Consider the following 104375-nt stretch of genomic DNA (forward strand, 5'->3'; position numbering starts at 1 on the left):
TAATGGAAACAAACCATTGAACTGAATTTAGCATATAATAACTCTATTAAAATAAAGCATATAGACTTCAAGTGCCATGAGAAGCAGATAACAGGAGAAAGACTGGTGGAATTTGTCACGTCAGGAGACAGGATTTTAAGTGGGCCTTGAAGGATTGGGACAAATAGCGTGAAGGAGGAGGGTTGGAAGGCAAAATTTTGCTCAAAACCTACAAATGAACAATTCTCCGACCACTGAGATCTTGTGGATATGAAAGACAAATAAGGAATAAAATCAGGCTTTTGTTCCCTTGCGATCCCGTGTATATGAGGAGGTGATGGGTAAATCTACATTTTTGTCAACGTGACCGTTTGAAACTGAAAGGGAGGAAAACCCGTTAGACTGATGTGATGGTGCTGGCGGTGGGAGGGAGTTGGTGGAGCTGGTGCTGGGGAATTAGAGGGCAAGACTGAAGAGAATTCCTTTATTGGAAATACATTTATGTCTCAGAACTTGTCTATAGATTAAAAACCCAGAAGGAAAGAAGTCTATCAGAAGGAAAAGCAGTTTGGCTGGTATCTTTTTGATCATTTGAAAAGCCCATGGAAGTGTGTGGCAAGGAGACCGTGTGCCCCAGAATATTCACATAGGTCTGAAACAGCTCAAAGGAAAACCCTTTTGTTGAAAACACCTTTCCGACACCTTGTTCCTAGGAGCCCCCAGACTCGGCGGGCGCTGCCTCCGGAGCCGGGCGCCCCGGCTCGCCGGTTCACAATGCGCCCCGCACGGCGGCCCTCGGGACGGATTTCCGCGGCCGTTCGCGATCGCACTAAGCAGGGCTCCCTGCGCTTGCCGTACACGGACTCTACCACTGCTCCGCGGGGCTGGGGGCCGCGGAAGGAAGCTCGGAGCGGGTGCGGCGGCGCCGGGCGCCCCGGGGGACGGCCGTCTCGCGGCGCCGTGGCCAGCCCGTGGCCCGCACTGGCGCGGCCCAGCCGGGAGCGGCGGCAGGTGAGTCGGCGCGGAGCCGACTGGGCCCCCCCGCGCTCCGGGCCCGATGGCCGTGGCCGGCGGGGAGGCGGCCTCGGCCCACAGTAATGGCAGCGCTGTGAGCAAAGGACGCCAGCTGACAGCCGCCGCCGCCGCCGCCGCCCACCCTCCTCGCCGGGGCCTCGTCCTCCACGCCTTCGGGCCGCCCCCTCCCCTGTCCCCTGCCCCTTGTCCCGCTTCTGCAGCAGGTAACCCCGCCGAGGGTCGGGGGCCGGGCTGCGGGCGCCGGGAAACTTCCCTTCCCGGCTCCTGGGTGGCGGGCACGGGGCGGAGGGAAGGAGTTGGGGGCGAGCGGGGGGAGGGCGAGGGGTGGAGGGGGCGGCCGGGAAGACGGTGTCGTGCGAGTGAGCCCGGCTCCCCGGAGCGCTGGCTCCGAAGCCCGGACGCCCCCTGGACGGATCCCGGGCCTCCCAGCCCGGCCTTGGCCGCCCCTCCTTCGGCCCCATTTTCCTCCGAACGAGGGAGGCGAGAGTGCGTGCACTCCTCTGCTTATTTACGGGCTCACATGGATCCACAACTCTGTGTGTTTGCGGGTGGGGGCCATCAGTCTCGTACGTCCTTCCCACGAGTATTTTCACTTTTGTTTTCGCAGACAGCGAAGATTGATAGCCAAGGGGAGCGGTATCCTAAGGGCATGCTAGATCCATCTCTACCTTAAGGGTCTGTGAAATAAGAGCCTCAGGCTCTCTTTAGAGGACTTAGTTATACACTGGGGAGTCTGGACCATCCCCTACCACCCCACGAATACGTGCATGTAAATAAAACATCTGTGAATTGCAGGCTGTTGTTGTTGCTAAGTCTTCTTTCCCCTCTGGATCACTATTATCAGTAGAAGGGCAGTATCTTGGGAGTTTAAATTTTGAAGATAATGAGATATAAATTGTTAACATTCGCTGTAGACTCTGATTTTACGGTATAAAAATCTTTGAACTAGACTTGTCCCAGACCTACATTCATAGTAAAATGTGGAAAATAATCACTTCGTTCTGATTGACTACTGACTATGCAATAGACATTTAAAAACATTCAAAAGACTGTTCCCGCCTCTTTAAAATATCACATTCCTTTCCAAGACAGACAATTGAACAAATTGCTTATACTTTGCCTCTTTTGCCCAAATACAGTGTTTGGAAGACCCTTCCAAAAGAGTCAGAGGTGAAATGACAGATGTGCCCAGTGTTTTGAGATACTCCTTTTTTTTCAGATGCTGTTTATAAGTTGGGGGAACATTTCTACAGTGTGTGTGCACATAGTGTGTGAAAAATTCCTTATCTGTGTGTTTGAATGTTCACATGCGTCTTGAATACTCTTACTTCACTCTCTGCCCTGTGATGATTTTTGGTGTTTTATAAATGTGGAGATAGTTTATCCATGTCTTTTACCCTCACCTGTCTGTCACTAAATTAAATTGTGAGTCTTCTTTAAAGTCAGTTTTGCCTTATCTATCGGTTGAATATTTATTAAGCACCTGGCTCCTAGGCCAAGCATCGTTGTACGCATTTAGGGATACAGCGGTATACAAGACTCATGAAATTTCTGCCCCCCCTGGAGCTTTGATTCTGGTGGGGGAGGGAGAGACAACAATAAATAGGAAATAAACGTGTCTTCAGAGAATCATAAGTGCTGTGAAGGAACTCAAATAGGGAGTTATGGTAGAGAGTGGGAGAAGACTGCTTAAGATGCTGTGGTCAGGAAAGACCTGCCTGAGGTGACCTTTGACCTGATATCTGAAAAGTGAGGAGGACTTAGCCTTCCTTCTGAAGGCTGACAGAGGACTGTTCCTGTCTGAGGGAATAGCAGATGGATCTGCCCAGAGTTGGTATCAAGCTTGGATTTAGCAAATGGAGAGGAGCTCGTGAAGTTGCACCCTGGTGAGAGCTAAGGGGGTAGGTTGTAGCCAGGGGCCAGATCACCTGAGGTCTCCTGTCCAAAGGAGTTTGACTTGTATTTATTTATTTTCTTTAAAGATTGGCACCTGAGCTGAAAACTGTTGCCAATCTTTTTTTTTTTTCCCCTTTCTTCTGCCCGAAGTCCCCTCAGTACATAGTTGTATATTCTAGTTGTGAGTGCCTCTCGTTGTGCCCTATGGGTCGCTGCCTCAGCACGGCCTGATGAGCAGTGTCATGTCTGTGCCCGGGATCCGAACCAGCAAAGCCCTGGGCCACCTCAGAGGAGTGCACTAACTTAACCACTTGGCCACGGGGCTGGCCTCTGACTTTTATTCTTGAAGTACATGGAAAAGCTATTGGAGTTTTTGTAAAGCTGGGAGTGATATGGTGTGACTTCCAATCTGACTGTGGGGGAGATTGGATAAGAGGAGAAAAGAAGCAGAAAGACCAGTGAGAAGGCTGTGGCTGATTGAGTAGAGTAGTGACTGGAATCAGTAAAACAGATTTTGAGATATGTTTGGAGTTAAAGGTATTTATTGAACTTGTGATTTGGATGAGGGTGCAGTTGGTTGGGACAGGGTGACTCCTGGGGTTTGGGCTTCAACTGGAGGATGGCGATGCCATGTGTTGAGATGGGGAAGAAGTGAGGGAAGCGAGTTGTTATATGGGGATGGGATTGGATTGGACATGTTAAGTAGGACCTATTAGATGCCCAGGTGGAGGTGAGAAGTGGGCAATTAGATATGCAAGTCTGGAATTTAGGGGAGAGGTTAAGGAGTCACTCATTCATTCAACAAGCATTTTTCAAGCACCAACCATGGACCAGGCAGTGGGGATATAGTGGTGAAAAAAATAGACAGTCTTTGCCTTCATGGGACTTAAATTCTAGTGAGAAGAGAAAGATAGAGATGGGGAGTCTTCGTTTGTCTGTTGGTTGATTATAATTATATTTTGAATAAAAATTACATTCACATGATTCAAAATTTAAAGTGTTTGATGGGGTATAGAATGAAAATCTCCCGTTTCTTGCCCGCCGTTACCCAGTTTTCGTTGGAGCCAGTCAGTGTTAGAAGTTTCTTACATATCCTTCCAAAGATATGTTTTGTGCACACATCAGCAAATATGTATATATTTTCCCCACTCTGCAAAAGTGATAGCATAGTTGACTTGCTTTGACACCTTGTGTTTTTTAGAGTATTAAAGAGTATTTAAAAGTTAGGAACCAGCGTAGATCACCTAAAGAAAGAATGTAGAAAGATGAGGAGAAAACCCTGGGCTCTGCAGCCTGTTCTGACTTGCTCCTTCCCCTCTTTGAGTTTGGGACCTGGAGATGTGGAGTTGTTAAAACAGTTGTGACTTTTCATGAGACTTTTTACGGAAGTTTGCAGTGTTTCTTTTGTGTTCCACCTTTCTTACCTGTCTGTTCTCCTTATATGCTGGAAAAGTGTTCGATCGTTATTGAAAGCAGTGGTTTCATGTCTGTACTATCAGTTGAATTCAAGTAAATTGATGACAGAATCAGCCCTTGCATCTTAACATTTTGAAGGCTTTTGACTGGGTAATGTTAAACCTTGGAAAAACAAGCAGAAATTTAGAATGTTATCATGAGATTTATAACAAGTTATTCATACTTGAGATATATGACTGAATTGTCTCTCAGTAATCAGTTAATAATCAAAATATCTGTTCAGAATCATCTGGCTGTTTGCCTGGGTTTGAATCTTAACAGTAATGTGTCTATTACATTGCAGATATTAGTATAATCCTTGTTACTATCTAGAATATCTAGATTCATCCTGTGTTAGCCTTTGTATTTGGAAAGGCCTGTTGGAGACACTAGAACAGTGCAATTCCTTTGATTCTTAGAAGTTTTGAAACAATGAGTAGTGTTAAGATCATCTGCAACAACTGTTGGGGTGCAGTTGTATCTGAGTCCCCTGGAGGAGGGGAGATGGACTGTTTTCTCTAAGGTACTTTAAGCTTTATTATTTTGAAGAATTAGAAATCCAGACATTGTGTTCTCTACTGAATTTAGAGTGCTTTCCATGTTGGTTGACGTTGTGATTTTTCACTTTGCTGTCTTTAGCCAGATGCTTTCTGTATAAATTGATCTACTTGTTTTTTTCTGAGATTGTTCTTGATTTAAGAACCATTTAGTTCAGTTTGATTTTTGTGGTCATTTTTGTTATTGTCACCTCTACTTTATTCTTTTTTTCCCTGAGATTAAAGTAAGCAGCTAGATTCTAGGTTGAGGAAATATAATCTTTGATAGAAGATATTTGAGTACTTTTTGAAGTGTTAGACACTAATTTCGACGTATGATGCTACCATGTGAAGTATGTGTAGTGAGTGTGTTAAGCTTACTTAAACTCTGTAAATCTATGGGTGTTAAGATCCTATTTGAAGATTTTAGTTATCCAAAGGATTTTCATTTATACACTTCAACATTATAAATGATGGTACTGTTATTATTTAATCATTGGATTATGACCTGATTGTGTGTGTGAGATTTTTTTCATCAGTCGGGTTGACAGTTTATTATTTTTATTTCTCTCACCAGCTGTAAGCTTCTTGAAGGCAACATGTCTAGCACCTGGTAGAAGTCTGGACTATAGTAGATAAGTATCTATTAACTCAATGACTTAGGTCTTGTTCTAATGTAGGTTATTTTTCAAATAATGAAATGTTGGATTTACCGTGTATTTCTTCTTCTTCTTTTTTTTTTGAGGAAGATTAGCCCTGAGCTAACTACTGCCAATCCTCCTCTTTTTGCTGAGGAAGACTGCCCTGAGCTAACATCCATGCCCATCTTCCTCTACTTTATATGTGGGACGCTCACCACAGCATGGCTTTTGCCAAGCGGTCCCGTGTCCACACCCGGGATCCGAACCAGTGAACCCCGGGCCACTGAGAAGCGGGACGTCCAAACTTAACCTCTGTGCCACCAGGCCGGCCCCCTACCCTGTGTATTTCTTGAATTTCTCAACTTTGTTTTAATTGAGTTGAAGGAGAGAAAGTACAGGATACTTAAAACAGTTTTTTTCTTTATTTTGAAATAATTTTAGACATACGAAGAAGTTGCAAGAATGGTACAGAGAACTCAGGTGTACTCTTCACCAAGCTCTCCGTAATGTTAACAACTTACGTAACTAAACGCGGTGATCAAAACCAAGAAATTAACATCGGAAAAATCTGTTAACTAAGCTACAGACCTTATTTGAATCTCACCAGTTTTTCTGCTAATATCCTTTTTCTGTTTCAGGATTCAATTCAGGATCAGACATTGCGTTTAGTTGTTGTGTCTCCCTAGTCTCTTCTGATCTGTGAGAGTCTTTTCTAATCTTTCATGACCTTCACCTTTGTGATGAGTGTGGTCAGTTATTTTGTAGATTGTTTTTCATTTTGGGTTCGTCTGATATTTTCTCATGATTAGATTGAGATTATGCATTTTATGCAAAAATACTGGAGAAGTGATGCTGAGTCCTGCTCAGTGAGTATTGAGTCCTACTCAGAGCATCATATCGCAAGATATAGGATGTCAGTATATCCCATTTGAGATGATGTTAATCCTCATGTGGTTAAGGTCGTGTCTGTCAAATTTCTACGCTTGAAGGTTACTGTTTTTCTCTTTGTTGTACTAGATATCTTGGGGAAGTTCTTTGAAACTGCAGATGCCCTGTTCTGCTCAAACTTTTGCCCACTTATTTCAGCATTCTTTGGTAGATCTTGCCTGTAACAGTTCCAATAGTGGTGTTTGCCTGATGGTGATTTTATATTTTTCTCATTTCCTTCTACATTTATTAGTTGAGATTCTTCTTTGGGGAAGACCCGTCCCTTCTCCTTATTTATTTAGTAATTTGTTTATTATCAGTATTGTCATAGAACTTGTTTTATTCTGTGGTTTATGGTCTAATACTATTGTTTATTTTGTTGTTCAGGTTGTTCTGCTATTGCCGTCAGGTCGGCTCTTTGTCTTTTCCACATGCCCCCATCCTCATGTCTGGAGGAAAGCTCTTTCTATTTTCTGGCACCATAAGAGGTTCCAGGCTCATCTTGTATCTTCCCTACTGCAGCCCTGGAATCGATCACTTCTCCAAGGAGCTCTGGTTCCTTCTATTGGAGACTGGTATTTAGAAACCAAGATCTGGATGCTACGTGTGCTCATTGCTACTGGGGTGTCATTGCTCCCAGGCCTTCTCAGTGGACAAAGCTAGAAATATATGTATGTATACTAGTCCCTGCATATGTAACATCTGTGTGTGTGTGTTAACCACAAGTTTATACTGATAATTCTGATTTCAGTCCAACACTGTAGAGTTTATGCTAGCCATTCCCCTCTAGTTATAACTGCTATTTTCTAACAGAAATGGAGCATACTTTTCTAATAGTCATAATAATCATGGAAGTGGTATGAAGTTACCAGAATAGTGAATGACATGACAAGAAAAATATCCCCAAGTAGTCCTGATCCTTAAGAAGAGTTTTAGGGGCCGGCCCCGTGACCGAGTGGTTAAGTTCGCACGCTCCACTTTGGTGGCCCAGGGTTTCACCAGTTCTGATCCTGGGCACGGACATGGCACCACTCATCAGGCCATCTTGAGGCAGCGTCCCACATGCCACAGCTAGAAGGACCCACAGCTAAAGTATACAACTATGTACTGGGGGGATTTGGGAAGAAAAAGCAATTAAAAAAAAAGAATTTTAAGCTTGCTCTCAAAATATTTCTCTCTTATTTGGTAAAAGTCTGTCTCAACCAAAAATAATGACGTTTTGTCTTCATAGTTCCAAGTATTGTTTTGATCAGTAAGCATCCATTTAAAGTTCTTTAGAGAGCGCTTTGCACTGAGATTCAGATACTTTCTGTTGCATCAGAACTTTGTTGTCCATGTCATCTGGATTTTAAGTCCTTAGAATAGGGACAGTGCTTTTTTTCTTTTTTTGTATTTTTTAAATTGTGGTAAAATATATGTAACCTAAAATCTGCCATTTTAACCATTTTTGAATGTATGATTCACTGGCATTCATTGCACTCTTAATGTCGTCACAATCACTGCTACTATCTAGTTCTAAAACTTATTCATTACTGCAAGTAGAAACTGCAAGCATTAAGCTGTCTATCCGTAAGTGCCACCATAAAGCCATTTACTGATAATCCAAGCAAAAGATACTCTCCTTATTGGCACTATATACAAAAGTTAACTCAAACTCCCCCTCCTGCTAGTACCTAGTAACCTCTAATCTATTTTTGTCTTTATGAATTTGCCTGTAGTAGGTACCTCATATAAGTAGGATTGTACAGTATTTGTCATTGTGTGTCTGACTTATTTGACTTGGCGTACTTTCTTCAAGGTTCATCCATGTTGTAGCCTGTATCAAAACTTTATTCCTTTTTATGACTGAATAGTATTTCATTTATATACCACGTTTTACTTATCCATTCTTGTGTTGATGGGCACTTGAGTTGTTTCTACCTTTTGGCTGTTTTGAATAATGCTGCAATGTACGTTGGAGCCCAAGAATGTACATCCCTGCTTTCAACTCCTTTGTGTATATACCTATGAGTGCAGTTGTTGGACTCATGATGAACTGTATTTAGCTTTTCAAGAACCACTAAACTGTTTTCCATAGTGGTTGCACCATTTTACATTCCTGCCAGCAACACACAAGGGTTCCAATTTCTCCACATCCTTGCCAACGTTAGTTATTTTCCATTTTTTGTTTGTTTGTTTTTAGGATAGCCATCTTACTGGGTGTGGAGTGGTATCTCGTTGTGGTTTGGTTTTACATTTCCCTAATGGTTTGTGATGTTGTGCATCTTTTCATGTGCTTATTGGCCATTTGTATCTCTTTGGAGAATTGTCTGTTCAAGTCCTTTGTCCATTTTCAAATTGGGCTTTTTGTTGTTGTTGAGGTGTAGTTCTTTATATACTCTGGATATTAATCTCTTATCAGATAAATGATTTGCAAATATTTCCTCTCATTCTGTGGACTGTCTTTTCACTCTGTTGGTGGTGTCCTTTGTTGTGTGAAAGTTTTTGATTTTGATGGAGACCAGTTTATCGATGTTTTCTTTTGTTGCCTGCACTTTTGGTGTCACATCCAAGAAATCGTTAGTAAATTCAATGTCAGAAAGCTTTTTGCGCGTGTTTTCTTCTAAGAGTTTTATAATTTTAGCTCTTAAATATAAATTTTGATCCGTTTTGAGTTAATTTTTGTATATAGTGCCAATAAGGACAGTGCTTTTGCTTGGCTTATCAGTAGGTGGCTTTATGTTGGCACTTATGGATAAATAGCTCCACACTTTGGCTAGCTTGGAAGTTAATTTTTAGAGGGCTAAAAAAAAGAGCAGTTAGAAGATAATCTAGGATGAAGGAAATGGTATGGCACTGTGATGAAAGGGGTTACCTATTTTCCTATCTGAAACAGATAAACATTAAAACGAACCGCTTGTGAGAAAAGTGGAATGAAAGAAAGCCTTTTCAATAGGTAATATGGTAATAAAGTATGAGAAGGAGTGAAGGCAACAGTAAAGTTTTAGTCTTCATTAGATTCAAAAGCCTGGATGGAAAAGTAAAATTACAGAAAAGAGTAGAAAATAATGCTTCATCATCTTAGCATTGTCCAGCACACTTGAAATATATTCATAAATATTGTCTTTTATACTATTTTTATGTTGTGCAAATGGGAAGAATGAAACAGCAACTAGTGTCACTGACAGAGCCAATTTAGAGTGTTAGTTTCTTGGTTCACAACCTTTTCCTTTTTGAAAAGTTTTTTTTCTTTTTCTTTTTTTTATGTTTTGCCATCAGCAGAAGCTTCCTCAGCCTGCCTAAGACACTCAGAGTTTTGCGTGGGACTTGCTTTCTTCCTGTGGGCTGCACTGTCATCCATCCATTTGCTCTGGGCCAATTCTAGTTTCCACAATGGCAAATAGTAGAAAGGCAGTAGAGGCAGTGGATGAGAGCTTCCTTCAAGCCACACAGATCCCAGTTCAAATTCCAGGGTTGCTAATTAATAGCTATGTGTATTTTACCTTAATTTTCTAAATGTCAGTCTCTTCATCTTTAAAGCAGGGAGCATAATAGTTGCCGTCTTAGGGTTATTCTGAGGAATTAATGAGATAATGTATATAATGTGTTTGGCATGGTTTCTGGAATATATGCAGTTGATAAAGGCTTGCTCCTATTATTGTTATTATTCACAGTTCTGTAATTAGACGTTGTTATGATGATGGTAAAGAAAGGGCAGAGTACATCCTGCTCGGTGTCCCTCCCATGGGAAAATGCGTGTCATTATGTCACATTTATTTTTATAACTTGCTATGTTGGGTTGCCTTTATTCTTTACCTTAAGGGACACTTAAGTGAAAGAATGGCATTGTAAGAGGTTGTGTTGTTCATACTGAAAACTGTCTTTGGGATTTTAAACAGGAGTTGGTCAGCAAAGCTGATACGTATCGTCTTTTTTTATTCTGCCACCTCTGTGTCTTCTGTAGTAGTGCCAGGACATGGGTGGAAATTAGTGTATTTTATAGAAGTTGGCGAATAGATTACTTTGTCTGGCACAAAGGACCAGTTGAAAAATAGTAATAAAGTTGATAAGAATTGGAAGGTGAGGTAGGGACTCTGGACTTTATCACAGTCAGTTAACAAAACCACTGGAAACTGGTTGGAGTGACATCTCCCTCCTCCATAAAAGTGATGTAACCCCATGACGAAAAGAAAGACAGAGACTCAGACAGAGCAAAGGAAGTTGTCACTGATCTTAGCATCTCAGCCTTATATTTGTGAGAAAAGGTTTAAATCCAGGGTTTTTAGATTATTTTATTTAGTTTAGCTCTCCAAAGAATGGGATAATAAATACTGGAAGTCATTGGCTAGTGCAGAGAGAGGGTGCTTGGAGTAACCCTTTTTAGCGTTTGAGTTGAAGACCAGGCCTAGAAAAAAGTGTGTTCTTCCTGTTTGGATTATTTGTGAAGAGGCTGATTGCTCGCAGCTTTGTCTAGCATGCATGCTGGAGTGGGCTTGCCCACTCCTGGGGACTCGGACAAATTCAGGTTCTCTGGTTCATCTGAGATACATATGAGAATATTTGTTTTTAAGGCTAGTTGATGTCTTAAATTCCTTCCCTACATTATTAAAAAAAGAAAAAAAGAAAGCAAATGAAGACATTAAACTTTAGGCTGATGAAAGCAATGTAAAAACTTGGAGTACAGTCTGTACAGACTTGTGGGAGAATCTGAAGATCACCGAGGAGAGAAGGGTCTTTAATTCTGGCCAAGTGGGCTTATTTTAGAAGCAAATGCCTTCTGTAACTTCCTTATTGTAGTGGAAATACACTCCCTACTTTCCACTTTCCCCCTCCCTTTTTTTTGAGACTTTAAGATTTTCTTCCTGTGCTACACGGTTTGCCAGCTGGGACTGATGACAGACTACTGTATTTCTCTTTACTGTTTTTTCCACCAACTTCCTCCCTTTTTTTCCTCTCTAAAACATACTATATGTACGAGAAATTCTTATCTAGGGAAGTCATATGATGAAAGTGACATTTGTGGAGTATTTGGAGCTCGGTGGGTCAAATCTTACTACAACAAATAGCACTGTACCCTGAGCCTCCAGATAACAAAGATACCTCTTGACTTTAGCTAATGGCTCACTCGTTGATACGGTAGATGAAAGCGTTTAGATGCATTCTTGGAGATTATTTTCATGTAAAATCATGGTAGCATTTTTGGTCAGTGTGCACCAGAAGCAGTTTTGGAAATGGAAAATATTGCAAAGTTAATAATGCTGTTTATTGGGTCTTAAACATTTTCCTTATTTTGTGTATTTAGAATATAACCTGCTCTAAGTCCACTGAATGTTATTTTATTTTTATTTTTGGTGAGGAAGATTGGCCCTGAGCTAACGTCTGTTGCCAATCTTCCTCTTTTTGCTTGAGGAAAACTGTCCCTGAGCTAACATCTGTTCCAGTCTTCCTCTATTTTCTATGTTGGACACTGCCACAGCATGGCTTGATGATCAGTGCTAGGTCGCACCTGGATCTGAAACTGTGAACCTGGGCTGCCAAAGTGTAATGTGCAAACTGAACCACTATGCCGCCAGGCTGGCCCCCTGAATGTCAGTTTAGAAATTATGGTATATTGACTTATCTGAAGTTAATTTAGGTCCAGTATTTTATTTATTGGTAATTTTGGAATGGCTAAATTTTTATTGCCAGTAATGATCACTTCTGAAATCAAAACTTAGCATCAGTATTTTGTTTTGTTTTGTTTTTTACTAAAAAGAGAATCACAATTTTAAATGTTTAGCCATTTGCATTTTTGATAATTATACTTTTGGAAGGCAACTGAAATGTAGTACACCAAAACATGTATCAGGAGTTAAGCTGTAGTCAAACTCATCAGTATGTTAAACATGGTATACATTTTACTAAAATAGTTTATACTTCAAATAAAATATTTAATTGTGTACCAACTTCAGTTCTTTACTTCATATGGAATGTTTTGAGATTCTCTAACTGCTTTACCTGTTGAAGTGTAACGATCCAAATCATTTCTTTGTATGAAAAGTGTTGAAGGGAAGAACAGTATCACTCCAAGTTGAAATCCAGCTGACCGTGGCAAAGTTATATCTTTTTTATTTCTGCGATTACTAGTAACTTTTTTTTTTAAAGATTTTATTTTTCCTTTTTCTCCCCAAAGCCTCCTGGTACATAGTTGTATATTTTTAGGTGTGGGTCCCTCCAGTTGTGGCATGTGGAACGCCGCCTCAGCATGGCCTGATGTATGGTGCCATGTCCGTGCCCAGGATCTCAACCGGCGAAATCCTCGGCTGCCGCAGCAGAGCACGTGAACTTAACCACTCGGCCACGGGGCCGGCCCCTAACTTTGTTTTTTAAAATGTCTTTTTGGGTAGGAATTTTGTCAGGCTGTGTTAACACGTCATACTTTGGGGCAGTACCATGTTGTTTTGATGGTCTCTCTCAACCTCAGAAACCTGAAACTCATTGGAAAGTTAAGATTCTCAGGAGAAAGGAAAGAAGGTTATTGATAGGTCAGCTTTCAGTTTTCTGAGGAGTGAAGTGTGTGTAGTGAGGGGAAAAACTTGAAAAGCAAGAGTGATTTTAGAACATTTCTGTTAGAAATCTAGACAGCTTATTAACTTGATTTTCCTGATTGATGCTTTATTCTCATTTGTTACCTGAGGTTAGCTAGCTCTTCTCTTAGAACTGGTAACTGATTTTAAAATCTTTGTGGTCAGAATATTAGTAAAATATTTACTCACGTTAATGGGAAAGCTGTCAGAGTGATAAATTAAAAAAGCACAGAGTTATATTTTTCCTTAAACAATAAAATATTTGATACATACTAGTGATTATAAGTTATAGTCTTTGAAGAATTTTAAGCAGAGGGTGTGATATAATCACACCTGCATCTTGAAAAGCTTAGGTTGGCCAGGGTATGTGGAATGTATCCAGGGGTCAAAAGAGGCTACGGGCAGGTCATTCAGGAGGCGGTGGCAGTGGCCGGTTAAGAGGTGGTGGTTTGGCTTAGGGTGATGTCAGTGGGAATGGGAGGAAGTGGATGGATTCGAGATGTAGTTAGAACACAGCGTTGACAGGACTTCCTGATTGGTTGCATTGATTTGTAGAGGAGAGTGGGAGAGAAATCAAGAATGATTAATGAAGTTTCCAGCTTGAGGAGCAAGGTGGATGACAGTATCGTTTACTGAGATGTGGGATACTGGAAAAGGATGGACAAGTTGGTTTGAAGGGTCAGGTTTATTGAGGTTTAACTTACGCATAGTAAAATTCACCCTGTGAAAGATACACAGTTGTTTGAACTTAGACACATTTATATGGTCATATAACCACCACTACAATTAAGATATAGAATATTTTATCACCCAAAAGTTTCCTATTGCTTCTTTGACAACCAGTGATCTGATGTATGTCCCTATATTTCTGCCTTCTCCAGAATGTCGTATAAATTGAATCATGCAATATGTAGCCTAATGAGTCTCTCTCCTTTCCCTTAGCACAACGCTTTTGAGAATCATCCGTTGTTGGACATGCATCAGTAATTTGTTCCATTTTGTTGCCGAATAGTATATCGTTGTTTGAATGCAGCACATTTTTTTTCCATTCACCAGTTGTTGGACATTTGGGTTTCCACTTTTGGGCAGTTATGAATAAAGTTGCTCTAAAAATTTGTGTTTAGGTTTTTTGTAATTATGTGTCTTCATTTCTCGTGTATAAAAACCCAGAAATGGGATTGCTGAGTTACATGGAAAGTGTATGTTTAATAAGAACTGCCTAAGTGGTTATTTCGTTTTAAATTTCCACCTGCAGCAAATGAGAGTTTCAGTTGCTCCTTGTTCTCATCAGTGCTTGATACTGTCAGATTTTTTGAGCCATTTTAATAAGTATGCAGTGGTATCTTGTTGAGGTTTTAATATCTAATGACTAATGATGTTGAGCATCTTTTTACGAGCTTATTTGCCATCAGTATTTCTGAACTGTCTGTTTGGGTCTTTTGGCCATTTGTTAATTGAGTTGTATGTTTTCTTTCTTAGTGAGCTTTGAGAGTTCTTTATATAATCCTTTATATGTACGGTGTGTGTCCTAATTCAGATATATATTTTACAAGTATTTTCTCCCGAGCTGCAGCTTGTCTTCACATTTTCTTTTCTCTATTTTTGAGGTGTATTTAACATATAACATACTAGTTTCAGGTATACAACATAATTATTTGATATTTTTACAGTTTATATTGCAAAATGGTCACCACAATAAGTCTAGTTAGCATCCATCACCATACATAGTTACGAAATGTTTTTCTCGTGTTGAGAACTTGTGAGATTTAGTCTCTCTTATTAACTATAGTCACCATGCTGTACATTACATCCCCATAACTTATTTTATAACTGGAAATTTGTACCTTTGGACACTCTTCACCTATTTCGCACACTACCCACCTCTGGCAACCACCAATCTGTTCTCTGTATCTATCAGTTAGGTTTTTTGTTTTGTTCCATACAAATTTTAGCATCATTTTTTTCTGTTTCTGTGGAAAATGCCATTGGAATTTTGATAGGTATTGTATTGAATCTGTAGATTGCTTTGGGTAGTATGGACGTTTTAACAATATTAATTCTTCCAAACCATGAGCATGGAATAGCTTTCCTTTTATTTGTCTCGTCTTCGGTTTTTTTCATTAATGTTGTATAGTTTGCAGTGTACAGGTCTTTGTCCTCATTGGTTAAATTTATTTCTAGGTATCTTATTCTTTTTGATACAGTTAGAAATGGAATTGTTCTCCTAGTTTCTTTTTCTGATAGTTCGTTATTAACGGATAGAAATGTAATAGATTTCTGTATATTGATTTTGTATCCTGCAACTTTATTGAATTCATTTATTAGTTTTAACAGATTTTTGGTGGGGTCTTTGGTGTTTTCTCTCTCTCTAATATCCTGTCATCTGCAAATAGTGATGGTTTTACTTCTTCCTTTCCAATTTGGATGCCTTTTATTGCTTCTTTTTTCCCTAAATGCTCTGGCTAGGACTTCCAATATTATGTTGAATAAAAGTGGCAGGAGAAGTGTTCTTGTCTTATTCCTAATCTTTGAGGAAAAGCTTTCATTGTTTCATCCTTGAGTATGATATTAGCTGTGGACTTGTCATATGTGGCCTTTATTATGTGGGGTACATTTCCTCTATACCCAATTTGTTGAGAGTCTTTATCATAAATGGATGTTGAATTTTGTCAAATGCGTTTTCTGCACCTATTGAGATGATCATATGATTTTAATCCTTCATTTTGTTAATGTGTATCGCATTGATTGATTTGTGGATGTTGAACCATCCCTGCATCCCTGGAATAAATCCCCCTTGATCCTGGTGTATGATCCTTTTAATGTATTGTTGAATTCAGTTTGCTAATATTTTATTGAAGATTGTTTTGCATCTGAGTTCATTGGGATGTTGACCTGTAATTTTCTTTTCTTGTAGCATCCTTGTTTCATTTTGGTATCAAAGTAATGCTGGCCTTGTAAAATGAGTTTAGGAGTATTCCCTCCTCTTCTGTTTTTTGAAAGAGTTTGAGAAGGATTGGTGTTATTTTTTGGATCTTTGGCAGAATTTACCAGTGAAGCTGTCTGGTCCTGGACTTTTGTTTTTTGGGAGGTTTTTGTTTACTGATTTGATCTCCTAACCATTAATCGGTCTGTTCAGATTTTCTGTTTCTTCTTGATTCAGTTTTGATGGATTGTATGTTTCTAGGAATTTAACCATTTGTTCTAGGTTGTCAAATGTGGTGGTATATAATTGTTTATAGTAGTCTCTTATGATCCTTTGTATTTCTGTGGTATCAGTTGTAACGTCTCCTCTTTCATTTCTGATTTTATTTGAGTCCTCTCTTTTTCTTGTTGAGTCTAGTGAAAGCTTTGTCATTTTGTTTATCTTTGCAAAGAAACAGCTCTTCATCTCATTAATCTTTTCTATTCTCTTTCTAGTCTCTATTTCATTTATTTCTTCTCTGATCTTTGTTATTTCCTTCTTCCTATTAAATTTGGGCTTTGTTTGTTCTTTTTGTAGTTCCCTGAGGTATAATGTTGGGGTGTTTGTTTGAGATACCTTTTTTTTGTTTTTCATTGTAGGCATTTATTTCTATGAACCTCCCTCTTGGAACTGCTTTTGCTGTATCCCGTAAGTCTTGATATGTTGCATTTCCATTTTCATTTGTCTCAAGGTATTTTTTTATTTCTCTTTGATTTCTTCTTTGATCATTGGTTGTTCAGTAGCATGTTGTTTAATCTCCACATATTTGTGAATTTTCCAGTTTTCTTCTTGTAATTGATTTCTAGTTTCATACTATTGTAGTTGGAAAAGATGCTTGATATGATTTCAGTTTTCTTAAATTTATTAAAACTTGTGGCCTGTCATATGATCTGTCTTGGAGAATGTTCCATGTGCACTTGAGAAGAATGTGTGTTCTCTTGCTTTTGGATGGAGTGTTTTGTAAACATCTGGTATGTCCATCTGGTCTAACATGTCATTTAAGGCCAGTGTTTACTTATTGATTTTCTGTCTGGATGATCTGTCCGTGGGGTGTTAAAGTCTGCTACTGTTATTGTATTGCTGTCTATTTCTCCCTTTAGTTCTATTTGCTTTATGTATTTAGGTGCTCCTATGGTGGGTGCACAGATATTTACAAATATGATACCCTCTTGTGGGATTGATCCTTTTATCATTATGTAATGCTCTTTTTTATCTTTTATTACAGTCTTTGTTTTAAAGCTTATTTTGTCTGATATAAGTATAGCTAACCCAGCTTTTTTTTAGTTTCCATTTGCATAGAATATCTTTTTGTATCCTTTTACTTTCAGTCTGTCTGTGTCCTTACATATGAGATGAATCTCTTATTGGCAGCATATAGATGATCTTGTTTTTTTATCCATTCAACCACTCCATGTCTTTTGATTGGAGAATTTAGTCCATTTACATTTAAAGTAATTATTGATAGATATGTGCTTATTGACATTTTGTTAATTGTTCTCTGGCTGTTTTATAGTTCCTCTCTGTTCATTTCTTCTCTTGCTCTCTTCCTTCGTGGTTTGAAGATTTTCTTGAGTGGTATGCTTAGATTCCTTTCTCTTTATCTTTTGTGTATCTACTATAGGATTTTGCTTTGCACTTACCATGAGGCTTATATATAACAACTTATAACATTGTGTCTTAGGTTGATAAGAACTTAAGTTTGAACGCATTCTGAAGCTCTACATATTTACTCCCATGTTTTATGTTTTTGATGTCACAATTTACATCTTTTTGTCTTGTGTATCCCCTCATTATTATATAGTTGTTTTTACTATTTTTTTCTTTTAATCTTCACACTAATGTTGTGTGATTAATTCACTATTTGTACTATATTTATCATTTTATTATTAGTGTTATTCAAAGACCAGAAGTTTTTAATTTTGATGAAGTCCAGTTTTTTATCAATTTTTTTCCTTATGATTCAGGTGTTTTGTATGCTAGTGAGGAAATCTTTGCTTAGTTTTTAATGTAACCTTCCTAAATTATTCTCATATTCTCCACCAGAGCTGCCAGTTCCTTTCAATAGCTAAACATATCAAGCATTGAGGAGTTGGGAGGGGTGTGGTAAGAGTGGTTTAGGTGAAATATGATCCAGGGGCCAAATCCTTCCTTAGCCTTGTTTTTTGTAAGTAAAGTTTTATTTTATAGGAACACAATCATACCTATTCATTTACTTATTATCTCTGGCTGCTTTTGTGCTACAGCAGCAGAATTGAGTAGTTACAGAGACTGAATGGCTCTCAAAGCCTAAAATATTTACCATCCAGTCCTTTATAGGAAGTGTTTGTTGACCCCTGAGACAACGTATTCGTTCCTCCCCCAGCCGGTGTCCCCTTTTCTTGGAGATAACTCTCCTGGAGCCCTTTCTCTTTGTGTGTCTGCACAGGGTTTTTTTTTTTTTAAAGATTTTATTTTTCCTTTTTCTCCCAAAGCCCCCTGGTACATAGTTGTGTATTTTTAGTTGGGGGTCCTTCTAGTTGTGGCATGTGGGATGTCGCCTCAGCATGGCTTGATGAGCAGTGCCATGTCCGCCCCCAGAATTCGAACTGACGGAGCCCTGTGCCGCCAAAGCAGAGCATGCAATCTTAACCACTTGGCCACGGGCCCAGCCCCTGCACAGGTTTTTAAAATCTGCAGAGCTGCTGTTCTGAAAAATTCCTTTTCCTCTCTCCTGGATTAGATCTCTCTGTTTCTGGGATCCTAGGTCTTTCTTGGTTTGTTCCATTCCTTCTTGATATAGGACATCTTCTAGTAGATTCCTGAGTAAAAAGGCTATATGGGAAATAAATTATATGATACCACTCTTCATAGAGAATTCTAGGTGATTGGTCATTTTCCTTGAGAATTTTGAAGGCATTGCTTTATATTACCTTCCAGCTTCCAGTGTTGCTATTGATAAATCTGAAGATTTTTCAATTTATAGTCTGTTGTGACCTGTTTTTCTTTTCTGGAAGCTTTTGGAATCTTTTCTTTATTCCCAGTGTTTTGATAAGTCAAAAAGAGGTGTCTTTTTATTTATTTTTGAAATCAAATATTCTGGGTATTGACTAGGTCCTTTTTATTGGAGAACTTATGTTCTTCGGTTCTGGGATTTTGTTTTCTTTGATAAATTACCTCTCATTCTAATTTTCTAGAATGCATATTAATTGAATGTTAGATCTCTTAAATTAATACTATTTTTTTTCTTTTTTAAGCTTTCTGATTTTCTTTATGTCCATTCCTCCCATATTTATGAAACTATTAATGATGATGATGGAGAGGATATTTTTTTACACTTTTACTGTGGAAAATTGCAAACATATACCAAAAATGGATAGTATAATAAACTCTCATGTGCTTGTCACTCATTCTCAACAATTATCAATTCAGAAGTAAGCTGTTTAATTTTAAAGCAAATGTCAGATAGCATTTCATTACATCCATAAATATTTTGGAATGTGTCTCTAACAGATAGGGACTCTCATTTTTAAAATCTCTCATTTTATAATTATTATAGAAATTATAAAAATTAATTCTTTAAGGTTATCAAATATCCCATAAGTGTTCAAATTTCCAGGGGTATCATAAATATCATTTGTAAAAAGAGCTTATATCTAGATCCAAATAAGGTCAATCACACTGTGGTAGATTAATGTGCCTTTTTAGTCTATTTTAGTTCAATTCCTGCTCTGTATCTCTCTCTTCCTCTCTCTTTTTCTCCTCTATCTCTCTTATGTGTGTGCATAGTTTATTAAAGAAATCTGATTATCCAGTAGTTTTCTACAGTCTGGACTTCTCTGGTTTGCAGAATGAGGGTTAGTACTACTTGTATATATAGTATGTATAATGTGGAAGGCATACAGAAGACATTTAATAAATGTCAGTTAAAGATAATATTGCAATTTCCTTCTGTTATCAATAAGTATTTATAGCAATTGTAACTTAAATTGTGTTATCAAAACCTTTAGAAGAAATCTTTGTTAATGTCAGTGTAAAAATACCTTACTAATCCATTTAAAAAAACCATTTAACTTAAAATTATTGATATTAAAGTAGGTACTTTAGTTTTGGAGAACTCATCACATATCATATCTAACATAGTAGAATGAATTCAGATACAGCCAAACAATGAAATGCTGTTAAGATTGAACAAATCCTTATGTGTTAATATGGAATGCTTTCCCAAATACACTGTTAAATGAATGTAGTGTTAAGTTAGTAATATAATACCATTTATGTGAAACAGATGAAAAAAGACCCTACCTGTAAGTCATTTATATAAAAAGAGGGAATAACAAGCCATATATATGTGTGGAATACCCCCAGACACACATAATGCCTGTTGCCTCTGGTGATGGGAGCTGGTGCCTAGAGCATGGAAGTGAGAGGGAGACTGAGATGTCAGAATTTGCAGCCATGTAAATGTGCCTGTTCTCCCCTCTTCTCCACATTAAATTGCTTTAAAACTTTTAATGGGATTATTTCACTTTTTAAATGTGTGACAGCTTTGTTGAGATGTACTTCACATGCCATTCAGTGTGCCCTCTTGAAGTGTACAAGTCACTGGTCTTTAGTACATTCACAGGGTTGCGCAACCTTCATGACAATCAGTTTAGTACATTTTCATCTCCTAATTAGCAGTCACTTCCCATTTCCCCCCAAGTCCCCTAGCCCTAAGAACCACTAAAATACTCTGTCTCTACAGATTTGCCTATTCTGGATATTTCATGTAAATGGAATTATACAATATGTGGTCTTTTGTGACCAACTTCATATGCTTAGTATGTTTTCAAGATTCATCTATATGGTAGCATCTTTCGGGACTTCATTCCCTTGTATTGTGGAATAATAACCCATTGTATGGATATACTGCATTTTGTTTGTGAACATTTGTGTTCAAGTTTTTGTGTGGCTGTGTTTTCTCTTGCATATATACCTAGGAGTGGAATTGCTGGGTCGTATGGCAACTGTGTGTTTATATAAATCACTTTTGTATTTATTTAATTTACTATTATTGACAATCATACGTGTTTAGTAATAGTACTGTGAGAAAATCTAATCTGCAAATCATTTTCAAATGTAATGAAAACTTTACAGATATTATAATTATCTGGAAATGTAATCGAGTATGAATTTTTATTTTGCAATTTATTATTATTTTTTGTATTTGGAACCTATAATTTGTTTTTAGGGCCCATAACTTTTATAGGCCTTAGGCACAGTACTTTTGTGCTTAAGTGTTAAAAACTCTGACATTGCACGAATGAAACTCAGAAGAAAGCTAGAGGAGGTTGTAGTAATGTGGGATTTGAACTTACAGGTACTCAGGGGACATAATCTAACTGAATGGGGATGGAAGTGGTCCTGGCAGGACATCAGCTACAGGACACATTGTGGTCCCTAGTAGGGCAGAGGAATGAAGAACAAGACTCATACGTGTTTTTATCAGTTGTCTCAGCTGGGGAGGTAAAGAAGAGTGCAGTGGTTATGGTCCTGTTTCTTTCTTTGCCCTCTCTCTTTCACATGCTTACGTAAATTCTCCATGAATAAATTATCATTTAAACAGTTTGAGTAAAATGAGGGAGCTTAAGTTTTTTAGTCACATGAGCTTTCTGTTGGGCAAGCGGAACTTAACAGATGATGTCAGCATGCTTTCTGCTGTTGATTTGTTAGTGTTTCACTGGGCTGGTGCTTCTCACCTCGGCTTCTGTGTCTGCCCTCCGTCTAAGCATGGATTATCATTGCATGTTTACCTATTCTGCCATAAATCTGTTGGTCTCAGCAGAGAAATCAGTGTCGATCTGATTCTGTAAAAACTGGAATAAAGCTAAAAGGCAGTCTCTGTAACCATTAAAATAATTTATAAGCAATGCGTAAAATTATCTCATCTTCGTAAGAGGAAGAAACTAACGTGACGGAAACATTGCCAGCTTCTTGGTATAGAGTTACAAAATAGTTCCTACAGGAAACACTCAGCTACTCACAGTTCAGGATGGTTAAATGCTCTGATAGAGGTTAAGCATGGAGTTCTCATGTAATACATAAGATGGGGCACCTTCCTAGCTAAAGTGGGCCCAGGAAATTTTCTTAAAAAAGCAGATGTACTGGGCCAAGGCTGTAATGTCAGTAGGAGTTAGGGGAACGGAAGAAAGGGGAGGAAGGAAAAGAGAAGAATTGCAGGTCGGGAAAACAGTAAGGGTAAAGGCAGGTGTATGAGTCAGCCTATTGTGTTCAGTGACCTCTAAACACAGAGAAGTTACTGGATTGTGATGTCAAGGACGGGCATCCCATGAGAAGAGAAAGCTGGAGTGTGCTTTAGTCTAAGGTCAAATCATGGACGCTTGGTGTGCCGTGTTGCAGATGAGCCAAACTGAATGCTGTGTGTAGTGGGAAACATCAAACAGCTTTGAGAGTGACATGGTCAACTTTTTGGTTTAGGTAAGTTGTTTTTGTCTTTGAGTGCCAGATCTGAGATTCTAACCCTCTTGAAGGTCAAGAACTTTGTTTATTGACCACTGTATCCTCAGAGCCTAGGACAGTGCCTGGCAAGTATTTAAGTGTTCACTAAAAATATTAGTGAGGCCGTATAGTTGTATACAGTGGTTGAGAGCGTGGGCTCCAGTGCACCACCATTAAATAGCTCTGTGACCTTAAGCAAGTTTCTTAATTACCCTGTGACTCAGTTTTCTTATCTAGAATTAGGACCTACCTAATCAGATTGTTGGGAAAATTAAAGGAGTTTATATAGATCACTTAGAATTGTGCTTGGCTCGTAGTAGGTACTATATAAATATTAACAGTTATTATTGTTTCTTTGGTGAAAGTAAGATTAATACAAATTAGAACTGTTGAAGGGCCTAATCGCACAGCATTTCTAGGTTTACACAGGAGTGGATGGATCCCAGAAATATTCAGTAACACAGTTGGATAGAATGTGGTGAATAAGCGTGAAAAGGAGTTAAGGTTAATTCCCCAATTCAAAGCTAGAGTGTTAGGTTCCCCCCACCCCCCACCCCCACCCTTCACACGCACACGCTTGCTCACGCGCGCGCACACACACACAAACACACACTCTCTCTCCCTCTCTCTCTCTCTCTCCCTCCCTCCCTCCCTCCCTCCCTCCCTCCTTCTCTCTCTCTCTCTCTCTCTCTGTCTCTGTCTCTCTCTCTCTCTCTCTCTCTCTCTGTCTCTCTCATGGAGAAATTGCTGCTGGCCCATTCTAGTCAGTCCAGAAAGTTTAAGGTCTGGGGGTGGAGTCTCTGGTGTGTTGAGGAAAGAGTGCTGATTCAATGTGGCAAACCCTCTTGGATATTTGTTTGGCTTCTCTCTGATTCCTTTTCTTTCTCTTCCTTGGTCTATTCCTGGGCTCCTCTTGAGTTCTTTTCTTCCAGGACAGAATATAAGAAGGGCCTAGGGCCACCTCCAGTGGGGCTGGGGGCGCCTTGTCCCCTTTTCTCTTTCTCTGCCTCCTCCCTGTTGTTTCCTCCCTTTTTTCCCCCAGTGGGAGACAGAGAAAGGGTGTTTGCTCCTTGTGCAGGCCTTGGCTCCAGACTGGCTTGGGGCTTCCCAGTCCCAAGAATAAGGGAAAACTTTGGGGAGGATGTTAAAACATGTGCCAGAAAAGGGTTCCCTTGTGCTTCTAACTGTAAAAGGTTTCTCTTAATTCTGTTCTTCTGATGTGGTATTGAGAAGGATTTGAAATATAGCTTGAACCGAGTTTCTCTAACCTTGGGCCCCTTCTGTTCCAGAAACCAGCTAACTCCTAGAATACAACTTCTCTGCTAGGCAGAAGGAGTCTTTTGGCTCACTACTAGGCTGGTGAGGTTTGCCTGAGCTGGGGCTTCCATGCTTCTCATTAGAGGAGCGGGACTGGGTGCCCTGAGAATCTGAAGAAGGAGCCCTAAGGTCTCTGCTGCAACCTGATCTTTCTTTCTTTTTTTTTTTGAGGAAGATTAGCACTGAGCTAACATCCGTGCCCATCTTCCTCTACTTTATATGTGGGACACCTGCCACAACATGGCTTGACTAGCGGTGTGTAGGTCCACACCCAGGATCCAAACCGGCAAACCCCGGGCCGCTGAAGCAGAATGTGCGAACTTAACAGCTGCGCCACTGGGCCAGCCCCTGAAATCTTTAATCTTCTTAATCTTAAAAGTTTATGTGCATTTTGCATTCTATCCTACAATTCATCTTTTGTTTTAATTTAATTTTAATTTTATTGTTTGTTGTAATACAAATATAAATTTTCTCCATAATCTTTTACCTAAACTGATGCTCCAGGAAGATAAATCCTTTCATTTTCTTGTGTCTTCTCATATTCCCTTACTACCTCATTCCCCAGTTTAAGGATAGCAAACCACAAGGTTTTGGGGCCAGAACCTTTTTATTAAGTGTCTCTTGCATATTTCTCGTGATAGGACCTGGCTTTTGGCTACCTGAGTCATAGCTTCTTTCCCTCAGCACGTTAAATGAGGCTTCTAAATCTTTGGAACAACACCATTGATTATATATAATTTGTACGAAAAGCTTTACATTTCCTAGAGTTTGTAATGGATGTAAATATTCTATGGATTTATTTGGATAGTTATGAGAAGACAGTAGCAATGTTTATTGTGTTCTTACTATGTGCCAGGTTCTGTTCTCTCCCCTTGGGTCTGTCATGCTATTCAATTATGTAGTACCTTAAAAACAAATAACCGATCTTTTTTTTTTTTTGAGGAAGGTTGGCTGTGAGCTAACATCTATGCCCATCTTCCTCTACTTTGTGGGACGCCTGCCACAGCATGGCTTGATAAATGGTGTGTAGGTCTGCCCCTGGATTCGAATAGGCAGACCCCTGGCTGCTGAAGTGGAGTGCACAAACTTAACCGCTGTGCCACTGGGCCAGCCTCCAAATAATCAATCTTATAGAATTCATGCTAATGTTACTATTGTTTTTTAATTAACAGATTTCAACACTAAACTTGCACAATGTCTTTGAAACCAAGAGTAGTAGATTTTGATGAAACATGGAACAAACTTTTAACGACAATCAAAGCTGTTGTCATGTTGGAATACGTTGAAAGAGCAACATGGAACGATCGCTTCTCGTATCCTTTTAGTGGCATTGATAAATGTTCTTAAACTGACAATGATAATTGTGTTGATAACTGTATCAGTAAACATTGATAAATGTTCTAAAATTGATAAACTTGTTGAAAAGTGAGAATAGGTTTAAGCTTATATAAATGGAAGGACATTCCAGAGTGACTATTTTCAAACATATTATTGTTTATATGTCCAAGTTTGTCACTGTATGTGGCAGTCAGCAATGTTTGATAACCTTTCCCTCAACAAATAGTTATCGTGCACTTAGTGTGTGTCAGGTACTACTTTGGGTTTTGGGAATACAGTTGTGAACAAAAAAAACGACTTTCCCTTCATTCTACTAAAGAAAACAGACAATAAACAGATATAAAATAATGTAATGCCAGTGCTTCTAATCACAGGGCAGATAAGGGGTGGGCATGGAGAATGGAGTACAGATGTACGCGGCTCTTGTAGCCAGCTGGGCAGGAAGGCCTCTCAGAGGATGCTGATGTTCAAGCAGAGATGGGTACAAAGTGAGGGATCGTGTCATACAGATCCCTGGGGAAGAACATTCTAGGTAGAGTGAATGGCAGCTTCACTGACTGTGAGGTGGAGACGTGTTTTTTAATTGGATTGTCTGCCTTTGTGAATTAGGAGTTTTGTGTGAAAATACACATCTGTGATTTCCCTAGGACAATATGAAACCTGGTGTCCTGCATTCCTACAAGACAGCAATCTCTTAAAAGAAAAAGGTGCACCCCCCCCCCACAGACACACATACATTATGTTATGTGTGTATATATATAAAGTACGTATATATTTATGTGTATACTTTACACATATACATAAAACACAGTGCAGTTCCAGTACCCAGGATATAAACTCTGGCACCAAGGAAAAAACCAAAGTATTAAAATACTTTAGCTTTTTAGTATTTGGGAGGTTACAGGGGTCTCTAGGAACCCTCAGCCACAGGTAGCTGGGGCAAAGTCTCACCAACTCTGCCCACTATCTGCCAGGGGCCAAGGCTGTGTGGCCATGGGGACAGCGTATGCATATTCGAACCCCTATACTGGCAGACTCCTTAACCGCCTCGGTCTTTGACTACAGGAAATACCACATGTCATATCCGGGGGGGGAGGAAAGGGGTAGGGTTGAGGCCTGGGTCTCTGGGTCTAAATGGCATGGCAGTGGCCCAGGGCCCTGAAGGAGGCCTTGGGGATGAGATGGACTCTGTAGGAACCAGAGATTCTTTTCCCGCAAAGGGAAGAGGAGATGTGAAGATACTGTCCAGAATGAATGTGGAGGTTCAGAGTTCTCTTGAGCTCTGTACTGCCCTCTCTAGCAATCTTCTGGGGCTAAAGGATGGCTGCCCTCATTATGTGTGGTGTGCTTTCTTTAGAAAATCTTGGATTTCGTAAGACAGTGATTCACTTTATTCTTAATGCCTAACTCAGTTAATATTAAGCTGAATGTTGATGCAAGAACAGTGAAGTTCTTTTAGACCAAGAGGAAACCATTTAATTCATTATGATTGCAGTTGTCAGTAAGAAACATTTGTTAGGCTATCTGTGTTCTAGGCACTGAAGATACATAAAACGATGGTAATGTATCTGGAAGGCTTCATAGTTTGCAAAGATCTTTTACATTTTTTCTGTTATTTGGTACCTTAAACAAACCTATCAGGATCAGTAGGGCACATACAATTGTCTTTATGTAACAGATGAGGAAACTAATGCTAAGAGGTAAAGGAACTTGCCCGGGATCATCCAGGGAGCACAGACTTGAATACAAAATTTCTAACATCTGATTCCCTGTACTTTCCAGTATATCTAGAGGATAATTGACATGGATTCTGCCTTTGAAGAACTTCTTATTGAATTTCTTTCTTTAATTTTTCTGTGGATCATCATGGATTGTTTTTGGGTAGAAATCTTGATAAAAATTTAAGTAGTGATCAGGGCTACTTGTGTGTTACTGAAGTTGGGCTCGGCAAGTACTTAGGTAGTTTTAAGGCTATTTTAACTAAAATAATGAGCAGAGAGAGAAGAGTAGGAGATGGTTATAGAAGATTACAAGAAAAGGGAAAATGAGCATAAGGTAAAGAAAAAGATAAGAATAATTAAGTATGTTCTTTATTGTTGTGCAGAATATACAGTTAAACTGGTTGGTTTGTAAATGGTTTTGAATCAGCTGACTTCCCTGGAAAGTGCCCCTTAAGTCTCTATTATGTCTAAGATGTTTATTATTTGATCCATCTAATGTGGTCCAGTTATTCTTGACCTGATCGTGAATTTTCTCCTCCTACCCTTAAAATAAAAAACACCTGCAAAAACAGTAAACTTAAGAATGGAATCTTTCACTTTAAATTTTATTTTGGAAAATAAAGGGCTCTGTTGCTAATGTCTAAAGTAAAATTCTCTTCTTTTCCTTGTTACTTTGCCCAAAAATATAAGGTTGACTTCTGACTCTCGGATATCTTGGGTAGAAATTTTAGAGGCCATAAAACTTTAATATTTTGAAAATGAGAAAAACCCCCCCAGAATTGTGTACCACCGTATGTATTAGTACTTGATCTTTTATAAGGCATTTTTGGGGGTTTGTGAAGTATAATACATACTTGGAAAATTCCTGAGATGTGTGTGTAGAGTTGAACAAATAATTGCAAAGCAAACTCCTGCACAATCACCACACAGGCTAAGAACTAGAACGCGGCCAGCATCCACCAGCCCCTACCACATGTCCCTCTAGGTCACAGACTCGCTCCTTTCCCTTGGACATCACTACTGTCCTGGCTTTTACACCTGTTGTTGCCTTGTTTTTCTAAAAATAGTATAACTGCATGTGTGTACAACTCTAAACAATACTGGTTAATTCCTTCGGTGTTTTGAACTTTATGTAAATGGAATCATACTGTACATTCTTTTGTGTCATAATTTTTTCTTTCAACATATATATGGGTGTGTGCATAATTTGTTACGAATGACCTCGTAAAGTATGTGTTATTAGTTCCATTTTATAGGTGAGAATATTGTGACCCAAAGGTGGTAAGATGACTTACTGATATTGTAGGATAGAATGCTTGAGCAAAAATGCCAAAGTCTTCCATACTCTTGAAGTTGGTATTGATCTGCCAATTGAAGTATTTAACGGGTGTAACTATAAACTTACTGAACCCCTGTCCGCAAACATTTTAATTAAATATAAGCCCCATAAGGGCAGGGATTCCTGTCTTTTTGTTCACTGCTATATTCCCAGCTCCTGGTACGTATAGATACCTAGCAAATATCTGGTGAATGAATAGCTACTGTCAACTAAATGTCATTCTGCACAGATGAAACAAATAACAATATTTGGCTAGTTCTCTTATTGTCTTGAGAGTGGAGCTTTTAACACTCATTCCTCATAAATGTACTGGGTCCAGGTATGTATGCAAGGCATTTTGGTTGTTAGGTAATGTAAATAGAAAATATCAGCATTTTCTTTTGCTGCATAACCAATTACCACAAATTTAGTGGCTTAAAGAAACACCCTTTTATCATCTTAAAGTTCTGTTGGTTAGAAGCCTATGATGTGGCTGGGTTCTGTGCTCAGGATCTCACAAGGCTGAAATCAAAGAATTGGCTGGCTACATTCTCATCTAGAGCTCAGGGTCCTCTTCTAAGCTCATTCCTGTTAATTGGCAGAATTCAGTTCCTTGCAGTTGTAGGACTGAGGTCCCTATTTCCTTGTTGACTGTGAGCTAAGAGTTGCTCTCAGTGACTGGTGATCACTCTCTCCAGTTTTGCATGTGACTCCCCTCCGTCTTCAAAGCTAACAGCAAGTCAAGTCTTTCTGTGCTTTGACTCAGACTTCCTCTTCTGCAGGTAGCCAAGGGGACAGGGACTGGGGGATCTGCTTTTAAAGGGCTCATGCAGTTAGATTAGGCTCACCAGTAAAGCTCAGGATAATCTCCCTATTTTAGGGTCAACTGATTAGTAATCATAGTTGCAGCTGGAAAGTCCCTTTTGCTATTAAAGTAACCTGGGTTCAATATCTTATATTCGCAGTCGCAGGTATTAGGGTGGGAAATCTTGGGAGGCCATTTTCAGAATTCTGCCTACCACTATAATAATGATGCTTCATAACAAAAGTTTTATGACAGCTTTGGTGCAGTCTGTAGGGAGGTTTGGAATTCACCCTTTATGTATGTATATCAGAGGCTTTCCTATGGCAAGACAGAGGCCAACTGGGGATCTACATTTACTATTTGGGTTGGAGTTCTTTGGTTGTTTTGATTTACTTTTATTCATGGTTTTCTGCCTTTTGGTAGCTGTTAGGACAGTTCCCAAGCCCCAGCAGTGTAATATGGAAGCTCTCCTACTTAAGTACAAGTTAGATTCCAAATGGTCACATATAAGTCCAACGTGGTTAAGGGAGGGGAGATTTAAGATTGCCTCCCCTGAATATATTTCTTTCCAGCCGAGGAAAACCAGGCTTGAAAACCAGGCATATTCCTCTCCTCATTTCTAATGTATATTCTGTCAGGCGTCTTTTTCAAATCTAAACTAATTTTTACTACATTGAAAAATGTTGAGGCAAGTGATCTCCATTCTTGACGATCTTCACAAGTGATAGAAGGAGAACTTCTTAGTGACCTTGGCATCTATACTTAGAACCCATCGTTCTTTCTTAGATTGTGCAGATTGAGAAAGGTTTTATCTATAGTCGTCTCTGGTTGGTACATCAGCAACAGTTTCACTCTATTCCAAATTAAATCAGATGAATATTTGATGTTGATGTGCATTTTCTGCTATACACTTGAAAGTTTTTCCTTTAATCATTTTTTATCCTTATTTACTACTGGAAAATGCAACATGTAAAAAAATGAATCTATGAAATCATCAAGTAGATTTCATAGATTCATTTTTTTACATGTTGCATTTTCCTCTTGATCTTTGGAAATTTCAATAAAAATCTTTATTCTTTATTGTTTTGGTTTTTTATTGTTCATAAATTCCTTTTTGGTCATTGTCTTACCGTTCTCAATTTTAAGATAATCTTTGCTTTTATTCCCATTGCAAAACTCATTGTTTTTGAACCACTACACAATAGAGTTAATAGTGTTAAAACTCAAAATTAAGCCCATGTATAGGAAATGCCTTTTAATAGAGAAAATAAACTAAAATAAATAATTTTGCTGCTGACCAACATTGTCTTTTGGTCGTAACATAATTCATAGCTTTTGCTCTGGAAGAGTTTTGTTTCTGCCTTTGAGAATTTTTAAGAGGAAAGTTTATAAGTAGGGGAATTTTTCTATTTCAGCTCCCTAAAGAGTAACTTAAGGAAAAGATGAATTTGGGAAAGAGTGTGTTTAAAATCTAAATCTGATCTCCAGTTATTTCCCATTTACTGTCTTTTAAAGTATCTTGAAAAATGCTCTTCTTGGCTGCTCTTCCTAAGGCCTAAACATTTCCAGGGTGGTTGGATATTTGAATAGGTTAGAGAAAGAGGACATATTTAGGAATACCTTTTAGGCAGTTGAATGAAATATACAGTGGTTAACTGAGACCCCAAACTATGGTGAGTTAAAATATTAATTTAAAAAATTCATTGAGGTGGACTCCATTAAAAAAAATACATGAGTCCGTTCTCACTGAGGAAGACAGTATATAAATCTTGTGCGTGGAACGAAATGGGAAAATCTCCCTGTATTGCCTCCCGAACACAGATCCTTGTTCCCCAAGCAGGAAGAGGGTCAGTCCTGTGCTGTGAATCCTTCTAGTCAATTTAGTTTACATGTATGTGCAGTGGATATATTGAGATGCTGATTTTGGTAATGTAAAACATTTGGGCACATAATTAGCATATCATGCTGAATTTATGGTATTGAATCATTTAAATTTTTTGCTGTCAAGTTGTGTATTCTAGAAATAAGTGTGTGTATGGCTTAAAGAAAAAAATAAGTGGAGCAAATATCATCATCATGTTGGATGAAAATTGTGGAGGATGGTATTCATAACTTAAAGATGTTAAATACATCACACCTTTGCTAAAAAGGATCGTTGATGTAGATCCTAGCTTAGTTTAGTCTTTTCTTTTGCTGAGGAAGATTAGCCCTGAGCTAACATCTGTTGCCAATCTCCCTCTTTTTTTTTTGCTGAGGGAGATTAGCCCTGAGGTAACATCTCTGCCAATCTTCCTCCACTTTATATGTGGGTTGCCACCACAGCATGGCTGACAAGTGGTCTAGATCTGCACCCAGGATCCAAACCCATGAACCCAGGCTGCCAGAATGGAGCACGCTGAACTTAACCACTATGCCACGGAGCTGGCTCCTCCATTTAGTCTTTTTTAAAAAATAAAATTTAAGTATAATGTACATACTGACTCGTGAATGTACAGACGGATTTTCACAAAGTGCACATACCCATGTGTCCAGTAAATAGAACACTCCTAGCATCCCAGAAGCACCCCTTGTCCCCTCAGTTACTGCAGTTACCACCATCCTGACTTCCACCATCTTCAGTCCTGACTGCCCTCTTATGTCTGATTTTGCTAGGGTACATTTGTGATGAGTGCGATTGAATGTAAGTCTCTGTGGGAAAACAGACAAAACTCTTAGAGGCTTAAATTATGTAGTGAACTAGAACTTTTTTAAAAGGAATTTATAGCTGAAACCTGGGTGGGCTCCAAGTGGGATCCAGGAGCTCATATAATCCATTATTTTGAAGCACCTTTCTTCTCTATTAATGCCTTAAGGCTCCCTCTGCCCTCCACCAAACCATTATCAATTCACTATAGAATTTGTGTCCAGATAAATTTCTAAATTCTTCTTTCTTAGGTGGTGTATATTCAGATTTCTACTTTCTTTGTAATATAGGTTAATATTTTGATATATTATTGTTCATAAATAGTTCTTATATACCATTTTACTTAGATAATCTTCTAGTTTATAAAGGTTCTTTATTATATCTAAGTTGATTTAAAATAATTGTAATAGTTTGTTTTTTATTGTGTTTTTTCCTACAAAAAACCTGGCACAGTAATATTACACAATATGGATGATATTTTGGCTTCACCATGTTTGTTTTTTAACTATAAAGAAAATTTTTTGTTTATATTTAATACACTAGCATATTGAAGAAATAGACATATATACATGAAAATATTTTATTAGTACTAATTATAATTGAAAGTAAATAACAAAAGGATTTAGAAGGAACGTGGGAATGTCTGACCGAAGTCTCCCAGACAGTGGCCTCATGTGGAGAGGGCTGCTTGCTGCTCTTCCCAGAGTGCTGATGCTAGGCCACTAGACAGGGCACGTGAGATTGAGTCCCTGCCTCTCTTCCATGACCAGCTGTTTAATGAGTGCCTGTTAGGTGTCAGGAACGGTGCCTGTGGGCTGGGAATATAGGGACGTTTAAGAACAGGCTAGAGAGGATGACAGAGATAGAAATAATTTCTGTTGCATAAAAATAAGTTCTGTAGAAGAAGATATGAAATTTTATGGGGATACAGAGGAAGATGAACCTGCATCCTACCTGTATATATTTTTAAGCACAGATTTTCGTTTTGTAATATTTCCTGATCCTTATGTTAAATACAGGTACTTGACGCCATCCCAGATAATCAACCTTATTGTCAGTTTTTGTCTGCGTCTCTAATTAGGCTGGTCTCAGGTTGCTTCCTGTGTGCTTTATCTTCCACATTTAGTCAGTGATGCACTTTATGGAGTACTTTAACATACATCAGCTTGTTTGAGTCTGACAGGCATTCTGTGGAGATGTCAGGAGAGGGTTTACTGTCCTTCTCTTAGAGGTGAGGAAATGGCAGTGCAGAGAGGTTAAGAGACTTCAGTAAGATCAAGGGCTAGTAAATGTCCAGTCTCAGTCAGATCCCATTTCCTCTGACTCCTGATTAAGAGCTCTCTGCTACAGCATTTCTACCATTTGTGATACCTAGCAAGGTACTGAATTGGTGTTCCAAAACTTGATTGATTAATTGATGTTACTATTCATACTCTAATTCTTCTAATAGAATGAATGTTGAAGGACAGTACGTAGATCCTAGAATATTCTGATGAATACTGTGATGTGGGAAAATGTATCAAATGAGTGATTTTTGTAACTTTTGTTTCTCAGAATTGCTTGAGATGTCTGCCTCTTGTGATAGTCCATAGCCCTTTGTTGCTCTTATGCTTATGTCCATTCTTACATAAATCTTATCTTGTAGGTTTCTGGGTAACTTGATTTCCCAGAATCCCCCTCTGAATTTTAACCTTTCTGAGAGGAAGCATTTTTCTTACAGTGCCATCAAATATTCTCAGTAAGTATTTGTTGATTAAATAAACGAATGAATTGTATAGTGCTTTTTAAAGTAAGCATAGTAATATATTTTATCCTTTATTTTGTATCTGTATCTATATAATCCTAAACTGATAAGAATGAAATAATGATTTTTCATTTTTATTTTTATTTTTTTGCTGAGGAAGATTCACCCTGAGCTGACATCTGTGCCAATCTTCCTATTTTGTATGTGGGATGGTGCCACAGCGTGGTGCCTGATGTATGATGTAGGTTCACCCTTGGGAACCAAACCTGGGCTGCTAAAGTGGAGCCTGCCAAAGTGGAGCATGCCCAACTTAACCACTAGGCAACGGGGCCAGCCCCTCATTTTTCATTTTTTAACACCAAACTTGAATTACATCTCTTTTGTTTTAAAGCAATATGTCCAGTGAATATGAAAACCTTAACAGTTTAACTAGAGATATCTATGCTTTATGTGTGGCCTATCCTGAACCCCTTGGAGAAAGACTTTATACAGAAACTAAGATTTTTTTGGAAAATCACGTACGGCATTTGCACAAGGTAAGGAATGATAAGTCCGTGATGGAAATGTATTTGCAGCTGCATAGTTGTTTGACTAGTCCATTGTTTTTCATTGCACAGCCTATGTCCAGTTGGGGTTATTTGTTGTGTTTCCTAATAGCATTTTTCTAATTATGTATATTTAAGATGTGTGAGTCAAGCACTGTGTTGTTAGGTTCTCCAGGGGAGATCAGTTTCGCTGCTCAAGATTGTACTACTAGTAAGTAGAAGAACAGCGTTTCAGATCAAGGTTAGTTCAGGTTTAAAATGTGCTCCTGTGTCCTCTGGATGGTGCTTGTAGAATCAGCATTTCTCGTACTGGTGCTTCCCACTTCTTGGTAAATCTCTATCGTTTATTTCAACCTTTTAGCTTCCTCTTCATATCCTGTATAAAGTCTTAGAAAAACCTAAAATTAGACAAGGAAGGGGTAAATTAAAAAGCACGATAGAAACAGCCCCCGTGACCACTTATTTTGGTTAGTATGCCACACCTGTGAGGGCAACATCACAGACTTGTCTGTGTGTGAACAGTGAATGAATTTTGCAGTATTTGTCTATAGACAGCACTTCTGCCTTATTTTGGACTGCCGGTCTTGTCAGGAACTGGATGAGATCAGTCATTGTCTGGGCTAGACACTGGCCTCTACCTTTTATTATCTGTGACCATGGACAACTCATTTAACTCACCTTATGGATAGATCCTTTGTAAAATGGTAGTAAGCCGTAAGTAGAGCAGTCGATCGTGTGACGTTTCCCCTGAAATGCTGGAGGGACATGCTCTCCCTTTTATCGTGCATGGCAGATACACTTTAGTGAGCTGGTATATGCCTTTGTCAGCTCACGAAAGCGGTTTGGATCACAAGTACTTTAAATTGGTCTTAAAATGTTTAATTTGTTAAGTTAAAGTTGAACTTCTGCTCTGGTGAGCTAGTGAGCTTTGATTATACCATAATTGACAGCTGTGTAAAGCATTTATAAATTTTACACTTTAATATTTTTAGCATAGCTTTTGTGATTTTTTAACTTTTTATTTTGAAATAATTTTAGACCTATAGGAAAGTTGCAAAAATAATACAGTGTTCTCATTTACTTTTTACCCAGCTTCTTACTGTTCATGCCTTGCATAACAGTGGTACAATGATTAAAACCAAGAAGTTAACATTGATATAATTGTGTGGTTTAAAATGAAATTGTGAAGTAGTTTTATGAAAGTTTAGAGTACTTATATAATTGTACACCATATATTCTCTCAGATCCAATGACAAAAGAGAAGTTGGCTGATGTGTAGATGACAAGGTAAATTGTTAATATAGCCAACAGAATCGAAGGAGTCTCACCTGTGAGAAGAAAATTTGATTTGATTGGGGGAGGGAGTTTTTTAAATTACTCAAGTATTGTGTTACCATTATAGATAATTTAGAACTTAGAAATAAACAAAAAGAAGAAAATCAGCATCATCCATAATGTACCTCCAGAATTAACGACTCTTAATATTTTTTATACATATATATGAATATGTCTATTTTGGTATATATTAAAATATATGTAATTTGGTCTTTGGAATATTTTTGCTTGTGTAGCCTTCCATTTTTTATTATAAAATGGAGTCACATTATGCACTTTATAATCTGCTTTTGCGTTTAATAATATGTAAGTCTCTTTCTTTGTCCTTACATAGACTTTTGTAATCCTGGCAATAATTGTAAAATTTTTCATTGTATAGAGATCCAAGGATTTGTCTAAATATTCCCGTATTGCTGGGCATATAGGTTATTTGCACTGTCTGTAATTTGTTATTATAAACAATGTTCTCTGAACATCCTCATAGCTAAATTATTTTTGTGTAACCAAGTTTGTTTGGTTTTCTTTGAGGAAGGTTAGCCCTGAGTCAACTGCTGCCAATCCTTCTCTTTTTGCTGAGGAAGACTGGCCCTGAGCTAACATCCGTGCCCATCTTCCTCTACTTTATATGTGGGATGCCTGCCACAGCGTGGCTTGCTAAGCAGTGGCATGTCTGTACCCGGGGTCCGAACCGGTGAACCTCGGGCCGCCAAAGCGGAATGTGCGCACTTAACCACTGCGCCACAGGAGCCGGCCCTGTAACCAAGTTTTTTTATAAGATAAATTCCTAGACGGGGAATTACTGAGTCATAGGTCGTGAACATTTTTTATTGTTTTGGACATATAGTAACAGATTGTTCTCGGATTTATATTCTGTCCAACCAGTGGCAGCAGTTTGTAAGGATGCTCTTTTCCCCAGCATTATTAATACTAGTTGCTATTTTTAACTTATTTACCAATATTATAGGCCAAGAAGTACTATTTGCAGATTATTTCTATTGTTCTGAGCCTTAATTGAAAAATTCTGAGTTTAAAAGCATGGCATTTCATTAGAGAATTAATTAGATGAAAATTAAAGTTATAACTTGCTTAAGGGTAGAGGTAAGAGAACCTGAGATCTGAATATCATTCCATTGTATTTTTACTGTTAGACTACATTTCCTTTAAAGATAACTTTGTAAAAATTAGACCTCAGATTTCAGTTTGATTTTCATTTTTCAAAAATAATAGGTCACTATTAAGTAAATATAAAATAGCCTATTTTTGGAATGTGGAAAAGGTGTCAATTTTCATAAATAGGTTTACGCACAAAAGTGAGTATGTGGAGTGATGATACATAACTAGCGAGCCGATCGTAAGTGATGGATTTGAGGGAACACAGATGCATGGCGATAGAGTTATGTTCCGTTTTAACCTGAGCCTCATGTAATATCCTAGCCCAAAGACAACATCAAACCATTACATTTGTCCTTTTATCTTAGAGAATGAAACAATTTATTCTCTAGTATGGATGCTTGACTTTCAAATGTAAGACACATGTTTTTCTGGTTGTTCCATTGTTACTACAGGTAGTTAAATTAGAATGCCATTTGTAAATGTAGTTTATAATGCTTGAATTATGTTATTTTAGAACATTGTTTTGATAAATTTCATAGGTTACAAATGCAAATGGTTAGTGCTTTCTAAGTAAAAATATTTTTTCTCTTCATCTAGAGAGTCCTGGAGTCTGAAGAGCAAGTACTTGTCATGTATCATAGGTACTGGGAGGAGTATAGCAAGGGAGCAGATTACATGGACAGCTTGTATAGGTAAGTGTGCTTTCCCACTCCTGACCCTCACAGACCGCATGGGCTGCTTGTGTAGGTAAGTGTGCTTTCCCACTCCTGACCCTCACAGACCGCATGGGCTGCTTGTAGAGGTGATGTGCTTTCCCACTCCTGACCCTCACAGACCGCATGGGCTGCTTGTGTAGGTGAGTGTGCTTTCCCACTCCTGACCCTCACAGACCGCATGGGCTGCTTGTGTAGGTGAGTGTGCTTTCCCACTCCTGACCCTCACAGACCGCATGGGCTGCTTGTGTAGGTAAGTGTGCTTTCCCACTCCTGACCCTCACAGACCGCATGGGCTGCTTGTGTAGGTGAGTGTGCTTTCCCACTCCTGACCCTCACAGACCGCATGGGCTGCTTGTGTAGGTGAGTGTGCTTTCCCACTCCTGACCCTCACAGACCGCATGGGCTGCTTGTGTAGGTAAGTGTGCTTTCCCACTCCTGACCCTCACAGACCGCATGGGCTGCTTGTGTAGGTAAGTGTGCTTTCCCACTCCTGACCCTCACAGACCGCATGGGCTGCTTGTGTAGGTAAGTGTGCTTTCCCACTCCTGACAGTCCAACAGTATTGCCTGTGTTTATAGTTGAAGGAGCTTCTTTTTAAAGTACCTGTGACCTGTTGAAATGCAGAGAACTAAAGCATTTCCTGCTCTGTAGACTTTTCTGTGCTCTGGGGAAAGATGTGTCATCTGGGTCATGTGAGTATCTGGGAGCAGGCAGTGTGTGGAAAGTTATTCTGTGAAAAGTGAAACTGTTTAATGGCACAGCTGTTTCTTGAGGTTGTGTGGGTTTATACAGGACACGTTAAATCTCAGCAGAGATCCAGGAGGAACTTCAGTTTGGGTGAAGCTTGGCCGAGTAAATCTACTCCCACGTCCCCTTGCAGTGTGCTCTTATTTGCTCTAGGATTCAGTGTTTCATGTTTCGTGGAAGCACTGTTAGGCAAAGGACTGGGCAGTTTCCTCTGGAAGTTCTCCTACCCTCTCCTCTAAGCACATTTAATTTCCACCAGTGTGGTAATGCCCCACGGTATTTCGCAGCTTCCTGCCTTTCCTCACGCTGTTCTGTCTGTCTGGATCGCTTTTCTTCTTTTCTCTGAGTGACTAATTTTGGTGTGTTTTCCACATTCTCCTCTCTGAACTTCCCTCTCCCCTCGTCTCCCCAGTCTCCTGCTTAGATCTTTTGTGGTAACTGCCACTCCTATGTGTTCCCGTGGCACTCTGGGCTGATCCTCTGTAACCCATCCATGTACACAATGGAAATAAGCATGTAGGTACATAAGGCAGACACCTGGTTATCGAAGAATAGTAGATAAAGAAGGAATAGTGACATCAGCACCTGGGCCTTTCACCCTGGGACCTAGGATGTCTGCTCTTGAAGGGGTGTGGGCTGTGGTGGATGCAGTGACAGTTTTGCCCTGTGCATTGTGGCTGGGGCCACGTGTGGACCCTCGCCTCCTTTTCTCATTGGGGAGAGTCAGGAGTGCAGCTGGGTCTCAGAGCGTTGTCTGCACAGTCACACCGTGTGTCGCAGGAATACCCGGTGGAGGCCAAGGCTTGGTTCTCTTGGCGTCTTTGTCCTTCTTTGCTTCACTGGTTCATGTTCCCTTAGGTTTTCCTAACAGCACTGGAATTTACGTGCTGTGAGTAGCCTATGGTAGAAACTGGAGCTTACTTCTAAGTGACCAGTAGCTTTTATTTCTTCTTAGAAGAGGAGCATGTAATAAAACCAGAAACCAGCAATTGCTGACAAGCACAAGGTTTACTGTGGCTTGGGCTTTTATAAAACCATACCCTAAACATCCTACCGTTGATGGTTTTTTCCCTCATCCAGCAAAGTGAGATAGTCGTTAAATAGAACTCTAAGAATTCCCTAAACTCTGGGGGAGAGATGGGGGAATATGAAGGATAGGAGTGAGAGTGTCTGCATGCCTTTGCCATTGCTGAGGAGCTTGGGCCCTTGGTCCGTGGACGACAAGAGAGAGTGTTTAGACTGTGTGCCCTGCAGTGGGAACCCTCTCAGCTGAGACATTTCAGTAGAGATTTAAGTTGTTTTTCTATTCTTTCTTAGTTTTCTAGGATATAATTCTCTTGGTTCTTCTGTATCTCTTTACTGAAATTGATTAATTTGGTACTATTTAAATTAATACTATTAAATTAGTATATTAATAAGCTTTTATTAAATGTTGCAATATATATGATATATGCATGTGTGTGTGTGTATGTACAAAACCATATGAGGTAGTTGGTATCTCCATTTTTATAGCTGAGGAAACTAAGGGTCAGAGAAATTAAATGACTTTGCTCAGTGTCACTCAGTTAAATCACAAGGGCAGAATTTAAACGCAGGTCAGTCTGATTAAATCTATTTAATTTCTTCATTCTACCTTGGTTTCATTCTAGACAGACTCTTTTAGTCACTTATGTAGATTCTATTCTCATCCCTTTTCTCGCACTACATGTTCTTTCTAGGATGGTCTCACTTACCCCTGGATTTAGCTACAACCTATATATTGATAACCACCAAAATATATGTTTATACCAGGTGGTCTAAGCTTCAGAGGAGTATTTTCACTTACCTGCCTATACTGCAGGATGTTTCATGGGTACATCATGCTACTGCAGATGTTCAGAACTGACCTTGTTATCTTTTACGCCCACACTGGTATACCCAGACATTCCTGCCAGAAGTCTTAGTTATGCATCACTTAGGGTTATCCTCTCTACCTGATCCCTATTGGTCGAATCCTCCAACTATCTCTTAAATTCATTATTTCCTTTGCATTGCTATTATAGTTCAAGTTTTTTATGATTTCTCACCTGAACTATTATGACAAAGGCCCTGTAACCAGTCTCCCAGCCTTTGATTTCTAATTTATTCTATTTAGGAAACCTCTCATATTATCTTTTCTAATGCTCAAATTTGGTTACTGTCTAAAATCATTTAGTAACTTTCTGCTGTCTGTAGCAAAGACTGAGAACTGATGGCTCATGGGATTCACCTACAGAGTGTTTTGTTTGACCTCAGGGGTGTTAGTATCATGTGACTGATCGTTATTTATTTAATTATATTGGTAGAACGGGTGGTGAGATCCTTTTAATAGAGGATATAGTTGTCAGTAATTAGATGAAAACTGCTTAATAGTCTTCACTTGCTGGGTAGTCAGGTCATCTAGACTAGCTCATGTTGTTAGCATAGTCTATAAGGAAATCTATGTGAAGAAAGGTAAAGGAAAAAGTCATTTTGGTTTTAAAGGTGTTCTTCAATATTTTTCTTATAAAGTAATTTCCAGCCTCTTCTTAACTCTGATTTATAAGATGGACATGCATTAGCATAGGTGACTTAAGGATTTTAATTGTAAAGAAGAATAATGACACTTCTCCCCCACCTTTCCCAGTCTAAACATCTGTTTAGACTCTGCTGGTCCTTGAAGTGGAGTACTTAAGGGATTAACTTGAGAACTAACAACTCTTGAAATCTAGTAGGTTTTAGCATGAGAACAGTTCTTGTAACGGAATTTTCTAAAATAGATTGAAATACCTGATTTCTTAGAGGCTTCGGGGTTCCCTTATGCTGAGAGTGATGTCATCATCATGGAAAAAGAAGAGCAAGTGAAGCTCAAAGTCGGTAGAAGGAAGGAAATAATAAAAATCAGAGCAGAAATAAATGAGAGACTAAAAAAAGACAACAGGAAAGATCAATGAAACTAAAAGCTGGTTCTTTGAAAAGGTAAATAAAATTGACAAACTTTTAGCTAGACTCACTAAGAAAAAAGGGGAGAAGTCTCAAAAGCAGAAACAGAAGTGGAGAAGTTAGAACAAATACCACAGAAATAGAAAGGATTATGAGACTACTGTGCAAAGCTATATGCTAACAAACTGGATAACCTATAACAAATGGATAAATTCTGAGAATCATACAACCTTCCAAAACTGAATCAAGAAGAAATAGAGAATCTAATTAGACCGATCACTAGTAAGGAGATTGAAACAGTAATCAAAAACCTCCCAAAAAACAAAAGTCCAGGACCAGAGGGCTTCTCTGGTGGATTCTCTCAAAGAGTCAAAGAAGACTTAATACTTATCCTTCCCAAACTCTTCCAGAATATTGAAGAGGAGGGGAACCTTCCCAGCTCATTTTATGAGGCCAACATTACCCTGATACCAAAACCAGACAAAGACAACACAAAAAAGAACATTACAGGACAATATCACTGATGAACATAGATGTGAAAATCCTCAACAAAATATTAACAAACTACAACAATACATTAAAGGAATCATACACCACAGTCAAGTGGGATTTATTCCAGGGATGTAAGGATGATTCAAAATGAAGAATAAAATTCATATTTTCCCAATAGATGTGTTTGATAAGATTCAACATCCATTTATGATAAAAACTCTCAATAAAATGGGTATAGAAGGAAAGTATCTCAATATAATGAAGGCCGTATATGACAAACCCACAGCTAACATCATGCTCAATGGTGAAGAGCTCAAAGCTGTCCCTCTAAGAACAGGAACAAGACAGGGATGCCCACTCTTGTCACTCTTATTCAACATAGTATTGGAAGTCCTATCCAGAGAAATTAGGCAAGAAAAAGAAATAAAAGGCACCCAAATTGGAAAAGATAAAGTAAAACTGTTACTATTTGTGGATGACGTGATTCTATGTAGAAAACCCTGAGAATCTACCAAAAAACTTTTAGAAATAATAAATGAATACAGTAACATTGCAGGATATGAAATCAATATACAAAAATCAGTTACATTTCTATACACTAACAGTGAGCTAGCAGAAAGAGAAATCAAGAAAACAATCCCATTTACAATTGCAACAAAAAGAATAAAATGCCTAGGAATAAATCTAGCCAAGCAGATGAAAGAACTGTACTCTGAAAACTATAAGAAATTGTTGAAAGAAATCAACAAGAGACAAAGAAATGGAAAGATACTCCTTGCTCATGGATTGGAAGAATTAACATAGTTAAAATGCCCACATTACCTGAAGCAATCTACAGATTCAATGCAATCCCTATCAAAATCTGAATGACATTTTTCACAGATATAGAACAAAGAATCCTAAATTTGTATGGAACAGCAAAAGACCCCAAATAGCCAAAGCAATCCTGAGAAAAAAACAAAGCTGGAGGTATATAACACTCCCTAATTTCAAAGTTGAAATCAAAGCCATAATAAGGAAAACAGCATGGTACTGGCACAAAAGCACACACGCAGATCAACCGGATAGAATCAAGAACCCAGATATAAGCCCACATGTCTATGGACAGCTGACTTTTGACAAAGGAGTCAAGAACATACAATGGAGAAAGGAAAGTCTCTTCAATAAATGGTGCTAGGACAACTGGACAGCCACATGCAGAAGAATGAAAGGAGATCGTTACCTTACACCACATACAAAAGTTAACTCACAATGGATTAAAGACTTGAATATAAGACCTGAAACCATAAATCTCCTAGAAGAAAACATAGGCAGTATGCTCTTTGACAAACCACCATATGATCCAGCTATTCCACTTCTGGGTACTTATCCAAAGAAAATGAAAACACTAATTTGAAAAGATCTATACATCCCTGTGTTCACTGCAGCATTGTTTACAATAGTCAAGACGTGGAAGCAACCCAAGTGCCCATCAATGGGTGAATGGATAAAGAAGATGTGGTATATATGTATACAATGGAATACTACTCAGCCAGAAAAAAAAGATGAAGTCTTGCGATTTTCAACAACTTGGATGGGCCTTGAAGGTATTATGCTAAGTGAAATAAGTCAGACGGAGAAAGACAGATACTGTATGATTTCACTGGTATGGAAGATTAAAAAAACAACAGACAAACACATAGATACAGAGAACAGATTGGTGCTTACCAGAGGGGAAGGAGAGCGGGGGGAGGGCAAAAAGGGCATGGGGATCATTTGTATGTTAACGGATAGCAACTAGACTTTTGGTGGTGAACACAATGTAGTCGATACGGAAGCCAAATTATAATGATGTACACCTGAACTCTATATAATGTTCTAAGCCAATGTTACCCCAATAAAAAGGGGAAAAAAACAGGAAAACAAATTACCTTAGGCTATGAGTTCTTGTCAAATACTATTATTGATTGTGTTACTGCTAATACTCCAAAAAAGCAAAGGATACTGTTAACCACTTTGTTGATAGAATAAATTATAAGAACTTGTACTACTGCATTCTGCCTGAGCAGAATAATCATGTATTGCCCGTGTGGTACAGAATAAACTGTTTTAAGTTATTGGAAGCTATTTTCTTTTATGGTTACCTAGAGCATGTCTTTTTTAAATTTTATTTATTTTTTGTGAGGAACATTGGCTCTAAGCTAACATATGTTGCAAATCTTCCTCTTTTTTTTTTTGCTTGAGGAAGTTTGTTGCTGAGCTAACATCTGTGCCAATCTTCCTCTATTATATGTGGCATGCCACCACAGCATGTGACTTGACAAGCAGTGCTACATGTGTGCCCGAGATCCAAACCTGCAAATCCTGGGCCACCAAAACAGAGCGCTACTTAGCCACTACGCCATGGGATTAATAAATTTGGTTGTAAAATACTACAGTGACTTAGAAATTAAGAATGATATCCATATCAAAATGAAAAATTTCACTGTTTACAGTTTAAATTATATCTTTAAATTATTTTAAAAGCTTGTTTATCAAGCTTAAACTATCAAGAGTAGAAATCTGGAAAGAGATACAGTTAATGTAAGTTTGTTTAAATTTTATTCCCTGAGGGAAAGGGAATAGTGACTTGTCCTACCAGGTACAGGTAAATACAGCTCCGCTAAAACCTTGTGTGGCCCAGGAATACGGATACAGATCTTTGGAATGGATTAGGGCACCCGGACCTCTGCAGATCTAGCAGCTTCTTCAGAGTTAACACGCCACTGTGCGAAGAAGTTTACACTTACTCTCTGGGTATGAGGGAGCTAGTGTAGGATTCTGAATAGGAAAGTGACATCCGAAAGCAGAATTTTTAGATGAATTGGAGATATCACGAAACAGGAAATAGAAACCACTCATGAGAGTGTTGCACATGATCCAGGCAGAGAGGAAATAAATGGTACTGGAAGTAATGGGAGGAGGTGGTGAATAGTTTAGGTGGACGTGAAGACCACCTGATTAAAGGAAGTAAAATGGAAGGATGAGGTAAATGATTCTAGTGTTTCAGGTGGGATTCCTGGGAGGGCCATGATGCCACTGACCGAAAAAGGAACTGATTTAGAGCAAAGGACCCATGTAGGAGACCCATATAAGTGGTAAAGATATGAAAATTAAGTTGCCTCTACACAGGGAGCACATGTCATTGTTGAAATACTACGTTTATTTGTGTTTGTATATTCTGCCAGATGTGTAAGCTCTGTGTGAGCAGAGACCACCCTTTGGTTTTTCATCTTTCTGTCCCACTGCCTTGCATAGTACCTGCATAAAGTGCACACTCAGTCAATGCTTGTCGAATGAGAGTGGGCGAACTCCTGAGTTTCTCTGCCAGCTCTGCCACTTACTAGCAGATTGACCTTTGGCAAGTTCTTTAAGCTGTCTAAGCTGCAATTTTCCTACATGTCAAATGAGGATCATAATAGTACCACATCTATCTACCTTTTAGTATTCAGCCATTTAAAATGCTTAGGGCTATGTCTGACATGTGATATGAGCTCCATAAATGTTAGTAATTACTTTTATTTCTTGGCATTCATGGCTTTTATGATTTGCCTCCAGGATGCTTTTCCCAAGTTTGTATTCTAATATTAGCTTTTGCTATCCCTGCTATCTGGAATGTGATCCTTTTATTTATTCAGTAATTCATCGAAGAAGTGTTTTTTGAGGATTTCATATTTGCCCACCACTCTTCTGGATGCTGTCTACGAGACAATGTCCTTGCTTTGTAAACCTTATGTTCTAGATGGGAGACAACATACAAACCAAATAAACCAAAGAATAGGATTGTTTCTCATAGTAGCAAGTACTGGGGAGAAAATAAAATAGTTGTGTATTAGACAGTTCCTTCTTGGATGTAGGAAGTTAAGGTTAGTTTGCGCTGGGGTCAGTTGACGTCAGGCCTGAGAGAGGTGTGTTTGAGCTGAGACCTGAATGACAGAGGCCAGAGATTAAAGTCTCTCTAATGAAATTTCAGGCTCTCTCCCAGATGTATTGCAGGTGAAATAGATTCTATTCAGATTCTCTTCATTCCCTCTCCAGCTTTCACTTCTGTCTCTCCATTCTGTTCCCATTTCCTCAGCTGGAAGGCTGGTTGGAAACCCAGCATGAAATGATGTGGTTACAGTGAGATTGAAAGGAAAGGTTAAGTGCCATTTGAAGGAAAACAATAGGACTTTGTAGCCTGTAGGCAGAGGAGACTAAAATGTCAAATGGAGCACCAAGGTTGTAAGCCTTGGAGTCTTGAGGCTTGAAGTTAGTGAACGTGGACGTGAACTTGTGTAAATGGTTGTGGCTATGCCACTTTGAAGTTAATTCCAGGAATTATATTTTTATTCATCCCCTGTAATTGTCGGTAGAGTTATGAAGTTGAAATTTTGTTATTTTTGCCTTCACTTTGTCTGTAAATGTTAAGTGGACCTTTCATTTGATGCAGTGAACATAAGAAAGTATGTGTTTTAATGTAGAGATTTTGTGGTTGTTGCCTAAATACTTGTATTATCAATAGCTGTTCACACATTGACAGAGCCTTTCAAATGGGTAGTTTTAGGTGGTGAGCATTAAAGGGATTATAGTGAAATCTGGAATGGTGAGAGGTGAGTACTTGAATATTACAGGCCCTTTCTACACATTTTATTTAATTTTAGAACTCTATATTCATCTCAGTAACTCTTAGAGTCCGCCACAGTTAGTCTTAGAATATGTTGAAACGTTTTCTTTACAAAACTGTTTTCCTCTGGTAGACAAAGTGATTTGAGATGTTAGTTTTGCCCATACATGTTACTGTCTGTAATGTCTATCTCTTTTCTCACCTCCTGATTGTGATCTCTTTTTGTTGTTTAAAAATGAAAATCTTTATTTTACATCTTTTCCTGGTGGTAAAATATAAGTTAAAGAACTGACTTGACTTTGCTCTTTTAACCATTTTTTGTTTAATTATTTGCAAAGTGAACATATCTTGACTTACCAAGAAAAATCTGGGAATGAACAAATCAGATTGTAGAAGGTCTGACCTTGGATAGGAGCTGTTGAGCTATGAGAGTATTGGGATTTTTAGAGCAAAATCCTCGAGGCTTTTCATTTGAGACTGGGATAATGAGGTTTTTGCTGCTCTAGAGGTGTTACTCTCTCTCTTAGAGCCTTGCAGAAAGAGTTGATAAAAGATAACTCTTATCTGTTTTACTATATTTCTAATTTCTACATAATTAGTTTCTTTTGAATGTAATACTGAACTATTCTGTAGTTGATTTATAACCCTACAATTGTTCTAAAGTCGCAAGTCATTTGTTTTCCTGCTGATTTCGACATAGTGTCCCATGATACCACATTTGTTTTTCAGGTATCTCAACACCCAGTTCATTAAGAAGAATAAGTTGACAGAAGCTGACCTTCAGTATGGCTACGGCGGTGTGGATATGAATGAGCCACTGATGGAAATAGGAGAGGTAGGGCGTTCTTTAATGACGGGCAAACGTAAGAATGCTTTCGTACGTGGAGGTAATTTGATTCACAGTTCTTTTTTTAAGGACACTGAGTTGACCATCTTAAATTTGTCAAGATTTAAAACATCCTAAAAGTTAGATAAATAAAATACTCTAATGATTTCCTAAGAATCTTCACATAGATGAGAACAGAAAAGATGTGATGAATATTATTTTAATAATTAAATAGTTCTGCTATGTGCAAAAGCTCATAAAAAGTATTTAGAAAATGTTGAGACTCTAGTTAAAAAGTGCAAAGGGCATGGACTTAGGAGAGCCTAAAAGAGAGAAATACTAATTTATGGATATAGCAAATTTATTTTAACTTTGAAATGTAATTAAAGAAGTTCAGAGTAAAACAATGAAGTGTGTAGTTCAAATAATTCACACAAATTCTTGAGATATACTGCAAATTTAAATGTGGAAAATTATAATGTATAATGCATATACTGATGGTGAAAGAAATACTATAGAGTACTGTTTGCTTATTCATGTAACACATATTTATCGAGTAGCCACACATTGAAGATACAGTGGTGAACAGACAGACAGTCCATGTCCTCTTGCGGAAGCAGGTGCTGAGTAAGTCAAGAAGTTACTGTTAGATTGTGCTGAGTGTTAAGGAAGGAAATAAACAGCTAGGATGCAGCATTAGTAGAAATTTAAATCAGAATAATCCTTTTAGAAAGAAATTTGTCTGTGTCTTCATTAAACTTTAAAATGTTCAATGCCTGTTGATCAGGTAATCCCATGTTTAGTAATCTGTACTGTGAAAATAATAAATATGGAAAAGTAGTTAAAATGCTTGAAAATATTCTTTGCAATCATTGTTATTTAGAGTGACAAATGGGCGAACAATCTAAATTTCCAATATCCAACAATAAAGATCGTACATAGGAGAATATGTACAGTGTGATTTTGTTACAAAGTTAGGCAAAAGGGTAAATTAATAGTAGAAAATAGTTCATAGGAACTTTAACAAAGGGGAAAATGGTTTGTGAAAAAACTTAGGCACAATATTATACGTTTAATAGGAAAAAACCTGTATGGGTAAAAGGATATAAAGGAACAGATCAGTGGGAAATACCAGAGTCTTAACAATAGTTGCTTTAGTTAGTAGGATTATAAGTGAATGTTTTACTTAATAATCATCCCTTATCACCAACACCATCAGGCCCACTCCTCTTGCAGAGGAGATCACTGTAAACAGTTTGGTTTATATCTTTCCTGAATTTTAGCTGCATTTGCATATAAATATGCATACACACATCATTTTTAAGGCATTAATGGTATCATACCATACATAAAGTCCTGCAACTTGTATTTCTTGCATTTTTTTTTGTGAACGTGTCTAGGAGTTCTTTTCACATAAGTTTATTTTTTGTGAGAGCTTTATATTCTGTACTAGGGATATAACAATAATTTGTTAATAATCTATTAAACCATTGCCCTTAGTTTTCAGTTTTTGTTATTACAGACAGTACTCAGTGAACATTGTTTTTCCTTTATTAAATGTATTTTGAAGCCCTCTGTCTGCCAGGCGCTGTTCTGTATGCTAGGATACAGTCATGATAAAGTAGACAGAAATCTTACACTCAGGTAGTGACATTTAGGTGTATATTTCTTTGCAGATAAGCAGAAATTTTTATAGAGTGGGTACCTGGAGTGGATCTTCTGGGTCAAAGCACATCCTGAATTTAATAGCCCTGCTAACTTGCCTTTCGAAAGGCTTTACCAGTTTGCCCTCCCACCGCAGCTCCCACCACGTCACCCATGTTTTTATGTATTACCTTCTTTTTTTCCTTATTCATGCTGTTTTAAAAGAAAGAAAAGAAGGCAAAACTTGCAGGCTGTTCCTTGTGGGAAGACAGATGCTTTTACTTATTTGAAGTGGAATTACCAGTGGGTCAGAATAAAGTTACACCAGGGAAACAGAATAGGGAGGCTGAAAACAGACTTATGCTGTGTGAATGCAGTTCAGTTGGCAGCAGAGGAGCAATCAGTCTCTGATCCTGGAGTAACTTGTACCTGTATAGGAAGAATATATGGGACTTCCAAGGCTTAAGTATGAAAGGCAAAACTTGACAATTTCTGGGAGGCGGTACAGAAGCACACGTAGCCCTGTGACCTTAGCGTAGGGAAGCAGTTCTTAAAAGACGCAAAATACAAATGACAAAGGAGAAGATTGATACATTCGAGAACATTAAAATATAATACATTTTTACTAAAAAATCACCGTAAAGAAACTCCGAGTCAAGTCACAAATTATGACAAACTGCAATATGTAAAACTGTTAAGGGATTAATTTCTACAATATGTGAAGGACTCCTAGATTTCATTAAGAACAAGACAAACATTAATGGAAAAATGGACAAAAGAGACGAATGAGCATTTCATGGAAAAAAAACTGAGATGCACAATAAACATAAAAAGATGCCAGCCAGCCTCACTCAAGAAAATGCCAGTTAAAATAACAAGAAAATACCATTTTACATCCAGTAGTTTGGCAATGCTTGACTAAAGCCTGACGAGACCAGTTCTTGTCAAGGATGTTGACTAATAGGAACTCTCATCTGTTGCTTGTACGAGTATAAATTGGAAAACCATTTGTCTTTATTTTTTTGTTTTTAAATTTTTTGGTGAGGAAGATTGGCCCTGAGCTAGCATCTGTGCTGATCTTCCTCTATTTTTTATGTGGGATGCCACTGCAGCATGGTTTTTGATGAGCAGTGTGTAGGTCTGCCCCCAGGATCTGAACCCATAAACCTCGGGCTGTGTTTGGCTTTTTTTTAGCAAAGTTGCATGTGTGCCTAACCCTATAGCCCAGTGTCTCCACTCATAGGTATGTATCAGGGAATCTCGCTTATGTTCACCAGAAGATAAATACAAGAACAGCAGCATTTATCTCAGCAGCAAAAAACTGGAGTCACAAACATGTTGTCAGCCTTAGAAAGGAAAAATAAATCATAGTGTATTCATACAATAGGGTTCTCTATAGCAACGTCAGCGATGGAACTATAGCCGTATCTTTCAGTTTGGATGGATTTCAACAACCAAGTGAAAATTTACAAATCATTCATAGAGGAGTATACACTGTGATTTTGTTATCAAGGAACTTCAAAGATATTATATGGGGAGTATTTACACGTTTGGTAGAATTATAAGCAAGGGAAAGATTTAACACAAAATTCAGGATAGAGGGGTCCGGCCCCATGACCGAGTGGTTAAGTTTGCGCACTCTGCTTCAGCGGCCCAGAGTTTCACTGGTTTGAATCCCGGATGCGGACGTGGCACCGCTCATCAAACCGTGCTGAGGCGGCATCCCACATGCCACAACTGGAAGGACCCACAACTAAAAATACACAACTGTGTACCGGGGGACTTTGGGGAGAAGAAGAAAAAGTAAAAATCTTTAAAAAAAAAGAATTCAGGATAGAGATAAGTTTTGAGGGGAAAGAAGGAGGACATTTGGGGCAATTGTAATGGTGAGGTATTTCTCAAACTGGGTGGTGAATACAGGGGTGTTTTATTTTATTATTCTTTAAATTGACTTCTCCTTTTATGTTTGTACGAGAGGTTTTATAATTTAAAAACATCAGCTGACAGCCAAATCATATTATTTTATTTAACATAACTCCTTTGTTTCTATTGTAAGCTTGGTGTCTATAATTGATTTTATAATTGATTTTATCGAAATAATTATTTCTGTAAGACTTTTAATTAATGATAAAACCTTAATTCTGGTCTTTGTACAAGTCTGATATGATGGTCATTGTCATTTTTAATTAGAAATTTACTTTCCTTATGTATATTCAGTTTTCATTTGAATTTTGAAGTATTGGTTATAAACACTTATTTTGATGGGTGTTTCTTTTTGAAAGTCTTCAACAAATGTTAAAAACAAATCCTAAGTAATTCAGCCTTGATGATTTTTATTTTTCCTGGCAGCTAGCTTTGGATATGTGGAGGAAATTGATGGTTGAGCCACTTCAGACCATCCTTATCAGAATGCTGCTCCGAGAGATTAAAAAGTGAGTACTGACGTTGTCTTCTGGAGTCAGTTCTAGTTTGCTATTTGCAGTGGTTTAAAATAGTGTATAGTAGCATGTCTATTGACTGGACATAGCCTTGTCTTCCTGTAACAAGCCTCATTTTCCATCTTAATGCCATATTTCAAAATTGCTTTATAATCTTTTTTTTTTTTTGACAAGTCTTTGGTCTTTATTTACAGCCTAAATATTCTTGGTAAATAAATAAGTCCCTGATGGAAGTGACTTGTTCTTCAGTCCTGAAATCTTTTAGACCTTCCAGGCATTGCTGAGTTGTTCGAGTGCATTCTCTCAGTTTCAATCCTGATGAGGACAACCTATTCAAGAAACCGATTCTTCTAGTTAGTTGGCCCCAGTGTTAAAGCAATAACTTGCCTATTATTGTGAGATAAATTTATGGGAAAATGGTTTCCCACTCTACTCATGGCCCACAGTGGTTGATTCTTTACCTAGGAGCTGTGTAAACAGAGTTTGGGACAAAGGAAGTTTTCCTGTGGCATCCACAATAGAACATCCTTGAGTCAGCTTAAGCCTAAAAGATTCTTACTAGACTTAAGCTTTGAGAAATCAAAAGTGCTAAGAATCAGTCACACAGATGTGTGTGTAATAAATTTCAGATTGCCAGAACTGATTTGGTAGGAATTACCTAGACCAGTGAATTGCAGTGTGATAATGGCCACTCCATCTGAATCTGCTTTCTTTAAGAAGACCCAAATACGGAGTTTTTTATGTGAGGAAAAATAAAAAGGAAATCATTGTTCTTACTATGGGATTCCTAGTAGGAAATGAGGGATTAAAAAAAAAAAGACGAGCCACACAAGAGGATAAGAAAGTCTTTTAAAATTTAATGTTAATACCAAATAGAAAGTAGAAGGTATCAATTAGTAACTTGATTTTAACAAATGGTCACTCACCCTTTTTTTTAATTTGAGTTCATAGTAGTTTACATCATTGTGAAATTTCAGTTGTACATTATTTCTTGTCTGTCACCACGTAAGTGCTCTCCTTCACCCCCTGTGCCCACCCCCGACTCCCCTTCCCTTGGTAACCACTGAGCTGTTTCCTTTGTCCATGTGTTTGTTTCTATTCCACATATGAGTGAAATCATCTGGTTTTGTCTTTCTCACTCTGGCTTATTTCGCTCAGCATAATTCCCTCTAGGTCAATCCATGTTGTTGCAAATGGGATGATTTTTTGTTTTCTTATGGCTGAGTAGTATTCCATTGTGTACATATACCACATCTTCTTTTTCCAATCTTCAGTTGATGGGCAGTTGGATTGCTTCCATGTCTTGGCTATTGTAAACAGTGCTGCAATGAACATGGGGTGCGTGTGTTACTTTGGATTGTTGATTTCAAGTTGTTTGGGTAGATACCCAGTAGCAGGATACCTGGGTCATATGGTAGTTCCTATTCTTAGTTTTTTGAGAAATCTCTGTACTATTTTCCATAGTGGCTGCAGCAGTTTGCATTCCCACCAGCAGTGTATGAGGGTTCCCTTTTCTCCGCATCCTCTCCAACCTTTGTTATTTTTAGTCTTAGTGATTGTAGCCAATTTGACAGGTGTAAGTGGTATCTTAGTGTAATTTTGATTTGCATTTCCCTGATGATTAGTTATGTTGAACATCATTTCATGTGTTTATTGGCCATCTGTCTATCTTCTTTGGAAACATGTCTGTTCATATCCTCTGCCCATTTTTTGATTGGGCTGTTTGTTTCTTTGTTGTTCAGTTGTGTGAGCTCCTTATATGTTATGGAGATTAACCCCTTATTGGATACATGATTTGCAAATATTTTCCCCCTGTTGGTGGGTAGTCTTTTTGTTTTGATCCTCGTTTCTTTTGCCTTGAAGAAGCTCTTTAATCTGATGAAGTCCCGCTTGTTTATTTTTTCTTTTGTTTACTTTGTCTGAGAAGACATGGTATTTGAAAAGATCGTTTTAAGTTCCATGTCAAAGAGTATACTACCTATATTATCTTCCAGGAGTTTTATGGTTTCAGGACATATCTTCAAGTCTTTGATCCATTTTCAGTTTATTTTTGTGTATGGTGTGAGATAATGTTCTACTTTCATTCTTTTGCAAGTGGCTGTCCAGTTTTCCAAACACCGTTTGTTGAAGAGACTGTCTTTTCTCCATTGTATGTTCTTGCACCTTTGTCGAGGATTAGCTGTCCGGAGATGTGTGGTTTTATTTCTGGGCTTTCAGTTCTGTTCCATTGATGTGTGTGTCTATCTTTGTACTGGTACCATGCTGTTTTGATCACTATGGCTTTGTAGTGCATTTTGAAGTCAGGGATTGTGATGCCTCCAGCTTTGTTCTTTTTTCTCAGAATTGCTTTAGCAGTTCAGGGTCTTTGGTTGCCCCATATGAATTTTAGGATTCTTTGTTCTGTTTCCATGAAGAATGTGATTGGGATTGCATTGACTCTGTAGATTGCTTTGGGTAATATGGACATTTTAACCATGTTAATTCTTCCAATCCATGTGCATGGAATCTCTTTGCATGTCTTTATGTCACTATCTATTTATTTCACTAGTGTCCTATCATTTTCATTGTATAAGTCCTTCACCTCCTTAGTTAAATTCCTAGGTACTTTATTCTTTTTGTTGCGATTGTAAATGGAATTGTATTCCTGAGTTCTCTTTCTGTAAGTTTGTTATTGGAGTACAGAAATGCAACTGATTTTTGTAAGTTGATTTTGTTCTCTGCAACTTTACTGTAGATGTTAATTACTTCCGATAGTTTTCCCATGGATTCTTTAGGGTTTTCTATGTTTAAGAACATGTCTTCTGCAAACAACGAGAGTTTCACTTCTTCACTCCCTATTTGGATTCCTTTTATTCCTTTCTCTTGCCTAATTGTCCTGACCAAAACCTCCAGTACTGTATTAAATAAGAGTGGTGAGAGTGGGCATACTTGTCTTATTCCTGTTCTCAGGGGGATGGCATTCGGTTTTTACCCATTGAGTATGATGTTGGCTGTGGGTTTGTCATATATGGCCTTTATTATGTTGAGGTAGTTTCCTTGTATCCCCATTTTGTTAAGAGTTTTTATCATAAATGGCTGTTGGATCTTGTCAAATGCTTTCTCTGCATCTATTGAGATGGTCATGTGGATTTTATTCCTCATTTTGTTAGTGTGGTGTATCACGTTGATTGATTTGTGAATGTTGAACCATTCCTGTGTCCCTAGTATGAATCCCATTTGATCATGGTGTATGATCCTTTTGATGTACTGCTGTGTTTGAGTTGCCAGTATTTTATTGAGGATTTTTACGTCTATGTTCATCAGCAGTATTGGCCTGTAGTTCTCCTTTTTTTGTGTTGTCCTTGTCAGGCTCTGGTATCAGAGGGACATTGGCCTCGTAGAATGTGTTAGGAAGTGTTCCATCCTTCCTAATTTTTTTGAATAGCTTGAGAAGGATAGATATTAAATCCTCTCTGAAAGTTTGGTAGAATTCCCCAGGGAAACCATCTGGTCCTGGGCTTTTATTCTTTGAGATGCTTTTGATTACTGTTTAAATCTCTTGTGATTTGTCTATTCGGATTATCTGTTTCTTCTTGATTCAGCTTTGCAAGGTTGTAAGAGTCTAAGAATTTATCCATTTCTTCTAGACTGTCCATTTTGTTGGCATGTAGTTTTTCATAGTATTCTCTTATAATCCATTGTATTTCTGTGTTATCTGTTGTTATTTCTCCTTTTTCATTTCTAATTTTATTTATGTGAGCTTTCTCTCTTTTTGTCTTTGTAAGTCTGGCTAGGGGTTTGCCCATTTTATTTATCTTCTGAAAGAACCAGCTCTTTGTTTCATTGATCCTTTCTACTGCCTTTTTTGTTTCATTTAGCGTTTATTTCTGCTCTGATTTTTATTATTTCTCTCCTTCTGCTAACTTTGGGCTTTGTTTGTTCTTCTTTTTCTAATTCAGTTAGATGTAGTTTGAGATTGCTTATTTGGGATTTTTCTTGTTTGTTAAGGTGGGCCTGTATTTTGGTGAATTTCGGCTTGTATTTCGATGAATTTCCCTCTTAATACAGCTTTTGCTGCATCCTATATGAGTTGGTATGGTATGTTTTCATTTTCATTTGTCTCCAGATATTTTTTGATTTCTCCTTTAATTTCTTCAGTGATCCATTGGTTGTTCAATAGCATGTTCTTTAGTTTCCACGTCTTTGTCCCTTCTCAGCTTTTTTCTTGTTATTAATTTCTATCTTTATAGCATTGTGATCAGAGAAGATGCTTGTTATTATTTCAGTCTTCTTAAATTTATTGAGGCTTGCCTTGTTTCCCATCATTTGGTCTATCCTTGAGAATGTTCCACGCACCCTTGAGAATAATGTGTGTTCTGCTGTTTTTGGATGTTATGTTCTATATATGTCTATTAAGTCCAACTGGTCTAGCTTTTTATTTTATTGCACTGTTTCTTTGTTGATTTTCTGTCTGGATGATCTATCCATTGATGTGACTGGAGTGTTGAGGTCCCCTACTGTTATTGTGTTATTGTTAATATCTTCTTTTAGGTTTGTTAATAGTTGCTTTACGTACTTTGATACTCCTCTGTTGGGTGCACAGATATTTATAAGTGTTATGTCTTCTTGGTGGAGTGTCCCTTGGATCATTATATACTGCCCCTGTTTGTCTCTCTTTAGCTGTCTTATCTTGAATTATACTTGGTCTGATATAAGTATTGCCACACCTGCTTTCTTTTGTTTGCCGTTAGCTTGGAGTATCGTCTTCCACCCCTTCACTCTGAGCCTGTGTTGGTCGTTGGAGCTGAGATGTGTTTCCTGTAGGCAGCAGATTGTTGGGGCTTCTTCTTTAATCCGTCTCACCACTCTGTGTCTTTTTATTGGAGAATTCAATCCATTTATGTTTAGGGTCTATTGATATTTAAGGGCTTTATGCTGCCATTTTATCACTCGCTTTTCAGTTCTGCTGCATTTCCTTTCTTTCTCATCCTGTGTATTTTCATCTACCAATTGAGTTATATAGTATTTTATGTTGGGTTTCTTTATTTTCTCCTTATTTATTCTTTGTGTCTCTGTTCTGCTTTTTTGTTTAGTGGTTACCATGAGGTTTGTCTTCAGAATCTCATGGAAAAGATAGGCCCTTTTCTGATGGCTTCTTATTTCCTTAGACTAAACTGATTCAGTCCCTTTCCTCTTCTGCTCCTAAGTTGTGTTTCTCACATCTTATTCCATCTTGTGTTGTGAGTTCGTGGTTAAAATGACAAGGTTATCTTTGTTTTTGGTGTTTTCCTTCCCTTTGTCTTTAATGCAATATTTGAGTATTTGCTGTCCTGTTCTGATTCTCTCTGCCTGTTTATCTCCTACTGCATGCTTTGTAACCCCTTTCTCCCTGTTTTTCTTTCAGGTATGAGGCCTTCTTGAGGATTCTTTGTAGAGAGGGTCTTGTGGCTACGAACTCCCTTGGCTTATGTTTGTCTGGGAAAGTTTTATTTCTCCGTCATATCTGAAAGATATTTTTCCTGGAAAGAGTGTTCTTGGCTGAAAGTTTTTCCTTCAAAGATTTGAATATGTCCTTCCAGTCTCTCCTAGCCTGCCAGGTTTCTGCAGAGAAATTCGCTGACAGCCTGATAGGGGTTCCTTTGTAGGTTATTTTCTTCTGCCTTACTGCAATTAGAATTCTTTCTTTGTTATTCACTTTTGCCAGTTTCGCTACTATATGCCTTGCAGTATGTCTTTTTACATTGGCGTATTTAGGAGATCTGGTAGCTTCTTCCACATGGGTTTCCATCTCCTTCCCTAGATTTGGGAAGTACTGCTATTATTTCTTTGGACAAGCTTCTGCTCCATTCTCCTTCTCTTCTCCCTCTTGAATACCTATAATTCTTATGTAGCATTTCCTAACTGAGTCAGATATTTCTCGGAGAGTTTCTTCATTTCTTTTTAGTCTTAGTTTTCTCTCCTCCTCTATCTGGAGCATTTCAACATGTCTGTCTTCAATTGTGCTGATAGACTCCTCTATGATGTCTGCTTGAGCATTCAGGGAATCCATATTTTGTTTTATTTCTTCCATTGTGTCTTTCATCTCTAATATTTCTGATTGATTCTTCGTTATAGTTTCAATGTCTTTTGTGAAGTAGCTCCTGAACTCGTTGAGTTGTTTCTGTACATTCTCTTTTACCTCGTTGAGTTTTTTGATGATAGCTACTTTGACTTCTTTGTCATTTAGATTAGATAGTCTCTGTCCAGGACTGAGTTCTGGGTGCTTGTTTTCTCTCTGGTTTGGAGATTTAATATAATGTTTGGTATTTCTAGAGGGCGTGACTCTGTTTTTTGCATCCTGGTGGTATTTGGTCACAGTTACTGCCTATCGCCACTTGGTGTGGATCAAGAGCCCTCTGCAGTCTGCCAAGATCCCAGGCAATGGCACTGGGCTGGGCGTGTTGTGGAGGGGCACTTTCTTCTGCATGCTCTCTGGGTTTTCTCCCTGTGATCTCGCTGTCCGCTCTGCTGTGGTGTTGGCTTGATAAAGTCACCCCCTCCAAAGCTTTTGCCCTGATAGAGCGCTTCCCTCAAGGCTGCAAGGACCCTGGGAATCCTTGATGTTCCTGTGAACAAACGACCCCTCCCCCATTCCCTCTTGCAGGCCTCCTGGGGTCCCTGATCACAGTCTTTGGGTTGGGGGGGCAACAAATTTTTCTCTTACCCTGTTCCACCTCCTCTGAGGGGGCCTCCAACCTCTCTGCCCTCTAGCATATGGCTTCATGGGTCTCTCTGACGTTTTTTGTGTTGTGTCTGGATGTCCTCTGTTGGAGTATGGATGTCTTTTTTGTTGTATGTTGGAGGGGTGAGATTACCCGGAAAGGTCATTCCGCTGTGATGCTGACATCACTGTCACTCACCCTTTTAATGACTCCATTGTTTACAAAGACCCTGAGAGAAATGGCAATAGTGAGGCAGTAGGGTGGAATGATTTTTTCCCTTCCTCTCTTCTCTGCTAAACTGTGATTAACTAAAGGAACACTCCCAACAGAATTTATAGGTTCTAATATAATTTGCTAAGAAATATTTTTTCTTGAGTTGGTATTCAGCTATTTTCCATTAAAAGTAAAGTGAAAATATTGTCACAATTTTCTAAGTATACTTTATGAAATGTCTCTTTTAATATAATTTTCTCCCAACCTAGTATATTTTTGTTGTGTGATTTAGCTTGTCAAGAATGAATTTGATCGAAAGTTAAAGAAAATCTAACTGTATAAGAAAAATAATAAAGCTATAGTATATTAATTCTGGAAGAGACAGATATCTGGTCAGAGATATTAGGCCAACTCGTCTTGGTGTTGTTATAATCAGCTTCTATTAAAATGTTCTTTTACATGCTTTAGTAATATCTCATTTATTTTTCATGTCTGTTCCATTAGGCAGATATTATCCCACATTTTTACAGCTAAGGAAACTAAAGCTTAGTAATAGTGATACAAACTAATTATAGAAACTATGTGCCAAACAGTGTTCTAAAAGCTTTACATGTGTTATCCCACTTGAGCAGGGTCGTACGTTTACCATTTTACAAACAAAGCACTCCATGGTGGTGCTTTAACAGGGCTAGTTTGACTCCAGCCTACATCATTGTTTTTTGAAAGCCTTTTCTTTTTGCTGGGAGAGATTCGCCCTGAGCTAACGTCTGTTGCCACTCTTCTTTTTTTTCCCTTCTCCAAAGCCCCAGTACCTACTTATATATTCTGGTCCTTCTAGTTCTTCTGTGTGAGTTGCCTCTACAGCGTGGCTACTGACAGGCAAGTGGTGTGGTCCACAACTGGGCCAAACCTGGACACCGACCAGAGTGTGCCAAAGTTTAACCACTGTGCCGTCAGGGCTGGCTCCCAGGCTCCATCTTCTTAATTCCAGGGCTTCAGATCTGAGTTTTTCTAACTCTCAATCCATTATGCCTATCTTTTTTATCCACAGAATATTTCTTCCACTCCTAACTCCAATACTTTAGCTTAATGATGAATACATTTTAGTTTTGTAATACTTTGAGTATTCTAGTGTTTTCACCCTATTTCTTTATTTGATCTTAAGGAGGCAGGGCAAGTTTTATTTATAAGTAAATTAAAGTTCAAGAGGGGGCCACGACGTTTGAACTTGATATAGCTAAGGAAGGAGACTCCACGCCTTTAAACTTCCAGTTTGGGTCTTCCTCCTGCATTGCTTTAACGTCTGTTTACCCGTTGCCGTTGAGGCTGCTGTGGCCAGATGTAACTTCCATTACGTGGACGAGTGACGGTGGTAGACACTCCCCACTTCTCATCTGGTCTGATCCTTAGAACAGCGTATGATGGCGAATGTGATTATAGGCTCATTTTACAAGTGGGGAAAATGAGACTTGAGAGGGTAATGAAATGACTCATGTCACTTAACTGGTACATGGCAGGATGAGAATTAGAACGTAGGTCATTTTGGTCTTTTAATCTATGGTCTTACCTATATATCATGTATTCTTAAAAATAATTTGCTCAAGTTGTATCTCACTGCCATTGCTGCTAACAGAGAAATATTTTATTGTGTATACCTACAACTTCTTTGTGGAAAGAGCTCCGCCAGACTTACAAACTAAAGTCGTCTTGGATCTAGCAAAGTGTATTACAAATTTGAGTTCCTGTAAACTTACTCACAATTCCCTTTCCCTACAGTCATTCCTAGATTTCTAGATATTCTCTACAAGTGTCTAAAGAGCATTACTTTGTACTAGTGATTTCTCAGATGTTGCCAGTGAAAATCAAGCTTATAAGGGGAATGTTTAAAAGTGTTATCTTTCTTCAAAAATATTATAAAAGTAATATATGCTGATTGTAGAAAATTAAAAATGTGCAGAAGGTTAAAAAGAAAAAAGTAAAAGACCTTTTACTTTTCCCCAGTACCTGCAGTGTTGTTATTTTAAAGGAAAGCACTATTGAGGATTTCAAGTATTTTCTAATAGAAATTCTGTGTGCATTTAAGATTGTATGTATGCACATATATGTGCAAGTACATACGTTTATATCTGCATACATACATATATATAATATCACGCACGCATACGTATGTACATACATTTGGGGAGCTTTTTGAAAGCATAGATATCTGGGTGTTCACCTATAGCTGCTGAATTACATTCTAGGGAGAGTAGTAACCTCTGTTTTTATAAAGCTCCTAGGTGATGTTTGTGCATCCACTCCAGACCACCACTTGTGAGTATTGTTCTGCACTGAATAATTTTCTCTCCACTTATTCTGTAAAGCTATTATTGGCATATCTCCTTTCATCCTCTGGATTTCTTTATTACATAAGTATTCAGAATACTTAAAAATATTTTCTTAAAAGTTAGAAGAGATTAGTGGTTGGTGTGAGACTATAAAATGGTAGTATGAGGGAATGCCTTTATGGTGTTAAAACAGTTCTATATCTTGAATGTGGTGGTTGTGCCGTGAATCTAGATGTGTGATAAAATTGCATGGGGCTACACACACGCACAAGCATACACAAGCGATTGTGTGTAAAAACTGGTGAAATCTGAGTGATATCTTGCTTTCAATATTGTACCGTGGTTACGTAAGATGTTTGCATTGGAGAAGAGCAGGTGAAGGGTACAGAGAGCTACTCTAGATTATTTTTGCAGCTTTCTCTGAGTCTATAATTATTTCAAAACTAAAAAATATTTTTAAAAGGTTAAACAGCATGTAAAATGTGAATATGCTTGTTTTCTTTTCTTCCTTTTACATAAGATTTCCTTTTCTCTCCTCATAAATAACTACTGATAATAATTTGGTTGTACCTTAATATTTGTTTATTTAAATACAGTGGCTTTCATCCTTTTTGGGGGAATCTTTCTGTTTCTGTGGGAAGATGATGGAACTGTGGAGCCTCTCTACATAAAAATACTTGGTAAAGTTTTTATTCATTCTGAAGTTATAACTCAGCAGCAAGGTAGTCATGACTTAAGCATCCTCTTTCTGTTTCCACGTGAACATCGTAAACAAAGGCAAGAGTTAAGTGACAAATGGAAAAAATATTTGTGACTTCACAGCTCCATTTTTTTTTTAACTCTTCCTATTTTCCCCACTGTTCTGACGTCATACAGATATCAAAGTTTCCTATAAGTGTGGTTCCCTTTCAGGGCTCTTCTCTGTTCCATTTGTCAGTTTGTCTCTCTTTGTGCCAGCACTTCACTGTGTTTATTATTATAGCTTAATAAGTCTTGATATCTGGTGAGACACGTTTGCCCTCCATAAGCCAGATGTGTTCTTGCTGTTTGACCCTGTGCACTTTCATATATGTGTTATAATCACCTAGTTGCCTTTAAAACATTATTCTGTGGGATTGAAATTGAATTGAATCTATGAATTAGTTTGGAGATAATTTACGTCTTCACTGTATTAAATCTTCCTATCCACAAACATAATGTATCTATTTCTTATGTCTTCTTTAATATCTCCTAATAAGTTTTTATAAATTTATCTTTAAAGGTCCTGCGTGCTTCTTGTTAGATTTATTTCAAGATACTTGGTAGTCTTTGATTCTGTTACAGAAAGTTTGTTTTATATAATTACCTGTTCTGTTTGTTTTGTGCTAGTTTGTAGAAATACAACTGACTCTTGTATATAGATCTTATATTCAGCCATCTTGTTAAATTCTGTCATTTCTAACAATTTGTGCATATTTGGGTTTTCTGTGTAAATTGTCATAATCTGTAAATAATGATAGTTTTGTTTTCTCCTTTTCTGTGTGTGTGCTAGAACCTCCAAAGCAGTGTTGAAGAGAAGTGATGAATAGTGAGCATCCTTGTCTCATTCCTGCTTTTAAAGGTTACATGTGTAACATTTCCTCATTTAAGATGATGCTTCCTCTAGTTTTTTAATAGATATTCTTTATCAGAATGATGAAGTTAAGTTGAATTCGTTTGAATCTTATAAAATGACTTTTCCATTTCTGTTGAGTGATCATATGGGGTTTTTTAATTAATCTGTTTATGTGGTGAATTACATTTATGGATTTTCTAATATTAAACTATCCCTTGCATAACTGGGATAGAACCCAGTTGGTTGTTGTCTATTATAATTTCTCTACTTTGTTGAATTTGATTTGCTAATATTTTATTTAGAATTTTGCATCTATATCCATGAGTGGAATGGGCCTGTAATTATTTTTTCTCATGTTGTCTTTGTCTGGGTTTGGTATCAGGCTCATCCTTTAAGGATGAATTAGGGTATTTCCCCTCTTTTTCTTTTTCGTAGAAGAGTTTGAATAAAATTTGGATGATCAATTTCTGAGTATTTAGTAAAACTCCCTGCAAAGTGTTCTGGGTCTAGGGTTTATTTTTAAGAATTTTTTTTTAATCAGATTTTTAACGCTGCTGAAGTTTTTTCAGTAGTCTTAAGACTAGTCAAACTTGTATTTCTTCTTACATCAGTTGTGAATTATCTTTTCAGAATTGGAAAGCAGGTGTTGACAGTATTCTCCTTAAAAAAAACTTCTGAGTTGAAGTAATTTTAGATTTACAGAAGATTTGCAAAGCTAGTATAGAGAGTTCCTGTACACCCTTCACCTTACTCCCTAATGTTACCATCTTACAACCCATGGTGTATTTATGAACATTGGTACAATATTGTTAGCTAAGGTACAGACTTTATTTGCATTTCCCCAGTTTTTTCTGTCCAGTCTAAGTCACCACAATGCATTTAGCTGTCATGTCTCTGTGGTCTCCTTCACTCTGTGAGAATTTTTGGTCTTTCCTTGTCTTTCATGACCTTCACACTTTTTTTAAAGAGTAGTGGTCAGGCATTTTGTAGAACGTCTGTTAGTTTTAGTTTGGTGTTTTCTCGTGATTAGACTGAGGTAATGGATTTTGAGGGAAGAATACCACATGGTAATGTGCCCTTCTCTTCATAGAATTTCAGGAGTAAAGGATATCAACGTGACTTCTCACTTGGGATCTTAATATTAATCACTTGGTTAATATATTGTTTCCTTTTTAATCCCCATCTGGAATAATGTTTTCATTCATAATATTGCTTATTTGCATCTTTTTTTCTTGATCACTTTTAGAGGTTTGTGTATTTCCTTGAATTTTTTTTCAAAGGACCGGCTTTGGTCTTAGTTGATCTTCCCTATTTTATCTTTCTTTTCTGTTTCACTATTCTGCTCTTATTTATTTTTTTCCTTCTGGGAGACAAGAGTGTTTTTAGATTGGGCTGGAATGGGTGCAGACTCCTTAGGTAGGGGCAGGCTTAAAAACCTTTAACCAAAGTATTTTTTGCTGTAAGCTGACATATTCATTCATGGTGTTGAGATAGGGTTGCACAGTGTGGGGGTTGAGACAGGGTTTCTAATGCGAGGCCATACCTTTCTTTTACAGCGAATACAATTTCTGATATTTAAAAATTGTTTTCTATGTGGTGATCTCAGTTAAATGAAATGAATTCGTAATTTACTTGACATATTGTAGAGCTGTGTTAGAGACCGATTAATGATTTTTTTAAACGTTTAGGAATAACCGTAGGAAACAGTAGGTGAATAACTCTGCCCGTACTTCCTGCTCCAGGTGATGAGATTTATTTTTTTAAAGAGAACAATTAGGGATAAGAAGTAAAGTAAGCTTAAAACGGATTGAAAATTACGAGGTTTCAAATGCCAGAGTGGAGTGATTTGTTCCTCAGGGAACATCTTTACACACTTCTGTGATTTGCCTGCCAACTGTTTTCCATTTGATGCTAAAAGTGTTTTGTCCCTATAGTAAATCTAAATGAGAGTGTTAACCATACCCATCTTATATTGCTGCTGTTAAGAAGAAATGAGGTGCTTCCTACATTAACCAGAGTGCTCGGAGCGTGATGCCATAATAAGCGCTCAGTAGAATTTGCTCTGTCCAAGTGAAAACTCTCCATAGTGACTCCCTGCAGGCAGCCCAACTGGGGAAGGTGCTCTTCTTTAGACACATGCTTACGCAAACCTTGTCAGCTCAACTCAACCGTTGGACTCTTGCTAATGGATGTGATTAAGTGTATCTGTTATTCTTCCAATTTGCAGTATATTTGTCAGGTTGAAACTGCCTTTTGGTAGATCAAGTTTTTTTCATCCTTGGACGTTATGCTATTTTACTTTCCTGGGACTGATCGCAAACTTGACACAGTATCCATAGAATATTGAAAATATTCAGAAAAATGATCCTCAGCCTTTATAGTCTTTCTTATTCTTTCTTCATTCCTTAGGTCTTGATTCCTGACTTCCACCTCTTTTAAAATTTTAAGCAACCCTCTCTGAATCATTTGTATGAACCACAGATAGACTGGAAATCGGGATTCTCGTCTTCTTAACATACTCCGTTGCCTGAGTACATTGCCTCTTTGGGTCCCTTCACTGACAGATAGGGAGGTTGGAGCAGCTGATCTTTGGAGGCCCGTTTCAGCTCTCAATTTCTGATTTCCAATGTAGAGTTTTATAGGAGGTCTAATTAGATTTAAATTTAAGAAAGCAAATATCATAAGTAGGATGACAATAAAGCATGATATTATATAGAAATATTCTGTGACAAGAGACTAATAAATTGCCTAGAGCACTAGGAAAAGTAGACTGAAAAAGCTGAAAGGAAGGAGAAAGAAGATTATGCAGTGGAAAGGCTTCAGAGCAGAGACTGACGACAGGCCATCAATCCCTAGTAGATAGACCTGGTTTTGCTCCTGCTTGGTTGGTCTCGCTTAGTGCCAGAATTATTTAGGTAGTCTGAGAGGTTATTTTTATCATAATGGCCATTCGTTGCTAAAAGAAAAGACATGTATCTTTCCTAGTTCTTAAATGCAATTAGCACTTAGCACATTGTTTGCCCTGAGAGAGTCAACATGTATGAGACCCTGCTGCTGGAAAACCGTGTGCCAGCCGCTGTTTCCATCTGCTTAGCCCTGGGCTTCTGGGCACTTGTCCTTCACTGAAATGCTTGCCTCCACCACACAGGTGGTTATCTGATCCTAGTAAGATAGCTCTTTTCCTACAATTTGGGTTAGATAATCCCTACCTCATTTAATTTTGTAATTATTATTTTTCTTTTTTTTACCAAAGTAATATACTTTCTCACTCTTTGGCTGCGTAGTCTTAGACCCATCAGTAGATGCATTAATTTGGTGAGTCCCTTTAGAGAAAACGGCACTTCCTGATGTAACTTTGGCTGTGTGAAGGTACATTGTATGCTATACCACCACCTGCATCTCCAGGAGTTGTTGTATATAATCACACGTAGAATTGTCCTTCTTTTTCTTATTGTAAGAGAAATATAAGGTCATAAAGATTCCCCAATCCCCAGGTCATGTGTCAGCCTTCTGTGAAGATTTCAGAATACTGAGGGCCATCTCACCTTTAAAGAAGTAAAGTTATCGGTCAGGCTAAAGAAGGATCTTTGTTGTGTGAAATCTAAATGTCCCACTGAGTGACAGATCAAGAATGCTGAAATGCTCAGTCAACCGTATTCAGGTTTTCATGACTTTTGGAAAAAGTTCTAATTGGGTGGAACCAGGGGATCCCTGCAGGAAGGACAAAAAGAAGGCCTTACAGGACACAGATAGAAAAACAAGACAGCAACGCGGAGTGATGTAAGGGGAGCAAAGGAAGAGCTCTTGGCCTAAAGACCACGCATCCTCTGCTCTTCAGATACAGAGTGGGACCAGGCTCCTTTTGCTTAATTGTAAATGCTGTAGGAATGGGAATTCCAGTGTCTGGATTTGCCAGTCACTGCATGAGGCACAGCTAGATATGGCCCTTTGTCTGTATTTCCTGCAAATTGGCAGTCCTAGGACTTAGACTCAAGTTGGTTACCTCTGGCAAAACCAGCTGTTTTGTTCTTTCATAATTGTTCTTTCACTCTTTTTTTGATGTAAGCAACCACTGATGCTGAATACTGACGTCTTTTAGTTTGTTGAAATTTGTAAAACTGCATCACTTTAATTCTGCCATTTTGTTTTCATTTATTTTCTGAAATAATTTTATGAAGACATGTTTCCCTCATCTGCTAATCGTTTACCCAGTGGTAAAGTTCATATAGGAAAGGCAAAATAACTGCTTGTTTCTTTCCTTTTCTTTACCCACTTGTCAAGATAATGAATTGGTTTGCTGTCATCCTCAGAAAGTGACCAATTAGCTTTTTACCATATGTCATGATGAATTTATAGACTTAAATATATTTGTTTTGTTTCTATTTGTTGTCTGATTTTATTAAAATGTAAATTGCTTCTCTTTGGTTATATGGGGCCAGAGCCTTTTTGATATGATCCTAGTCTCCTTGATAACTTTCGTGCTGTCTACTATGTCAGGAGCTCCCAGACTTATCTTGTGCATTTTCTTTACCAGACCTGGTAATCAGCTACTCAGTGAAAAACTTAGTTCTAAATGATACATAAAGACATTCTAGGAAAACTCTGAATATTCCAGATCCTTTCTTCAGTGTTCCTCTTCACAGAGGTAATTCCTGTTATCATTTGGTTGACTGTTTTTCCAAACCTTTTCCTATGAATTATGTCTATGTACAGAAATAAATACAATACAGAATATTGTTTTGTTTTCTTTTTAATGTGATTTTTCTAACTTTTGAAACTCAATGATATTGATACTTAACTTTTTTTTAAATTCAGTTACATATCTTGCTAGTTTTTCTATGTTAGTACATAGAGATCTACTTCATTCTTTTTAAACTGCTACATAACATTTTGTATGATTCTACCCCATTTTATTAAGCTCTTCTCCTCGTGATGTATATTAGGTTGTTTCCAGTTTTTCCACTAATGCAGCTCTTGCTTCTGTTGTGCACATGTGCAGATGCTTGTTTGGAGTCACAGACTGTGTGCGTTTAGAGTGTTGCCCATTTGCCCTCTGAAGTACCTGTTATTCCACAAGCAGGGTCTGAGAAGACCTGTTTCTCTACCACTCACCGATACTTGATGTTATCAAATCTTGCCAATCTGAGGGTGACACGTTTCCTTATTTCCCAGTGCCTTTCTCAGGTGAGAATGGGGATGCCAAGGAGGCGCTCTCAGGTGAGTGCTGCTTCAGTCTTCTGGGTACAGAGGTTACCCTTCCTCCTGGGGCGCCACCTCCTCTCAGGCACCCCTCATACTGCTCCAGTGGGGACACGCACACAACTGCTGCTTGTTGCCTGGCTTCAGAGGCGGCTTGTTCTGATAACTTAGCTGGTTTTATCAACCTTTGTGAGCCATCCAGCTTTCAGTGTATGCCACTTCTTGCCTGTCTCCCTCCACTCTCATCCCGCCCTCTCCTTGTAGCAGTTCTTTCTCTTGTGCATTTTGGTCCATAGGTTTATTTTTCTACACTATCTAGTCTTCTTTCCATCTTTTTTCAACTGCTACAAGACCAAGGGCTATTGCCAACATTTAAGTATTAAAAAGTACCCTTCCTGTCATTTCTCAGATCTAGAGTGGGAGCAGGAGGCTGCATTTCGGTTACTAGAACTCTATTCTCATTTTAAACATAGGAGGGAAGTGAAGGTTCCACTGCACATCAGTCACACATCAGTACCAGGACTTTTGAGAGTTCCAGCCTAACTTCTAATGACCATCACAAACCTGGTCTGCTACCTGAGTTAAATGCTCAATTAGTTGGCTTTAAAAGCCTTGATTTTAAAATCATAGTCAGTGCTTTTTTTGTCTCCTAGCTTTATTCTCCTCTCTAATATATTGAAAATGCTTCCGTTTTGCTCCTATTAGTACTTAAAATACTAGCTAATGTTTGCTGATTGTTTACTTACGTACCAGGCACTGTGCCACGTGCCTTCTTGGATTATGGTTAATTTTACCACATCCTCATGAAGTGTAGGTACTTTTATTATCCCCACCTTACAGAAGAGGAAACCTCTGAGTACTAAGAAGTTAAGCATGTGCCAAGGTGACAACATATTCATGCAGCCAGAACTCAAGCCCAGGCGGTCTGATGCCAAAGTCCTAGTCTTGAGGGCTGTGCTGAACTATTCCTTTTAGTTTCCATCGTCCCAGCTGAGTGCTTTTATTATCTTGGTAATTTCACTATGATTGTTGTAGGCATTTTCCACACAGTCCTCTAAAGATCAAATAATAAGCCATATTTCTAAAAGTTCTGCATATTCTTTTCTCAGGGCTCCTCTCTTGGGACCACTGTTCTTAGAGGAGACCAGAGTTTAAGATGACCAATCTAGGCATTGCTTTTGTGTATTACTAACTTAGCATCGTTTCACAGTTTATCTTCCTTATCTGTCAGCCTAATAGAAATGCAGTACATTTATAATGATTTTGTGTAGTACTTTTTGTGCAGGTATAAAAATATGTGATCTTAAAGATTGAATCATTGTGCGTAAGAGTTTTTGAGTTCAGATGTGATTCTTATAGGGAGGACAACTTAGTTATTAAGTACTAGGAATATCAGTGTTTTTTCTAGGCAGTACTTTACTTGTTTCTAGCTTATCTGGGCCTTTTGGAATCAGAAACAAACGGCAAGAGGCCTGAGAATAGCAAGAGAGAAAGTTTTTCTGGAGCTGAGCAGGGACAATAGGATTTGGTCATGAAAAGAATTTTAGGCAACCTGATTTCCCAAATATTCAGGTATTCTTCATTCTTGATTGATTTTCATTTTGTCCTAGGCAAAATTAAAAAGAAAAAAAGTGATGTGTTCCAAATAGATAAGATAGGTTAGATCATTATTTCACCAGATTGAATTTGGGCTTAACAAGGAACTATTGGAAGGTGAGCAGAGGGAACGAGCTCGCTGAGTGTGACCTTGTGTGAACTCATTGTTCTCATTAGTGACATCAAAATGTGGACTTTGTATCTAAGATTCTGTGACTGAAGAATTGCTGTAGCCATGTTAACTCATGTACAAAGCCTTTCCCCAGAATCTGCAGATAATTGAAGGAAGGATGCAGGGGTTAGAGGGATGCAGAGGCTGGGAGGGGCGTCAATGTAGAAAGGTAAGGGCCTCAAGACTTCTCTTAAACATTAGGAAATCTCTGCATCCTGCAGGAAAGAGCAAGAAGCTTTTATTAGAGAATGATGATAATAATTTTCTGTGCTCTCTGTGTAAAAATAATTATTAATTCAAAGAAAAAGCTATGTTAAAGTGAGGTGGAAGTAGCCAGTAGGAAGGTAAGTCTCTGACTGCGTCATGGTTTGATTCGAGTCTTAGTCCAGGAGGCAGAAGCTCCCAGCATAGGGCCGGCGTGCTTCCCTGTGGCTTTAGACAAACTGCTTTTTCTATTTCATTTTCCTATTTCTGTAATTAGAAAGGCTAATATTCACCTCCATTTCTTATCGTGATTAAGACTTGCATCACAGTCGTGCGTAAGTAGGAACTTACCAAATGTCAAATGAATAATTGAGATGATTGTAAAGGAATATAGAAATACCAAAACACATCTCACTAAATTTATAAATAAATACTTTTGTGCTTGAATGGAAAGCCACTCAGCAGCTCTAGCAATCTCTTAGAGAGAGAACAACAGGTGTTAGTCATTTCAGTGAGCGATACGTTATACAGAGTGTACCATTCAGGAGTGCATACCATCACATTCTACAGGCATACCTGGAGTGGGTCAAAGACAATTTCTCAAACCAGATCCTCTAATAATGCAGTTTGTGGCAAGTGAAATTCAAATATTCTTAACCACTATTAAAAGCCTTGAACTGATGGGCTCATATCTGAAATGAAAGAAGTATCATCTTAGTATCAACGTACTATCTTTAATTTTACAACCAAAGCTTTTATTTATTGAAATGACATGTAGTGTGTACATTATGCTGTGATATATAAAAATTATTTTTAAGCATCATGCATACATTGACCTTTAAAATGCTTTATAATTTATTTAGACCAGTAGATTAAGCAGCAAATTTTGGCATACATTGGCATATTTTCATAGATAATGTATATTCTCAAGAATATTTTGTGTTATACCTTGTTCTAGTGATCGTGGTGGAGAAGACCCAAACCAGAAAGTAATCCATGGGGTTATTAACTCCTTTGTTCATGTTGAACAGTATAAGAAAAAATTCCCCTTAAAGGTAAAAAGCCTCCTTTAAAAACATAAATAATCAGACCTTTAATTTCTTAAATTACTTGTTCTAATTTTTTAAATATGATTTTAATTGATTTATTTAGTTTTATCAGGAAATCTTTGAGTCTCCCTTTCTGACTGAAACAGGAGAGTATTACAAACAAGAAGCTTCAAATTTATTACAAGAATCAAACTGTTCACAGTATATGGAAAAGGTAAGAGAGAAAACAAATTATGTTAAATGCATCATCTGTTATATATCAGGCATGGTTTTATTTCACATCCGTTTTCTTAGTTAATGTATGTTTTTGTTGGAAAAAGTTTCTGTTCGTTTGATCATTACTCTGAGTTATAGTTAATGTACAACACCTATTGATAAATCATTGTTCTTGGTATAGCATTTTCCATGAGAAAAAGTGCTATTCCAATTTTCATCATGGTTGATGCTTTCTGATATTCTTGATTACTTCATTGCTTGTCTTTAAAATTGATATATGTAGTTGGCCCTCCGGATCTGCAGATTCCGCACCCACAGATTCAGCCACCCGCAGGCCTAGAGTAGTTGAGTCTGTATTGAACATGTACAGGCTTTTTTTGTCATTATTTCCTAAACAATACAGTATGACAACTATTTACATGGCGTTTACATTGTATTAGGTGTTATAGGTAATCTAGAGATGATTTAAAGTATAGGGGAGGATGTGCATAGGTTACATGCAAATACCGTGCCGCTTTATATGAGACTTGAGCATCTGTGGATTTTAGTATCTACTGGGGTCCTGGACCCAGTGCCCTGGGAGTACCAAGGGCTGACTGCATTCACATTCCTGGCAGAATCATTAACTGTATTTTGTGCTCATTAGATAGGGATTGGGATAAGTGTAAAAGCTAGGTGTTTGGGTTTTTGTCTTCATTCCTTTAAAATGAAAGGAAAACTATAATAATTGTAGTACTTAGGTCACTTGTCTGGTCTAAGTTTTTAGAAGTCTGAGAAAAACTTCCACAGAAAATTTTGATTTAATTATTAAACCAACATACATTGATTGCCGTATTTAAAATTCCATGTATATTTTCTCAGTAAAAGAATAGTCATAGTAGAAATTCAGTCATCATACAAGATATACTAGAAATTTTAACCAGATTTTTTCATCTGCAGTGTTGGATTTCAAGTGTTTTATTATAGGATGATTTTTGTTAGTTTGTTTAGCCAAGCAAGATAAAACATTGTAAGTGGAATAGGTGTACTATGGCCTCCCCTAGAACATTGGTCAAGAAAACTTACTGACACACTGTTAAATACTCCACAAAGCCCAGGTCTAGAAGTCTGACTTGTTTAATGCCCTTTCTGCTGTTGTCACTAATTAGCTCTGGGACCTTGAGTAAGTCATCTGGGACACTCTTCGTCTATTAAGTTCAAGTCATGCTAAGTCCCTGGTTCTTAGCTCTTAGCCCTTTTTGCGTCTCAGACTCTTATTAAAGGTTCTGGATCCAGTCCTGGAAAGTGCACACAGAGTATCAGTGATGCATATACTCCTCATTATATCTGGCTCTCAAAAGAGGCCGTAGGCAAACATATTGTATAGTTCTGCTTAGATGCACCATATAATAGATTAGAACCATATAGTGGATTAGAAATTATTGGGAGGAGAGAGCGGAAAGTTATTGCTAAATGGTTGCAGAGTTTTTGTTTGGTATGATGAAAAAGTTGTGGAAATACACAGTTGCACAACATTGTGAATGTGATTAATGCCACTGAATTATTCACTTAAAAATGATTAAAATGGCAAATTTTATGTTATGTATATTTTACCACAATTTAAAAAACACTAGTAATGTAATATACAAAACCCATTAAATCGTATACTTTAAATGGATGAATTATACGGTATGTAAATTCTATCTCAAACAGTTAAAAAGAGGGTCACTGGAAATTATGTTTGGAAAATAGTGTTTATAAGAGTAATTCATTTAATTAGCAGACTAACTAATGTAGCCTTCTTACTTTCCTTTCAGAATCTTTCCTCTAGTTTTGGCCTTTTCCCCCAGCTACAAGTGGTGTTATAGGTATTTGAAGCCCTGCATTGAGACACTCCAATCTTGTCTATCTTTCTCTTGATATGCACCCCAGCCCCCCACCGCCCCAGTTGTCATTGTCTTATTTTTTTCCTTGTCTCATCTTCCCTCAGCTCCCTCAGGCCCACACTCTAATTCCTGTCACATTTGGTTAATCCATAAACAGATTAAAGCCATTTATAGTATGGCATAATCCTTTTAAGGACTATTTTTATTTTAAAGGACAAACTTGTTGACCAAAATGACTCCTTAAGTTGATGAAATACATGGTGAACACCATTTAGTCTCGAGACCTTCTTGCCCACCTCTGGTTTCTGTGACTTTGCTCTGAACTCCTGGCTCCATAGGGTGGCACAGCAGGAAAGATAGGACTGGGAGTCTCTCCTTAGCCTTGACCCTCATTGTCATCCAAAGATGTCTGAGAGGTATCCATGAATGAGTGTCACTTCCCCTCCCGACATCCCCTTCTCATGCCCAGGCAAACTCAGCTGTGCTCCTCAAAGGCTTAAATGTACATAGTTCCCTGGGACCAGTTAAGTTCAGAAACTAGTTACATAGCTTCACATTAAAGAATGTTTTCATAGTCTAAACATTTGTGTGTCTGTGTGCTGTGTTAGCATGATTTTCATTGCTAATGTAGTTTTGTTTTGAAGTGGGAATTGGCCAAATTCTCAGGCTATTATTTTTATTAGATGGTTCTTATTAATGTTTATGAGTGTATTGTTTGTAGCTCCGTGCTTTTTCTACAGGATAAGCTTTAATAAAGGTCTTGATAGACATATTGACTCTGACTAAATATATTTTGACTTTCAAAAATTTTAATGAAATCTTTAATGTGATAGTTAACTATCATGTACATACTGTTTACCTTTACGTTTTATAAGAAGAGGAACCAACATAAAATAATTAAATTAATCTACTTGATCTAGTTGTAAATTTTTTTTAGTTTGATAATTAAATATTCATAAAGTGACCACTTGTTCTAGTTTTTAATAATGTTTAGCCACTTTTCCTGTTGCATGTTAGATTGTCTATATAATAGGGTGATCACAGTTGATAAATGAAGACAAAATGCAGACCACTTAACTTTAGTCCTTATTCATAAGACTGTGGTGGAATGCAGATAATAGCTAGGAGCTTAAAGGAAAATTTGAACTGGTTTATGGAATGTGGGTTTAAATTGGTTATGTAATCCTTATTTATTACCCGTCTATGTTTCAATGAGCCATTAAAATTAGGCTACCTAAGTTACTTACTGATATTACAGGGGCTTTTTTCATAGTAGTTCATGACTGTATGTATGTATTTCTAAAGGTTCTAGGTAGATTAAAAGATGAAGAAATTCGATGTCGAAAATACTTGAACCCAAGTTCATATACTAAAGTGATTCATGAATGTCAACAACGAATGGTGGCAGACCACTTACAGTTCTTACATGCAGAATGCCACAATATCATCCGACAAGAGAAGAAAAACGGTAAGTGACACGAAACGTAAATGTGAACAGAAATTAAATTCTAAACCCACTTTTTAGTCATCTTCAAGCTACCTTAGATTTAAGCATATTTTAGTAATAGTCTCTGAAATATATGATATACCTTTTTACAGATTATTAACCTATTTTAAAAGACTTTTGGAAAACTATCTTCAAAGTGTATTCTAAAGTCAAAAGAAAAACTGGGAAAATGTTTGCACATTTTTATATATCACAGGGGCTAATTCCTTCATACATGAAGAGCTTCTAATAAGCAGTAAGAAAAATGACAAAGAATGTGAAAAGGAAATATAAATAGATTTTAAATATATGGAGATGCTCAATCTTGCTCAAAATAGGGGAAATATAAAATAAAACTACAATGAGATGCTAGCAATAAGCAGTGAAAAAATGGAATTTTTTAGAAAAAGAGAAAATAGCATTAAGAATTTTCAAATAGCAGGGAATAAATGTAACAAGATATGTGCCAGACCTACACAGAAAGCTAAACATTATTGAAAGAAGCATTGATTTATGGATCTAGGGTAACCTACTCAAAGCTGAAGACTTTTGTTTAGTTCTGAAAGTTTTACTTTTAGACTAAGAGGTCTGAATTACCACGATGGGGAGACTTTGCGGGATAGCATGATGTAAACCACAGTGATTAAGACAGTGAGGCATCGGTGCAAGGATGGACAAATAGACCAGTGGAATAAAATAGAGCCTAGAAGTAACCCATGCATGTGTAGACAGTTGATTTAAGACCAAGGCGGCACTGTAGAGCAGTGAGTGAAAGAGTATTTTCAACACAGAGGGCTGAGTTACTGCATATTCACTTGGAAAAAACGTGAAATTTGATCTTTACCCTCAGACACCATATACAAAATCTGTCAATTCGTTGTAGGCTTTTGATCTAAATGTGAAGCAGTAACACTTCTAGAAGATAATGGAGGAGAATAACTTCGTGGCCTTGAGGTAGGGAAAGATACTTTAAGTAAGACACAAAAAGTACTAACCGCAAAGGAAAGATTGATCAAGTGGATTGCATTAAAATAAAATCTTTGGATCATTAAAAGACCATTAAGACCGTTGGATCATCAAAAGAGCATCAAAAGACAGGCATAGGGTAATACATTTGCAGTGACTGAAAAAGGTGTGTGTCTAAAATGTAAAATGGTCATGAAATTAGAACAGCACTGCAGAGTAGAGGCTATCCAGATCATCACTAAACAAAAAAAGGCACTCAATCTTATTAACGTAGGGAAATGTAAATTAAAACCATACTAAGATATTAATATTCATGTTCTGATATAAAAGTAAAAAGACTGAGAATAATGAGTGCTGAGAAGCAAGTGGAGTGGTGGGGATTTTTATACACTGGGCTGAGAGTGTAAGCTGATGCGACCACTTTGAAAAACTGACGTTGTCATAAGCTGAATATATGCACATCTTATGATCTAGCCATTTCTCTCCCAGATATATATAACCCCTCCCCCAAAAGGCATGCACATATGTGCAAAAAGTTGTGTACAAGAATGTTCATAGTTGGGGCTGGCCCCGTGGCCGAGTGGTTAAGTTCGCGCGCTGCGCTGCGGCGGCCCAGGGTTTCACTGGTTCAGATCCTGGACGTGGACATGGCACTGCTCGTCAGGCCACGGTGAGGTGGCGTCCCCTATGCCACAACTAGAAGGACCTGCAACTAAGATATACGACTATGTACGGGGGGGATTTGGGGAGATAAACAAGAAAGAAAAAAAAAAGAATGTTCATAGTAGAATTATTTGTTAAATAGCCCCAAACTGGAAACAATTCAAATATCCAATAGCTGTAGAATGGATCAAGTACAGTATATTCATACAATGGAATGTTATAGAGGAGTGAAAATGAACAAATTACAGCTACATACATATATACGTACATACCTACATACGTAGATGAACCTTATAAACATGTTGAACAAAAGAAACAAACATGAAAGAATTGTATGACTCTATTTTTATAAACAGTACAAAACAGGCAAAACTAATCTGTGGTTTAGTAGTCAAAAGAATGATTACCTTTGCATAAGAACAAGAGAAGTGGCTGGCCCTGTGGCATAGTGGTTAAGTTCAGCGCGCTCAGCCATGATGACCTGGCTTCGCAGGTTCAGATCCTGGGTGCAGACCTACAGCACTTGTCAGCCATGCTGTGGTGGCGACCTGTGTATAAAGTGGAGGAAGATTGGCACACAGATGTTAGCTCAGGGCTAATCTTCCTGAGCAAAAAAAAAAAAAAAAGCAAGAGGAGTAGTGATTGGGAAGAGATGTGAAGGGACCTATCTAATGTTTGTTTCTTACCCTGGGTGGTGATTATGTGGGTGTCTGTGTTCACTTGTGATAATTCATTGAGATGCACACTTTGGCTTTGTACACTTTTCTGTATGTGTGTTATACTTCAATAAAAAGTTTAAAATGAAAACTACTACACTGAGACATCGTTTTCATCTCTCAGTGGCAAAGATCAAAACATTTGATAACATGTTGGCAAGGGAGCTCCTGCTGTTGGGAGCTCTGTTTAGAAGGATCTGTCTACAAGGTTAAGCTTTGACACATCAGTCTTACTTGTAGGGATTTATACTATAGACATTCTTGCCCACATACAGGATTATTAATTGTAATATTAATAATATCAAGAGATTGGAAACAACCAAATTCCCATCACTTGTTAAGTAATTGTAACATAGCCATATAGTGGAGTGCCATGCAGTTGTAAAATAGGAGAAAACACTTTTTGTGCTGGTATAAAAAGATCTCCAAGATAAAATGATGTGTTCTGCAGTTGCAAATAATACATAAAGTATGCTGCACTGTTTGTAGAAAGGGGGCAGAAGGAAGAATGTGTGTATTTGCTGGAATGTGCATGAAGCATCTTTGTAAAGATTAAGCCTCCACAGTACTCCTCTCCTGTGGGGAGGACGACGGCGTGGTGGGACGGGTTTGGGGGATTTTCTTTGCATACTCTTGTAATTCTGCCTTTTGAACCATCTTTACCTCATACATTAAAAATAATTTTTGACTTACTTGGAAATTTAGTAATCAGATTTCTTCTTCCCCTCAGACATGGCAAACATGTATGTCTTACTGCGCGCTGTGTCCACTGGTTTACCTCATATGATTCAGGAGCTGCAAAGCCATATCCACGACGAGGGCCTTCGAGCCACCAGTAATCTTACTCAGGAAAATGTGAGTTGTCTGAGGAACTGGACGATTCTTCTCTTAATCAGATTATCGTGGAGTTTTTCTTTTGACTTTACTGTTTTAAATGGTCAAAGAAAAGTCCTACCATGCCAACAAATGAAACATCTTTATGAAAATGTTTTAAATCTAGAGTTCATTGGATTCCTTTTGGAATTATCAAATTCTTAGGAAATCATTGAAGAAGATAGGCTTCCTCTTAGCCACACTGATGTGTTCATTCAATAATTGTTAATTAACTTCTCACAGAAAAATATGTTCGTAGTTTCCAGATAACTGTGTTTCTATGTAACTGGCATTGATACTTAGTTGTAGTGGTAATGGTGTTAATCAATGATGTTATAGACAACTCAGAATTTGCTTTCTTTCTACATGCTCTGAATTCGGTAGCCCAGGAAGCAAATTTAGATTAACACAATCTTTCCTAAATATATGCATGCCACCCAAAATACCCAACAGTGACCCTCAGGTCCCTACTACCCATCTTTCTCAAGAGTTCCCTGCCAATCAAATGACTGTTTACAACAAAGTATCTTTTCTATCAAAGTATGTTCCTATCATCATATCTTGTTGGACCGCCTTCCTTGTTGTTACTAGTGATGGTGGACGAATAAGATAGACATGACAGGAAGTGTGACTTCTCTTTCCTAAGTAGAGCTATTTGCATATACAGTGCAGTAATTTGTGTATAGATATTATTTTTCAGGAGTATTTATTAGATGCTGATCACCTTACTTGTAGAATTATTTGCCGAAGACAAATTTTATGTCCTGCCACAGTGATGCATAAGTTTCCATTTTTGTAATACTATTAGTTTATATTATTCAGGTTTACTAGTGTGTATTATTAATTAGGTATGTTAGTTTGATTATTCATTTTATAGATTTAGGGTGTTGCATGACATTGAACATAGAGGCATAGAGTTTGGTGTCAAGAACTGAGAGATGGAAATATAAGAGAATGCATCTCTAGTACACTCAAATGATTTTAGCTGACTTAGTTAAGATACTAACTTCATAGTTATCTCCATTGAGTGAAACCTCTTTTGTACTGCTAGGTATTTCTTCCCTCTGAGATGTGGGAAGTTGTACTGCTTAGCTCCAGGGGTCTTTATTCACAAATACTGGCTTTTTAACTCTCTCTCAGCCTTCAGTGGCGTGGCAGGCAGTTTTTGTTTACGCAATCTTCTATGAAAGTGATCGGCCTGGTAGTTGAGAGACTCTCTGTCAGCCTGAAGATGCGGTGCTCCAGCACCAGGGAGAAGCGTGTATGTGGTGCTGCTTCTGGCAGAGGAACTGCAGTCCTGTGTGTCTGCTGCTGAACGGCAAGCTGATCTCAACAAAGTTCTAGATCTTTCAGGTCTTCTTTTCTAAAAACATTTTTGAGGGTGTGTGTGTGTAACGTGAATTTTTTGTGGAAAACTTGACTCTTAATTCAACAACTCTTACTAAAGCCTCATTTTATCCTTAAACTTCTTAAAATGTGGTTTTGTACTTTGTATTTCATATTTTTAGATGCCAACACTATTTGTGGAATCAGTTTTGGAAGTACATGGCAAGTTTGTTCAACTTATCAACACTGTTCTGAATGGTGATCAGCACTTTATGAGTGCGTTGGATAAGGTAACTTTTTAATACGTGTATGATATCTATGTGTATAATTCTCTTTATTTAATCATTATCCTTCAGGCAGTTTCAGAATTAGGACTTCTAATTATGTGACTTCTGATCTAGACATGGAGATTAACCTTAACTAACTAATATAAATGTGAAAGTCAAAAGAGAAATAACTTAACTTTTGAATTAATAGCTGAATGGTTAAATTGATTGCTTCAGTTATATGGGAATTGAATTTCTCATGAATATGCTCTGTAAGGGAAATTGTTAATAAACTAGTATCTTCTGAAAAATACATGTATAATTTTAATATTCTTTAGTACTGATTTTTCCTTTGAATATAATACTTAGGTTACTATATTGAATAACATTAGAAAGAAAGATAAGTGCTGTATTTTACAAACTTTGGAATTTTGGTATACTTTAAAGGAAATTTGCTTCCATGGTTGTTGTAAGATTTTTTAAAATGTAGTCTTATTTTATCTGTGTTCAAATAGCAATAATTAGTTACCGAGACTATCTTTCAGTAGGAACAGGATATATGCGTGTTATGTAGTTATCGTGAGGGACAGAGAGGAACTTACCCTGTGTTAACGTGAAACAGCATTAACGAGCTGTGGCCGAGATACCATATGTTGTGGGGGAGTAATATTCGGACGCACAGACTATAGCGTATACTGAGCCCGCTGTGCTTCTGCCCTGTCGCTGGTGCCTAATTACTGGCCTGTGTTTTATTTAGGCCCTTACGTCAGTTGTAAACTACAGAGAACCCAAGTCGGTTTGCAAAGCACCTGAATTGGTAAGTTTGATGGTTGCTCAAAAGTAATCTCATGAAAAATCAGTACTGGAAAATGAAAACTGAGGAGAATGTCAAATTAATTTGTTTTTGTAGCACTTTTCAGAAAAATAGATAAAATTTATTAACAATAAAAATGATTATCTACTTTATGTGTAATTTAGCATTTGTTTAAGAAATGCAATAGGCCATAGCTGAAGGAAGTAACTGAAGGAAAAAGTATTCCATTTTACAAAGTTTAGGTTTTAAAGTATGTCTGCTTTGAAATAATTTGCATTACTTCTCATGGAGATTTTGGTTTATCTGAAATCTAAAGAGAATTTGATGATAAATTTTTGATAACCTTTAAAGGAAACTTGCTTAAAAGATTGCTGTAAGATTTTTAAAAAGTGCTTGTTTAATGTCAAAAATGGTGGAACCTCTTGGGGCTGGCCTGGTGGTGTAGCAGTTAAATTTATGTGCCCCACTTCAGCGGCCTGGGGTTCTTTGGTTTGGATGCAGGGTGCAGGCCTATGCACTGTTTATCTAGCCATGCTGTGGTGGCATCCCATGTATAAAGTAGAGGAAGATGGGCATGGATGTTAGCTCAGAGCCAGTCTTCCTCAGCAAAAAGAGGAAGATTGGCAGCAGATATTAGCTCAGGGCTAATCGTCCTCAAAAAAAAAAGGAAAGAAAATTACAGAACCTCTCAAATCTCACCTAGGTGTTCTTTTGAAACTTATGTTACTTATATCAGTTGCTTTATTGGTCACTATGTATTGATTAGATTTTCGACTTGTTTATAGTTTTTTATTTACCTTATGACATATATTTTAAGTTCTTTAGTACATGTCCATGATTTTTTAAACATAAGCTGTAGGATGGCAAAGACCCTGTCCATTGATCTTACTTTGTATTGTTGCCACTTTGCCTCCTTTGAGGCATGATTTGTGCAGAATGGACTTTTATAAAATTTACTATCAATTTCTATTTGAGCTTGCTAAGTACTGTGACAACTTACTAAAGAAATCGGCGAAGGGGATGACTGAGAATGAAGTAGAAGACAAGCTCACAAGCTTCATTACTGTCTTCAAGTATATCGATGATAAGGATGTTTTTCAAAAGGTAAATTGTGAATAGAGAAGTTTTTTTGTGTTTTAGTCAGCTTTGATTTCTTTTTGAACTTTAAATCACCAGAAAGGAAGTAATCTTAAAAAAATTTTTTTAATATAGTTCTACGCAAGGATGCTGGCAAAACGTTTAATTCACGGGTTGTCTATGTCTATGGATTCTGAAGAAGCTATGATCAATAAATTAAAGGTAATGTAAGCCTTTGATCTGATAGTGTCCTAGAAATTATGCTACTAGCACATAAAGATGTTCCTTGCAGCATTTTATGTAGTAACAAGAAATAATGCATCAAAAGGTGACTGGTTAAATGTGTAACGGTATATTCATATGGTGGGATATGCAAAAGGACAAAATCTTTCTCAATGTATTGATATAGAATCATCCTCAAGATAAGTAGTGTTAATGGTACAAAAGACTTGTATTACTTAATGAGTACACCTAAAATACTCCTTTGAGTACAAGTTTTGGAGTGCAGTTGGATTTTTCAGTTCATTTTTACAACTTTTTAGCTTACACACTGATGCTGTAAGTAGTAGCTGATTCATATTTATCCTGAGTTATTCAGTAGTTGATAATTTTCCTGTATATAGTAGACTTTGACTATAATATATGGTCCTTTTTAAATATACCAAAAAATAACTTTTAATTTTTAAAGGAAATTTTACACAAAGCTTTTTATATCCCAACATTAGAGATCCCAATTTTCTGACCTGGTGATGACAGTTATTCATTACTCAGTAGATGGCATTAAAAATATGCCTAAGTATCCTCCTTATTAAAATTGACTACTGGATCTACTGTTCCCAGTTATCTTTTGTGTGCATTTGATACTGTCTGTAAACCTTATGAGGTATCTGAACGGAAGGTAATGGAGCATTTTGTATGTTGAAATAAGATATGTGGATTTATAAAAAAGTTTTTGTTTTAAAGGGAAATTTATTGTTGCATAAATTTGTGTTTTCGTTTACTTATTTAATCTACATTTAGAAAGGAAGGAGTTTTTGAAAGGTTTTGAGTAGCTGCTTTGGGTTATGAATAATACAGGCCTTTCGTATGAGCATGCAAATAGGAACTTTGACCATAGACCTGGCAATAACAACACATTCTTTTTAATCATTATATATATTTTTTAATTTTATGTTTTTTAAAACGTTTTTTTTACAGCAAGCTTGTGGCTATGAGTTTACCAGCAAGCTACATCGGATGTATACAGATATGAGTGTCAGTGCTGATCTCAATAATAAGTTCAACAATTTTATCAAAAATCAAGACACAGTAATAGATTTGGGAATTAGTTTTCAAATATATGTTCTGCAGGTATGAATATCTGTTTTATTTTGGGCGTTTACTAATCATTTCAAATGCTCTCCTACAAAGAATTAATAAATGGATGCCTGATTACATTTCTTTCAATTAGTGGATTATAGCTTCTAAAGCTACGTGTTATATTGATTTGGAATGAATGTGCCACAACAGTAATGCTGATGCATTTTATCAACATGTTGAGGAAGGAAAAAAGGTGCTTTAGTTGCTTAAATCATTTTGTTAATATTTACTTTCAAGTTAGATGTTTATCTGTTTAACTTTTTTATTTTACTCTTTTCCTTCTAGGCTGGAGCGTGGCCTCTTACTCAGGCTCCTTCATCTACATTTGCTATTCCCCAGGAGTTGGAAAAAAGTGTACAGATGGTAAATTTGCAGGAATATGTTAGAAGACCTAAGGAATTTTAATAATTGTCTTTATATTGTATCATTTTAAATATTTTTCCAAAGTCTCAAGGGCTTATGTGATATAAAAATATATTCACATTCAATAATTAAAAAGTATAGTTGGTCTGCTTTGTAGGAAGAATGTAAATTATTGTAGTTCCTAATATTAAAACTAAAATGCTAAGGATGTCATACGGTTATATATCAAAGCATCTCTTATTCTTAGTAAATCTTAATATTTGCTGTTAAGCAGTTTTAAATTACAAAAATTTTGATGTTAGAAGAAAGTTTAGAACCTAGTAGTTGAAACAATCATTTTCTAATTTTTCCTTTGAATTTTTAGCCTTTTTGTTTTGTTTTGTTTTGTTTGGTGAGGAAGATTGTCCCTGAGCTAACATCTGCACCAGTCTTCCTCTGTTTTGTATGTGGGATGCCGCCACAGCATGGCTTGGTGAGCAGTGTGTAGGTCCACGCCTGGGATCCAGACCTGTGAACCCCAGGCTGCTGAAGTGGAGTGTCCGAACTTAACTGCTATGCCACCAGCCCAGCTGTGAATTTTGAGCCATTTTTATACCTTGTTATCCTTTATTGTAATACTTATTTTTATTCCTGGGCTATAATTTAGGTAAATATATGTGGAATGTGAAATATTCTAGAAAAAAATGGATCGAAGTTGGAAAATTCAAGTAAAAGTTGCTTTAAAGTGTGACTAAATAGAAACCTTAGAGTATGACCCAAAAAGCTTTTCAAGAGACTTTAGGGACTGTGTTTTCAACACCTTTATGGCGATAGAGTCACAGATCCTGTGTCTTAGTCCCTTCAGGCTGCTGTCACACAATACCACAGACTGCGTGACTTATAAACAACAGAAGTTGATTTCTCACAGATCTGGAGTCTGTATATCTGAGATCAGGGTGCCAGCATGGTTGGGTGAGGGCCCTCTTAGGGGTGTAGACTTTCACATCCTCAGATGGTGGAAGGAGCCAGGGAGCTCTGTGGGGTCTTTTACTGTTAGCACTGATCCGGTTCGGGAGGGGCTCCACCCTCGTAATCTAAGCACCTGCCAAAGGTCCCACCTCCTGATACCCTCACATGGGGCCTTGGGACTTCAACCGTGAGTTTCGAGGGGCACGGACTTTCAAACCATGGCACCATAGAGTGCACTCGTTTACAGTGTACAGTTTCAGTGATTCTTACTGTACTCACACAGTCGTGCAACCATCACCACAATTAATTTTAGAACATTTTTATTATCCCACAATTACCCCACAAGAAACCCCCTACCCATTAGTAGTCAGTCATTTTCCCTTCCTTCCTCCTTCCCCCACCTCAGCCTAGGCAGTCTGCTTTCTTTCTCTATAGATTTGCCTATTCTGGACATCTCATGCAGCATCATAATCATTAGTGACTGACTTCACTCACTCAGCATAATGTCACAGTTCATCATGTTGTAGCATATGTCTGTAGTTTATTCCTTTTTGTTGCCAAATAATATTCCGTTGTATGGATGTACTACATTTTATTTATCCATTCATCAGTTGATGGACATTTGGGTGGTTCCACCTTTTTGGTATATGAGTGATGCTGCTGTGAACATTCATGTACAGGTTTTCAAGTGGACATATTTTCATTTCTCTTGAAACTGACCCTTTTTGATTTTTTAACTCAGCAAAAGAGGCTTCTTATTTCTTGAATGAACATTTCTTGAATGAACATTGAATGTAGCATTTTTTTTTAGAGAGAAATCATCATTATGTTTGAATAGTCCCTTATTTGGTCAGTGACTTGAGGTTGTGAACCAGTGAGTTGTGCATACATTTATGAAGTTTAAGATGAAAATGGTCTTTCATTATACTATTTCCTAGAGATGTTCACAGTGGGTAGTTTGAATCATTTTTTCAAGTAAATATATTATTTTTATTTCTTTCAAAATAACGGTTATAAATAACACAGTGTAGGTTCTGGAATCATAATTCCTAGTTTCAAATGTCTATTCTGCCATTTGCTATGCTCTGTGACTTCGGGCAAATAACTTTCCAATATCCTGTTAACTGGTAATAGTACTTCCTCAGAATGTTGGGAAGATGAAGTGAGATAGAGTAAAGTGCTTAGTCTGGTATATAGTAAGTGCTCAATGAGTGGTAGCTAATAGTAGAAGAGGTACTAGTTATAGTAATAGTGATAATGCCAGAGTTAGAGTAGTCTAAACAGCCGGGTAGCCTTCAAGCTACCAGGCATAAGGTAGACTTTCAGAATAGGAGTCTAATTTTGGACTTTTTGCATCTTCTTTGAAAAGGCGTGATAGCACAAAACATCTTAGAAACTATGTAAAGAAGAACATTTATTTGAATAGGCAGAGTGTGAGTTCATGTTTTTATGGATTTTTAAAAAGGATCAGTGCAAACTAGAAGCAGGGGACAGGGTAGCCAGGTAAAGCATTTTGATATATTTGTGACCAGGCAAGAGAAAGAAAACTGACCCTTCACCTTTGACAGTCTTAAAACTTATTTCTTAAGAGGCTGCTTTTCTGGTCAAAATTAAGGCAGAGAGTGGGGACTGGCAGAAATAAAGTTTCCTTCTAACTTTATATTGTTCTTCTCTCTCCCTTTGAAATAATTATTTTCCAATGGTAGTTTTTGTGTGTGTGTGTGTGTGGAAGACTGGCCCTGAGCTAACATCTGTTGCCGATCTTCCTCTTTTTGCTTGAGGAAGATTGTCACTGAGCTAATGTCTGTGCCCATCTTCCTCTATTTTATGTGGGACGCTGCCATAGCATGGCTTAACGAGCAGTGCTGGGTCTGCGCCCAGGATCTGAACCCATGAACCCTGGGCCACTGAAGTGGAGTGTACGAACTTAACCACTGCACCACCAGGCCAGACTGGACCCAATAATAGCTTGTAAACCCCTTAAACTTTATTAATGTATGACCTTCATCAGGTTTCAGTTTCCTCATTTACAAACAGAAAGCAGATTTCTTTCTGACTAAAAATATGATTGCAAGAATACAGTTCTCTCCATTTGAATTTTCTCCAATTACCAGTAGAGGGAGTTTGTCCTTATATTTTTTTCTAGTAAATCCAAGTTTTCAATTACATAGGAATGAAAATCCATCTGTGTACTTAATAGTGTACATTTTTCACATGTAAATTTAATTCATCTTGCCTTGGTAACGTTTATATATTTTACATCTTAATCTTAAATAGAGCTGTTTATCACAAATTACTTCCATTTTACACTTATGTATCTTTTAAAACTATAGAAATTAAGCTTCAACTCAAAGTATTTTGCATGTTAGATCAATAAATCTTAATTGTTATACTTACTTTATACCTGGTCCACAATCCGGAATATCACTAAAGAAATGTAAAGTAGTATATATTGATGCAGCTCTCTCTTAGAAGTGAATAAACTCATTGAATATGAGACATTACTTTTTAAGGCCCTTTGAGTTCTAATTAACGGCGTCAGATGGTAATTGAAAGATGCTGTTCTTTAGCCTATTATTTACTTTAAAATAGGAAGTTTAGTCAAGATATATTTCTTACTAATAAACTCTAATAACACAATTATTTAATGATATAATTAAGCAAGTTTTACAACTTTTGTCTTTTAATACCAGTTGAATTTATAATATTCCCATTTAGAACTTAATCTTCTGTTCTTGACTAGCTATAGATATGAGAGTCTTTATAACCAGAGTTTAAATTTAAGGATAAAGGAATGTTTTCTTTTGACACGTCACTATAATCATCAGTAAAACTTGACTGATAGCACTAGATGCCAGGAGTATAAAGAGGTAAACGTGTGCCTTCACAGCTTGGAATGTACAGTCAGCCCTCCATGTCCACGGCTCCCCCATCCGCAGGTTCAACGAACTGCAGATCGAAACACCTGCACTAGTTGGGTCTGTACCGAACATGTACAGACATTTTTTCTTTGTCATTATTTCCTTAAAAATACAGTATAACAACTATTTACACAGCATTTGCATTGTATTAGGTATTATAAGTAATCTGGAGATGATTTAATGTGTATGGGAGGATGTGCATAGGTTATATGCAAATACTACACCGTTTCCCATAAGGGACTTGAGCATCTTTCAGATTTTGATATTTGCAGGTGGGTCCTGGAACCAATCCCTGCAGATACCGAGGGCTGACTCTGCATCCTAAAGCTAGTTTTGCGTTTAAGTAATTTATGAAGAGCATTTTAAAATTTGGTTTTCTTAGCTTCAAAAATGTGTTATTTTGCTTTTGTCCACAAATTCATTGTAAATGTTTCATAATTAAATTGAGTGCTATAATAGTAATTGAACTTTATTGACACCCCTAGAGATTATTAATTTGTCAAAACATACTTCTGGGCTCCTTTTATGACATATTTTGATTTTCTCTTTGGATTAGAACCAGGCAGAAATATATTAAGTATTGCAGGTGCCAGTAATTTCCCATTTATCATACCAAGGGGTTGGTGGATTTGCTCATAGAGAACAGTCCTGCACCTTTGGAGGGAAACTTGCTCAACAAGCTTCAGCTTCCCAGGACTAGGCAGACTTGGAACACACCCCTGAAGGCGTTCAGTGACTCTCTTGGGCTGGCGGCTGTAGGCTTGTGTTGCAGGGAGTGGGCGTCGTGCTGCTGATGGGGCACAGGTTGCTGATGGCTTATTTAAAGTTTGGTATACAAATAAAAGCTTTAGGTATATTACGTATGGCACATCATGCTAAAAATGTGTCCACAGTTCTGAATTGTGACATGATGTATTTGGTTATTTTTCAGTTTTATAATGAAGTTGAGTTTTTACCTTTTTTACATTTTAGTGTCATTTTTTTCACTATATATGTGTACTAACTCTTTAAAAGAGCTCTGTATTTTTTGGACTGATGTCCTACAATTAACATTCAATCCAAGGAAGGAGTTTTTAAAATTTCAAAGCTACGTTAATAGAATGTTAAATTTAATTTTTTACAATATTATCAACAAAAGCAGATACAAAGACAAGTACTCTGAAGCTTTGCTTGTATGAGTGTTTGACTTCAGGTGGAAGTTAGATTGTGGATGTCACCGTATGGGTAACCACAAAAGTACTAGTCAGCCCATCACTTCGGCAAGGGTATATGTTGGCAAATAGATTAGAAATAAAAGTATGATTTGTATTTTCATATTGAAATTTATATGATGGTGTTTTGGATCAGTAATTAGTATTTATAAAATCCAAATCGATATTCAAAAATGATAATCAATCACTGACTGTGTCATTTCTGAATTTATACAAAAAGTCACATTTACAGGGTCGTGGTTTAGAAGCGAGAACTCTGGACGAGGTTGTAAGTGAAAAGAGCTGGGCTAATATTTGTGTGCTCTTGGTCAGGGATGCACATGGGTGTGTGTTCTCATCTGTAACATGAGTAGGTATACCAGATGAGCTATAGTGTCTTTTCTAACATGAACTTTTTTTTTACTTTTTTAGTATAGTAATAGCCAAGTAAGTTGTGTTATAGTAGCTGAAAATAATTTGATATTTTTTTCTTTTTTACAGTTTGAATTATTTTACAGTCAGCATTTCAGTGGGAGGAAACTTACATGGTTACATTACCTCTGTACAGGTAAAATGCATTAAATTATATCTAGTTTAATGAAATTTACCTGATATGCTTATGTTAATAATTTAGAAATTTCCTGTAGCCTAATTATAAGTTTTTTCTAATGATAGTTTAATTATAGTGCTTGTATTATTACTGCTTATTAAGAAAATTTCTGAATTTTATAATGGTTTATTACATTTATATAACAAACTACTTTTTATAGATATTAGAAATTTTATTTAGAAATCCAGACTTGATGAGTCTGATACTCCTGAAAACTTTATTTTCTCTAAATATGCCAGATCTCTTTAGAAATTTCATTAACTGTTATAGCGTTAGAAGGAGACCTAACCATTTGATTTTTATTTATGGTACTATAGTAAACTCAATAGTAAATCCTTTTTCTAGAATGTCTTAATTTCCAGTAGTTTCCAATTTTAGAAAAGTTTAATCAGAATCTAATAATTTCGTTTGCTTCTTTCTGGAACAGTGAGGTCCACTCATTTGACAATAGGATTTGTCATTCAGGAGCTGCATGGTTCTAGACTGTGTGTGTTGCTCTGAGTTGCCTGAAGATGTTAGCGAAAGCAGGCGCTCAGATTTGCTCTACTTTTGCTGAAGCTGTGCTTTGAGAAGTGCATTGAATCTGCTTTCTCTACAAGAAGGGGAAGGCTGTGTATGTTTGTCTCTCTTAGAAATGGTGCAAGGAAATCTGATCAGCTGCCATAACCCTTATTAGGAAATTCTTTGTATTCACTCACGTAAGAGAAATTGCATCTCAGTAATTTCTCTTAAATGCCATTTATTTAATTTACATTTGGAATACGAGATTTCATTATGTTAATAATACATATTAGTACATAGTAATTAGTACATAGTAATACATATTTATACAAATTTATCTTTATTGAACAAGCTGGGCATTTTAATTTTTTCAGTAGTTTGTGAAATAAAGAGATGTTTATTGGTATTTTTAGTAAGTAGTCACTTAGTAGTTGGCCTTTAATTTTACATCTTTTGTGAATGTTTTCTGTTTTCATTTAGTTAATATGATTGATTTTAAGAAGAAAACATTGCTGGACCAGCCTTTGGATAACAAAAAAACTGATATATCATAATGTTCTTGAATTTAATTTACTTCCCCTGACTATCGATCTTGGTGAATTTAAAGCTCTCTTGGTTATTCTCAGTGTTTCAGCAATAATCATCCTGTCTCCTGAAGTAATTTTAGTGAAGGGCTCACTTTTTTGGTGTTCAGCAACTAGTTTTATATAGGAAAAAAGAAAAAACTGTATATAGCTTTTGCCATTGGAATTTGACATGAAAACTGTTACCAATAACACCTAAATAGGAAAGAGAACAACTTTCTTTTTCTGTTTTTGAACTGTATTAAATTCCCAAGCTGATCTATAATAACCAGATTTTTGGAATTCTTGTTTGTTTTGGTTTGTTTTAGTGTTGTGTGTATGTATCTTAATTAAAGCCAAATAGTTTCTTCCTTTGGGAAAGAGATGTTAATGTTGTAAATTCATTTCTTGTTTTGAATCACTGAAGGCACCGAAGATATCTGTCATCTGTCAGTGAAAGTGTTGTGCAAAGTTTTATTTTGGTTTTGTTTCTCATTTATTCACTTAACAAGAGGTTCTCAAACACTACCCACCTTTAAGGTCCTTGTTCTGGAATCCCCACATTTGTCACAAAGCTCCAGGACTTCTTTAGAATGTTGGCTCTGATCCTGGACTGATCACTCAGTTCTGTTTTTTGAGAACACCTGTCACTCGTGCTTATACATATTGTCAAAATTAGTCCTTCCTAGTTCATTTCCACATTCCCAGGTATTTTTGTATTGTCATCCAGAGCCCACAAGTGGTTGGAGATAGGGGATAAAGTGGTCTTTGGAGGAATTTAGAATCAGAAGATGTAGGGATATTAGCCTCTAGCTGTAAACCTTGAGCAAGTTACTTAACTTCTCTGAACCTGTTTACTCATCTTTTATCTTTGTAAAATTCATTTATCAACTCAGAGAACATCTTCTGTGTTCCGAGTACTCCTGTATGCCACATACAGATAAAATACAGAGCCTCAGCCCTCAAAAAGCTCACATCTAGTAGGAGGACAGACAAGTAAATAATTGTAGTACAGTGTTTGGGGTGTTCTGATAGAGAGGCAAGCCCATGGTATTGCAGCATCCCATAGGTCAGTGGTAGCAAACAGCTGCAGGTGAGGAAAGGGTTCTCAGTAAATAGCTTCTGAACTCGGTTTTCAAGAAGGAATAGGACTTAGCTAAGATAGGCAAAGAAGATGTTGAGAGCTTATCACCAAGAGAGTAAGAATTTTAAGAAGTAAGCAATCTTCTGTATCAGATATGACAGAGAAACTGAATGAGAGAAAGAGGGAAATTCCATTGGATTTATGATTAGGACATTGGATAGAATTATTCTGAGAGAACAACTTGATGAAGAAAGGCAAATGCAGAACCTGGACACTGTTACACTGTCTGGATATAAATGAGTTTTATTTGTGGCCTCACAAGAAGTTATAGGAATCCCAGGTCAGTTGCTGAGAGAGAAGTGATAAATGATGAACCCAAGAGAGACACATCATCCACATAGAAACGTAGACGATGCATAAATAATTCATATGATTAGATCGCATTAACATTTAGTGAGCTGTAAATCATTATATGTGTTAGTATTATTTGCCAAAATGAAATCTGGCAAATTTGCCAAAATGAAAGTCACACCAGAATGTTGCACATACCCTAAAAGGTCGTGATTCTTTGTCATTGACTGAAGTTTTCTCGTTATTGATTTCAATACTTCAACAGCTAACATTGTGAGGGGTTTTAATATCTAATGTGCAGTCTCTGTTCAGATTTCCCTGATTATCCCTCAAGAGACTTTAATGCCTGTTTTTAAAGCAATCAAATGTCACTAATTGTACTTGGTTATTGTATCTCCCACATCCTTTCCCCGCCGCTCCTCCCGCTTTAAGCCCGCTCCAAGTACTGTTTGGAAAAGACCAGGGCAGTTGTCTCAGAGAACAGCGAGTGTTCTGGATTTATCAGATTATTTGCTTGGGAGGTATTTTATTTGTTTTCTATTCCCTGTACTTTCTGTAAAGTAGAAATTAGATCTAAAAGTTTGATTATATTTAGATTCAGTATTGTTGGCAAGAATACTTCTTAGGTGGTCCTGTGTCCTTCATGTTGCATTACATCATAAGGCATGTAATGTCAGATTGTCCCACTGTTGGAGATACTATACTTGGTCACCTGGGTAAGGTGCTGACCAACAGCTATCTCTGTTGGAAAGATACTCTTTCCCTTTTTCAATTCGCACGTGACCTGAGGGGTGATACTTAGGTCCCATAGGAATACCTTTTTCCAGGAACAACCTTACCTAATGGTTTTAGCATCCACTGGTGATTGTGGCTTGAATCAGTTATTTCATCACTGTTTGCAAATTAATAATATTCTGTTAATCATGCAACATTTACTAGCTGACATTCTTCTGTAAAGAAGAGCTTTCCCTTAGAGGCTAGGGAGCCGACAGGTCACGGGGGAGTAACTTGGATGAAACTCTTGGGAGAGTTCTGCCCACTCTTTATTTCCTGTAATTGTAAATACCACTTGAATTATGGTTGGCTTATTTTTTAAAGTATCTATGTATCAGAATGTTTTGTAGTTTGGAGTTTCGTAGAGTTTGCCAACCTATTCTGCAGGGTAAATGACCTCTTTTGTCATTTCACATGGCAGTAGTTAAATAAACCATCCAAATTTGGAGTTTCCCTCCCTGCCCCACATGTCCCTCTTTCTCCGTTTATTTCAGCTGTGGGCTGACTAATAAGAGCATGGTGCTGAACAAAAAGGGAAGAGGTCCATGTGCCCCTGATCCCAACAATTTATTGAAAAATAGCAACAACTACAAAAAAGGCATAATACAAAACTAACTAGTTTTCTTCTTTTTAAGGGTTGTAGAATGAACTTGATAATAAGTAAATGATACCTTGACCCCTTACTTGCATTGTCTCCTAATGCTCCTTGAATTCTGGTGGTAGTGAAAGACTGTTTTGTGTCACAGAAAACTCATTCTGTTTCCAAACCCATGGCAGTATCTTACAGCATCAGGGACATGTTGGCTGATGGTCCTACTTAATCTTCCAGGGGCTTGATGCATTGTTTCATACTTGTTTCTAGCATATGATTAAGCAGTCTGTGCACAAACAATATATGCAATTTATGTGATGTTTTGCTTCTTATCACATTTCCGAAACTTAAATGTTGAAATGAAAATCTTTAAAATACTCTTTATACTAATTGTTATGTTAGTAGGACACTCCTAATGATAATTTTTTACTTTGCATGAATTGGATATTCTAATTAATATATTAAGCCTCTTTTCACAAAAATTCAGAGAGAATTTTTTCTCTAGGTGTTCTTATTCAGATAATTTTGAAGAATATTTCTGAATATCAGTTTTTTCTGAAATAAGTTGAGGCATAATGAAAGTTAGATTAGGCATGTGTGGTATTGATAAGTTGGAGAATTGACTTATATCCTTTAAAATCTTTGTTACATAATGAATAAAGACAAGAAGCACAAAATCTTGATCAGAGTTACTAATTACTACTAACAGGGAGAATGCAGCCTCTGCAGTGAGTTCATGTGAAATACAGTTTCCTTGAGTTACAGTAGAGAGCTCTAAAACCAAATCTCATGCTGGTTTGGTTTATAAATCCATTAACAGTCAAATAATGCAGCCTGTGTGTGAGAGAGAGAGAGAGAGAAAATACAGTCACTAAACCACAATTGTATGCTTTAGGAAACTGCTCTTTGACTTGCGTTAACTTTTGTGTGTGTAACAGAGTGCATGCGTGTTTGTCATACTGTTTGTGACAAGCTTTTCAGTGTGCTGTCTCCCTGGGACGTTGCAGCACTGTAGTATGCCTAAACCTGCTGTATCTTTTGTAGCTCTCAGGGTAGTGTAGAGTTTAGAACATTTTTGTTCTATCAACCATTTCAACAAAATAATGGATCTGCCTGTTTGTCTCTCCTCCCGTTTGTATTTGCCTCTAGAAAATTACTGGGTAGAAAAATGTTATTTATGAGACAAAATAGCATTGTTAAATTTTGGCGAAATGACAGTTTAGGTGGAGCCGCAGAAGCATCTTCTCTGTGCTTGCAGACCTCCCTGTAGGCTTGAACCTTACCTGGGGTAGACCAGATGTACACAGCGTATGAGGCAGTTGCTACTTACAAGCTGTCATTCTCTCCCCTTTGTCTGTCTGTCCGTTTCTCCTCCTAGCCCCACGTCCTCTTTTTTTTTTCTGCCCAAGTCTTAGCCTTCCTATTAATATTTAATGACATTGTTCATACCTACTGGCAAAATTATGATAGCCTGACTATAATTCATACTACGTACTCAAAACTGATATCCCTCCCCTAATTACATTGCTAGCAGAAATGGCTTTACAACGATTTAATAAGTCCTTGGTTCTCTCTTTGAAGAGAAAAATATGCAAAATAATTATTACTCAAGTAATTTTGAAATGTTTCTTTGATCACTTTATTATCACTATTTTGTTTTAATTGTAGGAGAAGTTAAAATGAACTATCTGGGCAAACCATATGTAGCCATGGTTACAACATACCAAATGGCAGTTCTTCTTGCCTTTAACAACAGTGAGACTGTCAGCTATAAAGAGCTTCAAGACAGCACTCAGATGAATGAGAAGGAACTGACGAAAACAATCAAATCATTACTTGATGTGAAAATGATTAACCATGATTCAGAAAAGGTATGCGGTAATATTTCAAGAAATTTAAGTATTATAAACATAAAGCTTTTTCATGGGATGTTTGCAGTTTTAAAAGTAAGGTTATAGTTGTTAATGACCTTCGTACTTTGGAAAGTGCTTAAATGAGCTACATTACTCCAGACTCCTTACAGCTGTGAGCTGGAGGAGTCACAGAGATGGCTATATAAGTTGGTGCCTGCGTGCCCTTTCTAGTTTGATTTTCTTTGTCCTGTACTATGACAGTTTACTGAAAAGTATAAATTCTGCCACTGGGAAGATTCTGGTTAACTGAGGTTTGAAAACTGCAGCTTCTCACAAATCTGTCTGAGTATTTTTCATGTTAATATTTAATTACATGGTCCTACAATAGGAAATGACAGCCTATTGATATCTCTTTGTACACATATTTGACATGTATCACTCCATCCCAAATGCTCCCACTCTCATGTCCCTTAACTTCAGGACTCAGCTAACCACCATATATTTTTAATGTCTGTCGTGAGAATAGCAAGCCAATACTAGATTCCTTTTTTCTTTACAACTTATTTTTCTAGTAGTAAGTTTTTGTTGTTGTTAGAGGGTATCTTGGATATTTAAATGGTTAAAAAAGCAACGGATGTGGGTTAAATCTCCTGCTTCAAATTATTGTGCCTATAAGAAAAAAGTCTTGTAAATATTTCATTTTTATTTTGGTTAGTAGCCTACAGCTTATTTCTCTCATCAATTCATTTTGCTGACATCTCTAAGATTATGGTAATATTTGTTAGCCTATAATTGAACAGCTCTAAATGGCATTTTATTCTGAAATTCAAATCAGGCTTTTCTTAATTTTGAGAAATGATTAATTTTTCTGACTTTCAGAATCTTAACAAAATATTAAATTCTTAATATTAAGGTTTAATTGAGGCAATTAATTATGATTAAAAATTTGAGTTAAAAATTTTAAACTTCACTAAATGCTTAAAAAATTTTCTAAAACATGTTTTTGCTGCCCAGAAATGCACAAAATAAATATAGGTTGTTTGCACATTAAATTTTAATTATGAATCTGCCAGTTCCTTAGCAGAATTTCTTATGTTATTATTGAGAATGAGTCCATCTGCCAAGTGCTTCTTGATCCTGTGAATGGAGAAATTCCACTGCATGATATGAGTGGCTTTCATAAGCCTGATAGAGAAGTTGTAATTCTAAAAATTGGCTTAACAGCTTTTACTTGAGAAAAGACCACTTGCTTCTGGCAGAGTGAATAAAACATGACTTGGAGGATGAGCTCTGTCAGAATCACCCCGGGTCACGGAGAGATGGTCCTCGTGTGCCCTGGAAACAGCTTGTTTCTCTAGTTGGTTATTTTTAATTGGCATTTTGTAATTGCGGCATTTTGAGAAACATTAGGTTGTTCGGTTTCTCAAATTGGGGTGATGGAAAAATTATGAACGTTGGTGTTTCATAAAAATTAAAATGTTAAATTCTGTTTAAGCCAGTGAGCTTGACTCTTCTGTCTTAGGCAAAGGTAATATATATAATAGTTGGGCCAGAAAATAGCTCATTTCTAAATCTAAACTGATTAAAATTCTATCAAGTGTAATATTAGAAAAGAATTGTTACTGCTTTTTTTTTGGTTTGACACAAGACAATTATTTTACTCTTAAATAATATTTGTAATGTAAAAGATTATGAGAGTTTAGTCTTTTTTGCTTGGTCGTTATTTAATTTCATGACCTTATTTGCAGCAACTGTTTAATAATTTTTTATAAATGTAAATGAATTATTTTTAATTGTAGGAAGACATCGATGCGGAATCTTCATTTTCATTAAATATGAACTTCAGCAGTAAAAGAACAAAATTTAAGATTACTACGTCAATGCAGAAAGACACACCACAGGTAAGTGCTTTTTAATATCATTTCTTTGGGAAATATTTAAGCATTGGACATTTTACAAGTAGTAAAATTGAGATAATGCAAAACATTGCACATCAAAATTATGATATGATACTTCTTTTCTGGTTTATTCTTTGTGTTGACCAACCTTAGAAACAGAGTCTCTGCTGGTATTTCAGATTTTAAAAATAGCAGTGTAGTGGGCATCGAAGGAAAAAGTGGTATAGCTTAGTCACATGTGCTCTTAAACTGTATTAAAGTGTGTGGCGATGCTTTGCATTCTTTCCAAAAATTCCTGCCTTGAATACTACTATAATCTCTTATATTTTTCACTTGTAAAATAAGGGAAAGTTTTACAACATATTTCTTTCAAAGAAAAGTTGTTGAGATTGCTTCTCCAACTCTCATGGGCAAGTGAGCCACCTGGGGATCTTATTGAAACACGAATTGTGATCTGGGGGTTCTGGAGCAGGCTCCAGACTACCAGGTGAGCCATTTGTGTGGTGAGCTGCTGCTGCCCTGTAACTCAGCAGTGGTTATCCAGTTGGTCTGGGATAGCCTGTTCGTATCAGTTAAATTTCCTCATTGCCTCTGTGAGTTGCCCTGTCCTTGGGCTCAGGGCAGGATGTGAGGGTGTATAAGATGCCAGGTCCTCTTCAGGAACTTACTCCCCCATGGGGACATAAACGGTGATTAATTGCTATTAAATTTGAACCCTAAAATATTCAGGATCCCATTTTCCTCTAGGCTAATGAAAAATAATTTGTAATGTGTGGATTGTATTTTATCCTTTGAAAGCGGTTCTGAGATCCCTATTAATGTGCCTGCTTCAATGCCTTGCTTCTACTGTGTTTCCTTGAGCTCCACGGAGATTGGCCATTTCTGGCCCATCTTTCCTGGCTTCTCTGCTTGATCCAAATGGAACTCTTTACAACTTTTCCCCTTGAACCCTGAACCAGTGTGCACTTGCAGCCAGTTACTGAAGCATCAAAAAGCATTGTGGTATAGAGTCGGTACTCACTGACAGGGCAGCGGTCTTGAAATCATTGCTCTGTGTCGTTTAAGTTCTACTTCATTGCCTATTTACATTGAGTACAGTTTATAATAGTGTTAATTTTTTTAAAATAGCCTTCCAAATTTAGCCCAAGAAATTATATATAGCTCACTGTAGATATTCTTTTGGTAATGGCTATGTGATATTGGGCACGTTATAACTGTATAATTTGATACTCAATATTGATTGGAAATTTATGTAAACTCACTGAAAAAATGATTTAAAAATAAGTTCAATGACAATGTCTCATTTGCTTTTTTTTTTTCCTTGTAAAACAGGAAATGGAACAGACTAGAAGTGCTGTAGATGAGGACCGGAAAATGTATCTGCAAGCTGCTATAGTTCGTATCATGAAAGCACGGAAAGTACTTCGGCATAACGCCCTCATTCAAGAGGTAAAGGAGGACAAGTCCTCAAGACTTCCCGGGGGAGAGGATGTGACCAATGTATGAATTAGGAAGATTTGTTTGTAAAGACAATATAGAACTAATATGATTCCCAAGCAGCATAAAGAAATGCTTCATTGCTTAATGAGAACAGTACTCGTAATTTCAGTATTAAATTCAGGTTTGCTTTGGCTTGAATTTAGAGATCTAAACCTCACCAGTTTATTGACTCTTCTGTCCAGTTATTGAAGGAACTTGACCACATCAAATATACATTTGTTCCATGAGTATGTGAGTGTCACCATGTGATAGAGTGCTGTGCTAGTCACCGGGGGTGTAATGCAGAGCAACACAGATATGGTTCCTGCCCTTTTGGAGCTCACAGTCTAATAGGGAAGAAATATATTATTGAAATAATATGCAGGTAAATATAAAATTGGATTAACATGCACTTAAAAAGGATATAAAGTACTATGACAATGTATATAAAGGTCTTGACTAAGGGGATGTTGGGGAAAGCTTTCTTGAGAAAGTGTTACTTCAGCCAAGAGCTGGATGTTGAATAGACGTTAAATGGAACTGCAGGGTATGTGTGAGTATTTAGATAGACTAATTAGTTTATAGTTTGTTTTAGTATATATCAGTATTCTGCATTTTAATTCCTTCACAACATGAACGTTGGGGCTTTTATTTGCATACAAGCATTTTTGGTCGTCACGTTGAAATTGATCTCATGCCTCCTTTCTCCTTGTGCACTGTCCTCTGAGTTTAAAAAGTTTGATGTTGTTCGCGGCACTCACTTGATAGATCAAGCCCATCCATTTAGGATGTTTTTATTCAGTTTAATTACTATAGTTTCATAATTATTTTAAGTATATTTTTCCTATAGGATTAGGTCTGTTTGATGAAACCTCAGTAAATTTGAGGCCCTTTATAGCTGATGGTTAAGAGTAATTATAACTGATTGATTAGCAGTAATTTGACATCTGTGTCTCTCTTACACAGGTGATTAGCCAGTCAAGAGCTAGGTTTAATCCTAGCATCAGCATGATTAAGAAGTGTATTGAAGTTCTCATAGACAAACAGTACATTGAACGCAGCCAAGCGTCAGCAGATGAATACAGCTACGTAGCGTGATGTCGCTCTCCTCCAGTGTGGGTGTGAGGTCATTGCCGTCACCATTTGGTGTGTTCCTGTGGGAAAAAGCAGGCCTGTGCCTCCATAATTTGGTCATTTGGCAGCCCCTGTTTTTCTGCTGTTTACAACATCACCAGTGCCACGTCATGAGCGTCCGAGAAAATGCCTAGAGATATTTCAAGCTCATGTCATTCTGACATTTCTTAAAACTTTATTAAAAGAATGAGTGAAGTATTGCTGAAATGTGGAAATCTGGTTGGGTACCATGCTTTTTCTCCCCTTCACGTTTGCAGTTGATGTGTTTTTTTTTTTAATGTATCTTAAAGGACATAAAATAAAAAACTTAAATATTGTAATATGACAGATAACCTAATAATTGTATCTACATTAAAATGACAAACATGATATTGCTGCTTGTCAAATAAAAAAATAAAGAAGTAGAATGCCTTTTTTATGTGGATGAAGTATCACACAAAATAATATGTATCAATGTTCATGGGTCATCAAAACTAATGCAGCTTTCGTTGCATTTTTCTCTGAATGGTTTAATTCACTTGTACTCCTGCTTAAATCCTACATAGAAAATGTCTAGCTTAGTGTTCTTGAATGCATAAAAAGGCACTCAGCGTAAAGAATGTTTTGTTTTTATACGTTAGAACTGCGGTGGATATGAGTTTTAAATGCTGAGGATTTAATTCCATCAAGAGTTTCTGGTGCTGTGCTACACCACAGAAACGACATATGAAGAGAGTATGTGGTGACCTCAAGCCTCGTATAGAAAGAGCTTTGCCTTCAAAACCAAGACATTGCTTTTGTTCTCATAATACATTAATATAGTCCAATATCCCAGCTCTGTTGCATCTCTTCTGCCTTTCTCTGAGTTGTAGGAGATCCGGTGATTCCAGTGTATTCCTTCCATACTCCTACCTACCTGTTACCATTACGCCCTAAAATTGCAACACTAGATTCACTCTCAGAAGTCACAAGTGTGCTTGGCAATGCATAACTGAAATACCTTTTTTATCTGTATAGTGCATTACACCAGGTGCCACTCAGAGAGAGACGTGAAATTCCATTATTTTGTTTATTATATATATCAACAGCAGTATTAGAATACTTTGGTCTGTTACCATATTTATCTGCGCCACCCCCCACCCATCCCTGCACTACAACACACTCATGCGCACAATTTTTTTTTAAGCTGGAATATTTTAAAGCATATCCCACATAAATCATTTCACTTACAATACGTCAGTTTGTGTCTCTAACAGATAAAACCTTTTTAAAGAAAAAGCAACCTCAATGACATTATTACACCTAACATATAAACAATAATTACTTAATACCATCTAATATGTGGTCCATATTCAGATTTCTCTTATTGTTGCAAAAATGGCTTTTACAATTGGTTTGTTCAATTGCACTTTTTCTAACTCATGTCTCAAGTGTTGAAAAAATCTACTGAGCTTATATTTACTTATTACTGTATTTCTCATTTTCTTTTTATTCCTAGAGAGGAAATAATGGCATATCATATTGTACATTCACTGTCAAAAAACAAATCTTTGTTTTGATAACTTGTTGATAAAGTTTTCCAAATTGATTCCTTTTTTCTTAAGTATTTATAAATGTTAAATTAAGTCTTATCCTGGTATCTAATTGTCAAGAAAATATATTGAAAAATACTTGTGCTGAGGTCTACAGAAATGATTGATAAGAGTCTTCTTCACACCTTTTTCCCGTCTTACCTGAAAGGAAGCATATTAAGATATGCTTGTGTGTGAGAAAGAGCGGCCAGCTGCCTATAAGCCAGTCCCTGTCCCACAGGGAGCAGTGCTGGGATGGGTTTCAGCCCCACCTTCTGCAGAGGAGAGTGGAGGGAAGAGCTGCCATCTCGGGAAGTTAGGCCAGGCGGGCGAAACCGTGCCTGCAGAAACCCCAGCTTGCGGCCCCGCACTCAGCGGGCAGCCCTGCTGTACAGCACTTCACGCTTGTGGGCAGAAAGGCTCAGAGCTGCAAGAGGAAAGGAGAGGAAGGGGTTCTCTGCACTTTATCTTAGAAAACAAAAACAGTGTGACCAAAACTTGCACAAGTTTAAAAAGATTATTATGGTACTGACATAGTTAACCTGTGAGTCAGTGATATATTTTACAGCCAGACAACATGCAGCTCTTGTCAACACGCCGTCCCTTCCCTTTGAAACCAGATATTTTAATTGCTACTGAAGGTGCAGATTTATTCCATGCTTTAGTCCAATATCTTATGGCAGTTTGATTTAACATAAATGAAAGAAGAGACACTCTGGGGTTTGTGTTTTACTTTATTTATATCTTACTGTTTTTATAGGATTTTACAACCTGTGTATGCTACAGTGCTATCAAATGTATGTTAATTTTTTTAACCTTTACTGAGTGCAGACTGACAGCTACTTCCACGCGTTATTTTTGACATTGAGACAGTCATGTTGAATGGGCTGTGTCCCTCCTTCATAGAGGAGGAAACTACATGAAGAGTGTTTTCGAGGACTGCCGGAAGCTGCAGACCCTGAATTTAAACCCCAGTCAAAGTATGGACCTAACATACACTCTATAAATGTAGTGTAGCCTGTAAGGTAGAAATAACTTCATTTTAGACGTATAGTTTTCCTGACTTTTCAGAATAAAAATTTGTTTCTAGTGAACTTGTGATAATAAACATTGCATATTTTAGTTTCTTAAGATACTTATTTAAGATGTAAATATACATGATTGACTTGGGTCACAGCTGATTCATGGCAAAGGGTCCTTGTGAATTTAATATTTTACATTCACATGTACAGCTATAGAACATTTATTTCAAGTGTGTATACTTAATGCAAACCAGTTAAAATTCTTTTAGCTATATAGTAGTTGCAATGAATAATTTATTAAGCTCTCAATTTTTGGTTCCTAGTACAATTTTTTTTATTTGAGTTCATAATAGTTTACATCATTGTGAAATTTCAGTTGTACATTATTTCTTGTCTGTCACCACGTAAGTGCTCTCTTCCCCTGGTAACCACTGAGCTGTTTACTTTGTCCATGTGTTTGTTTATATTCCACATATGAGTGAAATCATCTGGTGTTTGTCTTTCTCAGTCTGGCTTATTTCGCTTAGCATAATTCCCTCCAGGTCCTTCCATGTTGTTGCAAATGGGATGATTTTTTGTTTTCTTATGGCTGAGTAGTATTCCATTGTGTACATATACCACATCTTCTTTTTCCAATCTTCAGTTGATGGGCACGTGGATTGCTTCCATGTCTTGGCTATTGTGAATAGTGCTGCAATGAACATGGGGTGCATGTGTTACTTTGGATTGTTGATTTCAAGTTGTTTGGGTAGATACCCAGTAGCAGGATAGCTGGGTCATAAGGTGGTTCTATTCTTAGTTTTTTGAGGAATCTCTGTACTGTTTTCCATAGTGGCTGCAGCAGTTTGCATTCCCACCAGCAGTGTCTGAGGGTTCCCTTTTCTCCAAATCCTTTCCAACATTTGTTATTTTTAGTCTTAGTGATTATAGCCATTCTAACAAGCGTAAGGTGGTATCTCAGTGTAGTTTTGATTTGCATTTTCCTTATGATTAGTGATGTTGAACATCTTTTAATGTGTTTATTGGCCATCTGTCTGTTTTCTTTGGAAAAACATGTGTTCATATCCTCTGCCCATTTTTTGATCAGGGTATTTGTTTTTTTGTTCTTTAGTTGTGTGAGCTGCTTATATATTATGGAGATTAACCCCTTATGATTTGCAAATATTTTCTCCCAGTTGGTGGGTAGGCTTTTTTTTTCTGCTTTATCTCCCCAAACCCCCTGTACATAGTTGTATATCTTAGTTGTGGGTCCTTTTAGTTGTGGCATGTGGGACGCCGCCTCAACGTGACCTCACGAGCAGTGCCATGTCCACGCCCAGGATCTGAACCCTGGGCCGCCACAGTGGAGCGCGCGAACTTAACCACTCGGCCATGGTGCCGGCCCCAAGTCTTTTTGTTTTGATCTTCATTTCTTTCGCCTTGTAGAAGCTCTTTAATCTGATGAAGTCCCGCTTGTTTATTTTTTCTTTTGTTTCCCTTGTCTGAGAAGACATGGTATTTGAAAAGATCGTTTTAAGTTTGGTGTCAAAGATTGTACCACCTGTATTATCTTCCAGGAGTTTTATGGTTTCAGGACATATCTTCAAGTCTTTGATCCATTTTGAATTTATTTTTGTGTATGGTGTGAGATAATGGTCTACTTTCATTCTTTTGCGTGTGGCTCTCCAGTTTTCCAAACACCATTTATCGAAGAGACTATCTTTTCTCCATTGTATCTTCTTGCACCTTTGTCGAGGATTAGCTGTCTGGAGATGTGCGGTTTTATTTCCGGGCTTTCAGTTCTGTTCCATTGATCTCTGTGTCTGTCTTTGTACCAGTACCATGCAGTTTTGATCACTATGGCTTTGTAGTGCATTTTGAAGTCAGAGATTGTGATGCCTCCAGCTTTGTTCTTTTTTCTCAGCATTTCTTAGGAATTCAGGGTCTTTGGTTGCCCCAAATGAATTTTTGGATTCTTCTATTTCCGTGAAGAATGTCATTGGGATTCTGATTGGGATTGCATTGAATCTGTAGATTGTTTTGGGTAGTATAGATATTTTAACTATGTTTATTCTTCCAATCCATGTACATGGAATATCTTTCCATCTCTTTATGCCAGTATCTATTTCTTTCAATAATGTCTTATACTTTTCATTGTATAAGTCCTTCACCTCCGACAGTGGGCATCTTTGTCTTTTTTTTTTTTTTCTTTAAAATTGGCACCTGAGCTAAGAAGTGTTGCCAATCTCTTTTTTTTTTTTTCCTTTCTGCTTTTTCTCCCCAAATCCCCCCAGTACATAGTTGTATATATTTTAGTTGTGGGTCCTTCTAGTTGTGGCATGTGGGATGCCGCCTCAGCATGGCCTGATGAGTGGTGCCATGTCCACGCTTAGGATCCAAACCAGCGAAACCCTGGGTCACCGTAGCGGAGCGTGCGAACTTAACCACTCAGCCATGGGCCTGGCCCCATGGGCATCCTTGTCTTGTTCCTGTTCTCAGAGGGATGGCGTTCAGTTTTTGCCCGTTGAGTATGATGTTAGCTGTGGATTTGTCATATATGGCCTTTATTATGTTGAGGTAATTTCCTTCTATCCCCATTTTGTTAAGAGTTTTTATCATAAATGGTTGTTGTATCTTGTCAAATGCTTTCTCTGCATCTACTGAGATGATCATGTGGTTTTTCTTCCTCATTTTGTTAGCGTGGTGTATCACATTGATTGATTTGCAGATGTTGAGCCATCCCTGTGTCCCTGGTGTAAATCCCACTTGATCATGATGTATGATCTTTTTGATGTATTGCTGAATTTGGGTTGCCAATATTTTGTTGAGGATTTTTGCATCTATGTTCATCAGCAATATTGGCTTGTAGTTTTCCTTTTTATGTTGTCCTTGTCAGGCTTTGGTATCAGAGTGACGTTGGCATCATAGAGTGTGTTATGAAGCATCCCATCTTTCCTAATTTTTTGAAATAGCTTGAGAAGGATAGATATTAAATCCGCTCTGAGAGTTTGGTAGAATTCCCCAGGGAAGCCATCTGGTCCTGGGCTTTTATTCTTTGGGAAGCTTTTGATTACTATTTCAATCTCTTTCCTTGTGATTGGTCTGTTCAGATTATCTGTTTCTTGTTGATTCAGCTTTGGGAGGTTGTAAGAGTCTAAAAATTTATGCATTTCCTCTAGATTGTCCATTTTGTTGGCATATAGTTTTTCGTACTATTCTCTTATAATCTGTTGTATTTCTGTGGTATCCATTGTTATTTCTCCTCTTTCATTTCTAATTTTATCTGAGCTTTCTCTGTTTTTTTGTAAGTCTGGCTAAGGGCTTTGTTTCATTGATACTTTCTACTGCCTTTTTGTTTCAATAGCATTTATTTCTGTTCTGCTTTATCTTATTTCTCTCCTGCTGACTTTGGGCTTTGTTTGTTCTTCTTTTTCTAACTGATTTAAGTGTAGTTTGAGATTGCTTATTTGGGGTTTTTCTTGTTTGTTAAGGTGGGCCTGTATTTCGATGAATTTCCCTCTTAATACGGCTTTTGCTGCATCTTATATGAGTTGGGATGGTATGTTTTCATTTTCATTTGTCTCCACATGTTTTTTGACATCTCCTTTAATTTCTTCAGTGATCCATTGGTTGTTCAGTAGCATGTTGTTTAGTCTCCACATCTTTGTCCCTTTTCAGCTTTTTTCTTGTTATTAATTTCTATCTTTATAGCATTGTGATCAGAGAAGATGCTTGTTATTATTTCAATCTTCTTAAATTTTTTGAGGCTTGCCTTGTTTCCCATCATTTGGTCTATCCTTGAGAATGTTCCACGCGCCCTTGAGAATAATGTGTGTTCTGCTCTTTTTGGATGTTGTGTTCTATATATGTCTATTAAGTCCAGCTGTTCTAGCTTTTCATTTAATTCCGCTGTTTCCTTGTTGATTTTCTGTCTGGATGATCTATCCATTGATGTGACTGGAGTGTTGAGGTCCTCTACTGTTATTGTGTTATTATTAATATCTTCTTTTAGGTTTGTTAATAGCTGCTTTATGTACTTCAGTGCTCCTCTGTTGGGTGCATAGATATTTCTAAGTGTTATGTCTTCCTGATGGAATGTTCCT

The 104375-nt window shown here is 37.4% G+C and overlaps 1 protein-coding gene across 8 annotated transcripts; it reads left to right on the plus strand.

The window, feature by feature from the left end:
• Positions 1-812: 812 nt before the first annotated feature.
• Positions 813-99093, plus strand: CUL2 (cullin 2). Of its 8 annotated transcripts, none has more exons than XM_070254650.1 (22): positions 892-990; positions 16576-16624; positions 24943-25083; positions 33813-33915; positions 36970-37064; positions 46621-46726; positions 50711-50793; positions 69743-69839; positions 69937-70047; positions 73220-73382; positions 76476-76600; positions 78127-78234; positions 78968-79027; positions 80000-80128; positions 80237-80323; positions 81299-81451; positions 81746-81823; positions 87384-87450; positions 93026-93228; positions 95010-95111; positions 96441-96557; positions 97554-98125. In XM_070254650.1, exons 3-22 carry the CDS (start codon positions 24965-24967, stop codon positions 97683-97685), a joined length of 2238 nt encoding a protein of 745 aa, XP_070110751.1. In that variant the 5' UTR covers positions 892-990; positions 16576-16624; positions 24943-24964; the 3' UTR covers positions 97686-98125.
• The last annotated feature ends 5282 nt before the right edge of the window (positions 99094-104375 follow it).

Source organism: Equus caballus, chromosome 29, assembly GCF_041296265.1.
Source record: "Equus caballus isolate H_3958 breed thoroughbred chromosome 29, TB-T2T, whole genome shotgun sequence".
In the NCBI taxonomy this organism is placed as follows: domain Eukaryota; kingdom Metazoa; phylum Chordata; class Mammalia; order Perissodactyla; family Equidae; genus Equus; species Equus caballus.

Coding starts and splice junctions, on each gene's coding strand:
- CUL2 (XM_023631882.2), top strand. CDS start 24,965: ATGTCTTTGAAACCAAGAGTAGTAGATTTTGATGAAACATGGAACAAA. Junction 80,129..80,236: donor ATAAGGATGTTTTTCAAAAG/GTAAATTGTGAA, acceptor TTTTTAATATAG/TTCTACGCAAGGATGCTGGC. Junction 81,824..87,383: donor TGGAAAAAAGTGTACAGATG/GTAAATTTGCAG, acceptor TCTTTTTTACAG/TTTGAATTATTTTACAGTCA.